This window comes from Talpa europaea (assembly GCF_964194135.1).
Source record: "Talpa europaea genome assembly, chromosome: 9".
Classification (NCBI taxonomy): domain Eukaryota; kingdom Metazoa; phylum Chordata; class Mammalia; order Eulipotyphla; family Talpidae; genus Talpa; species Talpa europaea.
The window spans coordinates 24,355,495-24,499,673 of record NC_140076.1 but is presented as its reverse complement, the minus strand read 5'-3'; the positions used below and the strand labels follow the sequence as shown (position 1 = coordinate 24,499,673).

At 41.2% G+C, this 144,179-nt stretch overlaps 4 protein-coding genes across 4 annotated transcripts; 1 reads left to right on the top strand and 3 right to left on the bottom strand.

Annotated features, from left to right (window-relative positions):
* Nucleotides 1-8,379: 8,379 nt before the first annotated feature.
* COL9A2 (collagen type IX alpha 2 chain) lies at nucleotides 8,380-22,789 on the top strand (the record flags this gene model as incomplete). The annotated part of the gene is made up of 32 exons (XM_084242032.1): nucleotides 8,380-8,448; nucleotides 10,013-10,087; nucleotides 11,257-11,292; nucleotides 11,377-11,439; nucleotides 12,703-12,756; nucleotides 12,879-12,914; nucleotides 13,005-13,028; nucleotides 13,360-13,413; nucleotides 13,730-13,783; nucleotides 13,891-13,938; nucleotides 14,190-14,246; nucleotides 14,328-14,381; nucleotides 14,676-14,729; nucleotides 15,075-15,128; nucleotides 15,216-15,269; nucleotides 15,391-15,444; nucleotides 16,563-16,616; nucleotides 16,973-17,026; nucleotides 17,244-17,297; nucleotides 18,191-18,235; nucleotides 18,620-18,673; nucleotides 19,207-19,260; nucleotides 19,549-19,602; nucleotides 19,684-19,755; nucleotides 19,987-20,022; nucleotides 20,111-20,155; nucleotides 20,244-20,276; nucleotides 20,443-20,589; nucleotides 20,839-20,893; nucleotides 21,209-21,397; nucleotides 22,126-22,203; nucleotides 22,590-22,789. The coding sequence occupies 32 exons, from the start codon at nucleotides 8,380-8,382 to the stop codon at nucleotides 22,787-22,789; spliced, it is 2,064 nt and encodes a 687-aa protein (XP_084098158.1).
* A 5,583-nt stretch (nucleotides 22,790-28,372) lies between these two features.
* On the bottom strand, nucleotides 28,373-59,076 carry ZMPSTE24 (zinc metallopeptidase STE24; the record flags this gene model as incomplete). Its single annotated transcript, XM_084243447.1, has 10 exons — nucleotides 28,373-28,597; nucleotides 31,779-31,922; nucleotides 40,682-40,786; nucleotides 44,234-44,418; nucleotides 48,746-48,887; nucleotides 51,353-51,505; nucleotides 51,905-52,021; nucleotides 54,829-54,915; nucleotides 57,065-57,211; nucleotides 58,954-59,076. The coding sequence occupies 10 exons, from the start codon at nucleotides 59,074-59,076 to the stop codon at nucleotides 28,373-28,375; spliced, it is 1,428 nt and encodes a 475-aa protein (XP_084099573.1).
* Nucleotides 59,077-65,187: 6,111 nt separating this feature from the next.
* On the bottom strand, nucleotides 65,188-66,925 carry TMCO2 (transmembrane and coiled-coil domains 2; the record flags this gene model as incomplete). Its single annotated transcript, XM_084243040.1, has 2 exons — nucleotides 66,646-66,925; nucleotides 65,188-65,505 (listed from the first exon to the last, which is right to left on the bottom strand). The coding sequence occupies exons 1-2, from the start codon at nucleotides 66,886-66,888 to the stop codon at nucleotides 65,188-65,190; spliced, it is 561 nt and encodes a 186-aa protein (XP_084099166.1). The 5' UTR covers nucleotides 66,889-66,925.
* Nucleotides 66,926-73,549: 6,624 nt separating this feature from the next.
* On the bottom strand, nucleotides 73,550-142,972 carry RLF (RLF zinc finger; the record flags this gene model as incomplete). Its single annotated transcript, XM_084242034.1, has 8 exons — nucleotides 73,550-78,196; nucleotides 81,153-81,294; nucleotides 87,752-87,888; nucleotides 96,391-96,593; nucleotides 102,196-102,328; nucleotides 111,569-111,650; nucleotides 113,108-113,262; nucleotides 142,742-142,972. 8 exons carry the CDS (start codon nucleotides 142,970-142,972, stop codon nucleotides 73,550-73,552), a joined length of 5,730 nt encoding a protein of 1,909 aa, XP_084098160.1.
* Between the last annotated feature and the right edge of the window lie 1,207 nt (nucleotides 142,973-144,179).

Here is a 144,179-nt window from a genome sequence, read left to right as displayed (position 1 = left end):
CTCTGTTCTGTGCCCCTCTCTGCACAGCCTTAACCCCACTCTCCTGCACACTGGATCCCGCTGGATTCAGCCAATGGGAGGCACAAGTGGGAAGAGGACAGGTGTGGAGAGAAGGTGTTTGGTTTGTTTCCTCTGCACTGTCCCTGCTGCAGAGCCACCCTAGCCTTCCAGTGATGGACAGGGTGCCTCTAAGCAGGCCTCCCCTCTAGCTGTGGCTCCCACCACAGGAAGGAGCTCTTGCCCCTTCAGGCCTTGGGGGTAGTACCTTCCTGCTGTTATCTAGCAATATCACTCCCCTCAGGGTAGTTTTTTCAATCTGCCCACTTTGTAAACTCCCCTCAGCTGTTTCTCTCACAGTTCCCGCTGGAACACTACCCAGTTCCCTTCCTATGCATATTTTGTCTAAAAGACAGAGTAAATCAAGAAAAAGGAAAACATCAAATTCAGAAAACAGAGCATTCTGCACAGGAAAAAGAAAGGTTTTTCCCATGTGATGGCGGAAGGGAAATTCCAGGGTGACAGCTCTGCAACCCAGACTTCCTCCGCACTGGAGCAGCGACAGAAACTAGGGTGGACAGAGCCAAGAAAAATGCAATGCCTAGATTAACGATGTGTTGGAATGAAGAGGAAATTCTCTTCTGTCTGAGGCTCACAGAGTGAATTAATCCTAGATTCATAGAAAATGAAGCAATTATTGACTGCAGGGACAAAAATATTTAACCAGAAAAAACCGGAAATCAAGAAATGCAAGGCTCAGCTGTCAATTAACATCTAATCGTAATGTTGTAGACATTGAGTATTAATTGAACAAATGATTGTTATTTAATTATGTTGGGGGAAGTATGGGGGAGGAACAGAGTAGGGGAGGATATGTAAAAAGAAATCTAAATTCTTACCTTCCATTGTAGGAAGTGAATAATTAAAGCTGGAAAGGTAAATTACGGTAGTTTAAGATGCAAGTGAATTTGCAAATTCCAGAAGGAACAACTACAAGAGTTGAAAATGGTTGTTATTATAAACCTTGTATAATTACTTGACCTGTTAAATGATGTAACATAAAAATATTTTTTTTAATTCCTAGTATCAACCCCCCGCCCCCCCCCCATAATCTTACAATACAAACATCCTAGATGCTAAGAGATGGCTAAAAACATTTCCTGGTGAGGCAGTTTTACTACTTGCGAAGTTAGCCTCAGATAAGCATCCCTCTGGAGACACTTTCTGCCCCTCCTGCAGAGTCCAGCTCTCTAAGTTCTGATTGCTTAAACTTACAAGTTTTAGGCATCAGATTCCTTTTGAATATGGGTCGAAAAAAGCCCAACTAACTGTAACTTAAACAAATAGTAGCTTCTTTTCTCATAGAGCAAGGAGTCTAGAGGTTAGCAGTTATTTATATTGACTCAACTACCTGGCGAGACCATCAAGCAACCAGACTCTCATTCAGCTTTACTATCATCAACCTATTGAATTTTCATCTTCATGTTCAGTGATTCTTAAAGTGTAGTCTCCAGACAAATAGCATCAGTTTTACTTGGAAATTTGTTAGAAATGTACATTCCCAGGCCAAACTAGCCCTGGGGCTCAGAATCTTAGGGGGTAGGGCACAGTAGTCTGTGTTTTAAGACATCTTTTGGGTGATCCTGATGCACATTCAAGTTTGAGAAACACTACTCGTGCTAATCACCTCATGGTCACAAAATGATCACCACAGCTCCGACCACCACATTCTCTTTGGAGGCAGGAAGAGGGAAAAAGGAATGTCCCCAATCTGGCTGTTTCTTTTAACAGGAAAGCAAAGGTTTTCTGAGAAGTTCCCAGCAGTCTTTCCCTTAAGACTCCTTGGCCAGAACCAGGTGACATGCCTCAAGCCTAACTACTAAAAAAGCCAGGAAAATGTGTATCTGGCTTTGCAGCCTTTAGAATGGGAGGCAGCAGTGGGGAAAGAGGCTGGGAATGGCTGTGAGCAGTCAAATGGTGTCTGCCACAGGGTCCATGGTGGGCAGGGCCACAGATCACATCATTTTTTACTCCATTCTAGGAAAGATTTTGACACTCATCAGCAAATGAGTGTCAATTTTAGAATTTCTGAATTCTTTAGATGGAAGAATCCATATGATGTAGAAACCACATTCTTATTATCTGCCTGCCATGGAATAGTGGTTCTGACCATCATTTACTAAGCTACAAGAATTCTCCCTTTCCACCAGAAATGGGCAGGGAACAGAACAAGGAGGGGGCGGGGGTAGGAGAAGACAGTGTCCTCTACACTGGCCTAAAGAAGTATCACTTTATATTTGGACATGGTGATTTGACATTGTGGCTGCTTTTATACTGTTGCCCAAAGAGTCCCATTTTAGTACACATCACATGTACAATTAAAAAAATTTAAGTAAATGTATGAAAAAAATCTATTAGAAATAAAAATTCAGAGAATAAGAAAATCTGTTTCACTTACATGTTGGCAAAGATTTAAAAATTGTGACACTCTCTTGCCCTTATCTAACCTTATACGGCTGATATCCTTTTAAGAAGAGAAAAGACAGAAAGGGACAACCAAGTGGAGAGGAAGCAGCAATTGGATCTATGCTACCACCAGCCACAGAAAAGCTGGTCGGCCATAAGCTGATGGAAAGGATCCTTCCCCAGAGATTTCAGAGGAAGTAAGGCCCTGCTCACACCTTGGTTTTGTATTCACCTCCCAACTGTGAGAGAATAAATTTCTGCCATCTAAGTTACCCAGTTTGTGGTACTTGGTTATGGCAGCTCTAGGAAACCACCGTGACCCAGGAATACTATGTGGAGTAAGAAGAGGACAGGACAGGGTCTTTAGGGTGTGCAGAGAAAACAAAAATCCACAAAGAAGCCAAAGAAAGCAGTGTTAGGAGGTGGGAGGAAAACCAAGAGATATAACTCCTGGAAGCCAGCACCGTGGCTTATTGGTGTTGACCAGGATTGGAAAAGAATCAGATGCAGCAATAAGGGGTCGATGGAACCAGGGATGGGATTGGGCAGCTCAAAGGAATTCGGAGGAGCTCTGCTCCAGCCAAGAAGGAAAGTAGTTGGCATTTTCTGCCCATCTGAGGGCAGCCAAAGCCCAAGTGAGCAAATCTGCCTAGGCCTGGAGGTCAGCCTGGAGTGGGTAGCTGGTCCTAGAATTGGTTCCAATGCCTCTCACTGTGTTGTGGTTAACAGACAGGTACAGTCCAGCAGGAGACCAACCCTTTTTCGAGCAAGGAAGAGGCAACTTGTTACCTACCCTGGTTCTGAATATTGCTTACAAAGTTCCTTTGACCTAAAATACATCTCCAAAGCTTGCTACGCGCCAAAGTGCTAAGCACTTCATGGATATCAAGAGGTACTCATGTTCCCCCTCTTTTACACATGGGGGCACTGAGACGCAAAGAGTGACGGTCCATAATTACACAACTAGAATGTGGTAGAATCAGGATCCAATTCTAACTGAATACAAACTGTAAGTTCTAATTGTCCCAGAAGCCATGATATCTCCTTATTTAGAGTTGTATCTTCTCTCTCGGTATCAGCTCCCCAAGATCAAGAAACTAGGAACAGGGCCTCCCTGGTGGCGCAGGCAGTTGGGCACAGTGCGGTGAAGCTGTCCAAAGCCTCTGCAGTGCCGGTTCGATCCCCACTACCCACAGACCTCTCCTGTCTCACCTTCTGCTACCCTCAGCAGTGTATTTCAGGAATTCTGCCTGTTCTGCTCCCCACTCTGTCTCTGGTGAATCCTCTCACTCTCCCGCTCATCTGGCCTTTACCCCGCTTCTTGTATAAATAAATAAATAATAATAATAATAAAAGAAACTAGGAATAAGAAAAAGACTTTTTTGTTCAACTTTTCAGCATGGTGTGCTTCAGCATAATACCACTAGGTGGCGCCAGAGCACCAGACCCTGGTTTCCTGTGGCTCAGAAGTTGGGACTTTACCAGAAAGTCGGTTATGTTATAATACCTATATGGATCTGACTGGATAAAACTGGTTTCAGACCAGTTCCAAACTGGAAAAAAACGGTTCAAACATTTACTGGGTGGTCTGACAGGTTTAAACCGGTTCTGACCAGCTCTAACCAAAACTGGGTAGGTGGCATTTCAAACTGGTTAAAACCAGTTCTGACCGCATAAAATCAGTTCAGGATGGTTCCAAACCAGTTCTGAATGGTTAAAACCATTCAAACCTTTTCTGACTGGTCTGAACATTTCTGGTTGGTTCAGAGTGGTCCAAACACGTCCAAACCAGATCTGATTGGATAAAACCAGTTTGAATATGCCCTGGCCAGCTCAAACAAGTTGTAATAGGCTAAAACCCATTCACAGCTGTTAAAAAGGTTCACACAGGTCTGACTGGAGGAAACTGGTTCAGACCGGTTCTACCTGGATAAAACTGGTTCTGACTGGCTAAAGCTGGTTCTGACTGGATGAAACTGGTTTTGATCCCGGATTCTGACCCTGCTGAGGGGAGCAGCAGGTGAGACAGGAGAGGTATGCTGTGCCATGTGGGCTGCACTGTGGGTAGTGGGGATCGAACCGACACTGCAGAACCAGCACTTCGGACAGCTTCACCGCGCTGTGCCCAACTGCCTGCGCCACCAGGGAGGCCCTGTTCCTAGTTTCTTGAACTTGGGGAGCTGATACCGAGAGAGAAGATACAACTCTAAATAAGGAGATAAAGCTGGTTAAATCTGTTCTGACTGGGAAAAAAGGTTTCAGTTAAAGCCAGTTTTGACCAGTTCTAGCCAAAATTGAATCTAACCAGAAATGATTCACACTGGTGAATCGTTCTGACTGCATAAAAACCAGTTCAAGCCAGTTCCAAACCATTTCTGAATGGTTAAAACTGTTTCAAGCCTTTTCTGGTTGGTCTGACTGGTTCTGGTCAGTTGAGAGTGGCCCACTTTCAAAAAAGATCTGATAGGGTAAAACCAGTTCTAATATGTCCTGACTGGCTCAAACCAGTTCTGATAAGCTCAACCCCATTCTCAGCAATTGCAAAGGTTCAGTTCTGACCAGAGAAATCTAGAGAAAAGTGCTTCAAATTGTCCTGTGGTTCAAACCAGTTCTGACCAGATTAAACCAAGTCAAACCGTTCTGACCAGTTCAAACCAGTCCAGACTGAATTAAACCAAGTCTGACCAGATCGAACCGGTTCTGACTGGCTTGAACTGGACAGAACCAGAACAGACCCGACCTGACTGGATTAAACTGGTTCAAACCGGTTCTGACTAGATGAAACCAGTTCTGACTGGATAAAACCAGTTCAAGTTCAAGGCAGTTTGGATCAGTTCTGACCAAAGAAGAAACTAACTGAAAATTATTCTAACTGGTTAAAACAAGTTCTGACTGCATAAGGTCAATTCAAGCTGGTTCCAAACTAGTTCTGAATGGACAAAACTGGTTCAAACCTTTTCTGGCTGGTCTGACTGGTTCTGGACAGTTCAGAGTTCTCCAAAAATGTTCAAATGAGATCTGGTTGGATAAAACCAGTCAATTATGTTCTGACCAGCTCAAGCCAGTTCTGATAGGCTCAAACCAGTTCTCAAATGTTATCAAACCAGTTCTGGATAAAACTGGCTCAAACCAGTTCTGTGAAACTTAAACCAACTGACACTGATTCTGACTGGCTGAAATTGGCTGAAACCGGTTCCAACCTGTTCAAACCAACTGAAACTGAAACCAGCAAACCAGCTGAAATTGAAACCAACTGACACTGGCTCGGACTAGCTCAAACCTGCTGATTGGTTCAAACTTTTGAAACCAGTTACAACTAGCTGAAGCCAGTTCCAACCGGTTCAAACTGGCTAAAACTGATTCTGACCTGTTGAAGCTGGCAAAAACCAACTGACTTAAAACAGCTGAAATTGATTGTGAAAACTACTGACATTGAAACTGGTTGCAACTGGCTCAAAATGGCTGAAATCGGGTCTGACTTGTTCAAAACAATTAAAACTGAAACCAACTGACACTGGCTCCAAATGGCTCCAACATGGTAAAACCAGTTTGGACAAATTCAAACCAGGTAATACTGGTTCTGACTGGCTCAAAATGGCTGAAACCAGTTTTAACTTGTTCAAAACAACTGAAACTGAAACCAGTTCTGACCTGATAAAACTGGTTCTAGCTGGATCTGACTGGATAAAACCGGTTCTGAATTATGAAACTGGTGCAAACTGGCTCTGACCAGTTCTAATTGGATAGAACTAGATCTGACCAAATAAAGCCAGTTCTGATCTGTTATGACTGGATAAAAAATGGTTCCGCTGGGGAAAAACACTGATCAAACCAGTTCTGATGGGTTCTACCAGTGGAGATAAGGTTTCAAACTGACTCTGAACAGATAAACCTGGTTCTGAACAGATAAAACCTGTTCTAACTAGATAAATCTGGTTCTGATTCTGACAAGTGAAAAAAAAAAAGTTCAAACTGATTCGGACCAGATTAGCCTGGATCTAACCAAATAAAACCAGTTCTGCCTGGATAAACCTGTTTCTGGATAAAGCAGGTTATGACTGGTTCTGACCAGATAATACCAGTTCTGAGTAGATAAAACTGGTTCAAACCAATTCTCACTGGATGAAACTGGTTCTGACTTACCAGGTAGAATCAGTTCTTCCGGAAAAACTGGATCAAACCAGTTGCGACCAGTTCTGACCAGATAAATTTGGTTAAAACCAGTTCTGGCTGGATAAAACTGGTTCTGACTGGATAAAATCAGTTTTAACCGGTTAAAACCAGGTCTGACTGGTTCTGACCTCTAAAGAATTAGTTCTGGAGGGCCTCCCTGGAGTCGTAAGGGGTTAAGCACCGCACTATGAGGCAGTTCTCAGCCTCTGCAGCATGAGTTTGATCCCTGGCCAGCCAGGGAGCATCTCACATGATGCAGCAGACCTCTCCTGACTCGCCCACTGCTCCCCTCAGCAGTGTATTTCAGTCAGTCTTCCTGTTCTGTTCCCCACTCTGTCTCTGGTGAATCCTCTCACCTCCCACACCTCTGGCCTGTACCCCAGCTCTTGTATGCATAAATAAATAAATCTTAAAAAAAAAAAAGCATTAGTTCTGGATGAAAGTGGTTCTAACTGGATAAGGTCAGTTCTGATTGGATAAAACCAGTTCTGACCAGATAAATGGGTTCTGACCAATTCTCAATGTTTCTCATGGTTCAAGCTGGTCAACCAATTTTCACTAGTTCTGACTGGTTCAAATTGGTTTTGCCCGTCCTGAAAGATAGGGACTATTTTTATCCCTCTTACAGGTGAGGAAACTGACACTTTGTATTGTTTTACTAGCCTGTCTGTAATAGTTAGTGATAGAGTCAGATTTCAAAGCACTTAAATGAATAAAAGGATAGGTAAGGGAGGGACTGGAGAGAAGCTATGTAGCACTGATAGGTCTGGGAAACTCTGGTTATATAGGTGACACTTGCTTCCATGAACATGGAGGCGATCATGGGAGTGAGAAGCCCATCCTAGAGACACCAGTGCTTAAAGGAGCTGCAGAGAAAAGGCAATAAAAGATGGGGAGCTGGATGGTGGAAGCCTGGCAAGGAAGACTTCAAGGACAGAAACACCAAGGGCAGGTCCAGGTACCAATAACCTCCAGTCCTGCGAGATACAGAGGGTTTGGGCCTCAGTGGTGACTTCCAGGAGCCTGATATCCCTAATGGGGCAGAAAGAGATGACAGGAAGGTGAAGAAGTTTAAAGGCACTAAAGAGTTAGCAGTGACTAAAGAGTTAGCGGTGACACCAGAGTGAAGAGATCTACCCCATTCACTGTGGGGGCTGGGGGAGATATCCACAGGGCAGCTGATTCAGGAAGAACTTTGGTTTGTTTTAACATCAAAGAGGCCTGATTGTTTGCTTGTGAAAAGGAATGAGGTGGGTGAGGCTGGGCAGAGCCTGCTACAAGGTCTGCAGAACCTGAGGCGGGCTGGACCTGCTTCTGGAGGGAAGAAGGGCCCCAGCCTTGTCTAGGTCGTCATGGTTGAGAACTTGGGCCAGGCGCTGGGGGCTGCGGGTCTGAAATAAGCGGCAGCACCCCAGAGGTGAGACAGAAGGGGCCCACAGACGGACCTTTGGCTCCTTCCAGAAAAATGGGAGCAGGGTCCAGGTCCTCAGATTACAAGTCAGGCCTCCGGGAAGCTGTGAGGGAGCGTGGAGGATGGAGGGTGGGCGCTGGCGACTGGACGGAGGGGGGCGGAGCGGAGCGGAGGGCGCCTGCCTCCTTCCTCGGTCCTCTCAGGTGACAGACCCCGGGGACCCCGCCCCGCCCCGCCGCGTATTGAGAGAGTAGCCGGCCCCGCCCGTGCCTGGCTCCTGCCGTCGGTGCCGCGCGGACCCGCTGCAGTCCAGCTCCCGCCCGCCGCCCGCCATGGCCTCCGCGGCCGCCCGCAGCCTGCTCGTCCTCCTCCAGGTGCTGGGGCTCGCCCTGGCGCAGATCGTAAGTCCCGCGCTGGGGTCCGGGTGTGGGGTCTGGGGTCCAGGAGTGCCCAGGAGTTCTACCTGGCGGTGGCCGCCCTCTTCGGACACTGCCTAGTGGAGGGGCAGCTTCCGACGGGCCACCGCTTCAGTCCCGCGGGCAGGTGAGAGGATGTGGATGAGCCGGGACTCAGGGGGACCTTGTCCCGCAGAGCTCGGCCTTGCCGGGACGGGCAGCGTGGACTGGATTTGCCGTCCAGTCCTGGCAGCCCCGCGAGCCCAGGTGGCGCGGGAGACAATGTGCCCATTCAGGGGGCTGGGGTGCCTCCGCCCCCCGCCGCCTCCCAGGGGGCGCAGGCTCCGGCCAGACGCCGTTCTCGCCCGGAGGCTCCTCTTGGGGCGGCTCGCGAGGCCGCGGCCCCTTCCCAGGGCCGCTGGGGACTGGGGACCGCCTGGGACTCGGGCGCGCGCGGGCCAGGGCCCGGGCGCCGATTTGCAAAGTGGGGCGCCAGACTAGTACATCTCGGTCTGGGGAAAGTGCAAGGCCCTGACGAGCACCGGACCCCTGCTTGGGGTTGGGGTTTGCCCCCAGAGGAGAACCCCCCACACACACAGAGGACGAAAAGAACAGGCGTCCCCACATACCACCACCTCCATGTCCTCCTCTCTATGCGCCCCTTCTCTTGGGTTTTAGCCACACCAGGGGTAGAGGGAGAGATTCCGACTCACGACCTACCCCATTTGTTCGTATAACAACAACAACAATAATAATAACAATATCAGCAACCACCCACTGAGGACCTACCGACTGCCCGGCGCACCTTGCCACTACGGTCTGCGGGGTGTCTGAGCCATCAGCATCTCCATCTGCATCACGTACAGTGATATTAAATAAATACATTTATATAAGTGTTCTTTAAAAAAAGAAAAAGGTGCGCACGGCTTAAGGATAGATACAAAGAAGTAGAGCTAAACATGAAGATTAAGGGACTAATTATCTGGCAATTCAGAATAGTGGTTGTCTCCGGAGGCGTGAGAACAAGATCTGATCAAAGTGGGTTCATTGTCAGGGGTTTCTACGGTGGAAGTGTTATAGGACACCCCACCCTCAGGTCCCAGCCACCTTCCCTTTGGTGGTGATGGGATTTGGAGTTCCCAGTGTCTTTGGCTTTGGCCTGGGGTGGGGGTGGAGTCCACAAAGCCTGTATGGAATTAGCTTTAGGACATTTTTTCCCCCTAACAGAAGGAGTCGGGCAGACCTTAGTGCGGAGTCCTGGCGCCACCGCTTCTTCTCTGGGTCGTTCTTAATCTTTCTGAGCTTTTCCCCTCAACTGGGCCTCCTAGGAATATCCCCCTGAAAGCTCTGAGCTGTCAGTAAGGTGACGTTCTCTTTCTCTGCGCGTGGGTATAGCTGTAGGTGAACATTTTTAAAGATAATACATGTGATGGCACACAGTAGGTTTTCAATAAGCTGGAGTTCGTGGCTCCCTGAAAAGCTCCCTTGGGGAGTGAGAGAAGAAATGCACCCCCGAGACGCCCCACTCCCTGCACTGAGGGCTGCCCCCTCCCCCTGCGTGTATTTGCAGAGAGGTCCCCCAGGAGAGCCGGGCCCCCCGGGGCCGCCGGGGCCGCCAGGAGTGCCTGGATCCGATGGCATCGACGTGAGTCTCTAACCTGGGCGGAAGGGGGAGGGCAGCTGCGGACAAAGGGAACTTTGTGAGCTTTTCTGGGTGGGAGGGATGGTGGGGGTGGTGCTGGAGCTGCAGTGCCCCCCTGTTATCCATAGGCGGCGCCTGCCAGCGCCACAGGAGCCCGTTTGTGGTGCCAAAACCTCAAACCAGCCCTGCGATGCAGAGCCTGTCACAGCCACTCTGTGACAAGGAGCCGCTGTTCGGCCGCCTGCCGCAGCTCATAGCGATTCCTTATCCCCTGCGTCTCTTCTCCCTGTTTCTGGGGTGGGAGATAGCTTAGCTCTTGGCCCTGCCCCCTGGCACGTCTGGATGCTTCTTCAGAGGACCTTGAGAGCCTTGGCAAGAGGGCTGGAGCCAGGCTGTCTCTTCCCTTTGCCTGTTTCTCCCTGATTTAGAAACATCTGGGTTGGTTCCCTGCTTTCCCTGGCATGGTGAGGGTTAAATACCGCATTCAGGAGTCTCCCCCAGGAGCTCAGCTCCATGTTTACCCATCTGGACAGACTTCTATTCAACCTGGTGCCCCCATCCTCCAAACTCGAGGCTGGGCCCCTGCCAGACTCTGGCTGCTGCAGGCTCTGAAATGCCTGGAGGCCTCTGTGGAGCTCTGTGTGGCTCCACAGGCTCTGCCTGTCCTCCACCAAGGGTCCTTTGTCAAGGCGGAGAGAGGTTCTTCTCCGCTGGAGGACAGATGGTAGCTGGCCCTTCCACAGGCGCCTGCGTTCCTTGCCCCCCCTCCAATGTCTTGCTTCCTGACCCAGTCCAGAAGAGAGCCTCTGCCTGCCTAGTTTGCTTCCCCTTTATGTTTTCCTAAAAGCCCCCAGTTTCTTCCTACACACTTGGCCAAATCCAGCTCTCTGAGCTAATTTGGAATCCACAATCCCATTTGTAGTTCTCATAACTAGCATCTGCATGTCTAAAATCCCCTTGAATGTTGCTGTCACCCTGGGGTAGTCTCAATCTACTTAGGAGTTTTTGGAGGGAAAGAGATCTGTTAAAAATAAAATAAAATAAAATAAAATAAAAGGCAAGTTTGGGGGGACCCGGGGTAGAAGAGAAGAGCATGAGGAGAGGAGCACATGGGACCCACCAGCCACTCAGGGCCCTTGTGTACCATGTTCTCACCAACTTGTGTCTTGCAGGGCGACAAGGGCCCCCCTGGGAAGGCTGGCTTTCCAGTGAGTACTTTTTCCTCTTCGATCTTTGACCCAGCTAGTTCTTGCCCTTCTTTGTCTAATATTCGCCCCACCTCTGTTTTCAAGGGACCTAAGGGAGAGCCTGGCAAAGCAGGGCCAGATGGGCCGGACGGGAAGCCAGGGATTGATGTGAGTATCTGAGCGTGGGGAAAACGGCTACAGCCTGACTTCCAGAGCTGGTCCTGGCATCTTCCCTACCCACTTCCATTCAGGGAATGGAAGTTGTGAGTCCCTCACCTTCATACGGCTTGAGACCTCACTGGACCCTCACACCCACCTTGGGAGCTTTGGATCAAGGGCAGATAGAGATCCAGAAAGGGGTTCTGTTTGTCTATAGCATCCAGGATTTAGTCTCACATTTCTAGCCTCAAGTGTTGATGGAATACTCTGGAAAGAGTTTCCTTGTGGACCCTGCCTTCCCTCCCTCTGCCCTTCTCCACTCCACCCGGGGCTCATCTCAAGAGAACATCATTTGGCTGATTGCACAGAGTTCCTAAAGGCCCCAAGGTCACAGGCTCCTGGACTCAGCCAGGGCTAAGGGACAAGCCTCCGACTGTGGATATCTTGAGTCAGTCCCTGAAAGATGGGGAGAAGAAGCCCCCAAGAGTTGCCTTTGCCCTGCTGGCTCATGCAATGCTATGAGGGCTGTGCCTAGCCACCAGGGTCCTTCCAAACTTGTTCACACCCTGCAAAGATTAGCAAGCACACAGCCTGTCACATCAGTGCCCACATCCATCCAGAGAGGTAACTGGTTATTAATCTGTTTTTCAGATAAGACCATTAAGACTCAGATAAAGTCGCTGAAAGCAGAGATAAAGAAAATGGTCAGGGCCTCCCCTGTGGTGCAGTGGCTTGTCCACAGCCTCTGCAGCGCCGGTTCAATTTCCGGCTGGCCAGGGAGAGTCCCACATGGCATGGCAGACCTCTCCTGTCTCGCCCGCTGCTCCCCTCAGCAGTGCTTTTGGTCTGTCTGTCTGTTCTGCATCCCGCTCTGTCTCTGGTGAATCCTCTCACCCTCCCGTGCCTCTGGCCTGTACCCCAGCTATTGTATAAATAAAAAAATAAAATAAATAAATCTTTTTTAAAAAAATGGTCACTGCTAGCATACATCTTGGTCTCCTACACCTCTGCACTTGCAGGCGTGAACCCTGAACTGACAAATAGTTGGGCCTTAGTTTCTCATCTCTTGAAAGAGAATAATCATTCTGCCTGGCTGAGCCCAGGGTTATTGGAGGAGCTGAGGGGAGGGAAAGCTAGGTTCTGTGGTCCTGGCCTTCTTAGAATGTGGGAAAAGGCAGCCTGGGCCCACCCAGAAGAGATTTCTGGACCCGCCCTGCCAGGGGTCAGGGAGCAGGATGACCTTCACCGGTTTAACTTTTATCTTTCCTCCAGGGTCTGACTGGAGCCAAGGGCGAGCCTGGTCCCATGGGAACCCCTGGAGTCAAGGTAAGTGGCCTGCTGGGGACCAGCAAGGGCAATCTAGGATCAAGGTTTGGGAGGGGCTGCAGTAGAGAGGAGCAGGGACCCAGGAGACCCCAGCCTCTGAGCCTGTCCCACTGATTTTGCAGGGCCAGCCTGGGCTCCCAGGTCCCCCTGGTCTGCCGGTGAGTATAACCTGCAGGGGCTTTGAGCTCTTTGTGGGTCAGGGGGACTTGTGGAAGGAGCCATGAACCCAATCTTTCTTTCTGTTCCAGGGCCCTGGCTTCGCTGGACCTCCTGTAAGTCCTCAATGAGGGGCAGGGCCCTCAGAGCCTCCGGGGAAAGAGAAGAAAAGGAGGTTTCAGGGGACTGGCTATCTCAGGGAGGGGCTGGCATGTGGTGACAATGCCAGGAACCCGCAGACTTGCCAGAGAATTCCGGGTCAGGCCACTCTGGGCCTGTCCACTCATTCTGGGATTCTCCGGTCTTTAAAGCCCTAATCTGTCAATCTTTCTAGGGCTGGCTGTGAAGTAAAAGTGGGGAAGGGACTCTGGGTGCCTGTCCCTACCTTTGTGCCTGGGGTGGGCTGACCCTCTAAGGCATGCTGACCAGTGAAGTCTCTGTTCCTAGGGACCCCCTGGACCAGTTGGCCTCCCTGGTGAGATTGGAATCACAGGCCCCAAGGTGAGTCCTGTCATCCCTCCACTCTCTCTGCCTCTGAGTTGGCAAGCTGGGGTGTCCCCTGCAGTTCTTGGACCTGCTTCTGGCCACCAGTGAATTTCTCCAGATTTGGGGCAGAAATCCCTCATGCTGGGTCCACTCTGTGGCTGGTCATGCAGGGAGACCAAGGGCTGGGGCCATGCTCTACCTATTAGATCTCCATGTCCCCAAGATCCCTGGCAGACAGGGGGACAGGACAGTATCAGGAAGTGGAGGAGGGGGTAGGGATGACCCATGCAGGACTGGACAAGGGTACAATTTAGGCCTCTCTTCCTCCCAGGGAGATCCTGGACCAGAGGGACCAGAGGGGCCTCCAGGGCCCCCCGGAAAACCGGTAAGTGACCTACCACATGGCTGTGTGCGGCTGGAAAAAGGTCTTTGTTACCAGCCTGGGGAGCAAAAGATTAAGGTCAAGCTGCATCTTCATACATATCCTCTCAGGGCCGACCGGGAACCATTCAGGGCTTGGAAGGCAGCGCGGATTTCCTGGTGAGAGGGAACCCTGGGGTGGGGCTAAAACAGGGAAGGGGCAGGCAGCTGAAAAAGTGGTCACGAAGATAGGTTTGGTCATGAACCTGGGGTCAGTGGGAGGTGTGGAGGGGCTGGAACAGAGAGGCCAACGGGGGGTGGATGGGGTGGGGTGGGAGGCGGGTTCAGGAGTTGGTCAGATGGGGAAGCACCGCCCAGCTGGCCTGCGACAGGCCAGTAACCACAGAACCTGGTGGGATCTTTTTTTCTAGTGTCCAACCAACTGTCCAGCAGGTGTGAAAGGCCCCCCGGGACTGCAGGGTGTGAAGGTGAGCGCTCCAGGCCCAGCCTTGGCAGCGGGAAGCAGGTGGCAGTGAGGACCTCACACCCAGCCCTTTCCTTCCCTGCAGGGCCATCCTGGCAAACGAGGGGTCCTGGGGGATTCTGGCCGCCAGGGGAAGCCGGTGAGTGTGAGGGCTGAGAATCAAGGTAGTGGTACGTGGAGAGGGCCCCTTAGGGCTCCCCTCTGTCACTCCTCCCCCTTCCCCTGGGGGTCTCTGAGTTTGAGCTGGGAGGCAGGGGGCCTGTTCTGGGTCAGCCAGGCTTGCAGAGCCTCCCTGTCCACCTGTCACCTGGGACTGGGTGGTCTCTCAGGGTCCTCTCTGTCTGCTTTGGCTGGGAAGGTGAAGGTAACTTTGGTTGTCTGTATATTTGTCTCTCCATCTACCTGCTGTCTGACTGCTCTTTCCTGCCCTTAGGGCCCCAAGGGAGATGTGGGTGCCTCTGGAGAACAAGGCATCCCTGGACCACCGGTAAGGCACACTCAGCCTGGGAGAGAGAGAGTCATTCCCCGGCCAAGGCCTCTAGCTTGTCGGAGACATCCATGCCCAGCTGGCATGTCTCTGGGTGGGGAGAGGGAGACTTAGGAGCCTTGGCAGAAGTTGAGGGACAAGAACCAACACTGTCAGCTGACTCAGCTGAGGCCCAGTTCTGCCCCTGTGACTTTGAGTGACCCTGGTGAGTCCCCCCTCATCTCAGGGCTTTGGTGATGCCTCAGTGAGACAAGGACTCTGTGGCCTGCCTCAGAGGAGTGTTGTGAAGGCTGGGATGATGAAGTGGGCCTTGCAGATGACGTTGTTATTTTCCTGTCTGGACAGGGTCCCCAGGGCATCAGGGGCTACCCAGGCATGGAGGGGCCCAAAGGAGAAACGGTGAGTGAGCCTGGGGGTGTCCTGCATGACCAGCCCTCTGGCCTTGGGTCCAGCCAGGACTGACCTGCAAACCTTTCTTCTCCCCAGGGTCCTCGTGGATACAAAGGCATGGTGGGCTCCGTTGGCGCTGCCGGGTCTCCAGTAAGGCTGCTCCTGCTCACTTCCCCCACAACCTCCTTCCCAGCTGGAGGTCCAGGGGCTACAAAGGGGGTGTGACTTCCTCTAAGCCTGTGTAACCTGGATCCCTGTTTGTCCTTGTTAGGGTGAAGAAGGTCCTCGGGGACCACCAGGCCGAGCTGGGGAGAAGGGTGACTTGGTGAGTCCTCAGGCACCCCTTTTCTAGTCAGGCCCTCTGGGGAGCACGGGGCAGGATTCAGCTCCACCCCAGGCTAATGTGGTGCATGACTGTGTGTTATGGGGTGTGTGTGTGTGTGTGTGTGTGTGTGTGTGTGTGTGTTACTCTATGTGCTGGTGGGTGGCTGGCAAGGGTGGGATGGCGTTGCACCCAGAGCCCAGAACACCAGCCAGACCCATTCCTCGAAGTTCAGCCTGCTGCTGAGCCAGTTCAGAGGCCACAGGATCCAGCTCCACCGCCACCAGGGCCAGGCCAGGAGATTCCAGCAAATCCGCCATGGGGCTAATGGGATTTGGGCTAGACCCAGCCCTCCAAGCTCTCGCTCTCTCTCTTTAATTAACAGACTTTGTTTCTCTTGATTCATTTTGAGTTTACAGGAAAATTGAACAGAAAGTCATCATTTTAGGTTTTTATTCTGCAAGTTTTAAGACATACACAAAAGTAGGGAGAATGATGCAGCCCCACAGAGCTGTCTCCCAAGAGGGACGTTTTGCTATGTTCACATTAGCCTTCCTCTTTCCCCGGCCTTCCTTCACTTTGCACTGATATTTGTGAGCAAACACTTAACATCATGTCATTTCCCTCTAAACACTTCCATCTGACTCTTAAAATTAAGAACATTTTCTCACCTAATCACAGTATCATCATACGACACAATATTGTCAATTACTCCTTAACGTCATCGAATAACCAGCCATGTTCAGTTTCCCCGTTATCTCGAAAATGTCTTCTCAAGACAAGACCCACACAAAGCTCACCCGCTGCCTTTGGCTGCTGTGCGTCTCCCTGTCCACTGAGCCCAGAGCCTTGGTCAGGTGCCTTGGTCGGGTGCTCCGAGTGCCACTCGGAAATCCTGCCAGCCCAGTCCCGTGTGCTGGGCGCTGACCTCTGCTCCTTCTGCCAGGCCCAAGGCACGCACGGCCCTCGGCCCCTCGCCTACAGCCCATGCACAGCGTGGCCTGTGCCAGAGGGACGCCTGGACCCAGGGGTCGCGGCTCTCAGCCGCTCCTCTCTCTGAACAGTCAGCCTGGCGTCCTGCTGCTGTGTCCCGGAGGTGACCTCTTCTACCTACTTTGCAGGGCAGCCAAGGTGTTCGAGGACCCCAGGGAGTAACAGGCCCGAAGGGAGTGACGGTAAGTGACGCAGGCCCACTGGACAGAGGGCAGGGCCCAGTCAGCTTTCCAAGCCCCCAGAGAATGAGGAGCTTGGGATTCTAGGCCGCAGTCTGTGGCAGCTGGCTCTGTAACCTCTGGTGATATGGGAGGTCATGGCAGCATGTGGCACTCTGGGACACTCTCATCCACACAGGAAAAAGGCTGGGGTCCATCCCCCAAGCCCTCTTTCCGCTCCTGCTCCTCTCCCCCAGCTGGTTGGTGGAGCTTCTAGAGATGAGCAGATGTACCCCCAATTTGCACCCCACAGCTATGACAAGGACAGGATGGGTGGCTCCCAGGCACCTCCCCTTAGTCCCTCATTTCCTCCTGAGCAGGGTCCCCCAGGCATTGACGGCAAGGACGGAACCCCAGGCATACCTGGCATAAAGGTAGGCGTGGGACTGCTGTAGGATTGGGGCAAGGGTCGGGGCCCTCCTAGCTCTGCCCTGAGTCCCATCACACTGAGCTGGGAGGTCTAGGAGTCAGGCGTGCCACTGAAACATCCCTTCTTGACCCCTTGCCTCAGTTTCTCTGCCTGCACTCTGGCAGGAGCCATGACCTTCTGGCTGGAGCTCTAATTTGTGCCTCTGGTTCTCTCTCTCCCAGGGCAACGCGGGACAGGCTGGGCGACCAGGAAACCCAGGCCACCAGGGCCTAGCGGTGAGTATCGGGTGGAGCCACAGGGCTGCTCCCCAGAAGTTGCTTCTGCTCCTCTGCCTCAAAGAAACCAGACACCCCGCTGCCACTTCCCCGTGGTGCAGAGAGTGGCTGCAGTAAAAAAAGCATACCTGGTCTTGCTATAGTCCTTGTTCCCACCCAGTCCGGCCCTCATCACCACCTCTGTGGCCTCTGGCCTGGCGTAGTCGTCATCATTTGAACGACCACCCCATCCGCCCATGCTGACTAAGTGGAATCTGGCTGTTTCCCTGCTAAAGCACCTGCCATTGCCTCTGGGAAAGTAATTTTGCCAAGTCATTCGAAAGCTACTGAGAACCCAGCCAACTGGCAGGGAAACAGTTATGAACGGGACAGCTGCAGTCCTTGTCCTCGCGGCTCATCTTGTCAGTCAAGAACTGGCATCCTCTGGCCACCCTACCCCTCCTGCCTCTCCAGCCACCGCCCCCTCATCCTTCCTCCTTAGCACTACCTGGGCATTTCTGCCCCTGCAGACCTCTGCTGGTCCCTCTGCTTGGAATGCACATCCCCACCTCTCTGTGCCTTCTCGCCCACCTCTCTTCCACACGTTCTGGAAGAGTCCATTCCAATGGACTGGGCTCCCTACCTCCCTCCCTACAGGGGATACCTTGGTCAAAGCCTGTGCAGACTGGTCCTGTGTGTGCTCCTCTTCTGCCCGTGGACCCCAAGTCCGTCTCTACATCTTTTCTGTCCCACCAGGGCTCAGGAACTGGGCATAGTCAGTCGTGATGCTACTGCCAGGCCTTCTGATCAGCTACCACAGAGGGCGAGAATGGATTGGGGATGGGAAGCAAAGCAGCAGGTGCCTGGGGCTCCCCCGTGCCAGGGAAGTAACTGATGTCAACTTCTTTCTATAGGGTGTGCCAGGCCAGCCTGGGACAAAAGGAGGCCCTGGGGACAAGGTGAGGTGTCTAAGATGAGTTGGCTTCATCCTAGAAAGGGATCTTGGGGGCAGTGCCCAGGGGCATGTTAACTACAAGGACCAGCCCTGACCCCAGGATCAGTGTCTTGGCCTGGACACAAGTCACTCAGCTAATCACCTCCCCTTCTGGTGCTACTCCCGGTGGTCTCCCTCCCTGTCTCATCCTGGCTCAGTGGAAACAGGATGGTATGAAACAAACACAGGAAAATTCATACATTGGAGCTGAGACAATCTGGCAAAGAACACCCTCTCCTTCTGTCTTCTCCCCAACTCACTTAGTTCCAGAACTGGGTTAGGGTTTACTGGGCTCCCCAAGACCTGAATGGGCCACCCAGACTGACCTTAGCACTGGGTTTTCCTGCAGGGTGAGCCAGGCCACCAGGGCCTCCCTGGATTCTCTGGTCCTCCCGGGAAGGAGGTAAGTGCCCCTTCCTTCCCTTTGCTTGGGCCCTCCCAGGCCTCCCTGCACTCAGCGCATGGGGACTAGGTGAAACGCTAGCGTGGAGCCCTGCCCTGGGACCCGCTGACGCAGGCAAGCTCCCTCCTCTGGACGCTCTTTTCCTACGTCCAATGCAGCCAGGGTGGGCCTGGTTCTGTCCTGGGATCTGACCTCTGCAGACGGTTAAGCTGACCTGGGCTGAGAACCCAGCTGGCAGCAATTCATTCATTTATTCATTTCATAAACCCTCGCCCAGTACCTGCCACGTGCTAGATGCTGAGCTAGTTTCCTGGTCATATGGAGCTTACAGTTTAGCGAAGAGACAAACATTAAATAAAGGCTCACATGAGGACTAATTACAACTGTCTGGGTCCTTCGAAGGAAAGGCACAGGGCCCAGGAGAAACAAGGGGGAGGGAGACTCCCCAGATAAAGCCAATCTCTGCGACCCAAGGGTGGGTAGGGAGGGATCCACCAAGGCTACTACTCACCTCCAGTTTCACTGACCCCCAGGGAGAACCGGGGCCTAGAGGAGAAATCGGTCCACGGGGCATCATGGGGGAGAAGGTAAGTGCTAGACCAGCGGCCCCTCGGGGAGCCTTTGCAGCACTGGGCACTGCTAAACCCCCCTCACAGGCCAGGGCCCCTGCCGCCACGGCCCCTGCTGCCCCTGCCCAGCCTGCGTGAGCCTCCCCCCTGCCAGCCCCTCAGCTTGCTGGTCTCCAGGGGAAGAAAGGCCTCGGTGCTGGTGACAGCAGGAATGGAGGGCGTCCTGACCCCCATGGAGCTGGGGTCTGGCCGGGGGAGGTGACCTCTGCTGGAGGGTCTGAGTGTGGCCCTCTCTTTCCATTTCAGGGAGACCAGGGTGAAAGGGGGCCAGTGGGGCAGCCGGGCCCGCTAGGCCGCCAGGTGAGTGTAGGCCAGCTGAGACGGGAGGTGGCGCACGTCGGGGCTCTTTACTTGATTTACTCTGGTTTCTTTGGTCCTCAGGGTCCCAAGGGGGAGCAGGGCGCCCCGGGAATTCCAGGGCCACAAGGCTTGCCAGGCGTCAAGGGAGACAAGGTACCAAATGGGACTGGAAAACACATAAGCGGCCGCAAGACCCCGGGCCGCGGGTGGAAGGGGAACTCGGACCCTCCTGAGCGCTCCAATTCCTCGCGGAAAATTCCCTTTCTGCGGGTCCCAGGGGATCCGAGGGGGCGAGGCAGGGCCACAGCGGGGGGTGCAGCCGGGAAGGGAGTGGGGAACCGCGGCGCCCCCGGAGCGGGTGCTCATCAGCTCGGCTTCCTCCAGGGCTCCCCAGGGAAGACCGGGCCCCGCGGCGGAGTGGTGAGTACCCGCGGGTCCCGCGTGGGGCTGGAGTCGCCGCCTCGGTGCGCGCATCTGACTCGCGTCTGACTCGTGGTTCAACCCGCAGGGCGACCCGGGGGTGGCCGGCCTCCCTGGAGAGAAAGGCGAGAAGGTGAGCGGCCGGCGTGGGGGCTGGGGGCGGCCGGGCAGCGCGGGCAGCCCGAGCACCTCCGTGTGACGGCGCTTTCTGGGGCCCGCAGGGGGAGTCTGGCGAGCCAGGGCCCAAGGGACAGGTGAGTCCAGCCCCGGGGACGCCGCCTTCCCCGGCTCCCGCGACCCCCCCCCCCACCTCGCCCCGGCCCCCCCCACCGCCGCCTTACCTGGTGCCCGACCCGCCCTATTTCTCCTCCATGCATCCTCTTTCTCTCACTCGGGCTCTGCACCCACTCGCCCCCGCAGCAAGGAGTCCGCGGAGAGCCGGGTTACCCCGGCCCCAGCGGGGATGCGGGCGCCCCAGGGGTGCAGGGCTACCCTGGGCCACCAGGCCCACGAGGGCTGGCTGGAGACCGAGGCCTGCCGGGACAGCCTGGGAGACAGGGAGTGGCGGTGAGTTGGTCCCAGGGACGGAGGGTCTCCTAGGTTTCTCTTTTGGGGTGCTGCTTATTCCCTCCAGACTGGGCATTCCCAAGCCCACTGGCTCCCCTGATCAGAAGGATGGGGGTGAGCACAGCAGGATGGATTTCTGTCAGGGACTGAACATATTTATAGTGAGACGATACTAGCAGGAGGGGATGAGAGAGCAGGCGGGGGTCCTGGCAGCCAGGGCTTCCTCCAGAAAGGCCTTTTGGCTTTCAGGGCCGGGATGCCAGTGACCAGCACATCGAGGATGTAGTGCTGAAGATGATGCAAGGTGAGGGAGAGCCAGCAACCCCACCTCACAGTCTCTCTGGGCATCACCGCTCTTTCAGACCTCTCCTTATTGTCTTGGCGGGGGGAGTCTGGGTCCTGGGTGCTCATTCCAGCTCAGCCTCTGAGGCCAAGGGAGCATTAGATCATCCTAGTCAAAGCTGACCTTTGACTTCTGCAAAATAGCCTGAGGGAGGTGAAGGTTGAACTTTTCTGTCTGCATTCCTAGAAGCCAGGGACCTTCAGGATGCTCTGCCTCCCCCGGGTTTACTGTGAGCTGACGTTCATTCCATACACCTGTCTCCTTACCTCCCTCCAGAGCAACTGGCGGAGGTGGCTGTGAGTGCCAAGCGGGAAGCCCTGGGTGCCACTGGGATGATGGGCCTCCCAGGACCCCCTGGGCCGCCTGGGTACCCAGGCAAGCAAGGACCCCATGGGCACCCTGGCCCTCGGGGCATCCCTGGCATCGTGGGAGCCGTGGGTCAGATTGGCAACACAGGGCCCAAGGGTGAGTGCTGCTCTATCTTGGGTGGGGCTGGGCCACTGCGGGTTGGGCAAAGGCTGCCCGAGAGTCTCAGGTTGGCAATCTGGTTGCCCAGCTCCCTGTTTTTATCTTTCATCATCCCCCTGCCCAGGACAAGGTGCCGACATTTCCCCCATTCCCTCAGTCAAATTTTCTGGAAGATACTACTGAGCTTGCTTTCTTAGTCGTGACTTGATGGAAATGACTGTTATATTTTGTTACTTGGATGGGGGGTGGGTATTTTTGTTTTAAATTTACTTAGTGGTACCCCATAAAAATCTCTGTAGTGGGGAGACAGATTATCAGTCATAAAGCAGCAGGCACTCTGCCGCTTTCTCCTATGGATCTTGGACAAGTCATCTGTTAATGCCCTGGGTCTTGGTTTATCATCTATATAATGGGGGTATTAGTAGCAACAACCTCATAACATTGTACTGAAGACCGCTTGGTACCCAGTACTGCTGTAACAAGAGCTATTGTTAGTCAGCTGCTTCCTACAATGAGCTTAATTGGTTGGTTGTATAGTCTTCCACCCTTTTTCTTGACCTTCCTTTATTTAACCAGTTGTGCAAACATTTCCAGCTTTTCCCGGTTATAAACTAGCACAAAACAGAAATAAAATAAAAAATAAAATTTAAGTAGCAAAGTAGGAAAGAAACATTTTCCAAATTTTTGGAAACAGTGTCTGAAAACCAAAGGTTTCTTCTTTGCAGGAAAACGTGGAGAGAAGGGTGATCGGGGAGACATAGGACGTGGACATCCGGGGATGCCTGGACCCCCAGGGATCCCAGGTAAGACCTTGGCCCTGCCCAGCAGCCATTCTGACCCTCTGCTCTGGAGTTAATGACACACAGACAACTGGTCTCCTTCATGGAGGCTTCACACTCAGCCTACTCAGGCCCACACATCTGCCTTCCTCGGAGCATCAGGGAGGGGGTCTTGCTGGAAACCGGGATATCAGCTGGGACTTTTGAGAACTTCCTGGCTTGGGCCAAAATCTGCTCCCAAGACTCTGCGATTGGGAATTGGGAGCAATGGACAATGTGCCTCTTAGAACTGTGTCTAAGGTAGACTCCCTCTTCCTTGACCTCATTTTCCCCACCTGAAAATGGGACTTAGAAATTCCAGGACTGAGACCAAAAGAGGTGCTCATGACTACATGTTCTTCCTTTCACAGGACTCCCTGGTCGGCCTGGCCAGGCAATCAATGGCAAAGATGGAGATCGAGGGTCCCCAGGGGCCCCAGGAGAGGCAGGCCGACCTGGCCTGCCAGGCCCTGTGGGACTACCAGGCTTCTGTGAGCCTGCAGCCTGCCTTGGGGCCTCAGCCTATGCCTCTGCACGCCTCACAGAGCCTGGATCCATCAAGGGACCATGAGCATCAGGCTTGGACAGCGGCTAGCAGGCATCCTGGGAGGAAAGGATGAAGTCCCTCTGGGTGGACAAGTACCCAGTCCCTCAGCCCAGGACTTTCTGTCCAGGACCCAGGAGTACTGAGGAAAAGGAAATTCAAAACATGGGGGAAGGGCAGAGAGGGCAAGTGTTGGCAGAGTCCAAGCTCCTAATAGAATGGGGTGGCTTTCCTTCCCAGAGCACCCTAAGATGTCACCAAAACAAATATCTGCACCATCCTCCACTGGTCATTGTGTCCTTGGGCAAGTGAACGAGGCTTCTCCGCCAGCTCCTGATCCCATTTCACCCGCTGGGCTCACTGGGTGAATGCTGACGGGGCCTACCCTGAGGTAGCCAGCCTTAAGCCAGCCCCACTGCTTCCTGCCTGCCTCTCTCCCATCTGAGTATTTAAATGCCCCCTTCCTCCTCTTTCTGACATTACCTTTTCTGTCCTGCCCTCTAGATCCATGCAGACCTTTCTGTAAATAAAAGCCCCCACCTTGGGTACAAATCAAGATGTGAGTTGTTGGGCTTAACCTGAGTGGGAGGTTGTTGCTGGACCTCCACTGCATGGGTAGTGGTCAGTGGTCAGCAGGCACAGAGAATCCCGTCACGAGCCCACCCTTCCCCCTCCTGCCCCTCTCCCAACACATGCAGACACACGCTCCTCACGGTGCCATCTCAGACATTACCCCAGTCCAGGGACAGCTAGGAAGGACGAGATGGGCTAACCCAGCAGGCCACAAAGGTGGCTTTGCCTTCAGTGCTTTGGCAAATCCTGAATCACAGCATCCCAGTTCCCCCAGGAGGCCCCATCTGCTGTTGTGGCTGCTGGGAGCCCTGGAATATAGAGACTCTAAGCGGATGAGAGCTGCGGGAGGCAGGGAAGCCCGGGCCTGGGCAGCTCTCAGGCATTCACACCTGGCCGGCAGGTGCTTTACTTTCCCAGGTTAGGGAGTGTTACTTGCCTCGGTACCTGGAGCCTCAGGCGTGGAGAGCTTGTCTGCTCCTTGAGGTTTCTCATGCGCAGGACCTGGCCCCGACTCTGTGAGACTCTGTCCACTAGAAGATGATTCACAGACCTCATGCAGAGTTACCACTCATTCCTCTTGACTCAGATATTTGAAGGGGCCAAAAAAGGACTGATTCTTAGGGTACTGTGGCTAGCAGCCTTTCTAAAACTTCCTGGTGGGTGAATTTCACTCAGGAAAAATCCACATTCTTACTGTGAGCTGCAAGTGTCCCATCAGCCTGTCTGACCTGTATCTATGCCCAGACCCTAATAGATTCCACTCCAGCCTCTCTGGCCCATGCGCTGCCACTCACACATGTTGTCATACACATGCTTTGCCCTCTGCTTGGAATGCTCTTCCCCCAAACAGCATCATGGCCAGTGACCTCATTGCAGGTGTTTACTCAAAAGTGACCTTCTTATCTCTACCCTGATGGTCCACATACCCCTCCGTAGCACTTACTGCTCTTCAACATACAGCATGTCACATGTAACACAAGCTCCACCAGCGCAGACATTTGGGCCTCATTTGCTGCTCTGGTCCTCGGCACATAATACCCAGCAAGGACCTAATGTGGAGCATGATGACTGTGGTTATTCACTCTATATCTGAAATTTGCTAAGAGGTAGGATTTAAATGTTCTCACTAAAATAAAAGTAATAATAAATCCGAAAAAAAAAAAATCACTTGAAAAGAAAAACAAAACAAAACCAAACCACAGTGCCTGGCATTAGCAGGTGATCAGTCAGCAGTTGTCAAGTGAATATGTTCAGAGAAGACCCCGTGCTCGCCAAGCTAGGAAGGGATTTTATTTTTAAAGATTTGTTTATGCTTACAAGAACTGGGGTACAGGCCAGAGGTGCGGGGGGTGAGAGGATTCACCAGAGACAGAGTGGGGAACAGAACAGGCAGACTGACTGAAATACACTGCTGAGGGGAGCAGCGGGCAAGTCAGGAAAGATCTGCTGTGCCATGTCGGTAACTCCCTGGACAGGGATCGAATTCATGCTGCAGTGGCTGTGGATTGTGTCATAGTGCGGTGCTTAATCCCTTCTGCCACCAGGGAGAGCCAGGGATTTGATCTCAGTTTGTATGTGGCTGAGGTGTGTTCCCAGGCAGCCTGGAACATCTGGAGTATGTCCACCGTCAAGAATGGGGAGCAGCCCCTGGACAGCTGAACCTCAGGAGACAAAAAAATCTAATACTACAAAATAAAATAGGAACTCTTCTGTTTACAGTGTGGAAAGGGGATTTGGGAAGCCTGGCAGAGCTCTGGCTGAAAGCCCCTTTCCCTGCTGATTTTGAGTGCTCAGCCTCTTTTGGAGGTTCAGCAGCTTCTGCTCTAGGAAGCACCTATGAGGACTCAAAGTCCTAAACCTGCCCCCTGGTGGAGCTGCAGGCATCTGGATGGGATTGTGTTTCTACTAACTTCCCAAACCACTAACCTTCCAGTCCAGATGGCCAGTGTCCAACCCATACCGCTCAAAAGCCAACAGCGAAACGGGCTTTCAGCCAGTTCTAGTGTTGTACTAAAAAGGTAGTTGTTGGCTCTAGTTGGCTGGTGGCTATCTTGGCATTCTCCGAAGCGGCGCTGATATGGTGGCACTGGGTGGCTTAGAAGCTGGTAAAGTCTGACAAGGGAGCACTGCACAAGAGCAGTGGGGCAGCAGTCAAGAGGCTGCTCAAAGGATGCTTGTTGGAAAGAATAGTCCCAAGATAACTGGCAGGATACTTTCTGGCAGGACAAGGCTTCTACTGGCGAAAGGACCTGAAGCCAGGTGCTGGGTCACTTGCTGGGTCTCTGTCATGCTGTTCATGAGATCATAGTCAACTCAAGGGAATTTCACTGTAGGTGGATGAAGAGAAATGTGTCCTGTACCCACTTCACATTCCCCATCTGGTAAGCACCTCAAACCCAACCTGTCCAAAACGGGTCATTGCTGGGCCTCCCCTGGTGGCGCAGTGGTTGAGTGCCGGGCTGCGAAGCTGCCCGCAGCCTCCGCAGCGCCGGTTCGATCCCCGGCCACGGGGTGAGGGTCCCACATGGCGCACAGACCTCTCCTGCCGCCCGCTGCTCCGCTCAGCAGTGTGTTTCATCGGTCTGCCTGTTCTGCTCCCCACTCTGGCTCTGGTGAATTCTCTCACCCTCCCGTGCTTCTAACTGTACCCAGTGCTTGTATAAATAAATAAATCAATCTTTAAAAAAACCCAAAAAACAGGTCATTGCCCCTGAACCCTGCTTCTTCAGGTTACCCTATCTCAGTAACTAGTTCTACCATCTACCCAGTGCCCAGGCCTGAACCCTACATCATCCTTAACTTCTGTCTTTGCCTCCTATACCTCATCTCCAATCTTGCTGACCACTCTTCACTCATTTGTTAAGCAAATATACATTCATTCCATATCGTCATCTCCTCATCTAGAATGCACACTATAAAGATGAGAGTTTTGTCTGGTCTGTTCACTGCTGTATTCTCCTACCCTACGATCAAGTATTGTATTTAACAGGAACTTATTAGCTAAATGAATGACCATATTATTCAGGATAATAGCCATAAGCTTTGTAAAGGCACATAAAACCCTTAGACCCTGTCCACTTCCCCTCCAGCTTTATTTCTCACTCCTAACTCTTCCCAATTCCTAACATGTCCCATGTTCTCATGTTTCTGTTGGTGCTGTTCCCTGTTCCCATGTCCATCTTTGTCTCGCTAACACTCCTCTTTCACCTTAATCCTCTGTGACTGTGTCCTCCGGCAAACCTCTCCACCCCAAATGCCACTTCATCAGGCACTTTGGGTTTTGTATTTATTTATACAACAGTAATTATGGTGAATTGTTTAATATCATCATCATTAGCCATTATTATTATTGCTACTAATCGGTTACTGAGTTTATTATTATCAGGTACTATGCTAAGCATCCTGTAAACATGCCATTCTACTCTTAACCAGCCCTGTGAAGCTATTTCTTCACACTACTCTTCAAGTACTAGCACTCAGTTCCTCTAGGGTGATACACATACATCTAGGTAACAACGCACAAATTTTATTAAATTAAGACAAAGAACATCAATGTGCATTGGCAATTTTTAATGTTTCAATTGTGCAGAACCAAAATTTGTATTTAAAGGCACAGAAGGAAGGAAAGGCAGTTATCACAGCATGAATTCACAGATAAAGGATGCTGGATAAAACCACAGGACTGCTCCTCTTTAGCCTTATGAAAATAAATAATGCATTACTAAACTAGATCTTTATTTTTAGTGTATTCCATGAAAAGACATCACATCACCCAAATATCAGCTGAGCAATATACTTACTGGTAGATATCAGGGGTGTACAGTTGATCCCACTTTGGAATAAATGCCCAGTAGGTAAACATTACCAGTGGGTGGAAGCCCTAGGCACAAAGTAAGTTCTCATTCAGAAAGTGGTCAGAGATGTGAAGCAGTTGAACACACAGCTTCAAAACTGGAAAAGAAATCTTTAATGACACATGCTTGGAAAATAAAAATTATTTGCGTATCAAGAAATATAATTTTCAAAAATGGAATCAGGTCTGATTAAACAGTTGTTATGATTTACTAATGAAAATTACAAAAATAAAAACAAACTCTTCTGTCCTTGAAGTGATAGAAAACTATATTTTTCCTGTAATATCATTAAAGAGTCATCAGTATTTCACCCTTATGTCTCTTAAAATGCCATTTTTTCTTCTATCCACATTACACCACTTTTAAAATACCAAAATCTATTCAAGATGGCAATTTCTGCTAAGAGATGCGCTATTTATTGGATAAAAGATGAATCATAAAAAGTTGAATGTTTTGAAAAATACTAGTTTACCCGTAGTGGGACCAATACCCACCAGGTGGAAAGATAAAGACTGAGATTGTCTTAAAAAGTAAAAACAAAACCGAAAGATTTAAAACATTCTATACATAATTTCTAATTTCAGAGGACTACTGAAAACCCTTGATCAGTGTAGCAAGATAGCATGGAGAAGCATCGGTGAACATAGAGCATATGTGAACGATCGTTGAAATAATATCAGTCTTACCAATTATTACCTTTCTTCCTTATTTAGAACACTGATTGGCCAGGTAAAATCCTAACAGCATAAAAATAAAAACAAGTCACAACTTACGTGTGGGCACTATGATTCAAGACCACTGTTCCTGCCTTCCAGAGAGGACTATGAAGGTGGTGCTCCCTCTTTTAAACATATGCCCCCAAACACTTTATATGCACATTCCATATAAGCCATGTAATAAAACAGTTTCTATATTTCCTCAGACAACTTTACAAGTTGATGGTAAATTGCAGGTTAAAGATAAAACTATGCCTTTAAAAACATTAAGCCTCAAAATTTCATCTAGTGTTTACTTTAAGAAATGGAAAATTAAAATCATTTTTGAAATGAGATATTAAACATATTTAAATCTGGACCTTTTTGTACTTAATAATTTTTCTTAAAAAAAAAAAAATTAAAAACATCGAAAGAGATGGAACATGCTGCCAGGACAGAAATAATCAAAAATGTTTTTCTTGGGCAACTCAGTCTTGTTTTGAATTCTTCAAAGCTTGAAGTCTCTCTAGCAGCGGAGGATGAGAATAATGCCACATTGAAAACAGCCAGTCAGAAACAGGGAATCCCAAGTTGTCTTTGTTTAGTTTGATTAAAGCAGAATATAAGTCTTTAGCCTTCCCAAGTTTCTTGGCAAATGCATCAGCTTGAAACTCAAACCTGCGGCTTAGAACTGTTAGGCAAAAAGAAAGAACCTGAAAAAGTAAATAAAAAAGTTTTAATTATTGCCAATCTTTTTACTGTCACTGAAGGTTTCATCAGTTAAGACTGTAAAGGAAGTTCAGTACAAAATAAGAAAGTAGGTCAAAACAAAGATCCTCAGTATTTAGAGTATCAAAGGTGTAGGAATTATTATAAATTGATTATTTTTCCACAAACAGGATATATATCCAAATGAATGTTAATGTTACCAAAAAATAGAAATTTTTGAGAATGTGTCAGGATGAATGAGGCATATATTCTCCAACACTCCTACAAGGTAATTCCTCTTATTCCTATTTTTTGATGAGGAAGGTGAAGTTCAGAAATGCTAGCTAACTTTAATTTGGAAGGTCATACAGTTTGACTCTGGTGGTGCCGAAATTCTTAGTGACTCTAGGGCCTATGTACCACCTTCCTCAGAGCCTGAGTTAAGACATGGTAATTTATAGGCAAACTTTTTTTTTTTCATATTCTTGATCACCTAGCCACTTTTTAAAGGACAGTCTTTACTAGAATATTCTAAAAAAAATATGCAACAGTTGGGCTTCCCTGGTCACACAAGGGGTTAAGTCTCAGCACTATGATGCTATCGGCAGCTACTGCAGCTACAGCTTGAGTCTGATCCCCAGCCAGGGAGCTGACCCACATGGCATAGCAGACCTCTCCAGTCTCGCCCACGCTCCCCTCAGCAGTGTATTTCAGTCAATCTGCCTGTTCTGCTCCCCACTCTGTCTCTGGTGAATCCTCTCACCCCCAGCCCACCCCCGCCCCCCGCCCCACACTTCTGGCCTACACCCCAGCTTTTGTATGCATAAATAAATAAAAATAAATCTTTAAAAAAATATATGCAACAGCTTCTAATGACAATCTCAAAATTGAATTTCCTAAAGTAGTTTGAGATATGGCAGCATCACCGCAATAAATACCTAGTCTTCAATGATAATCACTATGAAGGGGACAAATTTCATTTGAAAACAGAAATTTCTAAGAGAAAAGTAATTTCTTAGCATACCCAAGTGTTTGCAAGTTGACTGGCATGATGGCAACATTAAAATAGAATATTAAGTCTCTAGCAAACTCAGCCTCAAATTAAGTTTGGGAGTTCCTGATACCTACTTAGATAGGTTCAAAATTAATGTCTTGTTTTCTACCTGAAATTTCTTTCCAAATGTTGAATATACTTTTTGGACTAGAATCATTAATTGAGATCTCTCTTATGATTTTAAGTACCCCAGGCGAGCAGTTCTTTGAATCTCACTGCAACCCATAAATAAACAGATACTAACCTGTACCTCTGAGTGCTGCAGATTTCCAAACTCTTCTTACTATAAGGGCAGAGTTCCCACTTTCCTTAAGAAAACATCTTTCCTGCCACGACCTCTTAAATACTGACATTACACAAGGTATTTCTATTTAAATATCTAGTCTTCTTGAAACATACCTCCTGGGCTCTCCAAGATTTTTAAAATAGTTGCTAATATCTCTATAAACTAGTATTTCAAACTCACATTTCAAACTACACTAATACCCTACACATTTATTTAGACATTTTTTAAAGTGAACTTGACCATTCAATATAAAGAAACAAACAACCACACCAAAAAAACCCTCTGAGCAGTCAACTTAGATACCCCAAAGTATAAATACTAACACTTTTCATGCCTTTACTTATAATATGACCTTTCCACTCAGGTCTAATAATTCTTACTTAATGAGTTACCTGATTTCCCAGTCTATGTTTACTTAGTAAATTAGAATGAGATAATGACTGTAATAGAAAAGTCACATTGATATAGCAAGGATGATCAGCATGACAGTGAAGGAAGACACAATTAAAGTAGTTAAATAAATAGCACCACCACTTCAAAAGCAGAGCAGTCTGGGCATAGCTCAGTGTCCTCAAGGTATTTTTGAATTGTGATAGAAGACAGAAATGACAACATCATTATAAGGTGTTCTGTAACCCCTTTAAGCATATCATAATAGCATATAGCTATAGTATATATAGCATAATAACAAAACTATATGAGACTTAATAAATATTTTCAATAAAAAATTAAAACAGCCTCCCTTGGAGTGCAAGGGGTTAAGCACCACACTATGAAGCAATCAGCAGCCACTGCAGTATGAGTTTGATCCCTGGCCAGCCAGGGAGCAACCCGAATGGCACAGCAGACCTCTCATGTCTCGCCCGCTGCTCCCCTCAGCAGTGTATTTCGTGAGTTTGCCTGTTCTGTTCTCCACTCTGTCTCTGGTGAATCCTCTCACCCCCTGCATCTCTGGCATGTAGCCGGTTCTTGTATAAAATAAATAAATCTTTAAAAAAAAAAAACATTCAGAGTTTAAATACAATAAAAATCAGTTTTCTGAAAAATCTGTGTAGTGTACGTGCACAATGATATACAAATATGATCTATTCCTCTCCATTTTTTTCCTGGTGACTAGATCCCCTTTTCCCTCTTTTTATGAAGAATTAGAATTGATTTAACGTATCATAAAATTTTAATTCTACAAACCTGTTCCAAGAAAGGTATCTGAATAGAGATATCTCAAGATACCCAATATTATTACTTGACTTAATTTGCAAGACTTACTAAATGTCATAGCTTGCCATTATCAAATTTGTTAATAGTTTCATTAATCCATGTCTTATCACTTGTACAAAGTACCCCCCTGAGCAACCACAGAGCAGAGGTTCAACTTCACTTACCAAAACATACCCAGTTCAGACTTAGTGTCTGTAGCAAGTGGTCAGGGATCATTAGAGGAACACGATCATACAACCTCCCTTATCTGGTCACACATACACTCCATTAGTATTTCCTTTGTCACCTCACACACAGAAGTACTGGTAAAAATGTGATCTAGAACATAGCATTCCACTAGCTAATCTCCATCTATCACATCTCTAAGGTATGTGTTCTTCACGGTTTTCAACAGTATAATCTAACCCTTCACTTTCCCTCTAATGGTATACAAACATTTGTTTATTTGGGATTGGGTTTTCTGCTGCTTTCTTATACTGGCAAGTTAACCAAAGGACTAAAAGATTTTGTTTCATCTACTTGTTAAAACTATACAGTTTTACTTCTTTTTTAATTACCCAATAGGCTCGAAATTTGAAGCAGGCGGGGTATATATGAGATTATTATTACACTAAAGACTATACATTACCTCATTGTAAGGTGAAAAAATAAACTGGAAGATGATCAATAGTCCAATTAAGGTGGGCTGGCTGTTATAAAAACCAAATGCAGCAAAGAGCTCCTTTCGGCCAATTAATACAGCAAACAGGAAAAAACACAGGAAAGAATTCATCTAGAAAAATAGGCAAAAAAAATTCTAAGTCATTACCAAGGTGATTTCACCATGGGATCAGAAGTACCAAGAAAGTAGAACAGGACACCATGGTGTAATTTAAGAATAGAGCTTGTGTGATCATGGAAGCGCTACTTAGGTGCTTTAATAGTTTACTTTTATTGGAAAAGAACATCAAATTTCCCAGAATATAGAAATTGTACAGTTTTCTATAAGGACAGGCTTAAATGGCGTGTCCTATGATTGAGGATTTAAAGTGGTCAATAGTGGGCCCCCCTGGTGGTGCAAGGGGTTAAAATGCAACCTATGAAGCTATCCACAGCTACTACAGCACGAGTTCAATCCCCGGCCAGGGAGCTACCCACATGGCGCAGCAGACCTCTCCTGTCTCGCCCACTGTTCCCCTCAACAGTGTATTTCAGTCAATCTGCCTGTTCTGTTCCCCATTCTGTCTCTAGTGAATCCTCTCACCCCCCACACCTCTGGCTGTGCCCCAGCTCTTGTATGCATAAATAAATAATTCTTTTTATAATTCTTTTAAAGACTTTTTTTTTAAGATTTATTTATTTATTTATACAAGCACTGGGTACAGTCAGAAGCGTTGGAGGGTGAGAGAATTCCCCAGAGCCAGAGCGGGGATCAGAGCAGGCAGAAGGACTGAAGCACACTGCTGAGGGGAGTGGCGGGCGGCAGGAGAGGTCTGCGCGCCATGTGGGACCCGCCTCCGGTGGCCGGGGAGCAGCCGGGGATCGAACTAGCGCTGCAGAGGCTGCGGGCAGCTTCACAACCCAGTGCTCAACCGCTGCGCCACCGAGGAGGCCCAATTCTTTTAAAAAATAAAGTGGTCAGGAGTGGGCGGAGCAACATGGTGGCGAGGAGACGCTGCGAGTACGATCTCCCATTAAAAAAAGTTAATAGGGAGGAAAAGCGGCAGGTCCCAGTGAGAACTGGGACACGGAAGATAAACGGACGACTCCAGCAAACTGCCCAAAGAAGAAAGTTGCCATAAAAGAGGACGAGAAGGGAGGGAAGCGCAGAACCCTGCTCCCCTCCCCCGCCCACAGAGGCGGCACTCTCCGACCGGCAGAGAGGAGGAAAACAACAAACCAAAACAGCCAATAAGAACAAAGGACGCATCAAGCGGGTCTGTGAGTGGAAAGGAACTATTGCAGCCACCACACCCCGTGAACGGGAGCTGTGGAGAACCCTGCAGGATCCGCCACGGAGGTGAGCTCCAGGCGCCATTAAAGAGAGCCCCGCCCCCCAGGAGGAGACCAGCACCAGCACACAGCCCCGGCCGCCCAGTAAGCTTCCGCGGAAAGCGGCGCTCGGATCGCAGCTGCCCAGGTCCCCGCGCCTGCGACCTAGGCTTGCGGGGAGACGGCGGAGGCCCTCCCTGAGTGAGCAGGAACAAGGCGCCCAGGCAGGGGAGCGGGATTCAAAAGGCGCCATTCACGCGCCACTGATCTGGGCTACAGCCCGCGTCCTGGAACTGAGGGCTTTGGAACTGAGACCCGGGGCACGAAATTAGGGGCGTGGGTTCCCCACGACGGTGGGGCACAAGGCAGACACAGCACCCCAAAGCCGTTGAGGTGTACCCTACCATCCCCGCTCTGCTCCCTGTCCCACGGGGTGGAAAATCAGCTCCCCAAGGGCTCTAGGAGAGATCTCTGGCGCCACCTAGCGACTTGAAGCCAGCAGAGGCTCCTGAAGGAGCTAGTGGCCAGCTGGGGAGTTAGCCCAAACCAGGCCCCTTCCGAACAAGTAGTCTGAGCCCACAGGGAGAGCGAGCCCCCACAGCCGGGGCAGACCAGGCGCGCAGAAGAGTGTGCCTGAGACCAGACGTGCAGGGAGTGTGTCCCACATCACCATTTTAGAACAGGGACATTTCTTCAGTAAAGACTACCTGCAGAAGGCTTCCTCAGGAGCCAGAGGTGAGCGGGGGAAGTTCGCCCACGCCAGATCCCCTCTGGCCTGCAGTCCAAGCCCAGAGGGGAGCAGGAACCCACCGCCGGGGCAGACCAGGCGCACAGGGGAGTGTGTCCCCACATCGGCATTTCAGAACAGGGACCTTTCTCCAGTAAAGACTGCTTGAAACTGACAGATGACTCCTGGAGGAACCAGAGGGGAACAGAGAAGCCCACCCAAGATGCCGGCCAGTCCCAACAACACAGTGTCCCAACGCATACGGCAAATTAGAAAACAGACAGTAGGGAGGAGAAGAACCACACGCAACCTAGCAACTCTCCAGAGAAAAAGCACACCACAAAAAGAAAGCCAGCCCCCAGATTGCAAAGACAATAACTTGGAAGAATTTCTGAGCCTTCCAGAAAGAGAATTTAAAATTGCCGTGATTAAAAAACTGACAGAAGTCATAAAGGAAAACAATGATAAGGGAAAAATAATCAACGATCAGAAGAATGCAATTGAGTCCCTAGAGAGGGAAAACAATGGTCAGAAGAAAGAAATTGAGTCCCTAAAGAGGGAAGTAAAAGAAATGCAGGAGATCAAAGAATTAATGGAAGAACTAAAGAATTCTGGAAAAAGCAATGAAAGCAGAATAGATGAAATGGAAGAACGAATAAGTAATCTTGAAGACACAGAAATAAAAAGAACCAAAACAGAAAAGGAAAGAGAAGTACGAAAGAAAAAGAACGAAGAAAGACTTCGGGAACTATCTGACTCCATGAGGAAAGGAAATATAAGAGTTATAGGAATACCAGAAGGAGAGGAGAGAGATGTAGGAACAGAGAAAATATTCAAAGAGATAATTGAAGAGAACTTCCCAAATGTGAAGAAGGAGCTGAAAATTGATATACAAGAAGCAAGAAGAACACCAAACTTCCACGACGAAAGGAAAAATACAGCAAGACACATAATAGTAAAGCTCCCAAGAATCCAGGACAAGGAAAAAATAATGAAGCTGTCAAGAGGGAAGAAACAGATAACATTCAAAGGAAAACCAATCAGGCTGACATCAGACTTCTCCGAAGAAACACTACGGGCAAGGAGAGAGTGGAGGGACATAGTCAACAGACTCCAAGAAAACAGATGCCAACCAAGAATACTCTATCCCGCAAAGCTCTCCTTCATCTTTGAAGAAAGAATATGGACCTTCCCAGACAAACAGAAACTCCGGAATTTCATTGCAACTAAACCCCCACTCCAAAAAATACTACAAGGAGTCCTAAAGCCAGAACCTCAGAGGGACGAATAACAATGAAAGAAGGCCAAAAAAAAAAAAAAGTTATTAAAAGAATAAATAAATAAAATCAAAGGAAAGACAAACACAATGGCAAATACAGATGTTAACATATCAATATTAACTCTAAATGTAAATGGACTAAACTCTTCAATAAAAAGACACAGAGTTGCAGCCTGGATTAAGAAACAAAACCCAACCTTTTGCTGTCTCCAGGAAACACATTTAGCGACAAAAGATAAAAATAGGCTCAAAGTTAAAGGATGGAAAACAATCCTACAAGCAAATGGACCAAAAAAGAAAGCAGGAACAGCTATACTTATATCAGATAAAACAGATTTCAAACTCAAAAAGATAAAAAGAGACCCCAATGGTCACTACATTATGATCAAGGGGACAATACTTCAAGAAGAAATAACACTCATTAACATATACGCACCAAACGAAGGAGCACCAAAATATATCAGACAACTGTTGTCCTCTCTGAAAACAGACATCAGAGAAAACACATACGTAGTGGGAGACTTCAACACACCACTATCAACAATGGATAGATCAATAAGACAAAAAATAAGTAAAGAAACCAAAGCTCTAAATAAGGACCTAGAGCAATTGGGCTTAACAGACATCTATAGAACACTAAACCCCAAAAAAACGGAGTACACATTTTTCTCAAGCGCACACGGATCATTCTCCAGGATCGATCACATACTGGGGCATAAGACAAACATCAACAGATACACCAAGATTGAAATCATATCAACCATCTTTTCTGACCATGAAGGCATCAAACTAGAAATAAACCATAAAAAGAAGGCAAGGAACTTTCCTACCTCATGGAGATTAAAAACCACTCTACTGGAAGACCATTGGACTAATGAGGAGATCAAAGAAGAAATTAAAAAATTTTTTGAATTGAACGACAAGGAGGACACCAATATCCTAAATGTATGGGATGCAGCAAAAGCAGTAATAAGAGGAAAATATATAGCTATAGAAGCTCACATCAAGAAACAAGAAAGAACGCAAAGAAACAACCTAATCTCGAAGCTCAAAGATCTAGAAAAAGAACAACAAAAAAACCCCAAAACCAGTAGAAGAAAAGAAATAATAAAAACCAAAGCAGAAATAAATGAAATTGAAACTAAAAAAACAATCCAAAAGATCAATGAAACCAAGAGCTGGTTCTTTGAAAAAAATCAATAAAATAGACAAACCCCTAGCCAGGCTCACAAAGGAAAAAAGGGAGAAAGCACAAATAAACAGGATCATCAATGAAAGAGGAGAAATCACAACGGACACAGCAGAAATCAAAAGAATAATCAGTAACTACTATGAACAGTTATATGGAAACAAGTTTAACAATCTAGAGGAGATGGACAAATTCCTACAACTCTACAATCACCCAAAGCTAGATAAAGAAGAAATAGAACACCTAAACAGACCAATTACAATTAGCGAAATTGAAATGGTAATAAAAAACCTCCCCAAAAACAAAAGCCCAGGACCTGATGGATTTACAAATGAATTCTACCAAACATTCAGAGATGAATTAGTGCCTATCCTTCACAAACTCTTCCAAAAAATTGAGAAGGAAGGGACAATACCAAACACGTTTTATGAAGCCAACATTACACTAATACCAAAACCGAACAAGGACAACACAAAAAAGGAAAACTACAGGCCAATCTCCCTAATGAACACTGATGCAAAAATCCTCAATAAAATTTTAGCTATCAGAATCCAACAATGTATCCATAAGATAATTCACCACGACCAAGTTGGATTCATTCCAGGGGCACAAGGATGGTTTAACATCCGAAAATCAATCAACGTTATCCAACACATCAACAAAAAGAAATATAAAAACCATATGATAATATCAATAGATGCTGAGAAAGCTTTCGACAAAGTGCAACACCCATTCATGATAAAAGCCCTTGAAATTCTTGGGATACAAGGAACATACCTCAACATCATAAAGGCCATCTATGACAAGCCAACAGCCAGTATCATTCTCAATGGTGAAAAGCTGAAAGCAATTCCATTAAGATCTGGAACAAGACAAGGATGTCCACTCTCACCATTGCTTTTCAATATAATACTGGAAGTCCTAGCCAGGGCAATAAGACAAGAGAAAGACATCCAAGGAATCCAAATAGGAAAAGAAGAAGTCAAACTATCACTATTTGCAGACGATATGATATTATACATAGAGAACCCCAAAAACTCCACAGAAAAGCTAATTCAACTCATCAATCAGTTCAGTAAAGTGGCAGGATACAAAATCAACACGAAAAGTCAGTAGCCTTCCTATACACAAACAATAAATCTGAAGAAGAAGAAATCAAAAAAACCATCCCTTTTGTTACTGAAACAAAAAAAATCAAATATTTGGGAATAAATCTAACAAAAGAGGTAAAGGACCTATACAAAGAAAACTATAAAACACTGTTAAAAGAAATAGAAGAAGACACAAAGAAATGGAGAGACATCCCCTGCTCATGGATTGGAAGAATAAACATTATTAAAATGGCCATACTTCCAAAAGCAATATACAGATTCAATGCTATTCCAATCAAAATTTCAATGTCATTCTTCAAAGAAATAGGACAATTATTGATGAAATTCATATGGAATCACAAAAAACCCCAAATAGCCAAAGCTCTCCTGAAAAAAAAAGAAGGGAATGGAGGCATCACACTCCCAGACTTCAAACTATACTACAAAGCCATAATCATCAAAACTGCATGGTATTGGAACAAGAACAGACATACAGACCAATGGAATCGAATAGAAAATCCAGAAATAAACCCACAGATTTATGGTCAACTAATCTTTGACAAAGGAGCAAAGAATATGCATTCGAGCAAAGAAAGTTTGTTCAATAAATGGTGCTGGGAAAACTGGGTCGCTACATGCAAAAGAATGAAGCTTGACCACCACCTCACACCATACACAAAAATCAACTCAAAATGGATTAAAGAACTAGACATAAGACCTGAAACCATAAAATATATAGAAGGAAATATAGGCGAAACACTACGTGTTTGCACATCAAAGACATCTTTACAGACACATCACCCAAAGCAGTGATAGTGAAGGCAAAGATAAACAGCTGGGACTACATCAAATTAAAGAGCTTTTGCACAGCAAAAGAGACAATAACAAAAACAAAGAGAAAGCCCACCAACTGGGAGAACATTTTTGCACCCAACACTAATGATAAAGGACTGATCACAAAAATCTGCAAAGAGCTGATGAGACTCAACAACAACAAAGAAAATAATCCAGTCAAAAAATGGGCAGAAGAGCTTAAAAGAAACTTCTCTGAAGAGGAAATGCAAATGGCCAACAGGCATATGAAAAAATGTTCAACATCACTTGTCATCAGGGAAATGCAAATCAAAACTACCATGAGATACCATCTTACACCAGTGAGAATGGCACATATTAAAAAAACTAGCAACAACAAATGTTGGCGAGGGTGTGGAGAAAAAGGAACTCTTCTGCACTGTTGGTGGGAGTGCAAACTGGTCCAACCACTGTGGAAAGCTGTGTGGAGATTTCTGGACCTACTAAACATAGAGCTTCCATATGATCCAGCAATTCCACTCCTAGGTATTTACCCAAAGGACACAGAAACATCAATTCCAAAGAACACCTGCACCCCTATGTTTATAGCAGCACTGTTTACAATAGCTAAGCTTTGGAAACAACCCAAATGCCCAAAAATAGATGACTGGATCAAGAAGATGTGGTACATATATACCATGGAATATTACTCAGCATTCAAAAAAGATAAACACATGCAATTTGCAGCAACATGGATGGCGCTGGAAGAGATCATGCTCAGCGAAATAAGCCAAAAAGAAAAAGAAAAATACCGGATGGTCTCACTCATAGCAGGAATCTAGAAAACTTAAATAAGGGACCAGGAAAATGAATAACTATAAGAAAGTGAAAATCAAAATCAACAAAAAACTATGAACCAGAGACACTTTTAGGGGGGCGGGGGTGGGAGGGGAGGGATTGGGGTCAGAATGGGGGGGCTGCAATTGTATGGGGAATATAACAATAAAATTTATAAAAAAAAAAAAATAAAGTGGTCAATAGAAATGAGATGATATTCTTTCTATAAGAAAGGACCAAATGGATCCTGGTTTTGTTTGCACTAGACCATGAACAAGCAAAAGGTCTTCTACCTAACCTTGATGTGGAAGTGCCAAAGAAATAAGCCTCCTTTGAATTCTTTTTAGGAATTACACTGAACTGTACTAAAGAGTTAAAAAGGTCCAAGGAAAATGCAGCTTTTTCTTTAACAATAAATGAGAAGGGGGTAAAGGGGAGAATCAAAATTCTGAACAAAATAAAACCCTGGAGTAAATTTGGAGAACAAATACCATTCTTTTTTCCTTTACCCTCTAGGGTCTTAGAGGCCACATACACCGTATTTAACAGTGCTGTTCCAAACTATTTATCAGATGACTCAAAAAGCTGCCAGTTTAGAATAGGGCTTAAAATGCATGAGTGCACTGAACCCCCTCCTTCATTAAAGGGGAGTGATTTTCCTTATTAGACTGAATATTTACACTGAACTTGGATTTGAATTTATTAATGTCTTACTGCTACATCATCAAACAACCTAGCTTCAAGCCAAGGAATTAATTTAAAACCCACTTAAGACTTAATTACAGGGCCTCCCCGGTGGCGCAGCGGTTGAGTGCTGGGTTGCGAAGCTGCCCGCAGCCTCTGCAGCGCCAGTTCGATCCCCAGCCGCAGGGCGAGGGTCCCACATGGCGCACAGACCTCTCCTGCCGCCCGCTGCTCCCCTCAGCAGTGTACTTCGGTCCTTCTGCCTGTTCTGCTCCCTGCTCTGGCTCTGGTGAATTCTTTCACCCTCCCGCGCTTCTGACTGTACCCAGTGCTTGTATAAATAAATAAATAAATCTTAAAAAAAAAAAAAAGACTTAATTACAGTCACATATATGCAGAAACAGTCAACAAGATACAGTACTATTTCACTTGAAGCCTGAAAACTGGTCACTGTTGGTTTAAAGGCATGATTACTGTTGTGGAAGAATGTTATAGAAACTGTCACTTGCTTCTTTGTTATTTATTATGTTTCCCAATTGCTTTTCAAAGGATGTATAATGATTTTCAAATCAGAAAAAGACTTTTTAAAAGATCATTTTAATGTCCAACTTATCGAGGGTCACTTCTTTTGATCTTCATGGTTGCTGTGAAGATTATGGATGATGATGATGGTGATAACAATAAATATTTATGTAGTTATGTATGACATTGCAGGTACTACTCCAAACTCTTACAATGTATTAATTCATATAATTTTTATATCAGTTCCATGATGAATTATCATTTAATAAGGGATTTCAATAAGGAGCAAACAGGTTCACGAACTTGGCTAAGGTCACACAGGCAGTAATTTCAGGAGCAATGTTGGGAAGGCAGGTAGCTTGGCTATAAAGTGTGTCCTCTCTCTCACATCTGCCATTCTTCCAAAAAAGAGAATTGACACTCCAAACTCCAAACTTACCTGGCTAATAATGATATTTTTGACTGTGTGTCCCAACTTCCAATGCCCCAGTTCATGACCTAATACAGCAAGCACCTCCTCATTCTTACATCCTTGTTTCTTATTCTGAATCAAAGAACAAATTGAAAACAAATTAATATAGCGATGTGAACCAATGTTGCCGCAATAAAATTTTTTTTTAAATCTTCAAAAAGTTTACATATTTTACCCTAGTAAGAGCCCTTCTTAGAGTCTAACTTAAGAAGAAAATCAGATTTTTATGAAAACCTGTTCATTCACTTACCGAACATTCTCTGAAATCACTTCAGGGACAAAAGACAACAGAATAAGCAGACTAAAGAAAGATGAATCTCAAGCCAGTAGTGGATCAAAATCCAGCCTGATTTATACCCCAGAGTCTTCAAAGGGCTTGGGAACTAATAGCGCTAAATACTTCAGGAACTGAGGGAAATGAGGATGGTGGCTAAAACAAGAACTGGGCAGGCTTCCCTGGTGGTACAGGGGTTAAAATCTCAGCACTATCAAGTTATTGCCAGCCACTGCAGCATGAGTTCAATCCCAGCCAGGGAGCTGACCCACATGGCACAGCAGACCTCTCTTGTCTCACCTGCTGCTCCCCTTAGCAGTGTGTTTCAGTGGATCTGCCTGTTCTGCCCCCACTCTATCTGTGGTGAATCCTCTCACCTACTGCACCTCTAGCCTACACCCCAGTTCTTGTATGCATAAATAAATAAATCTTTAAAGATTTATCCCAAGAGGGCCTCCCTGGTGGCGCAAGGGGTTAAGAACAGCATTGTGAAGCCATCCGCAGCCTCTGCAGCATGAGTTCAATCCCTGGACGGCCAGGGAGCTACCCACATGGTGCAGCAGACCTCTGTTGCCTCGCCTGCTGCTCCCCTCAATAGTGTATTTCAGTCTGCCTGTTCTATTCCCCACTCTGTCTCTGGTGATTCCTCTCACCAACTCTGCACCTCTGGCCTGTACCCCAGTTCTTGTATGCATAAATAAATCTTAAAAAAAATATATTTAGGGCCTCTCCTGGTGGCACAGCAGTTGAGCGCTGGGCTGCAAAGCTGCCCACAGCCTCTGCAGCGCCGGTTCGATTCCTGGCCACCGGTGAGGGCCCCACATGGCGCGCAGACATCTCCTGTTGAGCTCCTGCTCCCCTCAGCAGTGTATTTCGTCAGTCTACCTGTTCTGCTCCCCACTCTAGCTCTGGTGAATTCTCTCACCCGCCCGCGCTTCTGACTGTACCAAGTGCTTGTATAAATAAATAAAAAATGTTTTTAAAAATATATATATTTAAAAAAATACATAAAGATTTATCCCAACAGACAAAATGACGGAAAATACATAAGTGTTTAGCACTAAAGGGATACAGAATGAGAAGGTAAAGTATCTAACTGGAAATTCAGAAAGAGAGAGTAGAGAGAATTGAAAAGAAGCAATATCCAAAGACAAAATGGTCAAGAATTTTCAAAATTCCACAAGGGACACCATTAACCAAAAGAAAGTTGGTGTAACTATATTAATATCATACAAATTGACTTACAGGCAAAAAAGCATAAATAAAAAAGGTCACAATAGAGTGAAAATGGGTTCGATTTACCAGGATATTTTAATTCTAAATTTGCATGTAACTAATACCACTGCCTCAGAATATATTAATTCAAAACTGAGATATTTAAATTAAAAAAATCTTTGAAATCTGTCATAGTAGAGGGTGTTAACTTTCAATAAATATATAAAGATTTGAACAAAATAGTAAGCTTGATCTACTGACAGATAAAGTATCCTGCAACAAATAATTAGATATATCCTAGAAAGTAAAGGCTGCAAGTTTTGAAATAAACTCAATTACTTAAAAGGGTGAAGTACAAAAAAAGAGGTGAATTTGAAACTGACTTTTTTTTCACCACTTAAAGAGAGGCTGGATAGATGTATGAACAAGATATATTAAAACAATTTGCTAGATGCTATTTACATTTTTATTATCTCTTTTCCTTTTAAATATTGAAATTTAGGTCAGAGTACATTTGGTAGAGAAAGAAAAGAATGAGATAACTAACCTAGTTCCTTAAATGGCTAAGAGATACACAAGTACTTTTACCTTCAGGACACGGCTATTAAAAAGGAGTAAAAAATTAAAGCACTAATTAATAGACATTTAATCCTAAGGAAAAATTAAGAAGTGCAAATAATGAATTACATACAAGGATATTCACTGTGAAAACAGCTTTAATGGCAAAAAAAAAAAAAAAAGGAAATATAATCCCTATCCAATAAGAAGAGAATGATGAAGAAAATGATAATTTAGAAAGATTAGAAAAACAGACTGGTTAGCTGGATTACTGATTTGTTACTGATGTTTATTAACATTTCTATTACTTTAGAAATAAGCAAAAACATGGCTGTTGTGTTTAATAATAATTAGAATAGCCTCTACTCCTTAATGGTCAACATACCAAACATTATATATATATATACTAGGTATTTTACATACAGTTCATTAATTTCCACTATTTTAAGGCAGGTATCATTAGCCTCATTCTATATAACATAACAGTCCTTTAGGCTATTATGTTTATTCTGCTTCCCAGTTTAAACCATGGATTCTCCTGTAAAACTTTAGTTTGCTTCTTTAAATTTGTTAAAAATTTAAAAATTCAACTTCTTTACATCATCCAGACTTAAAACTACTTTTGCACCCACCACTGTGTTGTACAAAGGTGATTAACAGCAGCTAGATAAATCAGTTTCCTAAACTTCCACCACACGCATACACTATTTATTCTCATCTACTGCTTGATAATTAGCAGTTGCTAACCTCATTTAGGAAAGGATTCAGAAAAGTTTTCTCAGACTCTGTTAGATTTAAGAAATATCTTCTCTTGTGCCTCACTCTATCCAGTATATATAGATAGCTTCACTGTAGCAATTATATTGTACTCTGATTATATGATGTTCTCTTCTTCAGACTACAAGATTTGCTCCTGTATTTTTTTTTATTCTTAATGCCAAAGGAAGTATCTCAGCAGAGTATAACATTTTATAAACATTTTTTAAACAAATTACATAATGTACCCAAGGCCACACAACCACTAAATGACAGAACTAGGACTCAAAGCCACGCCTCTCCATTGTCAGAGTCTATAATTACTACAATTCAATGAAGTTAAAAATTATATGTTTCTCTCTTCTTTATCCTGCTTCTGGGACTTTGATCAGAAACTTAACAAGGTGTGTGTGTGTGTGTGTGTGTGTGTGTGTGTTATATATAAGGTCCCTATTTTAAAGATCACTTATAACCCAAAATTTATGCTCCGAGTCTTATTGTGTACATTTTGGAAAATCTTACAAGGTTGTTAGGTAGTAGGTAATAACAGTGATAATCTACCAAATGCCAGAATCATAAAAGGGCCGTGGTGTTTGAGTTTCCTTATGTTCAGTCTTCCTGATTTCAATACTCACTATGTAGAAATTGATACTGAGTTGCTGAAGGAACTATTCATAAAAACTAAGCCAGAATCTCTTAGGGAAAAAAGAACTCACTTTAACTTTAGCTTTTATTTCTTCACTGTCCCCTTCGCCATCATTGTGGGGTTCCATGCCAGAATCCTCCTGGGTATCTTTGTTTAGTAAAGAATACTCTTCCAGTAGAGTGTCAAACAAAACTATTCTCTTGTTCTTGAAGAAGCCATAAAAGTAAGCATTGCTGTGGGAAGAGCGTTTAGATCCTAAGAAAAAGACAGTTCAAAGCATGGAGAATAATTAAAAAGTTTGGGGTGCTTTGGAGAGACTCCTAGAAAGTGAATTACTGAAGAACATTTACATGTTCAAGTTGTTTAATACTTGACGAAAATTATATCAACAAAAATCACCACTAATAATGGAGTGTCTAGTATTCTGCAGTCTTGCCAACAAATATTCATGCTTATTGCAATTTTATAACAATAAATAAACAAGTAAAACCTACATATGCAATAGCAGTGGAAGGATTAAATTATAGTAACACTATAATAATTATACTTTCAAAAAATTTTAACAGGAAAAAGTTGACAAATATATGAGGATATAACACTTCATACACTTAACATTCCATTACTGTCATGTAAATAGTAAAGCATAAACAAGCTTATTAAGAAATATGTCAGAATATTGAAGTGTTTATTACTGGGTTCTAGAACTACGTACTTTTGTTTCCTCTTTTATATTTTTCTTTTTCCCAAAGCTTTTAAAATAAGTTTATTTCTATATCAGAAAAAGAATTAAAGTTCTTTTTAAAAAGACTGGGAAAATACTTAACTTTTAAATAGTAGTTAGCAGAAACTGAACTATGGTTGATTTTTATTTTCTTCCTTGTATTTTTCTGAATACTCCACAATTTATTGGTTAAGAGCAGACTTTGGGTTCAAATCTTAGCTCTGCCATGTATTAGTTGTGTAAATATATCAGTAAGAAACTTGATGTTCCTGTTTAGTAAAAGCCAGTATCCAAATCAATGAATTGGATTAAAGGCTATATAAGAAATCTAATTTGTGGCCTTCCTGGTGGCTCAAGGGGTTAAGATGAGACCTATAAAGCAATATGCAGCCACTGCAGCATGAGTTTGATCCCGGGCCAGGGAACTACCCACATGGTGCAGCAGACCTCTCCTGTCTTACCAGCTGCTCCCCTCAGCAGTGTATTTCAGTCAATCTGCCTGTTCTGCTCCCCACTCTGTCTCTGGTGAATCCTCTCACCCCCTGTACCTCTGGCCTGTACCCCAAGTTCTTGTATGCATAAATAAAATCTTTGGGAAAAAAATATCTAATTTGTAATACTGCTTGATCTATCTAAACTATTATTACTAATATACTTTTTAAAAAAGACTTTTAAAAAGTATATTAGTAATAATAGCTCTCTCAGAAGATCAGGAGTTTTACCTACAGATATTTCTTTTTTTAAAAAATTAATTAATTAATTAATTTATACAAGCACTGGGTACAGTCAGAAGTACAGGAGGGTGAGAGAACTCACCAGAGCCAGAGGGGGAACAGAACAGGCAGACTGATAAAATACACTGCTGAGGGGAGCAGTGGGCGAGGCAGGAAAGGTCTGCGCGCCATGAGGGACCCTTCTGGCAGCTGGTCCAACCAGTGCTGCAGAGGCTGAAGGCTCTGCAGGCAGTTTCGCAGCCCAGTGCTCCACAGCTGCGCCACCAGGGAGGCCCCCTACTGATATTTCTAATGAAAAACATATTTAGCAGTATGTTTAGAATCTAAAAGCCTTTAGAAAAGCCTAAAGGCCTTGATAAATAGCATTTACTTAATTACTTATCTAGTTACTTACCTTTTGGTTTTTTTGCCAGGAAGAGTCAAATAAGTGGTGCTATATATCATTCTGAGATCTTATACTTCTATCTCATTTCCATCTTTAATTCTAATTTTTAAACTAATTAAAAGATATCTCAAAAGTTGCCTGAAGTTATTCATGGAAGTATGCAGATTATATGCATATAAATAAAAAGGAATTAATATCTTAATATCTCCCACTGATTCAAGAGTACTCAAAGAGTAGCCCAAGGAACACCTATAATAAAATCACCTATGGGCATTTATTAGAAGTAAATACTAGAAGCATTTACTAAATCAGAATCTGTGGGACTAGAGTCAAATTTTGATTTTTCATAAAGTTGCAGCTCATGTTATAATCTTCCATGTAGCTTTCCCCATTTCATCTAAACTCATATAGCATCAATGGTTTACATCATACATCTTATCAATTACCTCTCTTGTCATATCATTAGCTGTTGTTTATGTTATCTGATTATAACTTAAGTAATCAGCAACTTAGTTTGCCCCTTGGGCGAAAGTCCCTCAGAGATTGTTCTATTGTGCATAGTGTGCTTCTAGTTTAAAATTACCTAAGAGAGTAGTAATCTCAGAGGCTTAATGAAGTAAGTATGAATTGGCTTCTTTTTCTACCATTTCCCCACAATATGCTCAAACTGTACTTTCAGTCAGGCTGTACAGCCTTAGTTACTATATGTCTGAGATTTTCTATACTCTTCTAGTTGCAGTTAATTCATCCTCTCCAGCTGTGATCATCTCTGTTCTCCCCTGACCAAGCCATTACTCTCAGTTTCTACTCCTTCATCTTATACAGCTGGTTTTCTCTGGTAATTTTTTAGTTGAGAGGACAAATGGGCAAACTATGGCTGAAAAGTCAAATCCAACCTGTTGCTTATTTTTAGACTTTTATTAGAATGCAGCCATATTCATTTGTTTATATAGCTATGGCAGCTTTTTACTAAAACGATAACAGTTGAATAGTTTTGACGGAGACCATATGACCTGCAAAGCCTACAATGTTTACCATATAGTACTTTACAGAAAACACTTGCCAAACCATGGTTTAGAGGAGGCAAAAATAAAACTTAGAGGGGCCTCCCTGGTGGCGCAAGGGGTTAAGCACCGCACTATGAAGCAATCCACAGCCTCTGCAGCTTGAGTTAGATCCCTGGCTGATCCCAGCAGGCCAGAGAGCAACCCACATGGCGAAACAGACCTCTCCTATGTCACCCACTGCTCCCTTCAGCAGTGTATTTCAGTCGGTCTGCCTGTTCTGTTCCCCACTCTCTCTCTGGTGAATCCTCTCACCTCCCACTATCTCTGGTCTGAACCCCAGCTCTTGTATGCATAAATAAATAAATCTTTAAAAAAAAAAACCAAAAAACTAAAACTTAGAGGGGTAAAGGTGATCTGTCAAAGATCCCACAGCTGGTAGGCGGTCTCATTCATTTACATGGATTTTAATAGAGATCTCAAGTCATAGTGCCACACTACAGTTTTCCTCCACATCTTTAAAGGCTTCCTTGATACTTTAGTAGTTTTATGAAAGCTAATAGAAAGCTTAACTTTTAAAAACAATCATTGAAAAAAAAAACCGAGTCTAATGAATGTGATGTACCCAGTGGTACAATAGTTTTTGGTAATCTGCTGGTAAAGTCAGTGCCCTTTAGAACACTGGAGTTTTTGTGGCAAAAGACAATTACAAGGGGCCTCCCCGGTGGCGCAGCGGTTGAGCGCTGGGTTGCGAAGCTGCCCGCAGCCTCTGCAGCGCCGGTTCGATCCCTGGCTGCTCTCTGGCCACTGGAGGAGGGTCCCACATGGCGCGCAGACCTCTCCTGCCACCCACTGCTCCCCTCAGCAGTGTACTTTGGTCCTTCTGCCTGCTCTGCTCCCCGCTCTGGCTCTGGTGAATTCTCTCGCCCTCCCACGCTTCTGACTGTACCCAGTGCTTGTATAAATAAATAAAATAAATCTTAAAAAAAAAAAAGACGGGCCTCCCCGGTGGCGCAGCGGTTGAGCGCTGGGTTGCGAGGCTGCTCGCGGCCTCTGCGGCGCCGGTTCGATCCCCGGCTGCTCCCCGGCCACCAGAGGAGGGTCCCGCATGGCGCGCAGACCTCTCCTGCCGCCCGCTGCTCCCCTCAGCAGTGTACTTCGGTCCTTCTGCCTGCTCTGCTCCCCGCTCTGGCTCTGGTGAATTCTCTCACCCTCCCGCGCTTCTGACTGTACCCAGTGCATGTATAAACAAAACAAACAAACAAATAAATAAATAAAACATGCCTCTATTAAAAAAAAAAAAAAATCTATAAAAAAAAAAAAAAAAAAAGACAATTACAATAACATTGGTTTTCTTTATTAGTCCCCAAAACGGTGCTAAACAGAATCTATACGAGTCCAACTCAATTACCTAAAGGAGCCAGATAGGTAACAGAAGTAAATAAACAAGTCCAATAGACATAACAGTAATAAAGGTCTAGGCCAAAAATTAAAAACAGTATGTAAAGCTGACCAAACCCAGCTGCAAGCAAGAGCAGGATTTGGCATCAGGCCACCAACTTCTGTCTCTGGCTTATGTCATCAATTCCTATAAATAATAAAAAGCCAAATGTAAACCCCTAACCTTTAAATAATTAATTTTTAAAAACCTGATAATCCTTCATTAAAATTTATGAATAAGATACTCAAATAAAACAAACCATTTGAATAAAAGCTTCTTATCCCTAGATAGCCTTACCTTCAACAACATACACCTTAGTCAAAGGAAAGTCAATACTCTTCGCCATTACTTCAATTTCTTGTTTAAGTTTTCCCTCGGGCAGAGGTGTAAATTTGTCAAATAAAGGGGCAATATAATCAGCATAGATTGTGACAAGTACCTGAAAAATAAATGTCAGAATAACCTATAAATATGTTCTCAAAGAAAAACTACTCATTATACAGATTGAATTATATTAAAACAACTCTGTGATTCTGGTCCTGGGACTAGTCTAATTTACTATGGTTTTCCCAACCCCAAATAGTCCCAGATAGTAAATGCTCAATATCTAATAAATTAAATAAAAATGAGCAGTCTCTAGGTGATAAGAATTGAAAAGCCAAATGATCCATTCAGAACTATCTTGGAGATTTCTGACAGTTCATTATCCCATCATCATAACCTGGAATTCTACCTTTTAGCATAACCATGAAAGATCTGAAGTCTGCTAAAAATTAATTACTAGAGCATGACTCTGTGCCGTGTTTGTTTTTTTTTTAAGATTTTGATTTATTTATTTTTGTGTAGAAATGGGGTATAGGCCAAAGGTGCAGGGATGAGAGGATTCACCAGAGACAGAATGGGAAGCAGACCAGACAGATCCACTGAAAGACTCCTGAGGGGAGCAGTGGGCAAGAGACAGGAGAGGTCTGCCATGCCATGTGGGTTAGCTCTGTGGCCAGGGATCTAACTCATGCTGCAGTGGCTGGCGATAGCTTGATAGTGCTGAGACTTTAACCCCTGCACCATCAGGGAGGCCCCTCTGTGCTTTTTTTTTTTTTTTTTTTGGTTGGTCTGTTAAAATTAGTTACATGTAGTTCACAACAGCACATTTTAGTTGAACTAGCATTCCTTAAGCAATGTGGAGCATTTCTCTGCTCTCTTTCCTCTCACATCAACACTCTAGCTATAAATCCAACTTGAGTCCATTTTCTGGTCTTGATCCCACCACTGCCAAATGAAGCAATGAGCATCACCAGAATTCAGATTAAAATAAACCTCATCAGGGGCCTCCCTGGTGGTGCAGGGGTTAAGACCATGCTATATCGCCAGCCACTGTAAGCACGTGTTTGATCTCCAGCCAGCCAGGGAGCAACCCACATGGCTCAGCAGACCTCTCCTGGCTGGCCCACTGCTCTCCTCAGCAGTGTGTTTCAGTGATTCTGCCTGTTCTGTTCCCTGCTCTCTCTGGTGGGCCCTCCCACAGCGCCCCCCTGCACTCACCCCCGCCGTACCTCTGGCTTACACCCCAGTTCTTGTATGCATAAATAAATGAATCTTTAAAAATAAATGAATAAATAAACCTCATCATCTATGGAGCTGAAGAACTTATAGATGTTATTTTCTGGGGGCTGTGAACAGACCATTTTCATTGTGCCATAGTGTGTATATATTAGAACATGGGAAAGAGAAGAGAAAAAGAAATGTGAGGAAGGAAAAAATGGATAAGAGGTGTGAGAGGAAAAGGGAAAGAGAAGGAGGGGAAGGGTCTCCCTGGTGGCTCAAGGGGTTAGGCACAACACTGTGAAGCTATCGGCAGCCACTGCAGCACGAGTTCGATCCCAGGCCAGCCAGGGAGCGACCCACATGGCGCAGCACACCTCTCGTGTTGTGCCCGCTGCTCCTATCAGCAGTGTATTTCAGTAGATCTGCTGTTCTGCTCCCAGCTCTGTCTCTGAAGAATCCTCTCACCCTCCACAACTCTGGCCTGTAACAGTTCTTGTACGCATAAATAAATAAATCTTTTTTTAATAAAAAAGAAGGAAGAGAGGGAAGGAGATGAGGCAGTGGGGGGAAAAAACTGAGAACAGGGAGAAAGGAAGAACAGAGAAAGGGAAAGGCAGGGGGAGGAGGGCAGAAAACCAGAAACATTTATGCTTTCCTCTTCCTGTCCCTCTTAAATCTAATCCTCTCATCAAAACAACTATGAGGGCCTCCCCGGTAGCGCAGCGGTTGAGCGCTGGGTTGCGAAGCTGCCCACAGCCTCTGCAGCGCCGGTTCAATCCCTGGCTGCTCCCGGCCACCGGAGGAGGGTCCCACATGGCACGCAGACCTCTCCTGCCACCCACTGCTCCCCTCAGCAGTGTACTTCGGTCCTTCTGCCTGCTCTGCTCCCCGCTCTGGCTCTGGTGAATTCTCTTGCCCTCCCGCGCTTCTGACTGTACCCAGTGCTTGTATAAATAAATAAATAAATCCCTAAAAGTCAATCAATCAATCAATCTTTAAAAAAAAAAAAACAAAAAACAAAACAACCATGACTGCCAGGCATTGGCGCTCAGACAAGTGTCATTCAATTATCAAATTGAATCATCCATTCTGGCAACTCACAAATGCACAGCCCCAAATTGCCTGACAACTGGTTCATTAACAACTAGCTTCTAGGAACTATGTCAGCATAAGGAGAAGAAAATCTATTGTCGACTCTCTGGCTTCTATACTCAAAAGCAGAAAACTAAGTGAGAAATTTATATTGTACCAATTTATACTTCATCTGCATCTTAACTGTTTATATGCTAATGAAGATAAATTACAATTATCTTATCAAGGAACTTCTGTAAAAGAAAATGAAACTCAGATTTTACTCACCAGAGAAACAACTAATGTGAAGAGCCAGGCATAAATAAAAAAATAGTCACCTCCAATTTTAATAATGTAAAGTAGAAGTGAAGATACAGGCAATAAAATGCACTGAGTTACAACGAATTTCTTGATTGCATCTTTCAAAAAGAACCCCAAAGTCTGAAAAAGAAGAAAACATCATTAAAAAAACTGAGAAACTGCTTTTTAAATAACTATTAGTTAATACAAAGGATATATTATTGGAGCAATTTTAAAAGTTAACAGGCAGTGAAACTATATTATATCACAGTAGGTAGCTTAAGTTAGTCTTTTTTTACATTTAAATGTTATTTAAACTCATTTAAATAGTATTAGCTATTATAATAGAAAAACACTATACAATACTAGAAAAGTTTATGGCAAGACTTAAAACTATCTTTACCATATATGCAATTTCTTTATTCTCAATTAATTCATACTCTAAAATAGCAAATTATGTTTCAATTATTACCAGAAGAGAACAAAAGCACCAAAGATGCACACATATAACAGAGAGAATATTTGCATTCTCCATTATACCTGTTGATTGAAACCGTGTTTTTCTTCTATGACAAAAGTATTATAAAGACTCCATGGCAAACCAGTTAATGCACTGAAAAGTGTAGCCAACAGCAGAAACACCAAGGACTGAGTAATCTAAATATAAGAAAAAAAAATTGTAGCTTTGAAATTATAATGTAATTCATCTTCAAATGAATTATTAGTGAATACATCAACAAATATTTACTGAATACTTACTATATCACAAGCAATGTTCTTGGTTTGTGGGTATTACAAGTCTGAAAACATCACCTCTACCCTTAAGACTTACTTGTGAGAGGAGGCAACAGAAAAATTCTTCTTTTATTATACAGGTACTGTATGAAAGTTACTTGATGTCAGTGTGGATTTATATTTTCATGTGTTTAATAATGATATAAATTTCTGCCTTTGTATATTTTTTCCTATACCCATTTTTCTATTGAATTTTATGTACTCAATTTTCTAAAGCAGACTTTCTTTAAAAAGCTCTTTTTATGTTGGGTGTATTAATTCTTGATTAGTGACATGGAGTAATTATCCCAATTTGTAGTTTGCCTTTTAAATTTGATAATGCCAGTTGTTTCTACAGAGGAACTTTAAATCTACTGAAATTTATCTCTGTGGTTTCTTTTTTCTTTTTTTTTTTTTTTAAAGATTTATTTATTTATTTTATATAAGCAGTGGGTACAGTCAGAAGCGCGGGAGGGTGAGAGAATTCACCAGAGCCAGAGCCAGGAACAGAACAGGCAGACTGACAGACTGACGAAGTAGACTGCTGAGGGGACCAGTGGGCTGCAGGAGAGGGCTGCGTGCCATGTGGGACCCTCGCCGATGGCCGGGGATCGAACCAATGCTGCAGAGGCTGCAGGCAGCTTCGCAGCCAAGCGCTCAACCACTGCGCCACCAGGGGAGGCCCTATCTCTGTGGTTTCTAATGTAATATAGGTTACACTGTAAAATTTATAGTATGCTTTTGTTTTAATAATTTAAAGGTTTGTTTATACTAAATACTCAAATCATGTATGTCTTTCACTCAGTTGTCCTAAGAAAATGTATAGCAGTTTCTGCAGTTTCACTTTCCATGGTTTCAGTTACCCACATTCAACCAGTCTGAAAATACTGCATACAAGATATTTTTCCTTTTTTTTAACAGATCTATTTTATTTATTTATGCATATAAGAACTGGGGTGTAGACCAGAGGTGGGGGGGAGGGGGGTGAGAGGATTCATCAGAGACAGAGTAGGGAGCAGAACAGGTGGTGAAGGGAAGGGAGTAAGTAAGGGAGTAAGAAATTAATAATTCATGATAAAATAGATCAGTAATAATAGTATGCTGATAAAAATGATGTGAATATGGGATCTTCCTCAAGTTATCTTATATGCAGGGCCTCCCTGGTGGCTCAGGGGTTGAGGTCTCATCTTGAGTTCCAGCCAAGCCAGGGAGTTAGCCAACAAGGCGCAGCAGACCTCTCCTGTCTCACCTGCTGCTCTCCTCAGCAGTGTGTTTCAGTGGACCTGCCTGTTCTGCTCCCCACTCTGTCTTTGGTGAATCCTCTTACAACCAGCCCCCTACCTCTGACCTATACCCCAGTTCTTCTATACAAAATAAATAAAATAAAAATCTTACAATTAAGTAATAATTCTTAAAAAAAAAAAAGTTTGGGTCTCCCTGGTGGCGCCAGGGGTTAAGGCTTAGCACTATGACGCTATCTATCCACAGCCACTACAACTCCAGTTCAATCCCTGGCCAGGGAATTGACCCACATGGCACAGCAGAGCTCTCCTGTCTCACCTGCTACCTACACCCCAGCTCTTATATGCATAAATAAATAAATCTTTCACACACAAAAAGATTTATTTATTTATGTATAGAAGAACTGGGGTGCAGGCCAGAGGTGCTGCGTGTAAGAGGACTCATCAGAGACAGAGTGGGGAGCAGAACAGACAGATTCACTGAAATACACTGCTGAGGAGAGCAATGGGTAAGACAGAAGAGGTCTGCTGTGCCATATGTGGGTTAGCTGCCTGGCCAGGATAGAACTCATACTGTTCTAGTGATAGTGCAGAGACTTAACCCCTATACCACCAGGGAGGCCCTCACTCACTTATTTTATTTACTGAGACTACTACTTATGGTTATTTCCTTGTCTTTAATTTTTCAGATTAATGACAAAATATTTTATCCTATGCCCCTCACCAGCTGCTGTGGAACTATAACTGAGCTCTATCTTTTTTTTTTTAAAGATTATTTATTTATACAAGCACTGGGTACAGTCAGAAGCGCGGGAGGGTGAGAGAATTCACCAGAGCCAGAGCAGAGAGCAGAACAGGCAGAAGGACGAGATACACTGCTGAGGGGAGCAGTGGGCGGCAGGAGAGGTCTGCGCGCCATGTGGGACCCTCCCCCAGAAGGCTGGGGATAGAATCGGCACTGCAGAGGCTGCGGGCAGCTTTGCAACCCAGCGGGGGAGGCCCTGAGCTCTATCTTTTTAAAAGTTCATAAATCTCTTCTTTAATAATTCACTGTAGAATTTTGATAAGGTATTGATATCGAGTTTAGCATTCTACACAGAACCTATTACTTTCTCTTTCTGAAAATCTAGACATTTTGCTTAATTGCAGTCTTCTGAAATATCACTCATTATCCTTAGTTTATCAACTTTATCCCTTAAGTTAGAGGTCCTTCTGCAAGTTAATATGTTAAGTCACCTATGTTTGGAGTATTGGACTAATTTAAAATAACCTGATTCATTCTTTCTTAATATCTCATTTAACCTTATGCATAAACCACTCTTTAATATTAGTTTACCTATTCCTTTACACATAACCGAAGATATCACAGGAGACAAAAAATGAACTTTAGTATAAAGTTGGCCAAGCAAAAAGAAAGACATTGACAAATATAGTTAATGAATTACATACCTCATATTCTGATCCAAAGCCAGCATAGCCACAGAATTGTCCAGAGAGTCTCCAGAGATAAGGGATTCCTCCAAAGACAAGAATAAGCTATAAAAGAAGTAGACTTTGATCACTTTGGGCAGTACTAACAACTAGCATATGAGATCACATTATAAAGAAAACAATAATTATCTCTAAAGAAAATACAGCTGTAGGGGCCTCCCTGGTAGCACAAGGGATTATGATGCAACCTATGAAGCTATCTGCAGCCACTACAGCACAAGTTCTATCCCAGGCCAGGGAGCAACCCACATGGCACAGCGGACCTCTCCTGTCTCGTCCGCTGCTCCCCTCAGCAGTGTATTTCAGTCGATCTGCCTGTTCTGTTCCCCAGTCTGTCTAGTGAATCCTCTCACCCCCCGCATCTCTGGCCTGTGCCCTAGTTCTTGTATGCATAAATAAATCTAAAAAAAAGAAAACACAGCTGTAGGGCCTTCCTGGTGGCACAAGGGGTTAAGATGCAACCTATGAAGCTATCCTCAGCCACTGTAGCATGAGTTCGATCCCCAGCCAGGGAGCTACCCACATGGCGCAGCAGACCTCTCCTGTCTCACCCCTGCTCCCCTCAGCAGTGTATTTCATCAGTCTGCCTATTCTGTTCCCCACTCTGTCTCTGGTGAATCCTCTCACCCTCCCATGCCTCTGGCCTGTACCCCAGCTCTTGTATAAAAATAAATAAATCTTAAAAAAAAAAAATTCAGGGGCCTCCCCGGTGATGGCGCAGGGGTTAAGCGCTGGGTTATGAAGCTGCCCGCAGCCTCCGCAGCACCGGTTCGATCCTTGGCCACCAGGTGAGGGTCCCCACATGGCGCGCAGACCTCTCCTGCCGCCCGCTGCTCCCCTCAGCAGTGTACTTCATCAGTCTGCCTGCTCTGCTCTCTGCTCTGACTCTGGTGAATTCTCTCACCCTCCTGTGCTTCTGACTATACCCAGTGCTTGTATAAATAAATAAATAAATCTTTTAAAAAAAAAATCTGGCCAGTGAGTATAGTAACCCATCTTTAATTTCTATAGTAACCCATATTTAATAGAGGGGGCAAATGAAACTCAAGGAGGTTAAAGTAGCTTACCCTAAGAAACTCAATAACCAGGTAATAGCTAGGTGTTTAAGCATTGTACTAAGTTCTTCATTTACATTGTTACTCATTTAGTCTTTGCCACAAACTATATGATATGGTTTAATATCCATCTACTTCTCATCTTGAGAAAAATGAGGCTCACAAAAATTAAACTGCTCATTCTGAAACATGCAGACACTGGAAAAGAACAACTTGAATTTTTTTATTCTGCCCTACTCTATTCTCCCACCATTCCATTTCTTGAGTTGTTCTTTATTGGCACCTACGAAATATCAGCAAGTTATGTCACTAAGGTCGGATATTTTCTCTCTAGGTACTCTGCCATCCACATTTGTGTGAACAATACACCTGTGATTGGTCACACAAGACCTCAGCTTATGTTGCCTCAGGAGAAAATTACCAAGACCTTTTAAAAAAATAATCTAATTAATCTTTTCACTTTTTTTTTTTTGTGATCAAAACATCTGAACCTATTCGTGTTAGTTAACATTAAACAGGGATTAATGAATTTGCTTTCAAACAGAACAGGTTTTCCAACTAATATTGATTCTTTCTAATGGTAAGCTTTAAGAAACCAAGCTAAGTATGAGATACCAACAGAAAAGGGGAAAGAATTTGAAGGCAAGAAAGATCAAGTTCAAGTAAGCAATAGTCGGTCAAAAAAGAACATCATAAACCATGTCAATTAAATTTGGACTTCAGAAGTCCAGGAAATTTGAAATTCACCTTGAAGGAGAAACATGCCAGGGAAAGGTTTCATATAGGACAATAATGATCAGAATTTTGTTTCAGGATTCCTTTGGCTTCAGTGTGGAGGACAGATTAGAGAGTTAAGATAAGAGGTAGGAAGATGAGTAGAGACTGCGACAAGAACAACTTACAACATAGGTTCTTTCTTGGCCTCAGAGTGACAATAACCATATTCTATAATTTTCATCTGACTAAACAATTATGTTCTGGCTTTTCTACTCCACATCCATTTCTATCAATTACAAAGGTTAAGAAAACATTCTGGGATTGTAGGTATGGTATCATTTTGTGTTACAAATATAAGAAAGGAAAACAAACATTACAAATCATTTAGATTTGATTATCTCTCCAAGACATAAATTACTCACTGTGCCTTCAATCTCTGAATAGAGTCCTGACCAGAAGCTGAAAGTACTTTTATCCAGCTGATACAGTCGAGATTTTGCAAATGTTTCTGAATCCATGATCTGTCCTAATTCCATTGGTACATGAGTTGTTGTTTTATATACTCTTCTCTGAAATATTTAGAAGAAAAAACTTTAATAAAACAGTCAAACCAATTCATTATTATAAATGTCATTTGCAATCAAACACTGAATGGTTTACAGCATTATCTTATCACTTAAGCCTCTTGAATTTGCTTTATAACAATGAAAGATATTGTATTTGATCAAGTGCCTCTAAAACAAATGATGCAGGAAAGTAAAAACAAAACAAGAGAATCTGACCAGGTAAAATTAAAATCACGGTTGTCACCACACATTGTTTGCATATATAAACCAAAATTACAGCATCACAATGGGCACCACTTATCCCAGATATAACTAACACACTTGCTACAATATAGAAAACAAAATCAAAGAAAGCACATTTGATGGTTATACTCATGGTTATTAGCAGGTATTACAGCTGGTGGTTAAGTTTAGAAGTCAAATGAAAGGAATTGAAAACATTATTAGATCTTCAAGAAAGACAAACTTTATTCTTATACTAAGTTATAAAAGGTAATTTCAGCCCTTGGGACATAATACAGTGAACAGAGACACACAAAATAATGAACAGTATCTCCTACAATGGTTTCACAACAAATAGTTTCTCTATATAGCACTGTGCACCTTACAAAGCCCTCGATAAAAGGCACTGTATTAAAGCACAACTCAGTAACCAAAACACTGTGGAAAAGTAGTTACTGTAACTGGACTTATTATTAAAGATAGATTATTGTTCAATATCTCAAGCCCAATATCTCAACTACATACACATTTACTTTATGCAAAAGATCTTCTTTAGGTCTACAAGATTCTATACTAATGAAGCTATCCAAAAAGTTACATCAGATAACCTCATGCTACACAGCTTAAAGTTTCTTTGCGCATCACAGACTAAAGGAGATCAAGATATAATCAAACATCCAGAGATAGAGAAAATCCTCAAGTTCCAACTTAAAGATTCTCTTATGTAAAATAAGAGAAGAAATTTGCAGAGGAAAAAGGCTGTATTACTTGGGAAAAAGTCCATCAAATAAAAAGAGAAAAGTTTTCATAACCATTCTGGTTGACATAATTCAGTGACAACAATGGAAGAGGTGGGTAAAACAAACCAGCAGCAAGAGACAGCAGTAAAGTGATCAACTAATCTTAAAAGCTATCTCATTTAAAAGTTCAGACTTCTAATTCATCAGTCTGTTAGTTAGAATTATGTCCAGGAAATTGCTAAGTAACGTTTACTTTCTATTGTACTGCTTTAACTTTATTAACAAAAATAATAGACACTTTTAATAAAAACAAGAAAATTTTGTTCTTTGGGCAAAAAAATACACTTTTTTAAGGAAAGAAGAAAAAAGTGCAGGTCCTTGGAAGGATTGCAAAATGATCTCCTAATCCTGTGGTTGGGCATAATTTCACAAATGTCTGTTTCCAAAAGTTGGCATCTTCCTTTTGAAGGAATGCCAGTGATAAAGAGTGTCTGTGTCCCCACAACCTAAGAAAGCTGTGGAGCAGACAGCAGAGCTCAATCCTGATAGGGCCCAGACTTCGTACTCTCAAGGCCCGCACCAGACTATGTCCCATGACCACGTTATGGAATTCGTCCCTGAGACACCAGGTCCCCTCAAGGCTAAGTCAGGGGACTCTGTAGGGATCCGCTGGGTCGAGGCTGGTGCTGGGCCCCAGCAATCCTCCAGGGACTTGGGATGGTGGCCGAGGCGGCCCTAGGGCTGGTCAGGTGTCGGGGTAAGGTGGGCCCTGTCGAGGCTCACCTGTCGTTGCGCTAGGAAGGTCTCCCAAAGGTACACTGTCCAGGAGAAGAGCAGCACGGCCCCGAAGATAAGCTTCTCGGCCGACACCTCACACAGCGCATCCAGAGACGCCCACATCCCCATGGCCACCCGGTCCGGCCGGCTCCTGCAGCGTGCTCCGGTGCCACACAGACACCGGTCCCCTCAGGGCGTCGCCGCAGTGTCACAACAATATCTGTCCCTTCCGAGCACCGACAACCGCCCCTCTCCACCACCCTCTGCACAGTCAGTAGTGTCACACAAGCACTCCTGCCCATGCCCACGGCCCCTAGGGCCGCCTAATTTCTACGGGAAACGGGCCAGCCCAGCCCTGCTCACTGCAGGCCCAAGGGCCTGAGCCCAGCCAAGCCGGTTCCGGCATCCGCCAGCCCCACCTCCCGCGCCGGACGTGATCTCTCTGAGCCGCGTCACACCAACACTCTTCCCCTTCCCCACCACGCTAGGTTCCTGCCGAAGGTTCCTGCTTTCCTCATGTTCCCCGCAGAGCGGTGCGACTTTTTCCTTAGAAGGGAAAGGAGCAGCGTTCCTCTCCCTTGGTTCAGGGGGTAGCTCTGACTGCACTGCAGCCTCTGCCCTACTCTCCCAGACTGGACGAGCCCCTTGGTAGGCCGAGCTAAGAGGAACCCTTGAGAGTAGGTCGCCACTTGAGGTAACTGGGAAGAACGGGAAGCTGTACCGATTTCCCTGCTCTAAAAATCATTCCTCTAAACTAGTTCTTTTCGCATGGTGGCTTACTCATCCCTGGGATACTTTCATAATGAAAGAATTGTTAAGGAGCAGTATAAGTGCAGTGTTTTTGGCCTGTATGTGAGTGTTCCGAATTTAGACATGTTAAGAGAGTGGGCGGTAGTGATGAGAATTTTCATTTAACGCTCTTCACTCCACCACCCAAAGTGAAGCCAGAGACAGAATTTTGCCTAAGAAGCGGAGTAAAGCAAAGGTAATGTAGATTAGAAATAACTGAAGTGAAAGTGTTATAGGGCAGCCCCGATACAAAACGGGGTGCCTGACTGTGGGTCCTCACCCGCACGCTTAAAAGGACTTATCAATGCTCTACTGCAGGCACACGCGAAAGGTTAATAAAAGGTTTATTTACAAGGGAAGGGCAAATGAGGAAATGTACAACTCAGGGAGAAAAGTGGGAGACAAAGTTTTAGATGCGTCCTACCCGATCCGCCCATCTGGAATCCCAAATGGTACTCTGAGAGCTGGCCGGGAGCCAGGAGCCCTGAAGCCAGGAGGCGAGCAGAGAGCAACCCCCAAGGCCCATGTGTTGGGTTTTTTTATATCAACCCTGGCTGCTTAACTCCACCCTCGGGTCCCAGCCACCTTCCCTTTGGTGGTGACAGGATTTGTCTTTCCCAATGTCCTGAAGGCTTTGGTCTGGAGTGGGGGTGGAGTCCACAAAGTCTGTATGGGATTAGCTCAGAACATCCTTTCCCCCTAACAAAAGGACCTTACTTTAGGAACAAATATATCAAAGCTCAGTGCCATGTCCCTCTTGGAATTTAGAAGTGAAATACAATCTCAAGTATGCTTAACACATTGATTTGACTTGAAAAGTGAAAATTTTTCTGGTCGAAGGTAAGTTCTGACTTGGTTAATTGGTTTGACAAACTTGAAGCATGGTGACCTGGCATAAGCAGCCTGGGGACCTTAGTAAAAACCTTTTGCGCAGTTCCTGGTATGCTACTTACTCTCTGATACGACATTTAGACCATATACAGCCATGAAGCAGGACGGACCTTGGAGGGGGGGGGGGCAGCTCCCATGACTACTGACGTTTTTGCTCACCCTTAGTATGTAACTATACGACTCACCTCTTGCTATGTAGCCGCGTCATACCTGATCATGTACAGCTGCCAATGCAAACCCACCAGGGACCTTGTAGAAACTGAAGGTGTATATGAGCAGGGGCTTTCTACACAAGGGGCTCAGCCTTGGGATACGAATCCACTGAGTCAGCACAGGTGCATTAAATCCGCTTCTTGTTAGCCCTGGTGTCCACGTTTCCTTTGTGCCATATAACAACTGGTGTTGGCAGTTTGCATAATCATTATTTACACTGTTAAATATAGAAAAAACGCCCAAATGGAGTGGTTCAAACCAACCCGCCTATCCAAACTTAATACCTTGTCTAACCTAGCTAATTACAGTTTCAATCTCGCCAAAACATGTAGTCTTAAACCAAGCAATCTAAAATTTCCTGTCTGCTCCAGTGAAGTAATTTACATGATAAAACGACCCATCACTCCCTTCCCTTTGCCTGAAATGTTTTTTTCTTGCTAATAACCCTGCCTTACCTGCTTTCTGTCTATATCCCCCCCCAATTTGTGGCAAGCCCTCAGAGAATCTTTCTGGTTGCTACATGAGATGCTTAATTCATGAGTGTTAAATAAAACCACCTACATCTCTAAATTTATGAATATTATATATTTTTTAAAGATTTATTTATGCATATAAGAACTGGGGTGTAGGCCAGAGGTGTGTAGGGGGTGGTGAGAGGATTCACCAGAGACAGAGTGGGGAGCAGAACAGGTGGATCTACTGAAACACACTGCTGAGTGGAGCAGCAAGCGACACAGGAGAGGTCGGCTGTGCCATGTGGATTAGCTCCCTGGTCAGGGATCAAACTGGTTACTTCAGTGGCTGCCAATTGCTTCATAGTGCTGACTTAACTAACCCTTGTGCCACCAGGGAGATCCCATGCACAAACTTTTAAGAACTTTAACTCAGTAAAAGAATAAACCATTGGAAGATTTGGAGGATTTCTTGGGCTGTTATGTAGAGAATAAGTTGAATGGGACACATGTGGAAGCAGGGAGTACAATTAGAGGCTGTGCCAAGAATCCGGGTGAGGCTTTTCCTCCCTGGCTGCCTGCCTTCCTGAATGTTGAGGAAGTTCCATCATGAATGAACTATCCAACTGCAAAGGCCACTTTTGATGCTGGAGAAAAGTGAACTGGAGGTTGGACAGCAGAAGAAGTAGAGATTCTGCAATGACTTTATCTGTGGTGATTGTACAGATTTTTCATGAGGGTTAATATATTAAAATCTTTTATATGGAAAAAGAAAAAGGAATCCAGGTGGGAAATGATGGTAGGTATGACTAGAGTGTGGTTATAGAGGAAGAGGTGTTTCTTCACAGAAAAGAGAGTGCATTGAAGGGCTGGTTTGTGTGGAGTGTCAAGTGGACCTCAAAACAGATTGTTTTTAAATAGCTAAGATTTGGAAACAACTCAAATGCCCAAATATAGACGACTGGATCAAGAAGATGTGGTACATATACACCATGGAATATTACTCAGCAGTCAAAAAAAATAAACACATGCAGTTTGCAGCAACATGGATGGAGCTAGAAGGGATCATGCTCAGTGAAATAAGCCAGAAAGAAAAAGAAAAATACTGGATGGTCTCACTCATAGCAGGAATTTAGAAAACCTGAATAAGAGACCAGGAAAAAGACTAATCAATACAAAGTAAAAATCAAAATCAACAAGCAACTATAAACCAGAGACACACTGGGGTGGGGGGAGAGGAAGGACTAGAGTCAAATAAAAGGGGGGGTGCAATTGTATGGGGAATATAACCAAAATGAAAATGCATACATGTGCAAAGATGAAAAATGATGTAAGAATTATATAAAATATTAAAAAAAATCTAATGTCATAAGACTTCCTGCTGATACAACAAGCCACTCTAAAGGAAGTATTGCATCATCTGAATTATCTGCTTTTGGCAAGAAGGACAAACCATCTAACTGATTTTAATGAACAATAGCTATGAATAGGTTTTCAATCTGCCATGGTTAGGTCATTATTCCTTTTATAATTTGACAATGACATTCAAAAACCATAATTTCTGATTACTGTATATATTTATTGTCTCCCTACTGATTTGATAGAATTTTTCTATTCTCTATAATTATTCCATTTGTTAATATTACTGTAGGACAGTGGTTCAAGAACCTTTTGTTTAAAGTTTGTAATGCAGTGGATCTCAATAAACTTTGGAGCCAGAACCCAGACAAACTCAAAAAAAAAAAAAAAAAAACCAACATTGTTTTTAGGGTTTTGTGAAAGGAGAAGGAATGAATTTGGAGACTAAGCATTTTCCTCCCTAGAGTGGTGGACACTTTCAGGCTGGTTCATTTTCCCCACCTAACTTGAGTGACAAAAAAATCTTTTAAACTCTTTCCCTATCTTGCCTTGATTCTCTGCTTGCCAAGCATCCACATTCCCTTAATCGATGCCCCAAATATAAGAGCTCTGATCTCAAGGAAGGAATGACCCCCCCCCACACACACACACCATGAAGGAATACATGGTATCAATCCTTTATGATTGTGGAGTATATCACACATCCTTTCTGGGAGCTGAGAGCCAGGAATGAGATCAGCTTCTACCATACTGTGCACCCCACCAGAAGCAAGCAGACTGTTTAGTCTTTGGCATATAGTTCTATTTTATTTCTCCCACACAGTCTACCAAATCCATGTAGCTCCTCCCTTTAAAAACCTACAATGGTCAATTTCCAACAATATAGTATGACTTTTAAAGTCTTCATTACCTTAGAGCAGTCTACTTTTCTAGGCCCTTCTTCTGACATTTTCCTTTGCTATAACCGCAGTAACCCAGACAAGATGAGATGATGCAGGAAAACACTACACTGAAAGATATATTTTTAAACATATTTCATAACACTCCTTTAGCAACATAGTTAACAAATTTCTCATCTACACTGTCATAATGCACAGTGTTGATAATGCCCATCTGTTCTGTTCACCACATCATGAATTAAAGCTGATTTGAGGATGAGATTAGTGTGACTTGCCCTGAAGCTAAAATCCTTCACTGTAGTCTGGAAATAATCAGTGTTTCAGTCACCCTGGAACTTGTTCCCCAAGCAAGCCACTCTCTTTTTTATGTCTCCATGATGCATGATGCAGCCTACCTGCAGAGTTACCTTCCATTTCATTGTCTAATCCTTCATAGGACAGCTCGCTGTCTGCAAAGCCTTTCCTGGCCCCGCACATGTTCTGCATGGATTACACACACTACACAGTGAAGTTTCATTGTACAAAGGGGTTGCCTTTCAGTGCTAGTGTAACACATAAAGAATATGATCAAGGGCCTCCCTGGTGGCGCAAGGGGTTAAGCACAGCACTTATGAAGCTATCCGCAGTGGCTGCAGCATGAGTTCAATCCCCCGTCTGCCAGGGAGCAGCCCACATGGCACGGCAGACCTCTTCTGTGTTGCCTGCTGCTCCCCTCAGCAGTGTATTTCAGTCAGTCCACCTGTTCTGCTCCCCACTCTGTCTCTGGTGAACCCTCTCCCCCTCCCCACCTCACCCCCCACACCTCTGGCCTATACCCCTGTTCCTATATGCATCAATAAAAATAATTTTTTTTAAATGCACACACTATAAAGCTTGTGAAATCAGAGCGACTCTGACAGTCACCTCTCCAGGAGGTGTCTTTCTCATCAGGGTACTTCAGTAAGTGGAGAGGTAGGTACCTCCTCCCCTCTCCACCAAGCTGGGATTCATGTAAGGAGAACTTACCTAAATTCAAGATGATGTGATCCTGCTGTATTACAATTTCTTGTTCTGAAATTCCCTGTCTAACCCCCAAATTGAGAGCTCCTGATGTACTCAGGAAAGACTCCAAGATCATAACAATGCTTAAAGCAGTAAGTATTAGTAAAAGTTGGATAAAATTAAAGTCTCCTTTATGACCACTACCACACCTGCCCACCTCTTAAGTATTCACAAGGAGACCCCTGGCCACATATTTATCTTTAGACCAAAAACCACCACAAGGGCCAGCCTACTTCTGCAGGATAGTGGGCAACATTCCCGGTAAATGGCACTTTCTTGCTTTTTTATTCTATCCAATTTTTAGCATGGTGCTCAAGGCTATATATCCCTTTATTCACTTCTGTGGGCTCCAGCTGGCTATCCTTTTCTAAATGCCTGCTTAGGGTCTTCAGGCTGCCAAGTGGACAACACAAACCTCAGACATTTTAAACTGCCACCATAGTCCACATTAGCCCACCACATTAATGAATAAAAGCAGAGCCCTACTGAATACAGAGCCACTCTTGTAGAGTAATTTCAATATAGTTCTCTACCTTTATTGATACACTACCACACACATGAGGAAACAGTACTTTTCTGGAAAAGCTTGGCGTCCGTTACATTTCAGATGTGGATGTGAACCCGGATGTGTGCAAGGGACTCTGGCAGTCAGAGCAGCTGCAGTAGGGCTCAGCAGAACAGTCCTTCTTCATGGTGGGTTTTTGGGAAATAATCATTCCCTCCAGGTCCTTCACCTTGTTTTCCACTGTCTGAAGTTTTCTCAAAATTTTTTCTTGTAGCCCCAAGGACAGGAAGACATTATTTTTGTCTTGAACTGGGAGACCAGTACCTTCTGGGTTAAGCAGCAAAGCCTGAAAAAAATCTGTTCCCTTCTTGTAAAGTTTGTAGAGTGTGATTGCAAACAACAATATATTCTAAAATAAAACAACAGAAGTTGAATGTTAATTACTTATTCGTGTAAAATAGTTTACCATAGTTTACTATAGATACAGAATTGTGGTTTTTTTTTTTTCTGGCTTTATATTCCATTAGCTAACTGAAAAGCATATATGTAAATATGTATAAACACACTTCCTTGATGGGGGTTAAGTCAGTTAAATAATTAAAATGAGATTTTTGGAGAACTGAATTTAGAATCCTAAAAACTGTGTTCAGATCTCAGATGCCAGCTTTCACAATCTATGTCAATTTGGTAACCAAGTTCCTTCACCTGCAAAAGGGAGATAATCCCTGCCCTACTTACCCTGTAGGGTTTTGAGAGGCTGAGAAAGTGGATATGACCATGAATCCTCAACAGCAGTGATGTATGAAAATAAGTGACATATGTATGTCTAAAAATTACCTAGAAATAACTTAGCATTTACCAAGTAAACCAGTCACTCTAAAAAATCTCCTTTAAATCCTACTTCCTTAAATTTCCAATGAACTTTAAGAACTTCAGTTTCCTTGTTTGTCATATGAAAATAACCTCTCTCCAGCTCATGAAATTTTCAGAATTCTCTAAGCATTTTAACTACAGCCACTATTATTGGTGATTAAAGATGTAAAATCCTAAATGTCTTTCACAATCCCAATTATATTCCTATTAACTCCTTCCCTGGTCCCTATAGAGCCGTATCTTGTTAAAACAAAGAAAAATTAAAACATTGCAGTGACTAAATAAATGCATGTACCTCTTCATCAGCTATAGAACAATGGCCCAGTAAGAAGAGAAAGACAAACCCAAGATCCCAGTAACAAAGATACCCCACATGGAATCTGGCACATTCAAATACAAGTATGTAACTAAATAAATTTAGGATTAAGACTGCCTTCTCAGGTTATGAACTCATTTGTTCCATTCTGAGATGCCAAAGACCATGGTGAAAAAGAGCATTTTTATTCTCAAAATCTAATTAATGGAAATATAAGGAAAACCTAGTTTCAGCAAGAGTGGACCACCCACTCTTGCTCAACAGCATAGTCTTAAAACTTTGTGGGAATGATTTGGGAGAGAACTAATCAAATTTCAATTTATAAACTATTTAAATTGTTCTGTAACAAAAGAGTATAACCTGAATTGAGCGAACACTTCGTTTCCATAAAGCATATATTCCTATTGTCAACAACATTATAAAGATAGCCCCCAGGACAACTTGCACAGTTGGAGCAAGCTTCTCTATTATCCCATAATTTGTCTGCTGCGGTTCACCACTCTCTCCCATTAAAGTTGATTGCAGCCAATTCCATATTGTGCTCCGAGACAGAATTTCTAAGATTTGGTCCGAGAGAGAAGGCGATGGTGAAGATGTTGACATTTTAGTAAGGCAGCTATTCCAGGAACTACATGTGCGGAGGCTTCAGGAACCTAGGTATGAGTTAAGGAAAGTGGCCTGGGAGCCGGGTTGTTCTGGAGCATTGTGAGTTGTGCTTTGTGATGTCATTGTTCCAAAGGTCAGCTTGCTTCCCACTCATTCAGTGAAATTTCTCACTCAAAACCAGCCAGGCACAGGCCTAGGTTTTCAGTTCTTTCTCTGATTTCTGGCAAGTCCTAGTTTTAGCACAGCACTATCCAATAGAACCTTTTGTGATGATGGAAATATTCTCTATCTTAATATGTGCATAGTGTGGCTGAAGAGCTGAATTTTACATTTATTGAATTTTAATAAAATTTAAAAGCCACACTAGTGGCTAGTGGTTACTTTCATAGTGCTCTACCACTACATTTCCAACAATTCATGGAATGAAAAGGAATTATTTTTACAAGACAGATAAGAAAACAGGTTAAGTGGAATTTCAGGAGATGGGACTCAGAAGAAAGCTTTCCTAGAGTGAACAGTTTACCTGGTAAATGTGGAGGAAGGTTATAACTGGATCATTTTGTAGCATTCCTTTCTTTCCATTGATCACTATTGTTTAGAAATTGTGGTCTTTGTTTTTGTTTTGAATGTATTTGAGCCTCTTTTTGCTCATCTATTTACAGGTAGGGATTCATCTCCTTCACAAGGTTTGTATTAGTGTAAAAGGAATAGAAGGGAGCAACCTCTGAGCCAATGGGTGGCACCTATAGCCCGTTCGATGGTAAAATGTGGAGTTTTCCAGAATCCACCCCAAGTGAGGGCTGATGGGCAAAGGGAGTAGCTGGGGCTTTGGCAGTTAAGCTGCTGGAGGGGAAGGGTGATAGCTTACCACATGTGACTTCAGCTTGGACACCAGCCTCTGCTTGGTGGATGCTATATGGGGTAGGACAGATGGCATTTGGCCAAGCACCAGTATATACGATAAATTCTCTCTCTTAGCTCTCCCTTTCCTCATTCTCTATGTAAATAAATCCTTTTATTGGGGAGAGGGAGAGTAAGGGATCAAAACAGGAGGGAAGAGCATAAGGGACTATGGTGATGGTGCACAAGTGAACTGATGGGAATTTTATGGGGACTGCACCTGAAAGGAGAAAGCATACATTGTACAAAAATGAACAATGATGTAAAATATTAATGAGTTTGCTAATTAATTTAAAAAAGAATTGTGGCTACGAGATGGGGAAGGTAAGGAGCAAAGCAAGGGACTATGGTAGAGAATTATGGTGCCATTGAGTGGGTGTGTGTGGTGTGGTAACATACCCCTGAAGGCACGTGAATCTGTACCCATAAATCATGTACAATGTTTTACACAAACATTACTTCAATAAAATACCATTTAAAAACAAAAAAAATCTGGGCCACTCTGGTGGCACAAGGGGTTAAGATGCAACCTATGAAGCTATCCTTAGCCACTGTGGCAGGAGTTCGATCCCTCACTAGGGAGCTACCCACATGGCGCAGCAGACCTCTCGACTCACCCGCTGCTCCCCTCAGCAGTGTATTGCAGTTGATCTGCCTGTTCTGTTCCCCACTCTGTCTCTGGTGAATCATCTCACCCCCCCACACCTCTGGCCTGTAACCCAGTTCTTGTATGCATATATAAATTTAAAAAATCCTATTACTGTTTCCTACCATGTGTCTGCCTTTGGGTCATGCCCTGCGATCTTAGGCACATGGATGAGGACCCACAAACTGGGTCAACATCAGTTCCCTAGGTTTGTCCTGTTTCATTAGGAATAAATGGTATGATTTTCTAAGCACATTGTAAATAGTAGCATGTTGTATAACCTGTACAACATATTATCAAATAAATTATTTACTGATTAGTACCTATCTACGCAGCAAGGTTATGAAAATATAAAATGTCTTTCCCAAAAATCTTAAATGAAAAAGGAAGTTCACACACTAGTGTATAATCTAAACTGTGAGATGAGTTACAAAGACATCAAGAATCCAAGAGGGATTGCACCAAGAAGAGGGGAGGAGCACAATTAGGAAAGAAAGGGTCAGTTAAGATAAAAAATTAGAAAAATGGGCCTCCCCGGTGGCGCAGCGGTTGAACGCTGGGTTGCGAAGCTGCCTGCGGCCTCTGCAGCACTAATTCGATCCCCGGCTGCTCCCTGACCACCGGAGGTGGGTCCTACATGGCGCGCAGACCTCTCCTGCCGCCTTCTGCTCCCCTCAGCAGTGTACTTCGTCACTCTGCCTATTCTACTCTCCGCTCTAACTCTGGTGAATTCTCTCACCCTCCTGCGCTTCTGACTGTACCCAGTGCTTGTATGTATAAATAAATAAATAAATCTTAAAAAAAATTAGAAAAATATTGTCTAGTGCTAGTCCAATTTGTTCATTCTGGATAGAAGTACAGGAATAGGATGCCTGGTGAAGAAATGTTCTTGCAAAAAGAAAAGGTATGGCAGGTTGCCTGAGGTGTCAGAGACACATTCAGAAAATGGAATGTAAAATATAATGCTATGTCAGGGTAAAATGATCTATTGATTTAGGAGTGACATTATTAATGTGAAACTTCTAGTCTGCTAGTGACTGACAATAATCAGAATCCTATTGAGGAATAAAAGCCACTTAGTTAAAACCTGGAATAGGTTAAACATGGGTGAGAAGTTTAAAGAATGGTAACGAAACTTTTGGACACAGGTAGGGTTGTGACCACTGATTCATTACCCAAAACTCCTGACACTAGCTTAGATCTTCCTGTTACATGGCGCCATCTGCTTCACTTTCAAAGCACTTAGCACATTGCTATTTGTGCAATTATTTTTTTTTTTTGGGGGGGAGCAGGGGGTTGTTAAAATTGATCTTCCATAAACTCAAGGAAGGCAGGAATCATATCCATCTATTGGCACACAGCCGGTGTCTATTTTTAAGAGAACACAGAATTCCTAATATCTTTATAGTCCAACCTGTTCATTCACCAAGTGCCTATTTTCATATTTGTGTACTTGGTTGTACAGAGGCTTTGCAGAGCAGCTGTTAAGAGGATAGGTCTTTGGGTTCAATTTTGACTCTACTATTCACTAACCTTGTTATCTTGGGCAAGTCACTTGAGGCAGTATCTTCATTTGTAAAGTAGCAGTAATTCCTACCCTGTAGAGTTGTAATGAGAATTTGATTAACTTGTGCAATAGAACTATGCCACACACTATTAGTAGTAACATTTATGATCCAACACATGTATTGTAAATCTCCTTAGCATAAGATGCCTCAGAGAGCATCTAGTCCCCAGAATCCATGTTTGACTCCCCACTTGGATTCCTGACCACCTACAATGATCAATCTGATCAATATACAGAAGGCATCTCAGACCAACTTTAGTAGCATTCATTCGTCCATCTAGTCAGCCATCACTCATTTCCACTCAGTAGTCATTCATGTCATATCCTATTGGATTTTTTATGCATTGCAGCTTAGACTGTTGCAATACCAACTTTCGGGTTTTCCATATTTGGCTTTTGAAATGTAAAATCTAGAACATGGTTACAAGGCATGAAAATACCTGTTTCCTGCTTAGCTAACATTCTCTCCTTCCTTTCCTTTTTATCCTTCCAATTGGGGTACAAATTTGTCAATATCACTAACATGCTAAGTTGTTGCACCACAACCCCTTAACATGTACTGGATTATCCTTTGTCTAATTCCTATTGATTCTTCAGATTTCCAGTGTAAAAACTGTTTCCTCAAGGACATTTACCTGTTCTTTTTCCTTTGGTAGCACTTTTATTTAACTAATAACTTACGGTATTGTTTTTTAATGTTTACCTTTGTCACTAGCCTCATGATGCAGGAAACTTACCATGTCATGGTCAACTCTTTACCTTGGGAGGAAGTAGATGGTACATGCTTAGTAAATATTTGGCTATAAATTTCCTGTCCCTCCTGCCTTTTTTTCTGGTAAAACCTGACTATCCTTGTTATGTTCCTCAGTGTTCCAAACCTCCAAATACAGTCTGTCGCGGAACCTACCCCTGCAGGTATAGACAGCACAACAATAGAGTGGATCATTCTTTCTAGGCTGTTTAATCTGCTCCAGTGCTTAAAGATCCATGACAACAGATGTCTGGAAAAATTTGAGATAGGTTGGGGATAGAATCCCTAGAAGGTTAATCAAAACCTGCATTATTCCCCACCCTCTCTTTCACATACATGTTCATAAACCTGGAGAAATAGTGAGATGACAATTTTGGATAGAACGCAAGAGTAAGTATCTGGCACTCTCAGATTCTACCCATTATTTTCAGGGGCATCCTTGACTTGAAAAAGGCTTTAAAAACAAAGTCAAAGCTTCTGAGTCTGTCTCAGGGTTTAGGGGCAAATCCTCAAGAGACTTTAAAAAAAATACTAGGCCTCCCTAGTGGAGCAAGGGGTTAAGCGTCAGCGCTGTGAAGCTATCTGCAACTACTGCAGTTGTTGTTCAATCCCAGCCAGGGAGATGACCCATATGGCACAACAGACCTCTCCTGTCTTGTCTGCTGCTCCCCTCAGTTTATTTCAACCAGCCTGTTCTGCTCCCCACTCTGTCTCTGGTGAATCCTCTCACCTCCCGTACCTCTGGCCTGTACCCCAGTTCTTGTCTGCATAAATAAATCTTCAAAAAAAAAAAAGTACTGAACTCCAATAATTAAAATGTTGTCTTCAATAAAGAACAAAAGAAGCAAGCTACTTTAACATGAATAGAAATGATCTTAGGACCAACCAGTGAAGGTTTGCATGTGAGGCAAACTTTCAACTGTGTTCTGAAAATTAGGGAGTGGTTTCATTGCATATTCACTTGGTCCTGCTAAGGGGTAGGAGTTAGGTGTGCCGAAAGACTATAGTTCAATTTTAAGCAAATTAGTAGTTTTCTCTTGTTTTGGGCTAAACATTTCTAGTGTGAAGAACTTTTTAGAATGAGATTAGTAGTTGTTCTTCATGCTCCTATCATTGAAAAGGACCTTTCAAGATCAACACCTGTATCTTCTGTACCTCTTACTATTGTGAGGAAACTCCATAGAAGAAATCAGCTCAAGATCTCAAGTCAGTAGTGGCTTCTAAATCTTTTAAGATATTCTGTTTCTGCCACTTTTTCTTTCATTGCACTCTTGTTTGAGAATCCTGTTACCTCCCTGAATCCAGAAATGACTTGGGTTGGAGGTAGGGAGGAGGTGCTTGTGCTTTAGACTCTTAAGGTTAAGAGGGAGCAGGATGAAATTGATCAAGAGCTGATAAAACAAGTTTAGGTCAAAGAAAAAGGTCTTAAAATCTTAGCCACAGGTTTGGCAAACACATTGGGAGTGTTTGAATCATTAGTCGTGGAAAATTTCACAAGAGAATAAAACTTTTATTTATAACATGTTGTTTTTGATGTTACTAGAGAACTCCACTAAACTCAACATATCCAAAGGCCAAATTCATCTTAGCTTTCCATTCTCTTCCCTAAAGCCTTTTATATTCCTAAATCAATTGCTTGCACTACTACCAAATCTGTAAGTTTTCCTCAAAATATTTTCTTCACCCTCCCATGCCCAACAAGCTTCTTTAAATTCCTCAATTTTATTTACTCTTACCTCTGCTACAATCATCACTATGCTCTCATCAAGTATGCTTCAATTTCAACAGTACTGTTTCTATTCTCAACCCCAGAAACCACTCACTTCAATTTATCTATAAATTACTAATTTGAATATTGTTTTGTTTAAAATCCTTCAAAGGTTCTCAGCTGCCTATAGATTAATCCAAACTCTTTTAAACATCCATGGTTGGGTTCCATTATAGTATCTCATCTAGCACAGTACTCCGCTTTTATTGCCAACTTACGTAATTTTTTGTAGTTCCCTGGGAACAGGATTTCATACCTCTGAATTTTCTGTGCCCTTCATGTTTTGCCTGGCATGCCCTCTCCTACCAGGACAACTTCTAGAATTCTCTTCTGAAAACTACTAGCTCAAACTCAATAAGCTAATTATGCACTCAGAATTTTCATAAAAATTTTACAAAAATAGATATTCAAAAAGAAGTGTGAATTGGTTTGGCAAACAAACAAAACCAATGGGGTAAATATACATGCACGTTCTAGAATGTACAAGAGTCTAGTTTATACGTGGCATGAAAACTCACTATGAGTAAACAAGAAATGGGTGAAAAATTGTAATTTATTGAAACTCAACTCAAAAAATATAAGATGCTGTAGTGTACAATATATTACACAAAGCACCCTCAGGTGCACATTCAAGTCAAGTAAGAACTCCATATCCCTTTCCCTAGCCCTCCCACCCTGGGATCTTAGTATTTGTTCCATATACAATCATGCACACTTAATTTGAAAAAGGAAGCCCCAGTATATTTTGATGTATTAATTAGCACCAAACAAGAATACAGTTCCATCTTTTTTTTAATAAACAAACAAACAAACAAACAAACAAACAAAAAACCCCAATCAATAAACCAACTGGAGAGCTAATGGACTCAGCCAATACTGCTGACATAGATATTATACATTCATGTAAATACACAGCCTAGTCTACCTTAAACAATGGTGTGGCTGGTTCTCAGCCTTTGTTCGAGTTGGCAATTGTCCCCATGTTGCGGTGTTGGAGCCAATCTGTTTCTAAAACAAAATTGCTACTTAGGAACTCCCTACACAAAGCTCATCTGTCTTTTTTGTTGGAAACAAGTCTAATATTGGTGTGGAAAACTTAGATCTTTCAAGGACAACCACTGGCCGAAGATAATGAAGCTGTTTTAAGGCAAGCTCTCCACAGTCTGTTAATGCTTTATCCAACACAACCCTTAGATTTTCCAAGGAAGGAACTGTTGTGGTCTCAGCTACTATTAAAGGTGGGATTGCAGTCAGGTTCTCATGAATTGCAGAGTCACTAGAAGAATGAGGTATGTCAACTTCAGGGTTGTTGTCATTTACCATATTATTTGCCAAAACACTCCCTGTTAAGTCATTACTGGGTTGTGAAGAATTACTTAATGTTAAGTGCTCTGAAGGTTCCCAATCATCAAAATCATCTTCTTTCTCTTCACTTTCTTGAATAAATTTCAGAAATGAAGATTCAAATCCCATAGGTTTGTAAGTCTTCAAGTCAAATGACCTAGGCTGTGAATGTTTCCTAAAGTTCTCTTTTGGGACATGGGTTGAATTTTTAACAGTGTTTTCTTGCCCTGAACTTTGCTGCCCAGTTTCTGAGTTGATCCTTGGTAAAGGCAGCTGGAAACTTGTGAAGTAAGTCCCACTTTCAGTCCCATCAGAATTAGGTATGGAATTTTCTATTTTACAAGGAGGAGGCTGAACTATATTACATTGTTCCAAAGAAGTGGTTTCTGAACTATGGTTACATTTCAAAGTTCCTCTGTAAAGCAGAGTATCTGCATCAAATACTGAGCTGCTTTCTGTACATACTTTCTGACCTCCATCCCTTTCACCTGGATGAGGACAGTCAGTGTTCTGGACAGGTCTGCTACTGTCACCAGGGGAATGGCTGTGTTTTGTGTGCTCTGATTCACTGCTTCTATCTTCTTCTTTCTTTATACAGGGCTCTGATTCAGATGGGGGTTCCTCCTTAATTTTGGTACCATACTTAACACAGACGACAAGATTTTCCATCTGTTGCTCTAAATAGGCACTGCTCATCTGATGCGTGCGTTTGTAATGCCTCACTATGCTGCTCTCCAATTTCACCACAGATAAGCATCCTTGAACCATGCAGGGGTACTGTGTATGCTCAGACTGCTCCACACACATATGCAGGGCTTCCGCTCTTGTTTTAAAACTAATTGGAGCTTTCTTTTCTTTGAGTAAGCCACATTTCTTAGCCTTAGAGTTAAAGGGTCTCCTGGTAGCCTGATGCTCATGCCCCTGAGTATGAGTTGCTTGACATACCTTTTCACTTCTTAGCAGTCTTTCATTTGCTACTTTCTGGCTTCTAAAAAGATCATCATAATAGTCCCTATGTCGGTAATACACATGTTGAGAATAATTACTGCGATGGGTGAAAATCTGGCCACAGCCATTGAGATCGCAGTGGATTTCATAATCTGACTGTATTTCTCCTTCAATATTATGCTGTTCCATCAAATGGTGCTTCAACTTGCTGAATGTATAAAATACAGCAGGGCACTGAGGCTGGTTACAGGAAAACCTTGCTGCCGATTCAGCTTCAGAAAGCACTTTAGGCTCTTCAATATGATCTAGGTTATGAGAGTCACTACAGTGCTTAGCAAGAGCTTTGGAACATAGGAAGCGTTTGTTACATTCCTTATATTTGCAAGCAAATATCTTTTTACATTTGACAAGTTCCCTTTTGGTTCTTGCTTTGTCCTTCTCTAAACATAACTGTTCTTTGTTGTACTGATGTACAGTTCTGTAATGGCGAATCAAGCCTTTTAGATTGGTGAATGAGGAGTTGCAAGTTTTATGGATACAATGGAATGGTTTGTGGTATTTATTCAAAATGTAGCACAGGTTTCCTTTAGCAACAGTTCTCCTACTCCCTCTCCCCTCTCTTCCTTCTTGTTCTTCTCTATGGCTACCTAATGGTGATGAAATATCAGAGGTTTTACTTTCAGTTTCTTCGCAAGAGGACTCCAAATCTGTTTCTGAACTGCATTCATCCTTTTTAGAATGACAGTGTGGCTTCTCAGAGTTATTGCTGGGATCACCTCCAAGTTCTGCAGAACAATCATCTTTCAACCTGTCTACTGAGCATGGGCCTTCGTGATCACATTTTTCACTATCTAATAGTTTGTGAGTTACTCTGTCACTGCCAATTTGATGTTTATTTTTATAATGAATCCTAAGGTGTGTTTTTCTTGTAAATGACCTTTGGCAAATGTGACACTGGAATGGGGAATATCGATGCTGAAACATGGTTAATTGGAGGACTTTTTCTTTTGAATAATTATGTTTTTTAAGATAATGCATTAACAAAGCCTCTCTGGTCACAAATTCATATTTGCATCCTTGAAGCTCACAGAAAAAAGGCTTAGCTGCCAACTGTGCAAGGTACTGACTTGGCATATTTTCATCTTGATTCTGAAAATTAAGGTCTGAGATAGTAGGTGAAGATGACTGGAGAGACTTAGCACCACTGGATGGGTACCCCTGCAATGACCCTGAGAAAGATCCATGTGTTATTGAGTTTTTCAAGCTTAAATGTTTCAAGCGTAACAGAAGTTCCAACATGGTATCCTCTGTACATGGCCTTTTAGAAGCACAAATGGAGGCTTCTGAGGAATAACCTTGATGTTCTCGTTTACATTTAGTATGAATATTATGATCAAGACCTTCATCCGGGGAGTCACTGTTTGTATCTGAGCTGGGTTTAGGTTCTGTATCAAACTTTTCAGTTGTTTGGTTATGTTCATTTCCCAAACAGGGAAAGAGATCTTTAGTCTTTACCTTTTTGGGTTTGAAATGGTATGGATGAACTTTCCGTAGATGCTTCTGCATCCCTCTTGCGTTTTTGTACGTGGAACCACAGCCATCAAAACCACAGGTAAACTTAGTGCCATCAAAACAAACTGCTACACTGGAACACTTTTCTTTTAAACTAGAGGGTACAAAGACTTTCTCATGAGATAATAATATATCCTGCATGGTTTCAGAGTGATCGAGTGTGTCAATTAACTCTTCATTCATGGAAGCTGAAGAGCTATGACTTAACTGATCACTAGAATTACTGTCACTGTTTTCTTTCAGATTTTCTGCAGTTTCTATTTGAGAACTAGCGGATCCTGCACAGAAAAGAAGATCCTCAGGTAAATGTGATTTATCAGTCTGTTCAAGTAGATGGGACCGATCAATACAATCTTGCTTTTCACCTGCTGCAGGCTCCTCAACCTTCACTTTCTTCACATCTCCATTTGAGCTTTCAACATTATGCATTGAGAGGTGATTCTGGTATTCGATTTTGGAATAATAGAACTTTTTACAGCCAACAAAGTTGCACGTATAAGATGCATCCCGAAAGTGTTGTGCTTCATGGTGATAGAGCTGTCCCAAGTCACTGAAAACAATATTGCAGCCATTTAACTCACATTTATAACGCAGATCATCATGTTTTTGTTTATGGTTAAGTAGTTCATTCACTGATCCAAACCTAGCATAGCAATCTATAGATACACACATATAAGGCTGAGGACCGCAATGCACTTGTTCGTGCTCCCGCAGATGGAAAGCAGACATGAAATGTCGTCGACAGTAAGTACACTTTTCTCTTCTATTTTTCATATCCAAGTAGTGCTTGGCATTTTCATCATTATTTTGGTGTTCAGCTTTAAGATGCACACTTAAGTATTTAAATTGCTTAAACACACGGGAACAGTCTGTGCCAGGACATGGGTACAAATCTCTGTCTTGTAGGTGGCAATCTTCTAATTTGCTGAATGTGACATATTCATGAGACTCTCCTTTGGTTTGTTCATTCAATGACTGATTTTGCTCCAGAGTTGCAGAGGGGCTCTTGGGACAAATTCCCTTTTGAGAGCTTTTCAACAGTAATTTCTTTCTCGAACGGTCCCTTCTGCTTGGTGGCATTTTAACATGTTCCATCACATGAGGAACAAATATTTCTTTTCTCTTGAATTTTTTAATACAAACTGGACAAGTGTAAATTCCATCTTCCATATGCATCTTAGAATGATGAAGAATCCTGGCCTCAATACATTCCCGCTTACATAACAAACAGAAAAATTTATACTGAAGCCACCTCTGGTATCTTTCAGAAGAACCAATGGGTTTTTTGTCTCGTTTCTCCTTATGCTGATCTGTCAAATCTCTTCTTCTGTATTGCTTATCTTCTTTACCTTCCTCATAGTCACTGAGAAATGACTCTAAAACATCTGTGTCATTAATAGACATTTCATAGCCACTTAGGTCATCATCAGAATCTGAGGCTTCTTGTCCTAGGAGTTGGTGGCAATGTCGTTTTAAAGTTTTCCAGTCCCAAAATTCAGGATCAAAAGGCCAGTGGGCTTTTAAAGCTAGTAAGAGCTCACATCGGAGAGAATTTGGGACAGGTGCATTTTCTTCATCAAATTTTTGATCTGGTTGCAAATAGAGTTCTTCCAACATATTAAATCCATCCAAAGTGGGTTCAATCAAGAATTCTGTAAGTTGACAGGCTCGTCTAACTTCTAAATCTTCTGGTAAAAGACAAGCAATTGTTTTACAAACTGATGCTTTCATTTCTTCATCCTCACTTGATCTGAGTTGAAGAGCTCTGACACATAGTAAAATTGACACACCAAGACCAGCATCTTGTGCCTAAAATAAAGGGGGTGGGGGGGAAGAAAGTTATTTTTTTTTCATTATGTAATATTACATAATTTTCACTGACAAAAGTTACAATTATATATATGCATAGGGTATCCTAACAAACATTTATAAATATGTCAAGACTTTTATTGGATTTCTTAAATTTTATCTTAAATTTTTCTTCCTACAAGTTATATTTAGAGCTTTCTTGTCTGAACATGTAAAGGACTGGAATAGATCTACAACCATGAACAACACCACACAGTATTATAGAGTATCCAACTTTCTATTGCAAAGCATAGTAAAGCAGCCTCCTAATCCTTATGGAACTGCCTATCTACCAAATATATAAACAATAAAGGACATAAATTCAAAGGAATTCAGGATAAATAAGGTCACTGGAGGATTAAAAAAAAACTCATCTTAAGGTGGGTAGAAAGTATGTATATACAGAGTTCAAATAATGGGTCCAAGAAGAAACATATATAAAAGTGAGTTGAATTCAATTTTAGAAATTCATGTATCATGACACTTGGGTGTCTTCAAAATCGCAAAGCTAAAATAAATGATCTCTATTCTCTAATATAATTAGTACTTTATAGTTATAGGTGTACTGAATCTCAGCTTCTCCCGAAAAACAACAGAAATTAGAAAATCTCTATACCAGCAGATAGTTGGAAACCAGTAACAAAATCAGGAAAAAAATTGGTCATATATGATAAAGAGTTAGTGCATATAAGATGTGAGAGGCTGAAGTAGAACATGAAAAATAAAATGAGTAAAGAACAGTGGGATCAGGGCCTCCCTGGTGGCACAGAGGTTTAAGTCTTAGCGCTATCAAGCTATCGTCAGCCACTGCAGCATGAGTTCAATTCCTGGCCAGGGAGGTAATCCACCTGTCTCGCCCACTGCTCCCCTCAGCAGTGAATTTCAGTCAATCCACCTGTTCTGTTTCCCACTCTGTCTCTGTTGAACCCTCTCACCGCCCCCGTCCCCACCTCAGGCCTGTATCCCAGTTCTTATATGCATAAATAAATCTTTTTTTTTTTTTTTAAAGTCTTGAGAGAGGGCCTCCCCGGTGGCGCAGCGGTTGAGTGCTGGGTTGGGAAGCTGCCTGCAGCCTCTGCAGCGCCGGTTCGATCCCCGGCCACCGGAGGAGGGTACCACATGGCGTGCAGACCTCTCCTGCCGCCCGCTGCTCCCCTCAGCAGTATGCTTCGGTCCTTCTGCCTGTTCTGCTCCCCGCTCTGGCTCTGGTGAATTCTCTCACCCTCCCACGCTACTCACTGTACCCAGTGCTTGTATAAATAAATAAATAAAAATAAATAAATCTTAAAAAAAAAAAAAAAGTCTTGAGAGACCTGGAATCTTTAGTGATTCCTTCCATTATGACTTTTTCAACTCATAGAATCAAAGTTTAACAACTCGAAGCACCTTTAAGTTTGATCTGGCTTAAGCTCTTTATAGAAAACTGAAGTTCAGAAAAAAAGGTCCTTTCCATATACAGGTTGCTTTCTGCAAGAAACCTAATGCCAACATAGTTTTTCAACATCATTAACTTTTTCCATACTTAATATTCTGTGACTAGTTGCCTCCTAATATTATTTCCCCTTGTCTAAAGAAACAGAACACCTGACCTGTAACTGATCTCAAAGTCTCCTGAAATAATAAATGTATCTCCTAGCTTCCCTTGCAGCTAGATACCATCTAATATAAGTATGTGTGTATTGGAGGGAGTCGGAAAAGGTGTCATGGTATGCTTTGTTCCCTACCCCCTTCTTTCTATCTGGAAAAGAGATAGTATAGCTAGAATTGAGTTAGGTCTTAGAACGTGAAATGGAAGCTATACAATGGTTCCCACACAAGGAATCTGGGTTTCTGATATATGGAGCTACTAAAGCAACCCTGTTCTGTCTAACTAGATTCCCTATATGAGAGTAGAATATCTATCTTCTTTAGATCACTACTATTATGGGATATCCACTATTCATGGCAGAATTAGAACCTACTGATAGAGGTCAGATTATTCTCCTTTAAAAAAAAGTAAAGATTAAACTCTTTTTAAAAACAAGAATTGTAATAATTTGAACATGTTCTTTCTATAATAGGAGCCAGAACTTCATACACAGTGATTAGAAATAATTACCACCTAACTTCTCTAGCTATGAATTTGCTTCTGGTAACTGTTTTTACCTTGCCCCTACTTTAACACGATTAGACTAAATCAACATACTTTAAATAAAACGCAGGAGATCCAAGGACACATTCAAGGAGCTAAAGAGTATACAAAGATACAACTGTCTTAACTTCAGAACAAATAATCCTTGGATGCTGTCCAGGAAGTATCCCATAAAACTTAACTGCAAGTCACTATAAATATGGATATATGGAAAACTCAGTCATGAATACATATTGAAAACAAAACAATACATACATAGTACAGACACATTCTAGATTTCTAGGCTGAACTAAAAAAAAAATTTTATATATGATACTTTCATTTTAGGAAATACTGTTTTCAAAAAAATATCCAATTTGTTTCCTGTTTACAGAGAAGTTTACAATTTGTGTAAAGTCTATTACTTCAAAACCAAGAAAAAACATCACTCCATCCCTAGTTGAAAAAGTTGTATTTTCCTCACTTATAATTATCATGTTAATTTGCAAACAAACATGACTGTATAAAATTTAGAACACTGTTCTAGGAAAGGTAGATTATAGGGTGGTTTAGTAGACAGCCAAGAAACATCTTCCTTTCCTCCAGAGATCTGTCACTTTGAATCATTATTTTCCATTAAGAAAAATTGTGGATTTCTAGGAATTCAATTTTCACAAACAGCTAGTTAAATCCAATTCCATAATTTTATTACACCCATTTATCTAAAAGGATTTGTCTGAGAAATTATCTCCACACTCATTTCTTTCCTCAGGGACAATCACCATAAATAAAGCACAAATTACTTACTTCAGTTTGTATAACTCTAATTAGGCAAAATAAATGCTGCTGTGTTTTAGCAATGACACCAAACTGACGACAGCGCTCCAAAAAAGTGTCTAAAGAAGAGTCGATTCTTCTTTGCAGTTTACTCCAAAACAGAGTCAATTCCCTGATATTAAAAAAGAAAGAAAAGATTAAGGTGAAACATTTAAAGCAAAATGGGTATCTACTATCAACCTTCCCTCCCTCCTTTTTTTATGGTTTATGAAAATAAGTTGAGATTAAACAAAAACTACAAGAAAAAGCTGCCTTTATTCCCTGTCAATACCCCCCAAACTGGTAAAATTAGAATCCTCCCTGAAAATTCCCCTATTTCCTTCGTGATTGGGGAAAAATAAAAACAACAAAAGACTACTTGATTTATGCTAACATTCTGAAAGACTTACTTAGCTCCCTTTTTGTGCCCAAAGACTTACTTGGACCCCAATTTGTGCCAATGATAATTATACTGACTGAATTAAATGCCATCCTGGTGGCCAGGAATCATAAGACAGCCAGCCCTATACTGCCAACAAAATGTATACAACTATCAATAGTAAAAATTCTAACGGTACAGTTCTTCACATCAATCTCATAGGCCCTTTCCAACTCCATGATGTCATGATGCTACTTAGGTCTGTATTTTGGATTTTTAAAATATTAACCAATAAAATTAATAAAATAACACACTTGAAACAAAACTCTTGGCTGAAAAAATGAGAATCCCACCAACATGTCTTACAGAAGCAAAGAAAAGCTTGAAAAGAATGTTTGGGCCTCCCCTGGTGGCACAGCGGTTGAGCACTGGGTTGCGAGGCTGCCCGCAGCCTCTGCAGCGCCAGTTTCATCCCCGGCCACCGGCGAGGGTCCCACAAAAAAGAAAAAAAAAAAAAAAAAAAAAAGAAAGAATTTTAAATTAAGAACATTTAATGGGTAAAGACTATGAAGGAGGGCCTCCCTGGTGGCGCAGTGGTTGAGCGCTGGGTTGCGAAGCTGCCCGCAGCCTCTGCGAACGCCGGTTCGATCCCCGGCTGCTCCCCGGCCACCGGAGGAGGGTCCCACATGGCGCGCAGACCTCTCCTGCCGCCCACTGCTCCCCTCAGCAGTGTACTTCGGTCCTTCTGCCTGCTCTGCTCCCCGCTCTGGTGAATTCTCTCACCCTCCCATGCTTCTGACTGTACCCAGTGCTTGTATAAACAAACAAACAAATAAATAAACATGCCTCTACTACTAAAAAAAAAAAAAAAAAAAAAGATTTAAAAGACTATGAAGGAAAAGTACTAGAAACTCAGGAATGCCCAAGATAGACGCTAAAGTGAGTATGAAATGAGAATATAAGGAAGGTTATTTAGCAAAATTGAAGAGAATATTATTACTTAAAAAGAAAAAAGGCTGTTTTCTGTAACACAACTTCAGTGGATACTATTTGTTAAATAACTTTCATGAAAACCTTCTTTCATGTCAATTATGAAATATTTATAGCCTATATTGCTATTAATACTTTTTTCAGAAGGTGGGGACAGACCTAAAGGTTAAAAAGTGAATAAACCTCCTTTCAACAGACTGAAAATAAAGCTGATATTTAGTGATGGCAAATTTGAATTATAGCAAAAAATTAACTTAAAATGCCATTAAATATTTGTCTTCAGTGATTTGTGTTGCTTTCCTACCCAGTAAAGTGAAAACTGAGTTAGGTCAGCATTGAAAATAGCTACCAGACAGACACATAATTGGTACAATGCTCCTTTTTAAACTCATAAGATTGCCTTATTCAGCTTACAAACATTTTAGTAGTAAAAAGTTGAGACTATTACAACATTACAACATTTGAAGAAAAAAAAGGAAACAGGAAATATGCTCATAGATATATGCTCATAGATAAAAAGGAATCTCTCAAAAGTATGTATATGAAATCGATTCTATTTGAAAAGAACAAAATTATCAGTCAGTAAAACCTGATTATGAAGATAAAGGGTAAGGGATGTCCACTACTATCTAAAATTGATCAACTAGTTAGGAGTTTTGAGTTAGGCAAATCTGATAAAATTGATAAAGGGCAGACTACAAATTAAGGTCTCTCAAATAAAAAAACAAACAAACAAACAAAAAAAAAAAACCAAAAAAAAAACCCCAGAATGTCCAGTGCTTGATTTATTTTAAATTAAACTTACCAACTTCTTGTTATCTTAACTTCAAATAACCATGATCAAAAACAGATGCATATTTCATCTGTGCATGTATTTGCACAGTATAGTTCCAATTCAATGATTTAAGACCTACCCAGACATATAAAGATATCAAAAACCAGGACAACCAGGCATTACTCATGAGAATGCCCAGATGTCACCTGAATCAGTCACTCAAATATGCACATTGGAAGAATGAAACCATCCTATAGCCTGCTAGATCATATATGTAGTAGAGCAAATAGTTGTATTACTATAATGATGTGATTTTTTTTAAGTGGACAACCACTGAAACTGATAACACTGTACGGATGCTTCTACTGTTGAGATGATTTACTGCTCCCTCAAATTAGTCCACTTCATACCTTGAGTCAACAATTACATACAAACTCATAAAAATTAGAACGGAAATTTGGTTCTATTATTAACAGAAGGAAACACATTTTGGCAGAGATCTAGCTGTCAAGCAAGAACTTTAAACTATGTGTTTCTGCATATCAGGAGGCCCATAAAGTTAGTTAATATGTCACACTGAGATTCAGAATTTAGGCATTTTAGAAATGTGGCAAAGAAAACATTATGAAATTAAGGAGTAATGATCCCCTAAAGAAGGCTAATGCAAATAATATAGTTAATTGCCATGACCTTGTTTTTCCCCTATAAAATTCAGTTAAATAAAACATGGAATCTGGTCTTCACCAAGTGCTAGGGGAAACAACTGTGGATTACACAGCATACACAACCCTAGCATGTCACTGTCTAGTTGGGGGAAAACAGACATGAAATTACATTTAAAGAGACACGACTGTGTAAAATACAAAATGCTCAGATGTTACAGAAAGCAAAGGTTAACCTATTTTAAATATATAAGTAATGTCTATGGTTCAAATGCATGATTTTATTTTTCAAAGTAATAGTGGTTAATTACACATCTGTATGTACACTGTCCCATTTGAAATTGTTGTCCTTCTCACTTGCATGACTAATCTATTCTACCATTGGCAGACAACTATAAGGGGCTCATCCCTCCAGCATCTCTTTGACTTTTGTAGATAGTCAAAAATCTTTGGGAGCCAATGTTATGAATAAATTAAGCAGTATACCTTTTGAGGTCAATGACATGGTGAATATTATAAAGTACTTTATTGTAGTTTATAAATCCACTGGGATTTGTCTGAACAAAAATTCCAAATGGATGGAAAAGTATTTTGTGTGATAGTTACATAGTTTACATTTCAAATACTGTAATCCATGCTGACAGATTCAAGAATATCACTTCCAGGGCCTCCCTGGGGGCACAGGGGTTAAAGACACAGAGCTATCAAGCTATTGCCAACCACTGCCGCAAGAGTTCAATCCCTGGCCGGCCAGGGAGCAACCCACATGGCGCAGCAGACCTCTCCTGCCTCACCTGCTGTTCCCCTCAGCAGTATATTTCAGTAGATCTGCCTGTTCTGCTCCCCACTCTCTCTGATGAACCTCTCACCCACCCCCCCAAACCTCTGGTCTACACCCAGTTCTTGTATATATAAATAAATAAATCTTTAAAAATAAAAAAGAATGTCACTTCAACTAAATGAATTCTATAGAGGTGCTTAAAATTAAGTGACAATTTTTATAATCATATTTCAACTTTGTGATGTTTTTATATATTTTGATGTCGCATTAAAAATACCATTTAATTTTGAGAGAGAAATTCTTTTCTAGACAAATACTCTACATATAGCCCACTATGTTCAACATAGGAAATCTCCAGCACAAGAATGTATTCTATTGAGCAGAATTCTGGGATTTATTTTCCTTACTAAAATTCACTATTTTATGTTAAAGTTATTCTATCTTCAATAGTCCATCAAAAGGAAAAAAAAAACACAACACCTAAGAAACAAAAACTTGGAAACAATAGAAAGGTTTAAAAAAAAAAAGCTTCTAAATTCTCAAATTTTATATTCTATTTCTTTGTGAATCACTTAGAAGAGGCTTACTTTTCACAAAATGTCAAGTTACTTAAGATTTTCTTTCCTTGGCTCATTATAACTATTCAGGAGGCCAACAAAAGGGAAATCCCTATTAATCCCTTCCTGTGTCAGAGGAGCAGTATTAACCCTAGAGGCACTAACACCCTTTAAAGGGCTAATGGTGGCTGAGAGAAGGGAAGTAAAAAGGTATGAGATAATGTAAATGGGAGCTGCATCAGGAATATGAAAAGAATTATGTGACTATAGTTTTTTTTTTAAGATTTATTTATGCATACAAGAACTGGGGTACAGGCCAGAGGTGTGGGGGGTGAGAGGAGTCACCAGAGACAGAGTGGGGAACAGAACAGGCAGAGTGACTGAAATACACTGCTGAGGAAAGCAGCGGGCAAGTCAGGAGAGGTCTGCTGCGCCATGTGGGTAGCTCCCTGGCCAAGGATTGAACTCGTGCTGCAGTGGCTGCGGATAGCTTCATAGGTTGTGTCTCAATGCCTTGTGCCACCAGGGAGGCCCTATGTGACTACAGTTTTAAAACATTTCATAATGTGTTGACACATACCATATAAGATATATTCTTTACATTGAAAACCTAGCTATAACTAGCAGATTTTTTTTCACTAAAGGCAAGGAAATGATTTGTGGGGTTTGTCTCCCAATTTTGTTTTACCAAGGCTAAAAAATTTCTTATACAGTAACAAAAAAATAAAACACCCCTCTCTACTTGATCTGGCGATCTAAAACCTTACTGTGACTTAACAATTCTTTTTATTTCTATCATTCCTTTTTGTTTCCTAACAAAATGCCCACAATAATTATTACAGAATATATTTAAGACCCTGGCCAACTACCCCCTTTGTCATAGGAGATGAAACTCCAGGATAGTGGATTTTGTGGTAGAAGACAGCAAATTGAATTCTCACCCAAGAAAACAATGGCACAGAAGATAAGCACTAGATTAGGAGTCAAAAACCATGGGTTTAAATCTCAGTTCTACCACTTTGGCCTTGACACCTTGGGCAATCACAAGACTTCTTGATTTCTCTCATCTTGCACTGACACATCCGCACAATGATTATTATGAAGACTGGGTGGTACATTTTATAGTACACAACTAATATTTTTAAATATATAAGTATTTTATACAATTGACTGTACATAGAATAAAAATCACTTTTATACAAAAAGTAAAATAAAAATATTTTCATATAATTACATACAAAACATTACTAATAACGAAACTATACAAATAAAAATGAATGCTCCAGAGGGAGATCAATGAGAACTGAAGTACATAAAAAGCTTTAAACAAAATGCTCTTTTTCAAATGCAAGGCATCCTTCCTTTATGAAATATTCAGGGGGGTCCCCTAATCGAGATTATGCATCCAATCCATTCTTTGATTTAAATTTCAAATACTACCTCCTTTCTAATACCTTTCTTAAACATTGGTGGAGTGAGTACATTTCCCTAATTTCCTATAGCGCTAATCTGATATTTATTGACAATCTTCCATTCTGTAGAGCTTTCCTATATATCAGGTTTGTTGCTCTGCCCTAAACAGATTCAATATAGTTAGAATGCAAGAATCATGGGTTACACTTACTTTTTACCAACTAAATAGTTTGTAGGCAAGTAAGATATAAAAGGATTTAAAACCAACATTACATAATTCTACTACAAAGTACATACCAAAATTACAAAGGAAATTATTCTTGAAATAGATTTCCTTCTTTAGTACACATTTGACCTGGAAACCTAAATAATCAATCCTTTTCATTAGTTGGATTTCGATACAAAATGGGGAAAGTTACTATCAGAAGCCATAATAAATATAAAGGAAAGCAACAGAGCACTAATTTGTTTCAAACTGCCATAACTTTATCTTCAAACAAGATTTATATGGGTGTTAAGAGACGACTCTCTATGATTTAATTAAGAGTTTGCTCATGGGACCTCCCTGGTGGCGCAAAGGGTTAAGACGCAACCTATGAAGCTATCCGCAGCACTGCAGCAGGAGTTCGATCCCAGGCCAGGGAGCAACCCACATGGCGCAGCAGACCTCTCCTGTCTCGCCCACTGCTCCCCTCGGCAGTATATTTCACTCAGTCTGTCTGTTCTGTTCCCCACTCTGTCTCTGGTGACTCCTCTCACCCCCACACCTCTGGCCTGAACTGCAGTTCTTGTATGCCTAAATAAATCTAAAAAAGAAAAAAGAGTTGCTCAAACTTTTTACCCTTTGTTTTTGGACTCTTTCTGAAAAGATTAAACAAAAAATATTTTTAATTAAAAGGTTTTATGGGAGAAGATTTTATTTACATGTAAACATTTGTTTATAGACTTTAAAATAAACTTATGTTTTACATAAATCCTAAGTGCTATGCTATGTTCTAACAAATAAAGGGGAACAAAAACTAAATATACTTACCAAGAACAATATACACTTGCAGTTTGGAGCTGCTGGGTAAGGTAAGTCGTACAAAGAACAAATGCTGTGTTATCCTGACCCTCGGATTCCAGATTACATATGATGTCTAGAACTTCCTTGCAGTCGACCTTTGCAATCTATCAAAAATGAGATGACTAAGTCAAAAAGAAAATGGTGACTTTTTTGTAAATTGCATTATATAGTGTGAAGCTTCCTTATAACATGTTCTGTCTTTGATAATTAATGAGACAAGAATTAGAGGAGTATTATTTTTTTCTATGTTAACCAACAGTTAAGTCTTCTGGAATAAACAATATGAAGAACAATTTATTTTATGACTTTATCGGCAATATAAACAACAATTTTACTGGGCATCAAATACATAAAACAATAATTTCAGGACAAATGGGGTGTGTATAAAGGCAAATGAGGTATACAGAGCTCAGCTCAGCTCCCCTACCCCCAGAGTGCTATGCAGCTCCAATAGGTGGTTCTAAGTCTCTCAAAAGCCACACTCTCAGATAGGCACAGGCTTCTTTCAAAGCTTAGCTCACTTTCTCATAGATTCCTCTAACGTCTTAGACCATACTAGAATCCCCATCAAAAACTACTCTCAAATTCTTCCTCAAAAGCATTTTCAGAGCTGCAATTCAGTCATTATTGGGCAACTTATTAGCATCTGTCACTCTGCTAGAATATAAAATCCGTGAAGTCAGGGCTACATATATCATGTTAAAAACTCAGCACTTATCACAGTGTAACACAGGACATGTAAATACTTTCTGAAGGAAGTAAATGAATCAAGTTATATCAGAGAAAAGATTATGTTTACAAGGCAAACCTTATACAATTTGTTTTCTAATCTTTTCAAAGACAGCATGATAACATTATAAACAGCATAGGGTAAATGTAGTAGTTTAAAAACAATTATTCAAGAGCCAGATTGTTTATATTTTCCTTCCAAATCTATAGCTACCAGCTGTAGATCCTGAATGAGTTACACATCTTTCTTAGAAACTTAGTCTCAGTTTCCTCATCTGTAAAATGGGGATAATAGAACTTCCCTCAGAGTTATTTTAGAATCAATGTTTTAAAGGGGATTGGCAAATGGAGCAATATAAAAGTGCTATTAAAAATTGTTTTATTAAATATATATATTTTTTAAGAGGAAAATAACAAGAAAATGAACCTTAATACTAGAAAGCAATTCAAAAAATCAATCTCAGATGCAAATCTCAATTATGGGATTACTTAATAAAATTTCTTATTGAACAAATACTAGGAGACAAATTAAGTTGTTAAAGTCTAAAATAAACTGCTTTCAGAATAAGGGGAAAACCTCCATTATACATTATGAAGATAAGATTTTACTGAAAACAAATAGATCCTCAACTATAGTTGAATGAATCAGAATAGGTATGCAGAGAGGAAAGGTCTACCACATGGATACTTAAAGATTGCAATGACTAAAGGAACAAAATGGGAGTTCCTTAGCAAGAGAAAACAGCACCACTTCCTACCACCAATGCCATGTTAAACCTCCTGTCAAAAACCAAGAATTCTAAAATTCAATTTGGGCAGCAATGTAACATCTTCAAGCTGAGAAGTAACATAAGGAACTCTCTAAGTCAGACATATAAATCATGGTGGAAATAACATACAACTTGTATTTCTTTAACTTTTTTTTACTATTTTCACATAATTTTTTATTACATATCTCATTTTGTCAACATGATAAATGTTTAAGATTGTCAAGGCAGGCAATATTTCTACTTCACAAGTAAAAGTGAACTAGAAAGAACTTTCTTGTCAAGATAACTGTGGCAAATAATCAAAAATAATAAACAAAATGAAAAACTAATCTCATGTAATTTTCTCTCTACAGGGAGGTACTACATAAAAAAAAATCACTTCAGAAACATATATATAGGCTTTCATTTTTTGGAGCCAAAGAAAAGAGGAAACAAATGAAGTGAATTAAGACTACATAGTTCAAGTAAAAACCCACTAACCTGAAATTATGGGGAAGGAAGAAATGATGGAAAAAACCTGGATTGGTACCTTACAAGGCACATAATTGCACGATTTCCATTTATTAAATAGTCTATAGATGAAAACCGCCTACAAGTTAATATGTAATAGTCCTGTAAGATCCCTCCTTCTCTCACCTGCCTAATCTAGTCTTCTCATCCTTTGCTATCCAATTGAAATCCTTTTATTATGAAGTCTATCTTCATATATTACTCTAGCATCCTGTGATTTACTGCCCTACTCTGAACTCACAGAATCTTATCAATACTTTTAATTGGGCTATTATTTATTCTAATTTTGGTCAACTTTTGAACTAGTACTGAATACTGGCCCCTTCCTTTTATTATTTTACTTTTCAATGTGCTTTTACTTTGCCTTCTTGAACTACACTACGAGGAAAAGAGCACAGTGCTATAAATGATATCCAAAATCCTCCTGCACAATATCATGTAAGGTGGCAAACAAGGCATATTAAAATGTTTATTTTTGTCAAAGCAGTACTATTTAGTAAGTACCTGCACCATGGAAGTACTGGGGATAAAGTCAATGTAACTTTAGCCCTCATGGGACTTAGAGTCTAGTCATGGATAATAAATGAGGGAGCAGGGGATTACAAAAAAATACAAAGCCATCTAAAAATTAGGTACTGTATCTTAAATGCATTTATGCCCCTTAATGTCTGCTTCAACATTTTTTCCATGACAAATAAGCAAGATGTTAACATTGCTGTTAGTTGCAGAGAATCCAGTATTATGCCCCAGATCTGTATTTTCTTGTATACAGTGGAAAAGGAAGCTTGATAAAGAAATAAAAGTAAATAAATAGACCCAGCCAACCCACTCAAAAATATGTCCCATTAGGGCAAAAGTTTGTTCCATTCACTACTGTAACTTCAGTGTCTACAAGTGTCAGGCACATGAGGGAACATTATAAATATTTGTTGGAATAACATAACTATAAGATAAATAATTTAGTGAACATGAAATGGTCAGGATAAGTAAGTGGGGCAGATTGAAGACAGGAACAATAACATGAACTGGAGTAAGCACAGAAAGTTTTAAGGAAAATGGTTCTGGGAGGATGGAAATCGGGGTCAAGATGTGTAAGGGTGGGGTGGGGCTAACCCCCCAAAAGATGCCAAAATGAGTAAACTAACAAATGTCAGAAGAATCATGATCTATGAAGAAGGGAAAGATTATTGATATGACTGTAAAGAATACTATTTACCAAGTAGCTGCACTCAGTGAATGAAAGGCTGGGCAAATAATAGACTTTGAAGAAACCCTGGCTTCAGTTCCTTCATTTGTAGAATTTTTTTTATTACTTGGTTAAACAAAGTGTTTTATTAGTTCAAGTAAGTGCATGTCAGGCAAATGAGTTCTTGAATGACAAGGCTGTACAAAAACTGTAACCATAAACTAGTCTTACTTTTACAATAGAAACCCTGGAAGTAAAACAGTCAAGTTAGTGGATAATAAAAATGTATGTAAGAAAACATACATTTAGGGCTCTCAGTCAGAAATTTCATTATCAGGCCAACTTTAAGTGCTCATGTAGCATCATAGAGAGGTTCTTGGTAAATCTGATTTTAAATGAAATCACATATAACAAAAATAGCATATTATAGGCTAACTGGCTTATTATAGGCCAGTGGCATCTTTCTGCTCACAAAAACACCATCAAATTTATATATAAAGACCCAAAACACTTCTAACTTATTCCAGTTCAGGGTCAAGGTGACTGAAGCTTGTTCTAGCAACTCAGAGCACAAAGTGGGAACCAACCCTGGACAGACCATTACACTGCAGAGCTAGTGCTCGCATGCACTCTCGCTGTCTCCGCTCCCCCCACCCCCAAACACACACACACTGGGACAACTGAAACAGGACAGTGAACTTAACTAACATGCACTTCTTTGGGATATGGGAAGAAGCAGGGCTACCCAGAGAAAATCCATGCAAACACAGGGAAAATGTGCAGACTCTACAGAGTAGACAGTGACCGCAGAAGGGAACTGATTTTTTTTTTTCTTATCAACATTAGAATGTTATTTGAGGACCATAATACTATATTGACATATTTTAACAGTAAAGTTGACAACACATTATGACTGAATAAGGAAGGAAACTGTACACCTTGATTTTCCCCAATGGTGTGCTTTTTTTAAGATAAGGAATATGTTGATTTTTTCCCCTAAGGGTAATCACTAAACATTTACTGACTTGAAATGAATGAACTGTAAGCAGAACCTACCAAGAAATGAGAAGCATTTGAAAGACCATTCAGGATCATTCCTTCCACACAATGTTCACATGGTAAGCATCTTTCAAATACTAAAGTTTCTTCACATCTTCCCTTATCAAAATGTACTTTTTAACAAAAGTCTGATATGCTAAATAATATTGAAATATAAATCATACACAAACACTATCAATGGCATTTGGATTTACCAGTATTAAAACTTAGGATAAAGGTATGAAATAGCTAGTGCTGGAACTCAGTTGACAAAGATATACCACCTCACCTTATAAATTATTTATGTATTTATGTAATGGTTATGTATCTTTCTACCAGCCCTGATGTTAAATAAGGAATACAAATAAAGGAGTTGAACTTGACAAGAGTCATACCTGAAAATTCTCCTGAGGGAAAGCACTGAGAAATCCTTGGTAAAACATATAAAATATTTTTTATAAATGAATGTTAAACACTCAAGAACTAATAGAAATCACAATGAGTGGAAAATGTTTGGGACTAGACAACTGCCCTAACTTGCTGGATCACTGATAATTTCATCAACTAAGAGGGTTGGGTTTTATAATTGTGGATAGGAAATGATAAAGCTTGGATATGATCAGGGACAAGAAGTTAGCACACACTGCACATACAATTGGAATCCTTTAAGGACTAGAAAGTCAGAAAAGGTAAATTTTAAAAAGGGGTGGAGGGAGTTAAAGCCAGAGGTACAACAGGAAAATTTTGTCAATTTCAAGCTGTGTTTTGGTGGTATAAAGGTATTTTTGAGATTTTATAATCTGTGCTCATTCAAACTGGAGTTTAACATAACACCATTCTGATTCCTAAAAACTCCAAACTGAGAAAAATGAAATAAAAAGAAGATTTTGACTAACAAAATTTCTAAATCACCTGGCAGAAGTAAAATGTAAAACTGATTTATAGAGACATATGCTAATGTCTACTAGAATTCAGACATAAAGCACTCTTTACTCTCCCCCACTTACTCTACCAAACCTACACTCAGAATTAAGAAGTATAAAAAACAAAAATAATCAAGTCACTCAAGAAAATGTAATAATAAATACAATAAGCAGCAGGATTAGACTATCAAGAACTTCAGACAACAGTACATATTAGACTTTAATGCACAGAAAGTACAACACAGAGTAAAATCTAATCATGAACTTTGCTAGGTTAAAAAAAGATTTTTTAATAGACAGCAATGGTAATAACAACAACAACAAAAAAATAGTAAAAGCAAGCAAGTAAGCAATCAGGTCATGGAAAGACATATAGGAACCTTAAACACATAATACAAAGTGAAAGAAGCCAGTCTTAAAATGCTACATACTGCAAGATTCCAACTACAGTAAACCCTCAATGTTGTCAACTGATTGTTGGAAACAGACTTTAATTTAAATGACATGTAACAAAACTAGGTCCTCAGTGAACCAGGTCCTCTAATGAACATCATTTAACACTGGTCAGGACTATTATTTTCCTCATCAACATTATAACTAAATGATGTTGAATGAAACATCATGCCCGCACCTATTGTATATTCTAGAGCCTAGTCCTTTATCAGGTGTATGGTCTGCAATATTTTCTTCTGTGTGGATCAAATTTCAATTTCTGGATGTTGGCCTTTGAATGACAAAGTTGGACAAAGTTCTATTTATTTTTTCTTTTGTCACTTGTTAATGCTTGCATTAACTGAATGTATCTGAAAAAAGCCTAAAATATCCTACTAAATTCTTAAGCACAACATGTGTGGCTAACTTTTCAAAACAACCTCAGTGGTATAATCATAACATTAACCAAAATGTCCACACATAACCCATAGTAAGCCCAGAGTGAGAACTAGATACATACTAAGTCTTGGGACGCTATTTCTTCAAAGCTATTTAATAGAACTGTATTAAGGAGGAAGAATAGTTAAGATGCAAACCCTCAATTTCTTCAGTCTTTATATCTTGAGCATTTTTTGAGTGTACATCACATTCCCCATATAGTGATAAGAATAAAGTAAAATTAAGACTTCAATTTTAAATTAATTTATATACTTTGTAATTATTCCTTGTTCAGGATCCTTAATTCTTGAGTCTTATTAAAGCAACACCTGGAATTTCTATGCTCTTGTTTACTTTTTCTTCTCTTCCAAACTGAAGTCCCACTGGGTCCTGTTTAAATGTACTTGCTCTGTTTATCATTTACACCTAGTGATTGTCAATTCCCAACAGTATTAGACTGTGAGTAAATTAGGTACTGTTTATCTTTTCCTTCCCTTATCAAAAGAAGAAACAAGACTTTTACCATGTCTATTAACAACATTGGACAATGAAGATGTAGTTCATTTAGGGATCAAAATTTAAAGAGCCCCTACCTTAACTGTGAACATTTCTTGATCCTTCAAAATAATATAAGTAATTTATGTTTGAACATTATTACTTTTCATATTATATGTGGAAAACCTGATCTTTGCAAAGATTTCCTTTTAACAATGAAAATAGGAAACATCTACTTGGGATACTACTTGGCCATGGCAATGTCTGTAACTGTCATTAAAATACTTCCATATGTAAAATTAATGACATTATCATCTCAATTCCAACTCAATTCTATCTAACTCAATTCTCTCTCATATTTAACACAGAATTCCAGCATTCTGAGTCCAGGTTCTGAGTTCCAGGTTCTGAATTTTGGCTTCAAGTTGACCCTGTCAATTAATCTTAATTGTATGTGTCTGGCTAAATCTTCCCCAGTAGAGGTTTCCCATTACACAAACCCTTTATTTACTAGGATACCCACAGGTGCCAACATACAAGTACTTTAATTCCCAGCTGTTGCTCAAGCTAATTTGACTCTGCTCCTGAATCAGATGAAGCAAATGGCAAATAGTATGTGCATAATTCTGTTACTTTAGAACATATGCTGATTTTAAACTCCAATTAATGAACGCTAGTGATTCATTAGAACTTTCCCAAAGCAAATTTTAAAGATTCTGTTTAAAATTATGTTGTCACTTTCAAAAGAAAACATTACTGGATCAGAAACTAATGATGTACCAGTGTTCCTTTTAAAATAATTTTATGACGGGCCTCCCCTGGTGGCTCAGGCGGTTGAGCGCAGCGCTATGAAGCTGTTCACAGCCTCTGCAGCATGGGTTCGACCCTGGCCGGCCAGCAAGATACCCACATGGCACAACAGACCTCTCCTGTCTCGCCTGCTGCTCCCCTCAGCAGTGTATTTCAGTCAGTCTGCCTGTTCTGGTCTCCGCTCTGTCTCCCTGGGGAATCCTCTCACCCTCCCGCACATCTGGCCTATACCCCGGTTCTTGTATGCATGATAAATAAATCATTAAAAAATAATAATTTTATGATGTGTGCTAATTTTTGCATTGACATATTTAACTAATAAATAAAAATGTTTTAAATGACACATAATTGTATAATTATAAATGAGATGATATCCCATCAAGATACTTTCAGTTAAAACACAGCTCATCCATATTTACCAAGTGACAATATAGAGAGGCTGGCCAGTAATCTGCATTCTTGCCTCGACTCCATAATTAGCTTAATGCAGGTGGCCTTGGAAAACAATGCCATCTTGGTCTTGGTTTCATCACTCATAAAAACATGGAGGATTAGATTAAATTATATTTAATGGTTGTAATACACTAAAAAACTGATGCTTGTAAAACAAGGGTCAACAAACATTTTTTGTAAAGGGTCAGATGGTCTCAACTCTGCCATTGTGGAGCAAAAGCAATAAATAAATGGCTATGACTGTGTTCCGGTAAAAGTTTATTTGCAAAAATAGGTGGTTTGGTAGATCGGACACACAGGCCACAGTTTTAACCCCTATTATGGAGAATCAAACCACAATCTGACAAATGTTTTTAAAATCACTCATTCACTTTATTATTTCCATGGTATCAAGTCTGAACACTTAATCACTGTTTGAAATGTATTCATGGATTCTAAAGTCCTATACTTCTCTGCCTACAGAACTAAATATAAAAGTAACTTAAGCTATATTAAGTGCCATTCTCTTTATTTAATCACTTGATGCCAGTATTAATAATTTCTGCATTTCACAAATAGAGAAATCAGGACTTTTGGAAAAATTAAAACACTTCACATTTAAAGATTTCAAAGCAAATTGTCACCCAGACACATAAATTATCTCCTTTCAAATCAACCTATAAGACATCACATTCAATTTGCTAAACAGTTAAATATACAATTAAGATAGCACTTTCAAGAGACTAAAAAGTCTTAATTTTAATTCTGCCATGCAACATTTATCAATATCTATTATATTCATAGTAAGTGTGAATGATAGTAGCAGTTACTAGCTTTACTTACCTCCTTAATAGCATCTTCATTAGGGAGAATGGAACATAAGCATGTAATATAGGCTTGCTGAAAAGATGACACATTTGAAATTTCTTTAGATTCTGCACATAGTTTTGATAAGGCAGTAGCCTGGGGAATGCAGTTAGATTTCAACAAATGTTTTATCCGCATTTGCAGAAAGGAAGGTCCTTCTTGTGCAATCAATTTATTGACTAGAAAACAAAAGGAAAAATAAATTTGACAACATATCATATAAAATGTCAAGATTATTAAAATGAAAATTTGATACTTTCTGTTGTTTTGGTGAATAACAAGACCTGAATATAACTAGGAAGCTTAAGCTGGTCTCAATATTCATCTACTAGAGCAGAGAGTAAAATAAATTTTGTTAATTATTCTTATACTTTTGCTTAATTTTGAACACAAAGCCTTTTAATAAAGTTACTAACATTTCATCAAAATTAATTATTTGAGGGGACTCTCTTGTGGCCTAGGGGTTAAGCCTCAGTGCTATCACCACTAAGGCCTGAGATCGATCCCCGGCTAGGGAACTAACCCACATATGGTGCAGCAGACCTCTCCTGTCTTGCCTGCAGCTCCCCTTAGCAGTGTACTTTAGTGGATCTGCCTGTTCTGCTCCCCCCTCTGCCCCTGGTGAATCTTCTCACCCCCAGCACCTCTGGCCTACACCCTAGTTCTTCTATGCAAAAATAAATATTTCAAAATTAATTGACCTTCTCCCTCATTTCCTAATAAGGATATGAAGGAATAGAGAAATGAACTATAAGTGTAAGTGCAAGAAAAAAGATGTAATATTAACAACTACCATTTGAATGGTACCACTTGATACTTCTGAGGTAGCAAGCTTTAAACTGTTTTTATATACCTCTCATTTATTCTTCACACCACCACCAAGGCAAGTATTATATTCCCAGTTTAAGGTTAAGAAAATCGATATTCAGAGAAATTCAGTAACTTGCCAAGGATTCCAAAGCCAGTGGTGCTCTTTCCTCTAAACCAGGCATTTCTCAAAGTGTGTTCCACCGACCAAAAGACCTGAGAGATAGTCCTAGAAAAAAAAAGGATTCCTTGGTCAAATCTCTGAACAGTCCTGCAATAAAGAAAACTGTTCATTTTTTTTTTTAACCCAATGTTTCCCAAGCTGATTTGACCAGAGAACCCTTTTGCACATATTATTAGTACAATGAAAACCATTACGTTGTTGGTTCAGTACACACTTTGGAAAATGCTGAATATCAAGCACCTGAGCACTGATTTGATACTGCCCTGGATAAGTCCATGAGTTAAAAGTATATAGAGGGCCTCCCTGGTGGCACAGCGGGTTGAGCACAGTGCTGTGAAGCTGTCCGCAGCCTCTGCAGTGCGGGTTCGATTCCCGGCCTCTCCTGTCTCGCACCCACTGCTCCCCTCAGCAGTGCTTTCAGTCTGTCTGCCTGTTCTGCTCCCAGGCAGAACAGTGAATTCTGTCACCCTCCCGCACCTCTGGCCTGTACCCCAGCTCTTGCATAAATAAATCTTAAGAAAAAAAAAAAAAGTAGATAGTAACAACCGTGTGGCATCATTACAATTATTATTTAAAGACTAGAGGTGGGGGCCTCCCCGGTGGCGCAGCGGTTGAGCGCTGGGTTGCGAAGCTGCCCGCGGCCTCTGCGGCGCCAGTTCGAACCCCGGCTGCTCCCCGGCCACCAGAGGAGGGTCCCACATGGCGCGCAGACCTCTCCTGCCGCCCGCTGCTCCCCTCAGCAGTGTACTTCGGTCCTTCTGCCTGCTCTGCAACCTGCTCTGGCTCTGGTGAATTCTCTCACCCTCCCGCGCTTCTGACTGTACCCAGTGCATGTATAAACGAACAAGCAAACAAACAAATAAATAAATAAATAAAACATGCCTCTATTAAAAAAAAAAAAAATAAAGACTAGAGGTGGGAATACAGCATGCCAAGACAAATGGTAATGAACAAACTATTTCAGATGATTCATCTAAAATAATTTTTCTCAAAAATGTCTCCTAAATCACTGGGGAATCTTATTAAAACAGACTCTAATTCAGTAGGTCTGGGATGGGACCTGAGATTCTGCTTTTTTAACAAGACTAACAGGTGATACTCATGCTGCAAATGGAGTAGAAATCATTAATATTAAAGATGAATTGTGGGGGGTAAGGGATGGAGAGAATAAATCACTGACCCAATCTTACCTACACATATCTTTTTAAAAATAGGTTAATATCATATATGCACATGTCATAAAATTAAAAAGGCACAAAAAATGTATATAATTAAAAGTTGTCTCCCTTTTACCCTAACTCCAGTCTCCTTCTCCAAGAAAACAGTAACTTTTTAAATTTCCTACTTACCCTTCTGTGTATCTATGGGCAATCTTTTTTTTGTTTGCTTTATCAGACAGGTCATTCTACCATCACGTACAGTTTTAACGACCAAATATTTATTCCACTGCATAGATGCACTGTAACGCTGTAATTTACAACGCTGTACAAAGGACACTCAACACATGCATGACAATACCAACAGAAAAAATTCCCAGAAGTGGAACTGCTAATTAAAGGTTTTGTTTATCTGTAATAATGGTTCATCTGCCAAAACGATCTCTAGCAATTTATACTCCCACCATTAATAGGTAGAAGGTGCCCATTTCCTGTGGTACTTCTACAAGGTCAGGACTGTGGGGTGAAGGGTGGGGAGGTGTGACTGAGAAAGAAATTGAGATTGAGATTTAAATGCAGTCAAGATGAAAAAGTATGGATGGAAAAAAAGATCATTTTTACTTGACCCTTTCTATTTCAGTTTCACAGTTACTAAGATCCACCAAATGAACTAACATCTCCCACTCAAATAGTTCACCATTTCTTCTATTTTCAGTAATGCTATTCTCTCAATCATACCGAAATTAATTTCTTTTGGCCCCCTTCCTTGCCAGCTCCTTGGAAATCAACTTATTATGTCCTACCAAACCTTTTTAAAATTTTCCCCAATATTAAAATTTTCCCCTTCATATTAGTTCCCCCTGTGTCTCCCACCCTTACATCCCATTCTGCCTAATACCAAATTCTGTTTATCTCCCCGAAAGGCTGTAAATATTTTTACAAATCGCACAGGAGGCAATACACCTGAAAATTATCACGTTATCTATACAACCCACCATTGCCTCTAAATTCCCACAGCATTTTCTTTTGCCATACTTGGTTTTTCTCTTTAAGTACACTATACAAAGGTTAATTTCCTGTGTTTCAGAATCACCAATCTGAGGCTTAATCACACTAGCTATGAGGCTCTTGGACAAGTTAATTACCTCTCTGGAACTCAAGATTCTTCATCCATAAAAAAGGTTAGTAATAGTCCCACATGGAGATGGAAGAAGCATAAATGAAATAACCACTGAGGCAGATAAGACACTTAGTACACAGAGTAAGTGCTCAATACTCGTTGCTATTGTCTCTGTTTTCTTATTGTACTATCAGCAATTTGTGAACAAATACCATGTCTTGTTAAGTTTTGTATTCCCTACAGCCATTGAACATAATGCCTTATACAGTAGATATGTTTAATAAAACCACGTTTTCAGCAACAGAAAGGTTATTACTCCTCAATTAAGAATGTTTAGTCTCTGGGACTTCCCAGTGGCCCAGCAGTTGAGCTCTGGGTTGCGAAGCTGCCCGCAGCCTCTGCAGCACCGGTTCTATCCCCGGCTGCTCCCCGGCCACCGGGCGAGGGTCCCACATGGCGCGCAGACTTCTCCTGCCGCCTGCTGCTCCCCTCAGCAGTGTACTTCGGTCCTTCTGCCTGCTCTGCTCCCAGCTCTGGCTCGGTGAATTCTCTCACCCTCCCGTGCTTCTGACTGTACCCGGTGCTTGTATAAATAAATAAATAATTCCTCAAAAATAAATAAATAAATAAAAGAACACTAAATGTTATTAAAAAAAAAAAAAGAATGTTTAGTCTCTTCTTACATAGGTTCAAATTCTGCCTCCCCAATTTTAACTATATGGCCTTGGGTATATGTAACTTCTCACTTGTTTTAACCTGGATTAACTGAGATATGGAAAGCATTAATTCCATGCCTACCACATAAAAAGTACTATTAAATCTACAAATTGTAGCTATTATCTCTGAGGTAAACTATTTTACTCAGTATATTACAACCACAGTTAAACCACTGCTCTAGCACATTTTAACACAAATCAGCCATGCATTTAAAAAATCATTTTTGGGGGCCTCCCTGGTGGCACAAGGGGTTAAGCACCGCACTATAAAGCCACCCGCAGCCTCTGCAGCATGAGCTCGATCCCTAGCCAGGGAGCAATCCGCAGCCTCTGCAGCATGAGCTCGAGCCCCAGCCTGTTTGTTTTCACTGGTGGCTGGGGTGGCAAATGGCAATTGATAAATGGCTTCAGAGGTAGGGTGGCTAGGGGAAAACAAATAAACTGGGATGGCAAAGAAAAACAATCAGGAAGAGGTAATAGTTAGATGGGTCCTTCTAATAAGCCTGATTTAGAAAGGGTGCCTCTGAACAGTAAGGAAGAGGACCCTTTTCTTCAATCCTTAGTAGGCAACAGAGAAAAATGAAAGCAAAAGTTTTGGCCCTTCTGAGCATCAAGAAAAGGGTGGAAAAGTCAATGTTTAGATATTGTAAATTATGGAAAAGGGGACAAATGGATGCTAGGTAGGGTAGAACTCAGTTGGAAAAACTGGCAGACAACAGATAGCAACTCTGGATGTCTCTTGAGTTGGGAGTCACCCCATTATGATGGTGGTGTTGGGGTCTTCACTGATGCTGGGAGCTGAGGTCTCTGGGGCTATGGGCTGCCTGGGTTCAGGGGGTTGTTGCTATCGCCACTAGAAGCAGCAGCAATTTCATGGGTGCTGGGCCTCAGGCTGGGAACCATCGATGGAGTCTTGGCTTGGTCTTGCCATGCCCACTTTCCATGGTAGGCTTCTAAGATGGCCTGGAGCAGAAAAGTCTTCTGTACCTGGCTGGAATCTGGGGAGAGATGATCCACTCATCTCTCTGCTGATCATGCCAAGCAGAAGTTCAACACTTTTTTTTTTCCAAAGATTTATTTTATTGGGCCTCCCTTGGTGGCGCAGTGGTTGAGCGCTGGGCTGCGAAGCTGCCCGCAGCCTCTGCAGTGCCGGTTCGATCCCCAGACACCAGGCAAGGGTCCCACATGGCGCGCACACCTCTCCTGCTGCCCGCTGCTCCCCTCAGCAGTGTACCTCGTCAGTCTGCCTGCTCTGCTCTCCCCTCTGGCTCTGGTGAATTCTCTCACCCTCCCGCACTTCTGACTGTACCCAGTGCTTGCATAAACAAATAAACAAATAAACAAATAAATAAATAAATCTATCTTTAAAAAATTTTATTTTATTATTTTATGATACAAGAAGTTGGGACTAGGCCAGAGGTGCGGGGTGTGAGAGGATTCACCAGAGACAGAGTGGGGAGCAGAACAGGCAGACTGACTGAAATACACTGTTGAGGAGAGCATCAGGCAAGACAGGTGAGGTCTGCTGTGCCATGTGGGTCAGCTTCCTGGCCGGGGATGGAAGTCAGGCCAAAGCGGTAAAAGCAGAGACTTAACCCTTATGCCACCAGGGAGGCCCTCAAACCAATAATTTTGAAAACAAAAATTTGTATTCTTTGCATTTCTCTACAAAATGGTAACCTCCAAGAGTAACTATATATACACAGGTGAGATTCACACAATTTTAACCCATCAGTTTCAGTTCTCTCAGAACTCAATATTCCCCTTCAATATAGTCAGTAAAGTTTTATGACTTACCTTCTTCTGTTTCTACTGGCTGTTGAGACAGAATTTTAAGAAGAATTGGATTTTTCCACACTCCTTCCTTGGTAACATGAACCAATATTTGTAGGTTATTATTTCCAAATTCCAATAATGCATCATGTGACTCCTACAACAAAAAATAGCATGCTCATAAAACAAGCTAATAAACAACATAAAATGGAATTTTGCTCTTTCAATGTATTTAATGTTTATAAAGGACCTGTATCGTAGATTTCCTAAAAAATAAATGAGGGAAAACTAAAACTATTCTCAAAGTTTTGTGAATTACTGCTTTTTGTGTGCTTATGAAATTAAGATATTTTCATTAAGTTAAAGGGTACTTTTAAAACATTCATCTAAATCACCCCTTAAGAATTAGGAGGGGCGGAGCAACATGGCTGCGAGGAGACGCTGCGAGTAAGATCTCCCATTAAAAAAAGTTAATAGGGAGGAAAAGCGGCAGGTCCCAGTGAGAACTGGGACACGGAAGATAAACGGACGACTCCAGCAAACTGCCCAAAGAAGAAAGTTGCCATAAAAGAGGACCAGAAGGGAGGGAAGCGCAGAACCCTGCTCCCCTCCCCCGCCCACAGAGGCGGCACTCTCCGACCGGCAGAGAGGAGGGAAACAACAAACCAAAACGGCCAACAAGAAAAACGGACACAGCAAGCGGGACTGTGAGTGGAAAGGAACTATTGCAGCCACCACACCCCGTGAACGGGAGCTGAGGCGAACCCTGCAGGATTCGCCGCGGCGGTGAGCGAACGGCTCCGGGCGCCATTAGAGAAGAACAAAGACCCCGGGAGACCGCACACAGCCCGGGCTGCCGGTAAGCTTGCGTGGATAGCGGCGCGCTCGGCGCGCTTGAAAAGCAAGTGCAGACCAGGATCGCGGCTGCCCAGGTCCCCGCGCCTGCGACCTAGGCTTGGGAGACGACCTAGGCTTGCGGGGAGACACGCGGAGGTCCTCACTGAGGTGAAGGACCGTCCCTGAGTAAGCAGGAACCAGGCGGCAAGGCACGGGAGCAGTGCAAAAGGCGCCATTCCCGCGCCACTGAACTGGGCTACAGCCCGCGTCCTGGAACTGAGGGCTTTGGAACTGAGACCTGGGGCACGAAATTAGGGGCGTGGGTTCCCCACGACGGTGGGGCACAAGGCAGACACAGCACCCCAAAGCCGTTGAGGTGTACCCTACCATCCCCGCTTTGCTCCCTGTCCCACGGGGTGGAAAATCAGCTCCCCAAGGGCTCTAGGAGAGATCTTTGGCACCACCTAGCGACTTGTAGCCAGCACAGGCTCCTGAAGGAGCTAGTGGCCAGCTGGGGAGTTAGCCCACACCCGGCCCCTTCCGAACAAGTAGTCTGAGCCCACAGGGAGAGCGAGCACCCACAGCCAGGGCAGACCAGGCACGCAGAAGAGTGTGCCTGACACCGAACGCGCAGGGAGTGTGTCCCACATCACCATTTTAGAACAGGGACATTTCTTCAGTAAAGACTACCTGCAGAAGGCTTCCTCAGGAGCCAGAGGTGAGCGGGGGAAGTTCGCCCACGCCAGACCCCCTCTGGCCTGCAGTCCAACCCCAGAGGGGGAGCAGGAACCCACCGCCGGGGCAGACCAGGCGCACAGGGCAGTGTGTCCCCACATCGACATTTTAGGACAGGGGCCTTTCTCCAATAAAGACTGCTTGAAACTGACAGATGACTCCTGGAGGAACCAGAGGGGAGCAGAGAAGCTCACCCAAGATGCCGGCCAGTCCCAACTACACAGTGTCCCAACGCATACGGCAAATTAGAAAACAGACAGTAGGGAGGAGAAGAACCACACGCAACCTAGCAACTCTCCAGAGAAAAAGCACACCACAAAAAGAAAACCAGCCCTCAGATTGCAACGACAGTAACTTGGAAGACCTTCTGAGCCTTCCAGAAAGAGAATTTAAAATTGCCGTGATTAAAAAACTGACAGAAGTCATAAAGGAAAACAATGATAAGGGAAAAATAATCAACGATCAGAAGAATGAAATTGAGTCCCTAAAGAGGGAAGTAAAAGAAATGCAGGAGATCAAAGAATTAGTGGAAGAACTAAAGAATTCTGGGAAAAGCAATGAAAGCAGAATTGATGAAATGGAAGAACGAATAAGTGCTCTTGAAGACACAGAAATAAAAAGAACCAAAACAGAAAAGGAAAGAGAAGTACGAAGGAAAAAGAATGAAGAAAGACTTCGGGAACTATCTGACTCCATGAGGAAAGGAAATATAAGAGTTATAGGAATACCAGAAGGAGAGGAGAGAGAAGTAGGAACAGAGAAAATATTCAAAGAGATAATTGAAGAGAACTTCCCAAATGTGAAGAAGGAGCTGAAAATTGATATACAAGAAGCAAGAAGAACACCAAACTTCCACGACAAAAGAAAAAATACAGCAAGACACATAATAGTAAAGCTCCCAAGAATCCAGGACAAGGAAAAAATAATGAAGCTGGCAAGAGGGAAGAAACAGATAACATTCAAAGGAAAGCCAATCAGGCTGACATCAGACTTCTCCGAAGAAACACTACGGGCAAGGAGAGAGTGGAGGGACATAGTCAACAGACTCCAAGAAAACAGATGCCAACCAAGAATACTCTATCCCGCAAAGCTCTCCTTCCTCTTTGAAGAAAGAATATGGACCTTCCCAGACAAACAGAAACTCCGGAATTTCATTGCAACTAAACCCCCACTCCAAAAAATACTACAAGGAGTCCTAAAGCCAGAACCTCAGAGGGACGAATAACAATGAAAGAAGGCCAAAAAAAAAAAAGTTATTAAAAGAATAAATAAATAAAATCAAAGGAAAGACAAACACAATGGCAAATACAGATGTTAACATATCAATATTAACTCTAAATGTAAATGGACTAAACTCTTCAATAAAAAGACACAGAGTTGCAGCCTGGATTAAGAAACAAAACCCAACCTTTTGCTGTCTCCAGGAAACACATTTAGCGACAAAAGATAAAAATAGGCTCAAAGTTAAAGGATGGAAAACAATCCTACAAGCAAATGGACCAAAAAAGAAAGCAGGAACAGCTATACTTATATCAGATAAAACAGATTTCAAACTCAAAAAGATAAAAAGAGACCCCAATGGTCACTACATTATGATCAAGGGGACAATACTTCAAGAAGAAATAACACTCATTAACATATACGCACCAAACGAAGGAGCACCAAAATATATCAGACAACTGTTGTCCTCTCTGAAAACAGACATCAGAGAAAACACATACGTAGTGGGAGACTTCAACACACCACTATCAACAATGGATAGATCAACAAGAAAAAAAATAAGTAAAGAAACCAAAGCTCTAAATAAGGACCTAGAGCAATTGGGCTTAACAGACATCTATAGAACACTAAACCCCAAAAAAACGGAGTACACATTTTTCTCAAGCGCACACGGATCATTCTCCAGGATCGATCACATACTGGGGCACAAGACAAACATCAACAGATACACCAAGATTGAAATCATATCAACCATCTTTTCTGACCATGAAGGCATCAAACTAGAAATAAACCATAAAAAGAAGGCAAGGAACTTTCCTACCTCATGGAGATTAAAAACCACACTACTGGAAGACCACTGGACTAATGAGGAGATCAAAGAGGAAATTAAAAAATTTTTTGAATTGAACGACAAGGAGGACACCAATATCCTAAATGTATGGGATGCAGCAAAAGCAGTAATAAGAGGAAAATATATAGCAATAGAAGCTCACATCAAGAAACAAGAAAGAACTCAAAGAAACAACCTAATCTCGAAGCTCAAAGATCTAGAAAAACAACAAAAAAACCCCAAAACCAGTAGAAGAAAAGAAATAATAAAAACCAAAGCAGAAATAAATGAAATTGAAACTAAAAAAACAATCCAAAAGATCAATGAAACCAAGAGCTGGTTCTTTGAAAAAATCAATAAAATAGACAAACCCCTAGCCAGGCTCACAAAGGAAAAAAGGGAGAAAGCACAAATAAACAGGATCATCAATGAAAGAGGAGAAATCACAACGGACACAGCAGAAATCAAAAGAATAATCAGTAACTACTATGAACAGTTATATGGAAACAAGTTTAACAATCTAGAGGAGATGGACAAATTCCTACAACTCTACAATCACCCAAAGCTAGATAAAGAAGAAATAGAACACCTAAACAGACCAATTACAATTAGCGAAATTGAAATGGTAATCAAAAACCTCCCCAAAAACAAAAGCCCAGGACCTGATGGATTTACAAATGAATTCTACCAAACATTCAGAGACAAATTAGTGCCTATCCTTCACAAACTCTTCCAAAAAATTGAGAAGGAAGGGACAATACCAAACACGTTCTATGAAGCCAACATTACACTAATACCAAAACCGAACAAGGACAACACAGAAAAGGAAAACTACAGGCCAAACTCCCTAATGAACACTGATGCAAAAATCCTCAATAAAATTTTAGCCATCAGAATCCAACAATGTATCCATAAGATAATTCACCACGACCAAGTAGGATTCATTCCAGGGGCACAAGGATGGTTTAACATCCGAAAATCAATCAACGTTATCCAACACATCAACAAAAAGAAATATAAAAACCATATGATAATATCAATAGATGCTGAGAAAGCTTTCGACAAAGTGCAACACCCATTCATGATAAAAGCCCTTGAAATTCTTGGGATACAAGGAACATACCTCAACATCACAAAGGCCATCTATGACAAGCCAACAGCCAGTATCATTCTCAATGGTGAAAAGCTGAAAGCAATTCCATTAAGATCTGGAACAAGACAAGGATGTCCACTCTCACCACTGCTTTTCAATATAATACTGGAAGTCCTAGCCAGGGCAATAAGACAAGAGAAAGACATCCAAGGAATCCAAATAGGAAAAGAAGAAGTCAAACTATCACTATTTGCAGACGATATGATATTATACATAGAGAACCCCAAAAACTCCACAGAAAAGCTAATTCAACTCATCAATCAGTTCAGTAAAGTGGCAGGATACAAAATCAACACGCAAAAGTCAGTAGCCTTCCTATACACAAACAATAAATCTGAAGAAGAAGAAATCAAAAAAACCATCCCTTTTGTTACTGAAACAAAAAAAATCAAATATTTGGGAATAAATCTAACAAAAGAGGTAAAGGACCTATACAAATAAAACTATAAAACACTGTTAAAAGAAATAGAAGAAGACACAAAGAAATGGAGAGACATCCCCTGCTCGTGGATTGGAAGAATAAACATTATTAAAATGGCCATCCTTCCAAAAGCAATATACAGATTCAATGCTATTCCAATCAAAATTTCAATGTCATTCTTCAAAGAAATAGAACAATTATTGATGAAATTCATATGGAATCACAAAAAACCCCGAATAGCCAAAGCTCTCCTGAAAAAAAAAGAAGGGAATGGAGGCATTACACTCCCAGACTTCAAACTATACTACAAAGCCATAATCATCAAAACTGCATGGTATTGGAACAAGAACAGACATACAGACCAATGGAATCGAATAGAAAATCCAGAAATAAACCCACAGATTTATGGTCAACTAATCTTTGACAAAGGAGCAAAGACTATGCATTGGAGCAAAGAAAGTTTGTTCAATAAATGGTGCTGGGAAAACTGGGTCGCTACATGCAAAAGAATGAAGCTTGACCACTACCTCACACCATACACAAAAATCAACTCAAAATGGATTAAAGAACTAGACATAAGACCTGAAACCATAAAATATATAGAAGGAAATATAGGCGAAACACTACGTGATTTGCACATCAAAGACATCTTTACAAACACATCACCCAAAGCAGTGATAGTGAAGGCAAAGATAAACAGCTGGGACTACATCAAATTAAAGAGCTTCTGCACAGCAAAAGAGACAATAACCAAAACAAAGAGAAACCCCACCAACTGGGAGAACATTTTTGCACCCAACACTAATGATAAAGGACTGATCACAAAAATCTACAAAGAGCTGATGAGACTCAACAACAACAAAGAAAATAATCCAGTCAAAAAATGGGCAGAAGAGCTAAAAAGAAACTTCTCTGAAGAGGAAATGCAAATGGCCAACAGGCATATGAAAAAATGTTCAACATCACTTGCCATCAGGGAAATGCAAATCAAAACTACCATGAGATACCATCTTACACCAGTGAGAATGGCACATATTAAAAAAACTAGCAACAACAAATGCTGGCGAGGGTGTGGAGAAAAAGGAACTCTTCTACACTGTTGGTGGGAGTGCAAACTGGTCCAACCACTGTGGAAAGCTGTGTGGAGATTTCTGGACCTACTAAACATAGAGCTTCCATATGATCCAGCAATTCCACTCCTAGGTATTTACCCAAAGGACACAGATACATCAATTCCAAAGAACACCTGCACCCCTATGTTTATAGCAGCACTGTTTACAATAGCTAAGCTTTGGAAACAGCCCAAATGCCCAAAAATAGATGACTGGATCAAGAAGATGTGGTCCATATATACCATGGAATATTACTCAGCATTCAAAAAAGATAAACACATGCAATTTGCAGCAACATGGATGGCGCTGGAAGGGATCATGCTCAGCGAAATAAGCCAAAAAGAAAAAGAAAAATACCGGATGGTCTCACTCATAGCAGGAATCTAGAAAACTTAAATAAGGGACCACGAAAATGAATAACTATAAGAAAGTGAAAATCAAAATCAACAAAAAACTATGAACCAGAGACACTTTTAGGGGGGCGGGGGTGGGAGGGGAGGGATTGGGGTCAGAATGGGGGGGCTGCAATTGTATGGGGAATATAACAATAAAATTTATTATTAAAAAAAAAAATAAAGATGCCATGACTTTCAAAAAAAAAAAAAAAATCACCCCTTAGGTGAAACTCAATTCATGTCCTTCCTTGCATTACTAAATTATTTTAAAACCATTGGTACAGTTTTCTCTTAAAGTATTCTGCAGCATTCATATACACAGGTATCCTGTTGCTTCTAAAAAAAAATTAATGACACCAATTATAATATACTTTAGTTATTTAAATTCTTACATCAAATGACTTTTCAAATGGGAGACAGTTCTGTATAAAATATTATAGAAAGTCTAGATTATTAGCTGTCATTTCATCTCCTCAGGAAAAAATATGTAATTGCCAATAGTTTGTTCCTTTTTTTTTTTTTTTAAGATTTATTTATTTATGCATAAAAGAAGCAGGGTACAGACCAGAGGTCTGGGAGGGTGAGAGGATTCACCAGAGACAGAGTGGGGAGGAGAACAGGCAGATTAACTGGAATACACTGCTGAGGGGAGCAGCAGGCAAGACAGGTGAGGTCTGCTGCACCTTGCTTCATAGTGCTGCATCTTAATCCTCTGCGCCACCAGGGAGGCCCTTAAAATATTTTTAAAACTTAGATTTGTTTCTTTTTTAAAGTGAAACTATCATGCTCAGACATAACAATTTATGGTGTGACCACATAACACAATGTTAGGTAGCTATCAAATATGGTGATCTACACATGTAATCCTAGACATATGTCCATAGATAAAAGTTAAGCAAGTTGCAAAAAAATGGACTTCATTTTTGTTTAAAAATCCATTTCAAATTGTATTTTTATAACCATAGCAGGAAAGTCTGGAAGGGTTACACAGTGTAGTAATTAAGATTGTTTTCTCTGTGACCTGCTCTGCTAAAACTATTCTCTTAACATAAGTATCCTTAATAGAATTTGCTGCCTTGCCCATTTGCACTAAAATAAAAAAACTCCAGGGTTTACCTTAGATTTCAATAGGCTCATGTCTTGTATCTGTACCTCTACTACATTTATTTTACTGAACAGATATTCACATATATCTTAAATATCTGATAAATACCAGAAAATTTAAGCAGGTCGGGAAAAAGGTATACAATCTAAGAAAAGAACAGAGAAATTAGAGAGTATTCTCTAACACAGAATAATAACTATAGTAGCATCCCTAATTTGTCCTTCTCAAATGCCATACGCCAAAACTATTGGTAGTTCTCAAAACAGAGATTAACAAAATCAGTGTGCTATGTATGATGGATGATTTTAAAACCTGTAAGGAAAAGTGAAGAATTAGGACTTCAGGATAAGTATTAAAATAGGCCAAGAACATTACAAAGGATTTTCTTCTTCCCCAAAAGAGAAACATGAACATGATTATCATTTCATTTGGGGTTAGATATCCCAGAATAAGGAAATTTCCAAATAAAAACATGTCTATTAAATTCTAGATATTGAGGCATGATAAAGAAATTTTTAGATACTGAGATATATCTATTAATTTCCAGAAATTGAGGTATGCAAATCATTCCTTGAGCCTATGTGAAACAGGTCCAAGCTACCACAGGGTTTGTGTCCTCAAAAAGTATTAAACATAAAGAAGGTACTGTGTCTGTCTCATTTGTAAACAGAAATTAAATGATCCCTGTTGTATAAGGACTGTAATTTGATTAAAAGACACAAAACATATAAAAAGTAATATAGAGCAGTGTTTGGCACATAGTAATAATAAATGAATGATAGCTATTGTCTATTTTTCCAAAGTTTTTCCGTCTCTAGCAGTAATAGGCAAATTTGCCTTCTGTTGTTACCAATTCGAACTTCCTAACTTGCTGCGTTCTGATCTGCTCACCTACTAAGAAAGCTGATTAATAAAAACCAATGTGAAATCCAAAGTAGCTCTCAAGTAAAAGTGATGATTACTTTGGTTGTAAAAGAGACTTACAATGTTTATATAATGTTCTCAGGAACATAATCCCTAAGGCATTAGGGGAAAATTATTAGATACTAGTATACTATGACTAATACTACTTATAGGCATTTACATATTTAAAAAGTTTTTCTGTATAAAACTTTGTTTTTGTATTTGTATACTGAAAATTTGTTGACTTAAGATATATAAAGGGGGCCTCCCCAGTAGCACAGCGGTTGAGCGCTGGGTTGAGAAGCTGCCTGCAGCCTCTGCAGCACCGGTTCGATCCCCGGCTGCTCCCCGGCCACTGGAGGAGGGTCCCACATGGCGCGCAGACCTCTCCTGCCGCCCGCTGCTCCCCTCAGCAGTGTACTTCGGCCCTTCTGCCTGCTCTGCTCCCCACTCTGACTCTGGTGAATTCTCTCACCCTCCCGCGCTTCTGACTGTACCCAGTGCTTGTATAAATAAATAAATAAATAAATAAATGAATGAATAAATAAATCTTAAAAAAAAAAAAAGATATATAAAGGCTAACAAAACCAAATGAAGGAAAGAAATTTTCAACATGCCCCCTCCATCTTTTCAATCCACGAACTTAACACCAATATATGACCTTTTTTGAGCCAAAATCAACTTACCTGTAGGGACTGAAGGAAGAGTACCCAGACTTCACATGGCAGTTCATTTTCAGACACTGAAAGAAGTAATTCAAAACAACTCCTACAATACAAATAGCTAAGTTAATAAACAAAGATGGCTACAGTCATAATCAAGTATAGTATGAACACACATTTTACATTTGTTTGCTTAGAGCATTTACATTTGCTTTTTTACTCATCAGTTTTTTTCTTTAACTTTGTTATATTGGCTATTCAATGTTAAAAAAGAGAAAAAAGAAAAAGCATTAAGCGTTAAGTTGACATTGCTGCTTTAATACATATGGTGAGAATATATACCTTTTAGAAATCACATTCCAAGCACTTTATTTAGTTTATTAGGGTATGTGGCGGTACCCATATAGGAAACTTTCTGATTTAATAAGACAAAGATAGGAGCTCATGCTATTGTAAATTTGGCATGAAAAGTGATATGAAATGTTCATCTATACAGGTTCTTCTCTCTCTACAGGTTCTTCTCAGTTGCAGAAGTAGCAGAAAGATTGGCAAGGACATTTATCTTTAGCGAATCAAGCAAGAAAAAAAAAATTCTTCTTTAATCCTAACCACTAGTCAAAAGAAATAAGAAGAAGTGAAAAAGAAAACAACCTGAATAAAGATCAACTCAAAATATCAATCAACCAACACCTCTCTAAAATTTTACAGAATATTACTTCACCCTTTAGGGACTGGCATAGGAAATAACAGAAAGTGGGACTTGGTAAGAATAATAATGGGATTATGAAGCCAGGAATATTTGTGTTTCATAAAGATAGGGTATTAAAGGTTTTGGGCTTTGGAAAATAGGAGAGGTCAGAGAAATATAAAGTGGGCTAACCATACTAAGTTATCCCTCCAAACAATCTGTTAGCTGAGCCAAATTAGTTTCTCAACTAAAAACTGAATAGCTGTGGTATTTTTTCAACTTGCAGTTAAAAACTACATTAAAGGTATAATTTTATAGGGCCTATAAAAGTAACACTGTATTACAACATTTGAAGGTTTCAGGTTTTCATCACTGAGAATCAACTTTTGTTTATATTACATCAAATATTAAAATAACTATGAAATCATCATGGACTCGTAGGGTGGTAATCTTATACTGTAGTCTGATATTTTCTGCTAGTAACATTATTTGTAGTTCAAGTAATATAATTAAATTGCAGAATTTCACAGTGTTTCCCTCCAAATATGATGTGTTCCTCAAAGACTATCCAAAGTTTCCAGATACTTGTCTTTTGAATTGACCTATATCTGAGGACAAAAGAAAATAAATCATTCTTGAATCCTAAGTGGCAAAAGAAATGCTAGAGGCAATTAAATATTATGTTGCTTGACTGGAGCTTCACTTGTACTTTATCTCCTGGGAACCTGAGTATGAAAGTCTCAGAACAAAGGAAATTTCAAAAGTCTGACTGAAATGGTGCTTTGAAAAACATGATACTATTGTAAAGAAAAGTCAGGCAAACATTACAACCAAAAGTATTCAATCTTGAGGGTGATTTAAGTTCTTAAACTTACAGTACTAATCTGCCAAGCACCAAGAGGACATCTTCACATTCAGTAGTTAAGTATGGACGTGCACTGGCAAAACTTTGGATGGCAAGTCGATATACCTCCAGAAGATACACAATATGTTCTGATGCGTTCTTATTGCTGGCATACTGCAGTAAGGTCTAAAAAGTAAAAATAAAGTGCTCATTATTTAATAATTACTATTAATAACAAAAACAACGAAACTGGCTTTGTTCTCAATGAACCACCCCCCCTTTTTTTCCCTAATAGATGTTTTATATCCCTTTTTAGATTCTAGTTTTGTTAACTGAAGTAACACCGTATTATAACATTTGAAGGTTTCAGGTTTTCATCACTGAGAATCAACTTCTGTTTATATTACATCAAGTTCACCACTTAAAATCCAAATCTATTCTTCACCTTGACTTTGTACCCTTTCACCTGATGATCTACCTTATGCTAGGCTCTAGTTTGTTTAGAGAACTGCATTTTCAACACTTAATGAACTATTTCTGTTGTGTTAAAGGTAGAATGCTCTTTTGACAGGTGCAAAAATCTACGAGTAGGGCTACAAATGCCTATAGTTGTTCCTACCGAAAGTCTGGAGATACCATCTCTTACACTCAATAATGAGTTTCATTAATACATTAAACTAAGCCCCAACCAAGTACCAAACACTGGGTATACGAGAGTAAGACTATGATCTCTGCCCTCTACAAAAAGAGAATTATTCTTGAGTGTGGCCCACAGCTCCATAAAATCCAGTTATTTTTCTGCACACAAAGAAGTGATGAAGTTTATATGAACCAAACTAGAAATGATGGATATATTTTTATTTTTAATAAGTGTATTTTAAAAAATAACATATAGGCCAAGTGTCAATATTTCTTTGCAATAGGAGATAGTCATGTTATCTATTATCCAGGGTGCCCCACCTCCACACCGGGGTATCTAAGAGGTTATCTGAATGAGCATGAAATTTAAAACAAAGGAAAATGGAGCCAAAATAAAGCTGGACAAATAACATGTTCAACATTTAGAATCTATTTAAATTACAATAAAAAGCTGGATTGTATTCTCTCTGAACAGTGCTGAAAAACTATTGCTTATGGGACTCTAGATTCCAGAGTTGCACTCTTTACTATATTTCTTTCTTCTAACAATTAATTAGGCTTTGCTCATGCTTAACTGATAAATCTAACTGAGTTATGCATAGGCAGGATACACGCTTTCTTCCCCTAGGATACACTTTCTCACTGGATTAGGGAGTTCCTAGTGGGAAGGTTTATCATGAGTGAATTACATCTAATTTGAATTCATTGTCCCCAGAATAAACTCTTCAAAGATTCTTTTGTCTTTGATTTTTTCACCTAAAGAGTAACAAATAGCTGTTGGTACTTCAGGATTCTACTGGATTTTCTGCAACTTTGCATTCTATACTATCAGTACCTGTATAATAATTAAGAACGGTCTTAACTTAAAAATAAACTCACAAATAATAAGTAAACTCACAAGGAAATATACAATAAGACATGGTATCACACACAGTAAGCACTCTTAACTAACACATTAGATTATCTGATCTTTGCATACATATCTGAAAGATCAAGACAGTTAAGCCATTGCAGTATATCCTTCAATTAAGTTATCTTGCTGTTCTATCACAGTCACCTTAGAGAAGTAAGGCGTATGTCCCCATTTAATTAAATTCCAAACTTTAATAAAATAGCAAAAACTGAATAACAGAGGATCATAAAACGGACCCTAACCTCTTCCCAGCTAAATAAGAAGGAATTCAGAAATGTGCTTTTCTGCTTATCTGTTTCATAAATGAGATTTCACATAATCACTCTTTTTTTAAAAAAAGATGTATTTATTTATTTATGCATACAAAGGCTGGGGTACAGGCCAGAGATGCGCAGGGTGAGATGACTCACCAGAGACAGAATGGGGAACAGAACAGGCAGATTTGACCGATGTACACTGTTAAGCGGAGCAGTGGGTGAATCAGGAGAGGTCTGCTGCGCCATGTGGGTTGCTCCCCGGTGGGCCTGGGATGGAACTCTTGCTGCAGAGGCTGCGGATTGCTTCATAGTGCAGTGCTTAACCCCTTGCGCCACCAGGGAGGCCCCTCACATATCACTTTTAACAACTTTTCCCCACACTCCCCCCAGTATGGCTCGGAGCTCTGGGCTCCTGCTAAGACAGCACTGTCTTTGTCTCCCTCTGGCCACCATCATGATCCAGAAGATCTTGACCAGGTTGTACGCCTCAGGGGAAGAGGTCAGTACGACAGAAGGTAACACGAATGACTCGCTCATTGGTGGAAATGGATTCAAGGTCCTGAGGGCAAAAATTCCAAAAGTACAGTAATTGGTGTTGATACTGCCGAACTTGCAAGAAACAAGCTACACAAAGTTAAGTCTACAAGAAGTACATCAAAGGTTACATAAAATCAAGGGCCAACTTGAAGAACACAAACTAGAAAGAGTTAAAACCTTTTATGACAAGAGCTGTAAAACAAATCAAACACATCCTTGCTAATTTGGACTACCATGTGGATGATATGACCCCCTCATATGTGCGTTTTCTTTAGGATGGAAAAATGTTAACAAATATGACAATTACTTTGGATCTATCTCCAGTCATCATAACTGGCTGCTGCTTTTCATCCACACAACACCAGGACAAACAAGTGGGGCTAATGTTATTTGAGCTCTTCATTTATTTTGACCTTCATTTATTTGGAGTGGAGGCATTGTTTTTAAGGAAAACATGCCTTGTAGGTGAGTTTAAATACTCATTTAAACTTATACTTTGTAGTAGTGTCTTATACTTTGTAGTAGTGGTCTGTGGCTCTAGTAACACAATTACCAAACAGATTTAAATAGGTCTAAAACTAAGAGGTCTTCTCTCAAATGAGTTTAAATACTGAGAGAAGACTTCTTAGTTTTAGACCTATTTAAATCTGTTTGGTAATTGTGTTACTAGAGCTACAGACCACTTCAACAAAGTATAAGACTGTCTTCAGATAACTTAGAATACTACTTCTGGGACTGGAACATAAAAAAGACTCAAAAGTCTTAATTCTGAGTTGAAGGAAAGGGAAAGACTATGCTCTTAACATTGCCAGCATTTGAAGTGGATTTCTTATACATTTAATATCTACAAACAGAAGTAGTTAACTCTGGAAAAGATTACTGAAACAATAAAAAGTGGATAATACAGTTGGAAGCAAAGTATTGTTCTGAGTTTATTTATCATAAAACAAGTAGAAGCAAGTTCTAGAGAAATCTAGACATTAACTGGATTGCTTATGCTAGACTTCGAGCAAGGGGTTAGCAAACTGGCCTCTGCTACCACCTGTTTTTGTATGACATAAGGTGGTATTTTAAATGCTGGCAAAAAATCAGTTGTTTATGGGATAATGAAAAATTATGTGAAATTTAATTGTGTCCAGTTTTATTAAAAACTGGCATGCTAATTTATGGATTAACTGGCTGTAGAAGCAGAGATGTGACGGACTTTAGGGGCTGCAACTCCTAAAATAACTGGTCCTTTGAGGAAGGGAGCTGCCCCCCTTGCATTAAAAGATGAAATTAAAATGAATGTGGGCTGGCTGGTGGCAGAGGAAAAAGCAACCGCTGTGTTACCATATCCGAAAAGGCTGTGTATCAGAATGAGAAAATGAAAATGCAGCTATATGTCAGACCTGGAACAGCTACTGCCTGGTATTATTTCAAATTTTGTTCATAAAACAAGAAATCTTATATTGATTTTAAGACATGAATTTCCCAGAATGAAAAAAATCTGTGATGTGACTGCACTAAGACAGATGTCTAGCAGACAGCAGCGTTTGAGCGGGATTTCTGGAGAGTGAAGTTTGAGAATGCAAAAATAGGGTGACAGGAGGACTCCAAACAGAGAGCAACTTAAAGTCAGAATCCGTGGCAAATGCTGATGAGACTTAAAAGTCAGTTGGTGAGTGTTCAACAAGAAAATAATCCAGTCAAAAAATGGGCAGAAGAGCTAAAAAGAAACTTCTCTGAAGAAGAAATGTAAATGGCCAACAGGCATATGAAAAAAATGTTCAACATCACTTGTAATCAGGGAAATGCAAATCAAAACTACCATGAGATACCATCTCACACCAGTGAGAATGGCACATATTAAAAAAACTAGCAACAACAAATGCTGGCGAGGGTGTGGAGAAAAAGGAACTCTTCTGCACTGTTGGTGGGAGTGCAAACTAGTCCAACCACTATGGAGAGCTGTGTGGAGATTTCTTGACCTACTAAACATAGAGCTTCCATATGATCCAGCAATTCCACTCCTAGGTATTTACCCAAAGGACACAGAAACATCAATTCCAAAGAACACCTGCACCCCTATGTTTATAGCAGCACTGTTTACAATAGCTAAGCTTTGGAAACAACCCAAATGCCCAAAAATAGATGACTGGATCAAGAAGATGTGGTACATATACACCGTGGAATATTACTCAGCATTCAAAAAAGATAAACACATGCAATTTGCAGCAACATGGATGGCGCTGGAAGGGATCATGCTCAGCGAAATAAGCCAAAAAGAAAAAGAAAAATACCGGATGGTCTCACTCATAGCAGGAATCTAGAAAACTTAAATAAGGGACCACGAAAATGAATAACTATAAGAAAGTGAAAATCAGAATCAACAAAAAACTATGAAACAGAGACACTTTTGGGGGGGGGTGGGGGGCAGGAGGGGAGGGATTGGGATCAGAATGGGGGGGTTGCAATTGTATGGGGAATATAAAAATAAAATTTATTATTAAAAAAAAAATCCATCATCAAAAAAAAAAAAAAAAAAAGTCAGTTGGTGAGTGTACCAGAGGTATACCATGAAGATACTAAGTTGGGTGTGAGGGCAAATGCAATGAGGAAAAGCATATAATGTCTAGACAAAATTTAAAAAATTAAGTCTTTTTACATATGTTACTATTAGGCAATCCTAACCCTGCACTTACTTTATTGATTACAGTTGTCTTACTAAACCCAGAAATATACTTATTACTTTTTCTACCTACCTATTCGCCTATCCTGATTAAATTTCACTGGATTCGGTCCATCATTCAAGCCTATGATTATTTGTATTTTTATTTTTTAAAAGATTTATTCATTCATTCATTCATTCATTCAAGCACTGGGTACAGTCAGAAGCACAGGAGAGTGAGAGAATTCACCAGAGCCAGAGCAGGGAGCAGAGCAGGCAGAAGGACTGAAGTACACTGCTGAGGGGAGCAGCGGGTGGCAGGAGAGGTCTGCGCGCCATGTGGGACCCTCCTCCGGTGGCCGGGGAGCAGCCAGGGTTCGAACCGGTGCTGCAGAGGCTGTGAGCAGCTTAGTAACGGAGCGCTCAACCGCTGCGCCACCGGGGAGGGCCCCTATGATTATTTTTAGATACTGATTCTGTCATGGAATTTAGCTATGTTTTTATTTCATTTTCATATTTAAAAAACACCTTTTGTAGATTTGTCATAAAAGTATTATCATTTATTATGTAAAAGTCAGGGAGATAGAAAAGTAAAAAAAAATTTCAATAATCTACTACCACCCAGAAATGGACCACTGTTAATCGGAAACAGTAAATATGAGAAGCTTTTAAGCCTAAATTAGAATCAGTTTTATAGAATTATATTACACACTGTACTTCAAATTGTCTTCAAATTACTTCAAATTGTCTTCAATATCAGGGTTTTATAGTTGCGTATCTAGTGTGTGTATAATAATTCAGCCCCAGCTCTCTCTTTCTGGACATTATGATTAATAACTTTCTATTTATATATGTTAACAGTGTCCCCCAGCCTAACTTTTTCCAAGTATCCATGACAACTTTCCTAGAATAATGTCCTATAAATAGAATTGTTGAATGAAAGGATGCATAATTTTTAAGGTTTCATAGAGCCAAATTCTGTTCCACATTTGTTCCAATTTACATTCCTATTATTATTATTTTTTTTTTATAGCGGCATGCTTTATTTATTTGTTTGTTTGTTTGTTTATACATGCACTGGGTACAGTCAGAAGCGCGGGAGGGTGAGAGAATTCACCAGAGCCAGAGTGGGGAGCAGAGCAGGCAGAAGGACCGAAGTACACTGCTGAGGGGAGCAGCGGGCGGCAGGAGAGGTCTGCGCGCCATGTGGGACCCTCCTCCAGTGGCCAGGGAGCAGCCAGGGATCGAACCGGCACCGCAGAGGCCGCGGGCAGCTTCGCAACCCAGCGCTCAACCACTGCGCCACCGGGGAGGCCCTACATTCCTATTATTAATGTAAGATAATGAAGAACTGAAGAGCTGTCACAATTATTATGTATTACAACCTAACTACAATTTTTGATGCTCAGCTGGATAGAAGAAATACAATACCTTGTGTATATAATTTACAATCCTTTCTTTACTGTCATGTTTGAATAATTTTTTCATGCATTTCTTTTATGATATAAATGTAAAATTTAATTATTGTAACACTTGTATAGTATCATCATCTGAGTTATTAATAACAGTAAGGAAGAGAGCTCAGATGTGAATAGCATCAATAGTTAATTTCAATCTTCCAAAACCAAGAGAGCATTTCCCAACACATTCTGAGGTCAGCAATACCCTGATACCAATGTCAAAGACTACAGACCAATATCTCTTATGAACAAAAACTATTACAAAAACACCAGTAAAATACTTTCAAGTGGAATTCAACAGCATATTGAAACAGATTATACAACATGACCTGCTAGATTTATTCCTGGAATGCAAGGTTGGTTCAGCATATAGACAAATAAATGTAATATGCCCCATTAATACAGAAAAGGGGAGGGGAACCTCACACGAATACTATTTCAACTGATGTAGAAAAGGCACTTGGCGAAGTCAACACCCAAACATGAAAAAAGAAAAATAACAAGAAACACTCAACAAACTAAGGAATAGAAGAAAACTACCTCAACACATTAAACACCATGAAAAACCCACACCTAACATTATACTCAATGGTGAAAGACTGAAAGCTTTTACTTTTTTTTTTAAAGATTTATTTATTTATACAAGAATTGGGATACAGGCGAGAGGTACGGGAGGGTGAGAGAATTCACCAGAGACAGCGGGGAGCAGAACCGGCAGAGGGATTGAAAACACTGCTGAGGGGAGCAGTGGGAGAGACAGGAGAGGTCTGCCGTGCCATGTGGGTGTCTCCCTGGCCGGCCGGGAATTGAACCAGCGTTGCAGAGGCTGTGGACAACTTCACAGCTCTGTGGTCAACCCGCTGCGCCACCAGGGAGGTCCTGAAAGCTTTTCCTTTAAGATTAGAAACAAGGGGGCCTCCCCGGTGGTGCAGTGGGTTGAGCACAGCACTGTGAAGCTGTCCGCAGCCTCTGCAGCGCCAGTTCAATTTGCAGCAGGGAGAAACCCACATGGCGTGGCAAAGCTTTTCTGTCTCGCCCACTGCTACCCTCAGCAGTGTCTTCAGTACCTCTGCCTGTTCTGCTCCCCACGCTGTCTCTGGTGAATCTTCTCACCCTTCCGTACCTCTGGCTTGTATCCCAGCTCTTGTATAAATAAAAAATCTTTAAAAAAAAAAAAAAAGATTAGGAACAAGGATGCCCACTTTCATTACATCTACTCAACCTATACAGGAAATTCTTGTGAGAGCAATTGGTCTAGAAAAAGAAAATAAAAGGCGTCCAAACTGGATAGAAGTAAAAGTATCACTGTTTATATAGATGAAATTTCATATGCAGAAAACGCTAAAGATTTCACCAGGGAAAAAACCAAATTCGGCAAAGTTGCAGGTTACAAAAAATCAGTTGTGTTTTTAGGCACGAACAATCTGAAAAGGAAGTTAACTATTTCTGATACAATAGCACCAAAAATATTGTTGGGAATAAACATCAAGGAAGTGAAAGACTTGCACAGTGAAAACTACAAAACCTTGCTGAGAGAAATCAAAAACTACCTAAATGAACAAAGACATACTGAGGACAAACATGATGCAAACATGTTAATGAAGAGGATGACTTAATAAGATGTCATATTATCCAAAGCAATCTGCAGATTAATAAAATCCCTATCTAAATACCAGTGACTTTTGGCAGAAATAGAAAAATCCATTCTAAAATTGACAGGGGAATTCTCAAGAGACCCTGACTTGCCAAAACAATCTTGAAAAAGAAGTAAATTGTGGCTCTCACACTTCGTAACTTTAAATTTATGATAAAGCTTCAGTAATTCAAGCAATATGTACTGGCATAAAGAGAGAGACGTAGACATATGGAATGGAATACAGAGGCCAGAAATAAAACCCTCACATATATGGTCAATGATTTTCCATTAGTGTGCCAAGACCATTTAGTGAGGGAAAGGACAGCCTTTTCAACAAAAGTTGTTTGGAAAATTGGATATCAGTATGTAAAAGGATGAATTAGATTCTTATCTTACATCATATACAAAATTTAACTCAAAATGCAAAGGCAATAAAAGTAAAAACAGATAAAAATTGGACTATATTAAAATTTAAAACTTTCGTATGACAAAGGTCTCTATCAGCATAGTAAAGGCAACCCACAGAAAGAACATATTGCAAATCATGTATGTTAAAGAATATCCATAATATATAAAGAAGCCTTAAAACTCAAAACAAAACAACCCAATTAAAAAGGGGGTACTTCAGGGCCTCCCCGGTGGCACAGCGGTTGAGTGCTGGGTTATGAAGCTGCCAGCAGCTTCTGCAGTGCAGGTTCGATCTCCAGCTGCTCCCCGGCCACCGGAGGAGGATCCCACATGGTGCGCAGACCTCTCCTGCCACCCGCTGCTCCCCTCAGCAGTGTACTTTGGTCCTTCTGCCTGCTCTGCTCTCCGCTCTGGTGAATTCTCTCACCCATCCGCGCTTCTGACTGTACCCAATGCTTGCATAAATAAATAAATAAATATTTTTAAAAAGGGGGGGGTACTTCATGCCCAGTAGGACGACTACTATATTAATAAAAAAAAAAAAAAAAGATCATAAGTGTTGGGGAGGATGTAGATAGAGAATCTGGAATCCCTTTGCATTGCTGGTTGGCATATAAATGATAATATTCCTATAGAAAATGGTATGGTGGTTCTTCCAAAAATTAAAGAGAATGGGTACCAGTAATTCCATTGCTGGATATATTCCCAAAATAACTGGAAACAGACACTTTGAGATATTTGTACATAATAGTCAAAATGTGGAAATAACCCAAGAATCCATCAACAGATGAATGTATAAACAACCTGTGGTATAAATACACAGCGGAATATTATTCAATCTTAAAAAAGGAAATCTGACATAAGCTACAACATGGATGAATCTTAAAGCTATTATGCTAACAGAAATAAGCAAATTACAGGGACAAATAATGTGTTGATTCTACTGACAAGGGATATCATACAAAGAGTTTATTATAGTCACATTCATAGAGACAGAAAGTAGAAATGTGGTTGCCAGAGGCTAAGAATAAGGAGGAATAGGGGATTAGTGTCAAATGGATTCAAATTTTAGCCTGGGAAAATGAAAAGGTTCTGAAAATGAATGGTGGTTGCACAACATTGGAATATACTTAATGCCACTGAACCATATACTTAAAACGGTAAATTTTATGGTATGCCTATTTTACTAGCAAAAAAGGGCTGCTTTATGTGTCAACATTTGTAGATTAAAAAATTTCAACAGGTGGGTATATGTGCAATGGGAAGACTGCCAAGTGAGAAAAGGATAAATTCAAATATTCCCCCATCTCTGCTTTAGTTAAGTCACTATTTTAAAATCCAAGCTCTATTACACTGGGAAATGTATTATAATTCTAAGGCAGCTGTGTAAGGGAATGAAAATAACACAGCTTTTGTTTATGCATTCAAATGTCTACCCCCATCACTTGCCAATTAACCTATGAGTCTTGATTTTTCTGGCACTATTATGTAGCATAGTTTTTAAAAAATTGTGGTTAAAAACATTTTACTATCTTAATCCTTTTAAAAAAAGATATATTTATTTATGCATATAAGAACTGGTGTATAGGCTAGAGGTGCGGGGGGTGGGGGGGGAGAGGGTTCACCAGAGACAGAGCATAACAGGAAGATCTACTGAAATACACTGCTGAGGGAGCAGCGGGTGAGACAAGAGAGGTCAGCTATGCCATGTGGGTCAGTTCCCCGGCTGGGGATTGAACTCATGTTGCAGTGGCTGGTAATAGTTTGACAGTCCTGAGATTTTTAACCCCTGCACTCCCATGGAGGCCCCATCTTAACTTTTTTTTTCAGAATTTAAGTATATTTACATTGTCCTCTTATCACCAATCTCCATCCACAGAACTCTTCCTCTTGTAAAAACTGACACTGAATCCATTAAACAACCCCCCATTCTTCCCTCTCTCTAGTCCCTGGCAATCACCATTCTATTATACTACTTCCTATCTCTATATGCAATATAGCTTTCATAATATTACATTTTCCATTTGAAAAAGCAACACAAGAGTGTGGTAATGGCATCAGGGCAGACAAATAGATCAATGGAACAGAACAGTCCAGAAACTGACCCACATACATATGTCTAATTGAATTTCAATAAGGGTGCAAAAGCAATTTCTCAATTCAATGGAAAAGCAGTGTTTTCAACAAATGATGCTGGAATATTTAGATCTTCATATGTATGTCTACATATACATATATACAAACACATGCATATGAACTCCCATCCATCACTCCTTCACATAATACATAAAAGTTAACTCCAAATGGATCATAGATCTAAAGCTAAAACTTAAAACAATAAAATTTCTAGAAAGAAAACAGAAAATCTTTGTGGTCTTGGGATAAGCTGATTTCTTAAATGTAACATGAAAAACAATCATAAGAGAAAAAGTTGATAAATTGAACTTTATCAAAATTAAGAACTTGCATTTTTCAATAGACACTGTTAAGAGAATAAAAAGACAAAGCCACAGACTAAGAGAACAGCTTTACAATGAATCACCTATTTCCTCTGACGCCATCATTTTAAGGTTATAGAACCGATCAACAGAAATTAACCATGGATTGATTGTGCCTACAGATTTATGTAGGATCTTTTTTCCCCTGCTAATGTCTCATGCACTTTTTCCTGGAAATTCTTGATAGCAACTCACATGATGTCATCACAGAACACATAATATATATTAACATCTATCATCTGTTTTCCTTAGTTCATCCTTATAATTTGCTCTCTACAAGCTGGTAGTGGGCGTGCTCAGCCTTTCTGCATGCCCACATCACCACAATGGAATCTGTGTCATGGTCAACAGTGTTCCCTTCAGAGTCCCAAGTGAACCAGCAGCAGAATATGTATAACTCATAAGTGATACGAATCTTCATCCACAGTCTGTCCACCCTTTTCCACACATGCTTTAACATTTTAAAAAGGGAACATATTATAAAGGGTTTGAAGAGTGTGTCTCTGTGTCTAGAAACACACACAAATACACCTTTCAAAACTCAACAATAAGAAAACAATCCAACTGTTTAAAAATGGGGGAAAGATATGAAAAAAGACTTTACAAAAGATATAAAAATGGCAAATAAATACATGAAAAGATACTCAACACAGTAAGTCCCTAGGGAAATGCAGAGTAGAATCACAATGAGCTACCACTAATTTTAGAATGGTTAAAATCAAAATGACCAGTCATACCAAGTGTTCTCCAGGAGGTGGAAAACTAGAACTCTCTCATATTTGGTCTTTTAGTGATGTAAAATGATATAGCTACTCCAAAAATACTGTGGTGTGACCCAGTCATTCCATCTAGGCGTTTACCCAAGAGAAAGAGAAAGCATTTAGCCACACAATAACTTCTTACATACAAATATTCAAAGCAACTTAATTTGTAATATTCAAAAGCTAGAAACAAGCTAAATATCAATATCCATGAGAGATTAAACAAATCATGATAGTCATACAATGAATACTGAACAATAAAAGGAATTGACTTATACAATAACATGAATATCAAAATAATTATACTAGATGAAATAAAAGACTAATTTTATTTATATAAAAATCCAAATATGCAATCTAATCTAAAAAGAAAGAACTAGATGAACAGTTGAGTAAGGATGGAAACAGATGCTGAGGAGGTAAGAAAGAGGAAACAGGTAACAGGGTAACCAATGGCCTGTAGAGCAACATGCCTAAGTTTTATTGTGACTAGTGTGATACATACCTCACCATGACTCTATCTGTGGGAAAGACACATTGCAGTGGTAAGAAATACAATGAGAATGTAAAAGACTATCAGAAATGGATAGAAGACAAGTTCATCTGACTGACAAAACTGCTGCATTTCAACAAGGAAAGCTTCCTCCTACTCCAATCTTTGCTCCTCCTCCTTTGGGGGCAATGCTCCCACCTCCTCCCAGTCTCCCATGTTTGATCCTAGCACCACAACATATGGGAGGTCCTCCCATGATACCAATGATGGGCTTCCCTCCTCCTGGGATTATGCCAATAGGTCCTGCTCTTGAAATGAGGTCAACTATGGGAGGCCACACACCAACAATGCCTGGCCCCACCAATGAGACCTCCTGCCCATCATGATGGTGCCCACTTGGCAAAGAATGACTCAACCAGACACTTAAGGAGAGGAGAGCCTCTATTAGCTTTATATTACTTGTTCTACCAGGAGATCACGGTGCTATGACTCTGGCTGTTTTCTCACAGCACAACAAGTAGATTCAGTCCTCCTTCCAGAACAGTTTTGGAAGGACCTAAGTAACACAAAAGGAAAAAAACTCAAAGTTCATTTATTTGTATTGTGAAATTTGAAAATAAAACTCTAAACCCTTTGACTTTATTTTAAAGAAGAAATACAAATGGGAGAAAGAAACTTACAGGGGGATAGATATATTTATCTTGATTATAATAATTTCATAGGTATACATATATGCTAAAGTTTATAAGATTATACATTTTTAAATATAAGCAGTTCATTGTATGTCAATTTTACCTCAAAAAAGCTTTTATTCTTAAAGACAATTGGGCCAAAAATGTACAAAATTATTAAAGAATATGATTAAAAAGTATAGTTCCCATTTTATCACTTTCTTGACAACAGTTAAAAGTAATCGGTTTAGGGCCTCCCAGGTGGCGCAGCGGTTGAGCGCTGGGTTGCGAAGCTGCCCACGGCCTCTGCGACGCCGGTTCAATCCCCGGCTGCTCCCCGGCCACCGGAGGAGGGTCCCACATGGTGCGCAGACCTCTCCTGCCTCCCGCTGCTCCCCTCAGCAGTGTCCTTCGGTCCTTCTGCCTGCTCTGCTCCCTGCTCTGGCTCTGGTGAATTCTCTCACCCTCCCGGCTTCTGACTGTACCCAGTGCATGTATAAACCAAACAAACAAATAAATAGATAATTAAAAAAAAAAAAGAGACAAAATCATTTAAAAAAAAAAAAAGTAATCGGTTTAATTTTAGCCATTCTGGTGGATGGCACTGTGTTATCCTATTGTACTTTAAAATTGTTTTCTTGCTTACTTGTGAGGAGCAGTTTTTAGCTTTCTATTTATTGTCATACAGTTTTTCTCACCTGTGAATTTTTTTTAAATTTTTGTTCAATTTGGTTATTTGTCTTTCTAAAAATACTTTTTATGAAACTCTATTGTAGACATAATCCTTTGTTGAAGATATACAGGGGGATGATTAAATACCAAAATCAGGATAGTGGTGGGAGATAATATCTGTGAAAGAATATATATGTAGCTTTAATCATTTTATTTTTTAGGTTGTATTCATTTTTATACATTCTTTACTACTTTGTATGTTAGTTTGTTTTTTAATTTTTTTTTAAGTTACATACCCTTCAAAGTTCTGAGCAAAACTGATTTTCAACTTAGATTCCTATACCCAAAGAAATTAACAGAGAGGAGAGACCTCCTTCAGAAAGCTACTGCAGAGTAAAATAAGAATAAAAAAATGAAAAAGGGCTAGGAACACAGAGGAAAGCAAAAACAAGTACTGAAACGGGTTAAAGTCTCAGCACTACCAAGCTCTCACCAGCCACTATGGCATAAGTTCAATCCCCGGCCAGGGAGATGACCCAACATGGTGCAGCAGACCCTCTCCTGTCTAGCCTGCTGCTCCCCTCAACAGCGTATTTCAGTAGCTCTGCCTGTTTTGCTCCCCATTCTGTCTCTGGTGAATCCTCTCACCTCCCCCCTCGCACTCTGGCCTATACTCAGTTCTTATATGCATAAATAAATAAATCTTTAAAAATAAAGGGGTGACATGTAAATATAAATCATACCAAAAAACTAAAGTAAATATCCCATTGTTTACTGAAATGTAATAAATAATATTCAGTACTACAAATATCAAGTTATATCTATAGATATAGAAAAAATGTTTTCCATATACTGCTTTATAAACTAGGATGTGATTTTTTTTAAAAAAAATTTATTTATGCATATAAGAACTGGGGTACACCCAAATAGCCAAAGCTCTCCTGAAAAAAAAAAAAAAAGAAGGGAATGGAGGCATCACACGCCTAGACTTCAAACTATACTACAAAGCCATAATCATCAAACTGCCTGGTATTGCAACAAGAACAGACACACAGACCAATGGAATCGAATAGAAAATCCAGAAATAAACCCACAGATTTATGGTCCTAGTTAATCTTTGACAAAGGAGCAAAGACGATGCATTGAAAGTTTGTTCAATAAATGGTGCTGGGAAAACTGGGTCGCTACATGCAAAAGAATGAAGCTTGACCACTACCTCACACCATACACAAAAATCAACTCAAAATGGATTAAAGAACTAGACATAAGACCTGAAACCATAAAATACATAGAAGGAAATAAAGGCAAAACACTACGTGATATGCACATCAAAGACATCTTTACAGACACATCACCCAAAGCAGTGATAGTGAAGGCAAAGATAAACAGCTGGGACTACATCAAATTAAAGAGCTTCTGCACAGCAAAAGAGACAATAACAAAAACAAAGAGAAACCCCACCAACTGGGAGAACATTTTTGCACCCAACACTAATGATAAAGGACTGATCACAAAAATCTGCAAAGAGCTGATGAGACTCAACAACAACAAAGAAAATAATCCAGTCAAAAAATGGGCAGAAGAGCTAAAAAGAAATTTCTCTGAAGAGGAAATGCAAATGGCCAACAGGCATATGAAAAAATGTTCAACATCACTTGTAATCAGGGAAATGCAAATCAAAACTACCACGAGATACCATCTCACACCAGTGAAAATGGCACATATTAAAAAAACTAGCAACAACAAATGTTGGCGAGGTTGTGGAGAAAAAGGAACTCTCCTGCACTGTTGGTGGGAGTGCAAACTGGTCCAACCACTATGGAGAGCTGTGTGGAGATTTCTAGACCTACTAAACATAGAGCTTCCATATGATCCAGCAATTCCACTCCTAGGTATTTACCCAAAGGACACAGAAACATCAATTCCAAAGAACACCTGCACCCCTATGTTTATAGCAGCACTGTTTACAATAGCTAAGCTTTGGAAACAACCCAAATGCCCAAAAATAGATGACTGGATCAAGAAGATGTGGTACATATATACCATGGAATATTACTCAGCATTCAAAAAAGATAAACACATGCAATTTGCAGCAACATGGATGGCGCTGGAAGGGATCATGCTCAGCGAAATAAGCCAGAAAGAAAAAGAAAAATACCGGATGGTCTCACTCATAGCAGGAATCTAGAAAACTTAAATAAGGGACCAGGAAAATGAATAACTATAAGAAAGTGAAAATCAAAATCAACAAAAAACAATGAACCAGAGACACTCTCTGGGGGGTGGGGAGCGGGGAGGGGAGGGACTGGGGTCAAAATAAGGGGGTTGCAATTGTATGGGGAATATAAAAATAAAATTTATTAAAAAAAAACAATGTGGAAATTCCTGAAAATATTAAAAATAGGTGTAGCTTATGATGTAGCAATTCAACTCTATGGTATTTATTTAAAGAATGTAAAACACCAACTTGAAAGGGTATGTGCACTTATATTCATTGCAGCACTATTTAACATAGCCAAATTATGGAAACAACTTAGAAATATAGTTAGAAACAATCATAGAAATATGACTATAGAACCGTGGCTATTAGTAGTGGGTTCTGATTGAGTTATGGGAATCACAACCCGATTATGAGTGGGAAACAAATTGGGAAGTGACCCAATGGTGTGTGATGGAGAATTATGGTGCATTGGTGGTGGTTGTAGTGTGGTAACATATATCTGAAGGTGTCTGAACCTATTCCTCTAGATCACATACAGTGTTAAAAATCAATATTTCTTCAATAAAAAGATAAATTAAAAAAAAAAAAAACTGGGGTACAGGCCAGAGGTGGGGCGGGGGTGTGTGTGAGAGGATTCACCAGAGACAGAGTGGGGAGCAGAACAGGCAGACTGACTGAAATACACTGCTGAGTGGAGCAGCGTGCGAGATAGGAGAGGTCTGCTGCACCATGTGGGTCAGCTCCCTGGCCAGGGATCGAACTCTTGTTGCAGTGGCTGAGGAAAGCTTCATAGTGCTGCAATTTAAAACCCCTTGAGCTACCAGGGAGACCCCAAGATGTGATTTTCTAACTTGTCTTAACAAGATTTTGGATATCCTTTCATATCAATATATAGCACTCTTTTCTGTCCAAATTTCATTTGAAAAATACTGAAATACACACAAAAAGTAAAATTTACACATAATCCCACCATTTGAAATTTTGTATGCTATAAACAAGTGAAAGATCACACCTGTGTTTCATTTTAGCTCTACTCCCACTCCCCCCTACCACCAAAAACAAACAAAAAAAAAAACACTGTAAGCACCTGATGCAAATGTCTTATATATACAGTCAAAAATTTTCTATTTCTTTTTAACAATCTCCTGGGCTCAAATATTTTCTGGCTCTGGGTTGTCCAAAGGAGACTTACTGTTTTGCATTTCCAGCCAAAAATATCTTACAAAAATCCTTATTCAATCTAGGAGGGATTCTTGCCATTCCTTAAATGAGTAGGGTCTTCACTCTTAGTCACACCTTCACTTCAATACCAATGAAGTGGATTATAGAAACAAGGCATGTAAAATAATTCATTTATAATTTATGCCAACTGGGAAAAAAAAGTATCTTAATCAAAACCACTTTTATTAGGCTTTGAAATTATCATATAATGCAATATAATAATAAGCACTGGGGACTGTTTTACTTAGGTTCTTATCTAAAAACAAGTTAGCCGGGAGGAGCATAAATGAACAAGATCATCAAATACTGCTCTACGTATCGGAAGAAAATATAACATGAAAAGTTGTTCAATGTTCCACTAGATCATAAACTCACAGAAGGCAAGAACCTTATCTATTTTTTCATCACTACACGTAAGAAATCAGCACAATAGTAGCATACACCAGGTAGCAGTAATTATTTGCTTTGCATGCTTTATACTATTATAAATGATTTGCTAACTTACTTTTAAAGTTTGATTAAGATAATTTTTCTTTTTTTTTTTTAAGATTTTTTTATTTATACAAGAACTGGGGTACAGGTCAGAGGTGCGGGAGGGTGAGAGAATTCACCAGAGACAGAACAGGGAGCAGAACAGGCAGAAGGACCGAAATACACTGCTGAGGGGAGCAGCGGGTGAGACAGGAGAGGTCTGCCATGCCATGTGGGTTTCTCCCTGGCCGGCTGGGAATTGAACCTACGCTGCAGAGGCTGTGGACAGCTTCACAGTGCAGCACTCAACCCGCTGTTCCACCGGGGAGGCCTGAGATAATTTTTCAAAAACATATCTTTGATTAGGGTAAAAAATGCCTATATATTGAAACAAATTTAACTAACTAGATTTAATTCCAAACTTTCACTACTTAATCAAACCCTGTAAAGGAGAACAACATAATGATCAAACTGTACCTACGGAAATTTTAAAAAGGAAATGCTTAGACCATGTTACTTATTTTTTAAATTGAGGTAATGCTGATTTACAACAGTGTATATGGCTCAGAGGTACAGGTTCACAACTGTTCCAATGTATGTTATGACATCACACTCCCCACCAAGGCACCCACCCACAGTCCTCCACCATAGTCCACAGGGGCCCCTCCCTCTTTGATGAAATGACTATAGGAATGTATATATACCTTCCAATTAAATGTTTTGGCATTCCTGGATAGATACCGAAGAGTGGAATTGCTCTACTGCATGGCAGACCTATTTTTTTCTAATATATACTTTATGGAGGTTTCTATAGGGGCTAGACTAGTTTACATTCCCAACAGTGTGAGATTTTTCCACATCCTCACCAACACTTGTTTGTGTAGACCATGTTTTTTAGAAGGGCCCTCACCTCAGATGACAATGATACAACAGCAGTGAATTTTGCTTTGTGGCAATTATGTCAATGTTTGGAACTCTATGTAAAGTTCTTCCCCCAAGCATGAGTCTGTGATTTTATGAAAACACAGCCATCTTTTCCCCCAGTACAGGGTGTTGCAAATTCAAATTGCCTTTTAATATATGCAGTTTAATAAAATGAAATAATTAAAAAACCTAATAATAAACCAAGTTAAAGTCAATAGCCAAATGAGTCAGAAATATTTTATAAAGAATGATCTGTCAGTTGCAAGAGGTCAAATCCATTATATCCACTATAAACCACAAGGGCCATCCATATTCTTTTGATGTAACAAATTCACTGTACATTACACTTCCAATCTATAAAGTTCATCACAGGCTCTCTGAATCTAAAATGTTAGCAAAAGCTCTGTAAACATCTTTTTTCTTTCAATGGGCTATAAAGTGATAGGGCCATGAAGGAAATCTGTTCTACATTAAGTCTTTAAAATAATGCTCAGACTAGAAAGGAAATAAAGAAATGGACATAATGGGTACCTATCTGCTTCCAAAGCTATGTTAAGGACAGTGTTATACTATTTCATTTGATCCTCACACCACTTTCCTATTATCCCCAATTTTACAAGTGAATAGAAAGATACAAGGCAAGATTTAAAGTCAACGGTGGTGGTCTGAGGATTTAAAAGTGCAGTGTTTCAAATCTACTTTCATTATATATGTTTCCCTATTTCATAAGACAGTAAAACATGAGATTAACCAAACATGTTTTCTCCACAATTACTGTTAAGAGTTTTATGGAATCTATGGGCTCTAGATTTAACATTTTCATTTACGAAGGCCTTCAAATACTGAAATCCGTATTTCACTACAAAGAAAGAAGTCAAGAAAAAGCAGTGAACATAACCCATTGGGGGCATGACTATAACATTAATACTTTCAATAAACGAGTTTTCAAAAATCTCACTCCTCTTAAATTTTTGTTTCCTTATAATTTATATCAGAACTACAATAGATATTAAATATTCCTTCACTTATTAAAATACTCATTTATTTCAGTAAGAATGCAAAAGACAAATGTTAGGCCATGACTTGGAAAATAATACTTAGTAGATGTTTTTTAACAGAATCATACAATTTTGGAGGAGAATCAAATCCTAAAGATCATCTCAGGCAGAACTCAAACTCCCAATAAATTGATTTGGCCCCAGGTTATACATCCATTTAGTGGCATTTTATTTGAAATTATGTAAGGAAAACATTAAAAAAAAATTAGCTAATGGAAAACACTAGGGTCTTTCCAGTTATTCAGCTATGATTTAGTCTTCCCAGAGTCTGGTAGCATATATAAAAGATCAATAAATGTTGGAAATGAGTACACTGACAAATCTCTCAGCCATAATCAATCACTAAATTATATCATATATCTCAATAGCTTCAGGTCAGGCTACAACCAACTCTCTACATGTTCTGCTTCCTGAGAACCTCAAAGCAGCAGAGAATCTCAGGGTTACATAGAAGTGCTCAATGATTAGAAACAGAATTTTAATGACTTTAAACTAGTAACATTTTAAAATACAGGCAAGGTTTAAAAAGTAAAAACAAACCACAGGAAAAATTTAAATTTCTAAGACAAATGAAAAAATACTCAAACTGCTATTAAAATATAAATTAATGTAAGAGTGATTAACAATTTTTATTATCAGATTGGCAAACTAAAAATTTTAATAACATGAGAATAGCAGGGCCTCCCGGGTGGTGCAAGGGGTTAAGATGCAACCTATGAAGCTACCCCCAGCCACTGCAGCATGAGTCCAATCCCCGGCCAGGGAGGTGACCCACATGGCGCAGCAGACCTCTCTTGACTCACATGCTGCTGCTCCCCTCAGCAGTGTATTTCAGTCAATCTGCCTGTTCTGTTCCCCACTCTGTCTCTGGTGAATCCTCTCACCCCCCCCATCTCTGGCCTGTACCCCAGTTCTTATATGCATAAATAAGTTAAAAAAAAAAATGAGAATAGTAAGGACAAGATCTCCCAAACATATTGCTGAAAGTATACAACTTTTTATAAGCCAGTATTCATCAAAATTTAAAATAAACTTTCCTTTTAATGTAACAGTTTCAATTAAAGGAATTTATGCTACAGCTATTAAGAACCAATGCAACATTATTTGTTATGACAAAAAAGAACAAATGGTTTAAGTATGGTTCATGCTCAACATGTATTGATAAACTTATCCTCAATATATTAAACTAAAAGCAAATTGTAGGAGTGTATTTTACTTTTTTTTTGCAAGTTTGTTTGTTGGTTTATTTATTTATTTATTTATTTATTTATACATACATACATACAAGCACTGGGTATGGTCAGAAGCGCGGGAGGGTGAGAGAATTCACCAGAGCCAGAGCGGGGAGCAGAGCAGGCAGAAGGACCGAAGTACACTGCTGAGGGGAGCAGCGGGCGGCAGGAGAGGTCTGCGCGCCATGTGGGACCCTCCTCCGGTGGCCGGGGAGCAGCCGGGGATCGAACAGGTGCTGCAGAGGCCACGGGCAGCTTTGCAACCCAGCGCTCAACCGCTGCGCCACCGGGAAGGTCCTATTTTACTTTTTAAGAATATACAAAAAATTGTTAACTCCTCTGGGGAGCAACAAGAGGGACTGAAAGCAAAGGGAAACTCATTTTTCCCTTAAACATTTCTGTAGGGCCTCCCCATTGGCACAGCAGGTTGAGTGCAGCGCTGTGCAGCTGTCCGCAGCCTTTGCAGAGCCAGTTCGAATTCCGGCCAGCCAGGGAGATTCCCACATGGCATGGCAGACCTCTCCTATCTCACCTGCTGCTCCCCTCAGCAGTGTATTTCGGTCCTTCTGCCTGTTCTGCTCCCTGCTCTGTCTCTGGTGAATTCTCTCACCCTCACGCTTCTCTGGCTTGTGTAAATAAATAAATCTTTAAAACACAAATTTTCAATGTAATGCTATGTGGGTGTTTTTTAATGCAATAAATATGGGTGTATTCCACAAGGAAACAAGTCTACAAAATATTAAGTGAAATGAGGAACTTTTAGCATATATTTGACACTATTTTTCTAAAAATAGTAGATATATACATACGTACCATATAGATAAGTATACATTACCAAACTGTTAACCACCTAGGAAAATGTACTACTGACATATAAAGGGTGTGTGTGACAGTTCTCATCTTTTTCTTTCTTTATTTATTTGTTTATTTATTTTTTAAGATTTATTTATTTATTTATGCAAGCATTGGGTACAGACAGAAGCATGGGAGGGTGAGAGAATTCACCAGAGCCAGAGCGGGGAGCAGAACAGGCAGAAGTACCAAAGTACACTGCTAAGGGGAGCAGCAGGTGAGGCAGGAGAGGTCTGCACATCATGTGGGACCCTCGCTGGCGGATGGGGATCAAACCAGCGCTGCAGAGGCTGCAGGCAGCTTCGCAGCCCAGCGCTCAACCGCTGTGCCACTGGGGAGGCCCTACTCTTTCTTTTACATTGTTTTAATCCTATAAAATAAAAATGTATTCATAAATGGGTAAAGAAAATGTGGTTAGGGCCTCCCCTGGTGGCACAATGGTTGAGCGCTGGGCTGCGAAGCTGCCTGCAGCCTCTGCAGCGCTGGTTCGATCCCCGGCCACCAGCAAGGGTCCCACATGGCGTGCAGACCTCTCCGGCCGTGCCCACTGCGCCCCTCAGCAATGTATTTCGTCAGTCTGCTGTTCTGTTCCCTGCTCTGGCTCTGGTGAATTCTCTCACCCTCCTGCACTTCTGACTGTACCCAGTGCTTGTATAAATAAATAAATAAATCTTAAAAAAAAAAAAAAGAAAGAAAATGTGGCTATATATCTAATGAATACTAGTTGGGTATAAAAGAGATGAAATCTTGCCATCTGTGACAACATGGATGGACCCTAAGGAGATTACGCTAAGTGAAATAAGTCAAACAGAGAAAGACAAATGTCACAAATTTCACTCATCTATGGGAAAGTGCATATAAAGGGAGAAAAAATGCAGCTGAACCAAAAAACAAAAACCTACAGACTCTGACAACAGAATGGTGGTTACTAGAGGGGGAGGGAAAGGAAGAGAACAGGGAGACCAGAGTCAAGAGGAGGGTGGTGAATGGACATCTGATGGTGGGTGTGATGTGATAAATACAGTTGCTGGGGTGAGAATCTATATCTGGAACCTTTACAGTGTTACCTTAATTAAAAAATAAAAGGGGTGGGAGAAGAATATAGTCCCGAACTGCTTGGGCCAATTAAAATTTTTACACATTTTGTATATGTATTTTTCAAAAAATCAGATAACTACAACCAACCAACCAATCAAAAAAAACTTGGTCAGCTTAAAACAGCAACAACAACAACATGGGATTTACATGGTATTTTCACTTTCTGCTTTATGTATTTTTATATCTTCTCTTAAAATTTTAAAATGAGCATGTATTAGTTTAGAGTCACAAAAAACATATTTAGGTTTGTTACTTTAAGATGCCATATACATTTAAATATGCACACACATGAAATAAGAAAATTAAAGAAAATAAAATCACAAATAAAAATAGACCTATTTCATACAACCATGTATCTATCAAAAAAATATACTTTTCAAAATAGGTCATTCACTCTATCATATCTGGTAATAAATTTTTATGTGTGTACACACTAATAAGGTGTTACTGTGCTGGCTAAGGTGACACAACATGTGCAGGTTATTCCCTTAGGAGTGAAATTACTATGAATCAAATGTCAGCACAAATAACTACTAGACTCCCCCACTCCAGGAGAAAAAAAGGACAATAAAGGCATTCAAATAGACAAAATATATTAGCCCCAAATCCCTCTAAATTTTTCATATAATGGTTTAAATGTTGGCTTTACCTTAAGAGTGATAATTTTTGGAATCTATTTTTTTTAAGATTTATTATTATTTATTTATGCATACAAGAACTGGGGTATAGGCCATAGGTGGGGGTGGAGGTGGTGAGAGGATTCACCAGAGACAAAGTGGGGAGCAGAACTAGTGGTTCTGCTGAAATACACTGCTGAGGGGAGCAGCAGGCTAGACAGGAGAGGTCTGCTGCGCCATGTGGGTCAGCTCCCTGGCCGGAGATCAAACTCATGCCACAGTGGTTGGCGATAGCTTGATAGTGTTGAGACTTGAACTCCTGTGCCACCAGGGAGGCTCTTAGGAATCTATTTTTTAAACCATCTTACTCAATTTCTTATTTATCCTCAGATTTTCCATTATAGTGTCATAAATAAATCTGGCTAAGCAATTTTTTATGGAAAATTACTACTTTAAATATTTGTAAAATAAAAGCAACCTTGGGAAGTTATTAGAACACAAAATAAAAATGAAGTTCTACTGTTAGTAATCAAGATAAAAACATTAAGCTCCGATCCCTACTAGGAAGAAGCAAAAATTAGTTGACCCAAAATTGTCCTTGTTGCTTGATAAAGACAAATAAGACTCACTTGTTACCCTCAGAAGCCTACTATGGGATCTAAGAAGGGAGGAGTATTGAAAAAATATCGACTGAGTGTATACATTAAGTGCCTGGGGTTATCCTAGGTCACTGCAACAACCTCAAGATGCTTACATTTCAGGTGGGGAGAGACAAATAGATCTATCAGTGAGTGATTTGAAGAAAAAACAAAGAACAGTTAAAGAGTTGGAAGACAGGCAAGTGCTGTTTTACAGAAGGAAGGCCTCTTAGAGGATGTCTATAGCCTAATGTAAACAAAGCACATTTAATTTTGAATTTTTTTGGGCCTCCCTGGTGGCACAAGGGGTTAAGCACCACACTATGAAGCAATCCGCAGCCTCTGCAGCACAAGTTCAATCCCCGGCAGGCCAGGGAGCAACCCACATGGCACAGCAGACCTCTCCTGTCTCGCCTGCTGCTCCCTTCAGCAGTGTATTTCAGTCACTCTGCCTGTTCTGTTCCCCACTCTGTCTCTGGTGAATACTGTCACCCCCTGCATCTCTGGCCTGTACCCCAGCTCTTGTATGCACAAATAAATAAATCTTAAAAATTTTTTTTGAAGTTTTGAAATAAGTGGTGCACTCTATTTAGATTTTTTTTTTTATTAACAATGTTAAAAAGAGCATGATCCACAAGTAGACACAGAAATCAGGAAAGCCCGCAATATACGTAAGTGACATCATCTAAAGTTTCTGCAGTTTCATAGGTGACATTTAGTGTTATGCTTTGGTCGTATGCATCCACCTGTCATCTAATTTCTATTTAGACATCTCCCAAGAGAAAAACAGCACAAAAAGAAAAGTGAATGCATTAAAAATCCTTTAAAATAAAGTTCTAGAATCTTTATCACTACCAACCTCAAGGAGTTAGGAACAGTGATCGTTCCCATCTCAGTATCTCCAAACTGTTGTTCAGTTAGACTGTTATCTCTTCCTCAATACAATAATGCCTCCATTAATACGTACCCTCATTCCATACATGTAAGTGCACACATTATTTTGAATATAGGCTAAAGTGATAAACAATCTCTAAGAAATGACCAAAACCTACTATCCTGGTCCTTTATAGTAATTTCTTATGGTAAAATTGCTTTTCAACATACACTAGACCTTACATTAAGTATATCATGAAGTGTATCTCAAGTGTATCATGAAGTCCCTACAATACAACTGATTGAACAAATTAGTTTTGTGTGCAAGGCATTGTATTAATTGTTAGATACAAAGCATCTCCTCTCCCTCCCCCGCCCCCCCCAAAAAAGGAGTAAACAAGGTCGGTGCTCATGTTGGCTCAGGAGTTAGTGAATACAAGAGAGAAACATGGAAACAAATATTTAGGCACCACATGTAGGTATAAGGTGCTCCAAGAATACACAGTTATGTGAAAAAATCACCTTACTTCTGTGAAATGCTTCTCAAAGACTTAATATTCGAGGATGATAAATAGGCAAATGGGGAGGAAATGCACACTGTGGTAAAGTGGACTTAAAAAAAAAGTCTGGAAAGATGATGGGTGACTGGGGGGGGGGGGGTGTCAAGATTCTAAAAAGGCTTTGTATGCCAGGCTATTGACTCTGAGTGTTTATCTTGTTTTGGGGGCAAGAAACTTGAAGAATTTGAGGGAATAAAATAACAAGATTATATTTACAAATTTAGAAATAACACCAAAATGGATTATAGATAAGGCCAACCAAAGCAAAAGAGATTAGTGAAGAGGTTACAACACTAGGACATTGCATTACCTGAACTAAAATGGTGACAGCAAGAAAACCAAGAGTTGAAATCATAAGTATGTACATAGTGTCAAAAGAACACAAACAACTAAGGGGAAATCTATCTAAAGAAATCAGAGAAAGCTTCACAGGAGGTAACACTGCTCTGTCCTAAAGAAAGAAAATTTGCCATGATGAAAAAAAGAGAAAAGGATAGAATAGCCAATGAAAAGAAAAGACATGAGAATACTTGATGACTTGAGAATTTGTTAAAGTAATTCTATCCTTTTGGAGATCAGTCAGTTGGTAAATATTTACTGAAAGTTTAATACATGCACTGGTTCTCAAAGAATCAAAGGAAAATTAAGATCACCTTCCCTAAAGTAATGCACTTGGAAATTCAAAGGCAAATTTTTAATTACAAGTGACTGAAATCACACTTTGAACACACATGAACTCCAAGTGAAGTACCCCTGTGAATAAGTAAGAGTAGAATTGGGGTAATGGGTTTGGCTAGGTAAGAGATGAAAAACTGGTACAAGGTTGTGAACATATTTTATCCAAGGCTAAGAAACCTGGATTACTTGGGCCACTGTTGTTGTTAACAGAGACTGTCTTATTTATACATACAACAAAGTATTTCTATAAAGAACAGTAAGTGTCATTATTATTCCATTTGCAAATGAGAAAACGATGTTTGAAGAAAATAACATGCCCAGGTCACAAAGCTAATTTACATGGTGTAGTCAGTATCCCAATCTGACTTAGATCAATTGAACTACTCTAGGAAAATATGAAATAGATGCATTACTTAGTCATTTTAACCATTAAAAATCTACCATTAGTCTAGAACCTAAAAGTACCTCATTATGAGTAAAACAAGGTTTACTCATAAAACTACTTTGCCTGGTATTTTCAAAGTATAACCATTCACCCAATTATTTCAAGTCTAATTTAAAAGTGTTCAAAATCTGTGTTACATATAGAACTAGTAGTTGTAAATTGAGGAATTTTGGTTCCCAAAACAGCAAACACTTGAGAGGATCTCACCCATTTTTCAGCAAAACAAAGAAAAACTGTTTTCTGGAGTTAATCTTATCCACACTGCCTGGCAGACAATGTTTTCAGAAAAGGAACTCAAGGGAAAGGAAAGAAAACAAAGCAAAACCACATCCCATAGTCAATGAATAAAATGTTCACTGAATACAACTTCATCTAGTATCATTTTCTTAGTAACTACTACTTCTGAAGTTTCATTTTTATTATCTTCACAAACTTCTGAAAATTGAAAGCATGCCCAGAATAAGACAAGCTTCTCTATCCTTTTAGGTATTTTTTCTTTTGATGCAATTCCAAAGAAAGAACCATTTCTTTTAAGCGCTGCAGGAGACTAAGAGAAGAATACGGATGATCCCAATCCATAGCAGTAAGAATCTACTTGGCACAATCTAAATCTCTAGGAAAAAAATTCTAAACTAAGTATCTAATGAAAATATTTTTGTGGTGGTTAAGTATCCCAGAGAGCACAGGCCAGACCTGTCTAATGTAATACTAATGCCAATCTTTACACATTATATGCTCCTTGAGGGCAGGTTCCTATCTCTAGCACTTAGGACAATGCAAGAAACACAAGCATTCAATGTTTAAGTGTATGAATAAATCTTATTCTGCTTTTCAAATGTGAAACCAAGAGCTTTCAAACTCGAATGCATTTTTTTCCTGCTTCTTCATTAAATTAAAAAAAAAAAAAATCTGCCTGGTGAGCAAGGACACACATTGATTTTGTCAAGGCTGCTGGAAAAAAAAAAAAGTGACAAAAATATTGGGACAAGTATTGTGAAGAGTTATATAAACCTTCTATTCTGTCTGTATAAGCATGACAAAGAAATACAGGTGAGAATAAAATTTCAGTCATAGTTTATCCAAGGTTTAATTTAGCTAATAAGTGGTAGAGTCACAATTAAGAACCAAGTAACTCCCAAACCACTGTGCTTTCTGTTACAATGCACCATGTCAGTCAGAGGAACACCTTTTATTTCATTTATTTGCCCAAAAATGTTTTGGGAAAAATTAAAAAAATCTTCATAGAAAAGACAAATCACAAAAGCACTTCCTTTTAAAAATTCCTCTGTCCCTTCACATCACTAGGTGTCACCAAGACTCAAGAAATTAAAACATTCACTTAAAATAAAATCAAAACTGCAAGCACTAAACATAAGCAGGATATAAAAATGGTATCCCCTGACAAGCTTCAATGACTGGTTACATTTATTCTTCTTATCTTTCTTGGACGATAACTTAAGCTCAGAAGTCTTTCCCAAAACCACAGTACTTTTTCTGACCTTTCTCTTCACTACTGCTTGTCCAATTAGCTCCCCTTCTTACCAAAGCACAGTGTCCCTTCTCCTCTCATCCACCTTTGGCAGTGGAACGCTCAGCACTCCTACCAACCCCTGGACACTAACATGTTATTTCCATCCTTTCAGCCATCACCTTCCTCCATCACCTATTAAAGTATCTTCTCTTCTTTCTAGTCAGTATTACAATCTATAGTAAACCTTTTAATTTACTTTTACTAGTTAACCGTGTGTCCCATTTGGGTGTCTCATGGGGATTCACTCATTACTCTCTCTGCACCTTTTCCATTGTTACCAAAACTGCATTGGAAATACAGTTATTTCTACCACCTCCTCCCCAAGCGTAAGCTCATCAAAGGTAAATGCGGTCTTATTCAGCACTTGGTAACATCCTATTGAATCAGTAAATTTGTAGTGTATGTGTAGTTAAGGAAAAATGATCATTACTAGTAAGGAAACAAAGAACAATTACACCTTAACACCACAGTGCAGGGAAAACACTACAGGTTGTATACATAAAAACCGGAGTGATACAATGTATGGAAAAGATTAGAAGGGACAAAATTCCATTGAAAGAGATGAGGTGCTTCTGCTTCAGCACAGGGAGAAAAGCAATTAAGCAAATTAATTTATTTGCTTAGGACCCACAAAGCAAATTGTCCACAAAAATTATAACTTTCGAGCACCACAACTTATTCAGCACACTCATTAAGAGCCCAAGTACCTACATACTAAGATTATTTTGCATCCTCAAAAGTATACCAGGTGAGGTGAATTGAAGTAGTAACAATAATGGCAAATCATTACATTTATAAAGGATTCGAAAACACTGAGCAAAACCTAGGAATGCTTATGGACATGAAACAAAATATACCAATAAATATGTAATCATAGGTTAGGCCTCACTACGGCACAGAAATGGTCAAACAACTGCCTAGAGACCACACTCCACATCTTTCCCTATCGTCTCGTACTCATAGACCCTAGCAGTCGATACAAGGTTCACCAGCCTCATTCCTGGTAGCACAATTCTCAAAGGAAAATAGAAGAGGCAGAGAACGGCTTAAACATCAAGGGAAAAAAGGGGGGAGGAGGGTAAAAACCAAACAACAAATCGACTCTGCAATCTCTTATCAGAAAGCTCTAGGCGCCTTTCAAAGCCAACTGTCATACCTTTCAGGGGCCTAGAAGATGTTCACTTCAAAAATAAACTCTCTGACCCCAATACATGTCTTTGGATTATTCTGAAAAACCCAGGTTTTCCAGTTCGGAGAGCTGCACGCTACTCAAAAAAAAAAAAAAAAAAAAGAAAGAAAGAAAAAAATCTCCTGGCAGGAACGAGCTATCAATCTCTCAGGGGGCAATGGCGCTCCAACCACCCAGGCAGGGTACAGGCAGCGACGACACGGTACGGCCCTTCCAAGGGGCAGCCGGCGCTCTCAGGGCTTGTAGTCTCGCCCAGCTCAACCCGCCCTGACGGTGACCAAAGTCGGGCAGTGGCGGAGGGGGGCCAGAGACTGGGCTTCCGAGCTGGGCCTTCCCGGCTCCGGGGCGCGGCGAGACACTGGGGTGGCGCCTTTCAGCATGGCTCAGCTTCGGCAACGGCCCCGGGCCTCTTCCCCTGGCCTCCCTGCCCCGCAGCACTCAGCCAGCCCGTCAGCCCCTCACCTGGCAGAAGCTTCGGCAGTAGTTCAAAGATGAGACCTCCGACACCTCCTGCTCCCTCAGCTCTGTCTCCAGCTGCCACAGACACGGTCGCAGTTCCGGAGCTCCCGGCGCCGGAGATGTGGGGCGATGACCCCGAGCTATGGACTCAGTCTCGGTTCCGTCTCCGGCTCCGGCCGGAGCCTCTGCCCCGGCCCCGGTGGCGGCGGCGGCGTCTCCCTTTCCGTCCGCCATCTTCCCACGGCCCAGCAGCGCGTAGGCAACCAAGCCACGTGACTTGGCCCAGCCCCGCCCCCGATCGCCCGCGCGTGATGACGCATTCCCTGGCGACGCCGGCGCCCACCGAATTCCGTCACTGGGACTCAGGGTGCCCCCGGTCTGTCTGCGGCCTCCGTACAGCCTCCGGGGCAACAGTCCGCAGCGACTGTCCAGAGACTCGTGCCCACCGCGGGCCTTCCAGACTCTCCGCAGTCGTCGGGTCACGACTCCAGATACAACTATAGACGCAATCTAGATATGAGGGAGATGACATTTAAGCTGCGGCCTGAAGAACAGGATAAAGGTGGCCCTGAGAAGACCCTAGAAGCAAACATCCCAAGTAGAGGGAAAATATAAGCAAAGGTTGTGAGGACGAAATGAAGGCTAGTTCCACGGAAACTTGGTTTATAGCAGAGATAGCACTGCAAATCAGTAGGGAGTGAACTTTTCATAAATGGCGCAGAGACAGTTTTTTCCAAAAGGGGAAAATTATATTTGTACCTCAATCCATACCTAAAAATAAATCCCAGATAGATTATAAAGTCTCAAAATATTTTTCACAAAATATAAACTCTCTTTATGACATCAAAATAGGGACGAGGGGGTGCCCCGTGGTGGCCCGGGGGTTAAAGACATAGCGCTGTCCAGCTACTCGCCAGCCACTGAGGGAGTTCGATCCCTGGCCAGGGAGCTGAACTAGCCTGTCTCACCTGCTGCTCCCGACAGCAGTTTATTTCAGTAGATCTGCCTGTTCTGCTCCCCACTCTGTCTCTGAGAATCTTCTCACCCCCCACACCTCTGACCTGTTCCCCAGCTCTTGTATGCATAAATAAATAAACCTTAAAAAAAAAAAAGAAGAATTTCTTAAGATCCAAAAGGCACAAGCCGTAAGGAAAAATATAGTTAGATTTGACTCCATTAAAATATGCTAATTCTGAAAAAATTCTGTAATAACAAAAGTTTAAAAATATGGCAAAGACAAGATGATATTCATCTATAACCATCAACGTGTTAATAGACAAAAAAGTTACTAAAATCAAAGCAAAATAGTAATTCCCGTAGGACAGTAAAGGATACAGAGTTAAAAAAAAAAAAAAAGGAAAAAGGAACCTGAGTGACTAATAAACCCATGAACAAGCTATTTAATACATAACTATCAAAATGCCAATTAAAGCAACAGTGA